Here is a 113525-nt window from a genome sequence, read left to right on the forward strand (position 1 = left end):
AGACATTCGCAATGCCCATATTTCCATGTTTGTTCTGCGAAAACCAAGCAACCATGCATTAAACATAGTGATTTGTAACGAAAAGTGACAGACGAATAAATATAGTCTAAAAAAATTATCGGTTTTTAGCGGCGCGCTGTGCGACAAGTTCGTGCTGGCAATATACACATAAGGAGGGTGAAGCGAATTCTGGCTATCTCTTCAATCGATGTTGCTCATTTCTTACGTTTCATCATGTAGGCAGGGGTACCTGCCTCCCTGCTGCCCCCCCCCCCCAACTATAGCCCTGCTCACGTACCGGTATATAAAAATGAATGGTCCCTGCAATGTGTTTGCTTGGTGGTCTATTCACCACTTTTACTCACCGTTTCTTTGCGAGCTAGGATCAATCCCCGTCGTGTCGTTTGCTTATATGGAAAAAAGACGGAAATGTAACTGCGCCTCACAGGCGCTCCTTAGCTGGGTAGTCTGCTAAGTAGATCGATTTTCGGATCGATCTATTGATCCCGCAGTCGATATGCCCGCCACTGCAACCTAAATACTCACGGGCATATCGACTACGGAATCAATAGATCGATCCGAAAATCGATCTACTTAGCAGACTACCCAGCTAAGGAGTGCCTGTGCTGCGCCTATGCATATCGTGACACCAGTTATTGCTATAGGTGAATGTTTCCAAAATAAGCCCCCCCCCCAATATAAGCTTAGATGTGTAAGCTTGCATGTTTTCAATTCAAATAGAGAATAGAATGTCAGAATAGAGAGCTGTGTGCAACATCGATGGTGACGCATGTCGACGTCATTAGGGACCGTTCAGTTTTTACGGCGGGGGCCGGCAAAATCCAGGGGGGGTCATCATAATTTTGGAATCCAAGAAGGGGGGGTCATCACTTTTTCACTGGTAGGAAAGGGGGGTCACCACATTTTCAAAAACATAATACCTACAATAAAGTCCACTTTATGCCATGGCCATGATTGACCCTCTTACCGGCGGGCCGCCTTCGGCGGCCCAATACAATAAATATACTTTTATGTATTACCCATGACCCTCTTAGCGGGCAGACGCCTTTGGCGGCCCACTCCAATTAGGTTACTTCATGCAATGGCCATGATCGACCCTCTTTACCGGCGGGCCGCCTGCGGCGGCCCACTACAATAAATTGACTTTATTGTAATACCCCATGACCATCTTAACGGCCGGACGCCTTCAGCGGCCCTGTTCAGTAAAGTTTACTTCATGCAATGGCCATGATCGACCCTCTTTTTACATGTGGGCCACCTTTGGTTGCCCACTAGAATAAAGTTGACTTTACGTAATGGCCCATGACCCTCTTAACCAGAGGGCTGCCTTGGCGAACCACTCCAATAAAGTTTACTTTATACAATGTCCATGGACATAAGTTGTCTATGGAAATGAAAGTTAAAAATTGCCCTACAGTCGTCCTAATTAACAGACGTTTGCATGGATGTGGCTGAGAAGTTTGTACACTGGCATCTCTGCTACACGAATAAAGTGCGCCGCGTACCGGAGTTCAAATCCAAACCGTGCGGATAAATTTGACATATGGGTTTGGTTATTTTTCAGCCGGGGGGGGGGGGGGGGGGGGTCATCAAATTTTTTCGTCTGACAAAGGGGGGGGGGTCATCATTTTTTCGCGAAAAATGCTGGGGGGTCATCATTTTTTTGAACACCGGCGACAAGATTTTGCCGGCCCCCCCCCGGCCGTAAAAACTGAACGGTCCCTTAATAAGGGGTCCCATTCCTTTTATTTGTTACGTGGAATTATTTGTGAAGTCGGCTAAGGCTCCGTATAATACAACATCTTAAAAATTTGCAAAGTGACAAAAAACCCGCTTCGTTGTCCGACGCATATATGAACAGAGAAGAGAAAAACAAGTCATTGTCAATGACATAGTCCCCATTTGTAATAGGAGTATTAGTCTTGATGGGGCAGGGAAATGAGGTCATTAAGAAGTATCACTGGAGTGTATATGTTCAGATCTATGGACACATAGGTCTATGTCATTGTTCCCAATTTGAAACAAGAGGCATGTATAAGTTATGGTTCTAAATCAGGAAAAAAGATCAGACCTCTAGTTGTATTGGCCAGCCAAGAAATACATATGTGCATAATAAATGAGGTACAAGATGTGACATCTTAAGGTCTATTGTCCTATCAAAATCAAAGCGTAAAGAACTTGTGGTTACTGAGATATGCATATATATGCATATTGAAGGTCAAAGGTCATGAAGGTCACGTGACATTTTGAAAAAAAAAAACCATTGTATTGCTAATTAATCCATATATGCCAAAATTCAGACCTCCAGCTCTATTGGCTTGGCCACAATTATATATGGGCATAATTAACGAGGTTAAGCATGTGTTGTCATAAGTTCTTCCATCCTACTCAATATAAAGGACATAGCACTTGTGGTTACTTATTTATTGACATTATCGTGTATTGTAGGTAAAAGGTTATAGAGGTCACATGACATTTTGTCAAAAAATTTCTATCCTATAGTCTATCCCTATATACTAAAAATCGTACATTTACCTCTATTTGGCTTGCTCAAAATTAGATATGCACATAATTAATGAGGTACAATATGTGGCGTCATAAGGTGTCCCATCATACCAAATATGAAGCGTGTAGCATTAATGGTTCCTGAGTTATGGACAAATATGTATATTTGAGGTCAAAGGTCACCGAGGTCACATGACATTTTGTCAAAAAAATTGTATTGCTAAGTTATCCCTACATACCAAAAATCATACCTCTAGCTCTATTGGCTCACTCAAAGTTAGATATGCGCATAATTAATGAGGAACAATATGTGGCGTCATAAGCTGTCCCATCATACCAAATATGAAGGGTCTAGCACTTGTGGTTACTGAGTTATGGACAAATATGTATATTTGAGGTCAAAGGTCACCAAGGTCACGTGACATTTTGTAAAAAAAAACTGTATTGCTAAGTTATCCATATACCAAAAATCAGACCTCTAGCTCTATCGGCTCGCTCAAAATTAGATATGCACATAATTAATGAGGTACAATATGTGGCGTCATAAGGTGTCCCTTCATACCAATATGAAGAGTGTAGCACTTGTGGTTACTGAGTTATGCACAAATATGTATATTTGAGGTCAAGGGTCATTGAGGTCACGTGACATTTTGTCAAAAAATTGTGTTGCTAAGTTTTCCCTACAAACCAAAAATCAGACCTCTGGCTCTATTGGCTCGCTCAAAATTAGATATGCACATAATTAATGAGGAACAATATGTGGCGTCATAAGCTGTCCCATCATACCAAATATGAAGGGTGTAGCATTAGTGATTACTGAGTTATGGACAAATATGTATATTTGAGGTCAAAGGTCACCAAGGTCACGTGACATTTGTCAAAGTGTCTGAGATATCTGCGTGAACGGATGGACTCACATGGATGGACTCACGGACTGACATGACCCAATCTATGAGCCCCCTGGACTTTATCTGTGGGGAACTGTGTCACTGCATCCTTTTTGCAATATGAATACTATGAGAAACTAAATTTTTATTTTTCTTGGCCTTATACATGGGAGTCTATGGACTGCCTTATACATGGGAGTCTATGGACTTCCTTATACATGGGAGTCTATGGACTGCCTTATACATGGGAGTCTATAGACCGCCTTATACATGAGAGTCTATGGACTGCCTTATACATGGGAGTCTATGGACTGCCTTATACATGGGAGTCTATGGACTGCCTTATACATAGGGAGTCTATGGACCGCCTTATACATGGGAGTCTATGGACGGCCTTATACATGGGAGTCTATGGACTGCCTTATACATGGGAGTCTATGGACTTCCTTATACATGGGAGTCTATGGACTGCCTTATACATAGGAGTCTATGGACCGCCTTATACATGGGAGTCTATGGACCGCCTTATACATGGGAGTCTATGGACTGCCTATACATGGGAGTCTATGGACTTCCTTATACATAGGAGTCTATGGACCGCCTTATACATGGGAGTCTATGGACGGCCTTATACATGGGAGTCTATGGACTGCCTTATACATGGGAGTCTATGGACTTCCTTATACATGGGAGTCTATGGACTGCCTTATACATGGGAGTCTATAGACCGCCTTATACATGGGAGTCTATGGACTGCCTTATACATGGGAGTCTATGGACTGCCTTATACATGGGAGTCTATGGACTTCCTTATACATGGGAGTCTATGGACTGCCTTATACATGGGAGTCTATGGACCGCCTTATACATGGGAGTCTATGGACGGCCTTATACATGGGAGTCTATGGACTGACTGCCTTATACATGGGAGTCTATGGAGGTGAAAACTAAAAAGTCCTCTAACACCGCCAAATTTGATCGCATTGTGAAACAAATCTACGTGCATCTGTATGAGGTAGGGTACTATCCTTGTACCAAGTTTGAACGAAATCGCTCCAGGCGTCTCTGAGATATCTGCGTGAACGGACGGACGCACGGACGGACGGACGCACGCACGCACGGACGGACGCACGGACGGACGCACGGACATGACCAAACCTATAAGTCCCCCCGGACGGTGTCCGTGGGGACTAAAAAGCACCCTATTTTAGGTAAACGCCGTTGGCGGCAGCTCCAGAAATTTTACAAAAACCATCCAAGTCTGCGATCGGCTTAAAAATTATCTGCTCATATCATACGTAAATTATCACAGTCCATCTTATGTGAATTATGAAGCAGTCCTATTTACAACGAGTTCAACATTGGTTGTTTTTGAGTTTGTAAGCCCGACTTTAGCTGTCATTGTCGCATGCAAAGTATTTAGTCGCATTCAAAGTATTTGAAATGCCTCAGTGAAGGGTGTTGCAGGTGTTGGCACAGGTGACTAAGCATATTTCCTGATATTTCTGGGTGAGACTTTTCCTAACACGTCCCGGCAAGCTTTGGCCCGGAGCGAACACAACGAGCTCTTATAAAAATTGAGATAAACGCACGACGAGGATGTAAAAGAGTTTTTCGACACTCAGATGTGTACAATTGCAATATTTTGCTTGACTGTCGCTTGTATGGCCTCATCTTGAAGTTAGGGGAGAAAATGTTCATCGTTTTGTTTTCTTTTGTTTTTGTTTTGCTTTTGAAAATCGTAATTTAATGTTTCATTAGAGAGTTAAAGTAGAGTAATTTGTTAAATCCCAAATCTTGCAAGGTAGTCTCTCCCGGTATTCTTGAAAAGAAACGGAATGATTCAAATATTCCCGGAGGAATTTGAACAAATGTGTAAAACTCCATTTTGATGCGCCTGGTAATTACTGTCTACCTTGGAAAATACAAAAAGGTTGATTATAATTTCTTCATGCAGTTGTCCAAGCTCGAGATAATGATCACATCAAACACGATTGGAACTAATTTGGGATAATTGGATCTTCATGTTATTCAAAGTTCTCAAAAGTGTTAGGTGCCCTACAGCTGAACGTTGCAATATTACAAAGTGCTCATAAAATCAAGTGTATAACTTAAAAAGCAAAGTAGATGAGGTTACATTTGCAGATTAAATCGACATTACTTCACCATCCAATTACAGTTCAAATCGCGTTATCGGTTTTACATAGAGGCCAACAATGACATCAACAGAGGGCGATATATCCTATATCCCAAAGGCTTTGATCCGGGCTTTGATACGCTGCTACGAGTCATGTGCCAACAAATGATTTGCTGTATACTTCACAGTATACTTGTCACCATCAGGGACTTTTTAAGAGCTTATGTAGACCGTATGCAACCAGCCTTGTTCAGCACTTGCAAACCACCTCGGATCGGTTGCATGGCTCGAGATTGAGGTGCAATAACATGTATTGAGGAACAATACTGCCTTCGGTTGTTTGGCACAGTGGCACAGTGGTACAGGTATTAGCGTTGTTTTTCGTATGCGTTCATGGTTTGAAGCATCGTATGCAAGTGGATACCACTAAGTCCGAAACTGAGGAGCGTCTCCCACCCCAGCCATATATATCGCAGATAGGTACAGCAAACGCGCTTATTTCAATAAATTTTCACAAAAGGTGTATTCATGTCTGAATGTAGCATTTGAATGAATTGCGACTACCCTCCCATCACGGTTTGAAAAGCTTCCCCATGTCCCATCCATCATTTTCCCTCCCCCCCTACTACCACCACTCCTGAGTGCCCCTCTCCCAACCACAAAATTTAAAGTGCTCTCTTCCCGGTGTATAACAGCCTGCTGAGAAGTTCCCCTCTGCTCTTTCACCGACACATGATTTTGTCCTTCCAACCGAAGTGTGCTCAAAGCAAAATATAACTTTTTCCCGCCCAATGATGTAAAAGACATGCCCTCTTCCCCGGTGGCATATCTATAGATAAATAACCTCCGCTCCGGCGACCGCGCACCGAACTACTCGCGAACGTGACAACAGTCTTTTCCTCGACATAGCTGGCCCTGTCCATGATCCATGGAACCCCTACCGGGACGCCTGCCTACTTACACTTTTCGTTTCAAAATCGTTGTCATTGCTTGTAAATGTGTACAACTACGTATGCATAACTCGAAATCGAGATAAGTTTATGAATTTGCCGTTCGGGAGTCACGGGTAGCAACGTTGGCAGTCAATTTAAAGACCCCACTCAATTATCAGATTTATCTAATATAAATTATATTATGTCCTTGATAAAATATTCAATGGAAAACAAAAGAATGACAAACTGTTAATGGGCAGTTGACACATTCACTAATGCGAGAACCAGGGATTGAGAAGGACGCCTTTAAGTATAAATATGCGCCCGAAAGTGAAAGACTTCAACTTAACTTGCTCAAAATTTCCTCAATAACACGATTGGAAATAATTTGGGATAATTGGATTTTCATTTTTTTGAATAACTCGAAAGTGTATATGCCTTAGAGCATAATGTTGAAATAATACAAAGTACCCATAAAAACAAGTGTGTGATTTGAAAAGAAAAGCAGATGAGGTCACATTTATCGATTAAATCGGTACCTCACCATCCAATTATCCCAAATTAGTTCCAATCGTGTTCAATGAAACTTTCAACGATTTTCTAATACCAAATCAAGAATAAAAATCAGGGGTTACCAAAGTTTGGTACAAGAGAAACAAATTACCACGGTCCCTCCACCGTAAAATTACTTAACTTTTATCAGTATTCGAAATGCAAAATGGAATTAAAAATCGTATGTGAGAGCTTCTGATTATCTGTCCCGAGGCGTGTTCTGTGGTTCTACTAAATAACTTTAGCACTGATGTAGCTGCCATAACAACAATATTGCGTTTGTACGTGCCTTGAAGGTAGCAGCCAAAACTTTTACCCATACTTTTCTTTAAAAAGCAGTTTCAACACAATGAAGAACAATAAAAAATAAAATAAAAAATTCGATTCCTCAAGATTCGATTTCTCAAGGGAGAATAAACTTTAAAAATGAGTCGACATACGCAGTAGTGGCAATGGGGAAAAACTATCCCCTAGGCTTGCGAAGTGCACTTTAGAGACTGGTCAGTTTCATCAGTCTTGGGTGAGGGCGTCGCCACTGCAACCTAGGTCAATAGATCGAGCAGGAAATTGATCGATCTAGCAGACGACTATCCAGCTAATGAGTGCCTGTTGTCGTACGTCAACTTGTTGTGAGTTTGAAATCGATCGAAAATCTACGGAATTTTATATCTGTGATATATGTCAGAAACACATGGATGTTTGCGAATTAAAAACCTGTTTTGCAAGAAAGTGTGCAAATCATTATGAAATCTGCAGCCCTCGTGTAAAGCACGACTAATTATAAATCCTGATCCTATTCTGATTTATCTATATACAGTATTACTATGAGAAAGCAACATGCACTAATATTCACAATCTATAGATATATAAAAGAAAAAGGAAAATGACCAGATATTTTTCGTTCTTATTGATGCTATTGTTTTCCTTGTTTTTTATGTGTAAAATGATAGTTAACAAATTGCAGTTTTGCCCTTATTAGCTGTGCTATTATGGTTTCAACTGTATAAGTAAAGGTCCTCTCAGACTCAGTGCACATCAGATTTGACTCAAATAAAACAGCTCTCTCTCTCTCTCTCTCTCTCTCTCTCTCTCTCTCTCTCTCTCTCTCTCTCTCTCTCTCTCTCTCTCTGAGTGACCTGTCAACAATTTCACCAAACACAGCAACACAGAATGATTGAGTGTTTAAAATATAGCTATAAGAAAATAACACACGTAACTGGCAAATAGGGGTGGCTTGACCCTGTTTTCGAAAGTTGAAAAATGGGGTGGGGGTCAATCACATTTTTATCCAACACCCCTCGGGTCGAGGAAACTGACCAGTTCCCTATCTACTCACTGTGCCTCAATATAGACAGACGACGTACGAACCTGTAGACTGACTGGTAAACAAACAAACTACGCTGTCATAGTGTTAAGGAGGGACTGACAGTCTTAAACCCTACCCCTCCTTAAGAATAGAGTAGTCCAGCGGGATTGGGGTCACTATACAAAGTCTCCACTTTACCAGTGGGCCAGCAGCAGTCCAACAAGTTGCAAGCGTTTGAACGGTCCCTGACTTTTGCACTGTCTTGTATCTCGTCTGGATGGTTAAAGCTAGGAGTGACATCGTTCTCCGGCTACTGTAACGGTTTGACCCCACCATTGCCGCCTTTTAAAGTCCAAAACCATATCCAGGGCTGTTGAATGGGGATTTACGCAAGTATTGTGCCAAAGATTCCTTTCAAGAATGGTTGTCGTCCCTTGAGGATTAAGAAGTGAACCTCGCTCCATCATTGGCCAATACGGCGAAAATTACCTTTCCATACTGCTTCCCGCATTAGTTGAACTGGAGGATATCTGTCGACCTTGGCAAAACTACTTCAACGTTTAATGAATCGCGTGAATCTGTCTCTGCCCTGCTGTGATATATTGTAATGATTGGCTAGTTCCATTGACGACAATACTTCTTTTCGTCCACGGGAGTCTGCTATGCTTGTGTGAACCTGACAACTAGCAGGGACGATGCCAGTGCTGGGTTGTACCAACTTTCTCCTGTTAGTGGCAGGGTTGTATTTCGGCAACTGGGCGGCAGCAGAAACAGTCGGTAAGGCTCATGGAGGTTTTCTATTAACGAGAACACAGCCCTACTACTGTGCACTTTGCGATCTAGCGATTTGACACCACAGCTACGGTGACATTTTCAGCTACCTCACACAGTTTACACGACCCGCCATCCAGCCCTGCAGGTTTTTACTACATACACACCGTAGACTCTTGACTTCCGCTCTATAAATGTCTTTATTGATGTCCCAATTATTCCATGCACTTGCTTTGACTGCAAGTACGAGGTAGAGATTTATTCAATCTCTTTTGTATTTGACCCAGTACAATGCGTTGCACTCGAGCGTAAACAAAACGCTTCGTCCGGTCAGAATTTATAGAATGGCACACTGTCCGGGTCACAGGCGATTAGGCAAGACCAGTATATTTTATGGCCCGGGGGCGACATTGCAAGTTGCAAGGTTACGGGAGTAGGCCGAACATTTGACAGAATTCAATATTATGGTTATTATTCATGACGTGTCACTGCGATTTTCACTGTCAGTGTCAGCGTCACATACAATGTCACATTGTCATGGCGATGAATGGCTCAGCGTCCTGACCTGTGGTTGTACTTGTACGAGAATGAGCGAGACCGCGATGCTCGGACCATGCGACCATAGCCTAGAAAACGAGACGAAACGGTCGTTCAGTGAACTTGCATTTGCGACTGAGAGACAGTCTGATTCTAGTGTAATAGTAATTTTCTGTAGTTCCGTTGCCCACAACTCTTTTGACCATTTTGTGCGGTGAGACGGGTGGGCCAACATTCCGCGGGAAAGTTGTAGGATACGGAACTACAGCAATACAGTGGTCAGCTACTAAATTGATTGCAGCCGTGTGACGCCTTGCACAGAGCTGTACGCAGCAAACTAGCCAATAAGGAGCGACATCAAAAGTTCAATGTCTGATAAAAAACTCCATTCTTTTTAAGTTTTGCACACACCCCTACCCACCCACCCCCATGAAACTTAATTGGTGAATGTTGATCATAGGTTCCCATTATTTCCTTACTGTCAATGTGTGATACTTCCAATCATATGTAAACATACTCAAGGTGGGTGATATTGCAAGACAACATTAATTGAACGCAAAACACCATTCATTCAAAAAATTTCTCGTACTGACAAAGTAAATATGTAACACCAATATCAAAGTACCAAAGGGTCTTGGTTGACTTTTCTGCAAAAGGAGCAAAAATGTATAATTTACTACGCAACTTTGTAGAATTCTTAACCAAACCAAAGTAGGAGATTGTTATAGGCCTATTGTTTCGTTGGTAGAAAACTATTTTTTATTACTCTAAAACCCCAGCATTAATATTTTTATCTGACATTAAACTTTTGACGTTGGCCCCCCAAATGTCTACAGTATCAGCAGTAAGCTTACTGTACTGTATGCTGTATGGTAGTTTCAGGCAGCAGATGTATATTCAAATTTTCAAGAAAATGGGATGGTTCAAATTTTTGTCAAAAATAACGTTCATCTGAGGGTCACAGAGAATAGGTGATTACGTTGGCGATAATTGGATACAAGAAATTGTCAAAAAGTGTTACACATGTAGTTACAGAAGAACATCATGCTTTTAAATTTAAGGCACTATTTCCAGTAATAACACAAATATATTTTCCAATTTTCAAAAATATGTTAAAAAAAATAATAAAATTACTGTTGTGGTGCATGTGGGCTGTATAAGATGATGTAAAGGCATATGTGGAAAATTTGAAAGTTTGCAACATTATAATCAGAAGAGAAAAGTTTTAGAATTTGACGTGCACTGTGTCATTGGTATTGTCTGACCTCTTTTCTAACAATTTGTTAAGACTGTTTTCTCAGAATTTAATTCATTTGTTGTAGGATGTATACAGGACAGAGTGACCTTTAGTGATTATAAATTTGACCCCAGAAAACACAAGCGTTCCAAATACAAAATGTTCAATTTTGACAAATTATTGCTCACACGTTGTACTTGCAAGTCTTTTATACTGGGATAACTTTCTCTATCTCTGTTTAAATTTCAGGACTTGATCTGTTGCAGAGTTTGAAATCTGACCGTGAGATCAAGGGGATTACAAAGTCTCAGGGCAGTGATGGACAAGCAGACATTTGGCGCTTTAAGTCATATGCTAAGGTCATAACCTTACCTAGGTCAGAGGTCACAGAGTTCAGCAATGGACTTCAAAGCGGTGCACTGTCAGGGTACTTTTTGACGAAACAATCAAAAAGTTCAGTTGGAACACTTTTGCATGTGTCCCACAGAAACAGTTCGGAGTTATTTTTTTCGCTGGTTTCAGATATACCTCAGAAAAGATTAATTCTGCAGTATCGCATTCTTGAGTCAACGGAACTTCATGAAACAGTGCTTGAAGTACCCTCCATCAATCACAGGAAATGGACGAACACATTAATTATTATTGATGGTGATCGCTTGAAACTCTATGTGGAATGTGAGACAGTGTTAGAGAGAGAACTTCCAGGAAAGATAGATCTTAATTTTCCTAAAAATGTCCGGATTTCTTCGGTCAGACTCCACAAGGCAAAGAAAGATATACTGTAAGTCATGGTACAGTTTTAATTGTTGTGCTGTCATCTTAGGAATTTTCAAATGTTTTGTAATGTATGTAAACACACACACACACACATACAGTACTCTGAAGTTTTGCTAATTGATTGTATCTGTGTTAAAGGGGCAGTCCTCAGTCCTGGTTCTTGCACTTGTCATTGTTGACATTAACAGTTGATGTGATTTTAGTACTTTGTTCTCCTTTGAAATTTCTGCCCAGTTAATCAATTTGCTCAGAGATAAAGCTGATAAAAACCTGCCCTTTAAGCAAAAAAGCAATATTAGGAAGAAAACACAGGTTGCTGAGCATAACCTTTAGAATCTGATTTGTTGTGACTGTTTCTAAGTTAGAGCTGCGATCAGATGCATATTATAAAATATTTGAATCATGTTGATTGATAGTGCTGGCAAGTCACAAAAGGCATATAAGAAATATGATGATACCACTGCAGTGAATGTAGATGCTTATTGGGACAGCAAGTGAATGACCAGCAAGTCTTCAGTGATGATAAGTGGTTATTTTATTTATTTATTTATTTATTTATTTATTTATTTTTTAATGCCAGGGTTGGATACAGGAAGCACAGATATATCCTGGTGTCCTGGATCAACCGCCATGGTCTTGTCAGCTCAGTCCAAGTAAGTACATTGCTCAGTATATATTTATGAGTATAGCAATCATGTGATCACAATAGACCAATGGGAGCACTGATATTGAACATTGTTGATGTAATTTGCATGAGCATATCAGTCTTGTGATCACGATTGAACCAATAGGAGAACTGCATTTACTGTACCATAATTTTTTTTACGTATATGGGTTCACACTTTCAACAGTCATGGTAGACTCTAATCAGTTGCTGTGTCTGACAGTACATAGCATGCTAGCTTAGCACCAGCAGTTAGTTCCTTCACAGAATTCAATGGGGCTTTGCTGAGTGTCTCCAGACCTAAGCAACTATGTTTCTGTACAGTGTCTCCAGGGCTAAGCAACTGTTTCTGTATTATCTCAAGTTGATATGAATATTCATAACTATGGTGGTGGTTGTTTATGATGTTTAAAGAGTATCTGGATTTCACCAGAAATTCAGAGTGTTTACAGAATCGACAAGATTCTATGAAATTGCGTCACAACTTTGATACATGTATATTCTTTTAGTGAGAACAAGTGACTACATGTACATTATGTACATTCACATCGCACAGTGTTTGCTTCAAGTTGGTGCACACACTATTTTCAAAGATACTAAAAGCATGTAGGATGTAGAGGAGCCATAAAGACTAGAATAGTGGCTACATTGTATATACTGAAAGATGTAAACAAAGTTCTCTGGTATTGAAAAAGTTCAACATCTTGAACTCATTGTGAAAAGTCATTGATATGTTTATTTATATACATACATGGAGTTAATATATATATATATATATATATATATATATATATATATATATATATATGGGTAAAAATTGATAACAAGTAGAAAACAGGACTTAGGCATTACTCAGAGTTTCACGCTTCATGTGTATATATACTGGTTTATATTTACACACTCAGTCTTTACTCCCTGGCTTATCAATCAATCAATCAATCAACTTTATTCATCCCTTAAGGGCAATTCAGATTGGCGGACAACACACAAAATATCACAATAAACAACAAAACAAGACTAAAACTAAGAAATAGTGACAACACACAACGACGACCGTTAAGATACATCATTTAAAAACCGCACAGCGGTAGGAATAAAGGAATTCTTTAGCCGGTTTGTCTTGCAATCTGGACACTTAAAACATCTTCCCTAAGGAAGCAGTTGGAATTCTGAATTTAAAATATGCTCTGATGAATTTACAATGGAACGTGCTTTTCTCAGACACTGTTGCTTGTAAAATGACAAAATGCTCCTCTGTGGTGCGCCAATAATCTTTGAACTTAAAGTGACAATATTTCCTATGGCATTCTTGTGTTTTAAACTTAAATTCTGGAACCAGCAGATAAATGAGAAAGTTATGATGCTTTCGATAAAAGACTGATAAAAGAGAGATAAAATTGTCTTGTTTACTGAAAAGGATTCCAATTTCCGAGGCTTATGAGGTCACTGACATGTTCAAAATCATTCTCAAATTAAGATATATTCAAAAAATTAAAGAGCACTGTTGGGCAAGCACTTATTGGTAATCTAGTCTGCACACTCCATACAACTGTGTCAATTTGAAAATGAGCACGGCGTATCTCGTGTTTCCTCATCCGAAGTAACAGAAGATAAGATTAAAATGCTGAGAACATTCATTACTTCCAATTTACTGACTAGTCCCGATAAACTTTGCCATTCTCTGAGGAGGAGGGATATACAGTGTCTGCAGGTTGTTGATAGAGATGTCCACAAGTTTTTTCAGGGCCGTGGCATGTGCTGTAACTCATCTGAAACTTGTAAACATTCAACCCGTGGCTGGTGTTGAGGATTTAGTTTCTCTGTCTTTTGTAAGCACTTTCTCAGAAATCTGTGGCTATTTTGTCCTTGCAGTGTGATGACCTTTATTCTCCATTAACTTTATTTCCTTCTGAGAAAGCGATCATGTCTGTAGGTGAAATTTTGTCTGGAAGAAAGATCAGCAGTGTGACGATTTGCTTTGGGCTACAGGGCATACACTGAAACTAGAAGTTTGAAACTTTGCTCATATACAATACATGTACTCCTCAAGGAAATGGGCTTGTATGCATTAGCCTTGCTTTTACACATTGTCTCACCAACTTTCATGTTGCCTTTTTCCAGTGAGGATCTTGTTCCTGAATATTATCATAGCCTTTCAACTTTAATCCATTAGCCTTGTATTCCACTGAGGGACTTATTTGTTGTGAATTAAAAATTCTTCTTTCAAACTTCACGTTGCCAGGCTCAAAACAAACCGTAAAGGAAGGATGCGATCTGTTTGCTAAAAATTTGATATGGGGTTTTAGCTTTCAAGTTTACAGTCAATGTTGATGCGATATAATTTGCCAGATGGACTCTTTTTTTCTGCTTCAAAGTCAGTCAGCAGGGACGACAACAATTACAAGCATTTTTATTGACCATCTGACCTTATTTCAAGTTCTGGAGAGGTTAAACATAAACTGAGGACATCTGAGCTATCTTATAGTAACTGCATGTACATGATAGTTTGGCTGTATTTGTTAATATTGTTGCAGTTCAAAGGTCAAAGATGTTATTAAACAGTTCAGCTGTAATCTTCACAGTATTCTCAATGTGAAGAATGTATTGATCAAGTATATTATAGCTTTGTCAATAATGATGAATTGTGTGATGTCATCCCCTGATTTTTACTGGTAATGTATCTGATTATCCAGTTTTGTGGTTCCAGATGTTTTCTACATCTACAAATTCACTGGCATGACCAAAACTATAAAATAATAGCAATAATGTACCCCTTCCTGGCCCATAATGGACTCAAGCAAACTTTGCACTCCGTACTGTACTCAGCTTCGCCTTGTACATTGTGTCATGCAAAGTTTGCTTTCGTCCATTATGGGCTGGGAGGGGCTACAGCATTACTTGTATATCCAATCTTTAGAATTATTCAAGACTGAAGATTAACCAGTTTTCTTGAAAATGGACCTGCTCCAAAATTTTGACTTTTACATAAAAGTACTTTTTTCAAGGGTTTTGGTTGAAGTGTTAAAACTTGTCATTAGAGTTACATTTGGTTAGAGTGTTGCTCAGAGATGGTTTGTAGGACTCTAAAATTGTAATGATACTTTTCTTAGCTGCTCTGTATATACCAAATTGTGCAGTCTACATCTGTGAGTTTGGCTTGAAAAAGACAGATGTTTGGACCAATGTCACGGCAAGTTCAACTCAAGAATGTCAAGTAATATAAACAGTGACATCCGACCTTAGCCAGTCTTAATACAGTGTTTAAAGATAGCCCAATCCGTGCAGTGATACATTACAATTTTCAATAATTTTTTTAGCATCATTGATGTCTGTGTCAAAAAGCTCCATTGACGATAACTGTTGCTACATTTTCTATGACTTCTGTTCTGTAAAATACCTTTCTCTCGTACTCAGCGAATCACATCGCTGTACATAAAGTTCACTTGGTCAAAACTTATTGTTGATGATAACCTTGTACATTGTGTACACACAAGCCCATTGCTGTGCACTTCAACAGATTTTTTTGTTAAAATGAATTCTTGTTTTATAGAACTCGTGCAAAAAAAGAACAGGTACATGTATAATCCAACTTTACTGCTCCCACCTTGACCTATTCATGATAGGACATCCTGTTGATATGCAGGTTATTGGTTTATATGATAGGCAATCAACTAAACCTTATCGGCAGATACAAGAAGTTAGATAATGTGCAGTAGCTAAAAAGCATGAACCTGATAAAAGCAAATCAAAGCTGATTGTTCACATATATAAATTGCATTTTTCCTGTTCACACATAAATCACATTTTTCCAGGTAAAAGAAATGCAGGTCAATTTAGGATTGAAGGGGTATATGTAACTTTTGATGATTTTTTTCACTGTTGTTTTTTATGTCAACTACAGTTTCTTGTTTTGCTCTCTAGAACATGTTGTTGAGATAAACATGTCAGTGTTTAGTGTGCAAATTCGGCTTGTACATGTGTGGACCATTTTATTGTTGACAAGTGAATTCCAGTCCGGACTAGAATTCACATACATGTATAAACAATAACTGTGCATTTTACACATTCAGATATTGTGTTTTCAAGCTACATACAGTGAAGTTGGTGTTTCAACAGTAACTTTTGTGAACTTTTATTACATGTACTTCCTAGTGTGTTGAGATACACAGTATTCAGCTTGTAAACTTCTCAGGAGTATTCAAATGTAAACAATAACAGTGCATTTTACATGCATACATGGACATGTTGTGTTTGCAAGCTGGTGTTACAACATTCTTTTGTGAGTAGAACGAGAACTTGTCATTGATACACAAAATAAAAATAGTAAAAAATTATCAAAAGTTGCAGCTACTGGGCTGGCCCTAGTTTCTACATCAAATAAGTGCTATCCAAGATTGAGTCCAAACACATTTTTGCAAACAGAAGTATTTTGTAGTGATTTTGTACTTTTTTGTAATACTCCTAAAAATTAGTAGACATGCTTAATTTTCAACTTGTCAACAAAACCTGAGTGAAATCTACCATGTTAGTTTTGACAACTGAATTTAGTTTGGACCCGGCTAAAATTTATATTTCACAATAACAATACATGCAACATATATGGGATTATAGTTGTATTTTAACATACATGTAATTTATGATACAAATAAAATCATAAACTTGTATTGTAAAACAAATGTAGTAAATAGACTATCAAACATTACAGCTAAATCAATTTGATCATAAAATAAAGTTGGTCAATGACTAACTTCATTCTGGAGAGCTGTGAACTGCAGGAAATGTGAATAGTCTACCAAAGCCAAGGGACCCAGACCAAATAGTACTGTAACATGGACCCAGACCAAATGGTACTGTAACATGGACGGTAGGAAGAAAGCCAGTCTACCTTGAGATAAAAGTCTGCAGTCAGACAATGGCTTTCTTTGTGGTTGTACACACTGTGTACACAAGCACACTCCCAGTAGTGTCCCACAACTGTATCCTTCCTGCTGATAAATTGCATGCTTATCTTTTGATCACAGGAAGTCTGTCCTTTCATGTCCTCAGAGATTGGACTGAACCCAAATATTGCAGAGTTCATCTAGATGCACTACTTTACAGGAGTTGCAAAGACTGTTCAAAATTATGCACAAAGAATTTTGATTTCCTTATTACATTTTCATCTGCATCTGACAACCTCTGGGCCCTGGATCTTAATAATTTGAATAATAAGGCTTTCTTAAAGGGCTCTGCAGCAAGCGGTCTCCTTAGAATTATGTTGTTCCGCTCCCAAAATTACGCAGGAATACCTGACAGAACATAAAGCCCCTGGAAGGTCCATGAAAATGACACTGAGTGTGGAAAGTCCTGGAAAATTGATAATCCACCCAAAACTTTCTGAGTGACAAGATGATTAGTCATGATATCATAAAAATGACATGTAAAATGGTGTATAAAATGATACATTGTAGAAATAGTACCTAGAAATGGTTTTTTGAACTTCACGAAGACCTTGAAAATTGCTGAAAAAGTGTTTGAAAAATTCTATGGACCCTGACCCTGGAATGCAGCTGGTCAACACATCCCGTATGTGTACCGTATGATGTCCAGTGTCATTGTTGAAAGAGAACTTGAGTTCAGAGTTAAATTCATCTTCCAGCAGTGACATTGCATACTGTAAGCAATGCCATGTATTGTCAAGGTCATATACTGTCAGAAGAAGAATGTTGTCAAAAAAAAATTTTGAGAATATCGTGATTTTGAATGTATATGTACATGTGTCATGATAATTAACAGGGGATGTATACTTTATGTCTGTGTTTGTCTTTGATGATAAGATAATGCACTGTGCACACTAGAGATAGTTATCTACATCAAAGGTACATGTACATGTAGCACATTACAGTGTACCTGGTACATGTGTACTTTGTCATAATACCAAATAAACACGGAGGCATGGTATAATGTTGGTACAAGAGATATCATTGAAAGCCCCATACAGTTGCAGTTGTACATCACAAGTTGCTAGTAATAAGATGAAATTGTATCTTGTTTATTATACAGCAGGCTACGGGTCATCATTTGACTGACAATGACCGTTTGCCCAACGACTCGAGGGCAAATGGTCTCCTGCTTCAAGGACACTATACATGTAGTCCCATGTTTGGGCCAGAAAATTTTTATTACATGCCTTTCTTACATACATGTAGTTTGCACTCCAAATTTAGAGTTTATTTGCAAATAACAATTATGTTTTATTTCCACGATAGAGAAAAATCCGCTAAAGAAATAGAATGCTTTTTATCACTGAACAGCACAGTGATATATTAAATTCACTGTTATCAGTTTATTGATCAGTAAAGATGACTTGAAACAATCCTGTAGATACATAGTTGTTCAATAGAGTATGACCATCTTACATCAGGTATAGAATACACACAGAAAAGGAGAAGAAAGTGCACAAATTGTCGGATAGATGGAGATATTTTTGGTCAGATTTTTCTCTCTGGTTAACCCGGATACATGTAAGGAGCTACTGTATTTCATAGGGTGCAGCTTTGGTTTCAACACCAAATCTCAAATTTCTCTAAAGTGTGCCGAGAAACTTAATAGACATACTTCCATAGGAAGGAAGGGCACGGAAGGCATGCAGGCATCACTGTATGTGTCATGAGAAGCCTTTATGCATGTATGTGTTTTGATCTTGGTCATGGAAAAAGCTAATATGATCTTGTTTCGTTGGCATGTTGTCTTGTAGGATTTTGTGAACCTCTTTTGCTAGTAGCTCATTAAAGATACTGTGGCACATTGCTTCTAAACTGAAAAAGTTAGACTTTTGCTACATTGTAAAACTTTTCTCAGTGAAACTTTCAGGCAGGGGTCATCGTGCAAAGTTTGGTACTAGAGAACAAATTACATGATATTTACCAATATTTGAAATTCAAAATGTCTGCCATCCCGAGCTGTGTTAAGTCAGTGGGGAAACAAATTTTTGATTGTCAAAAAACCAAGACATGGAAAGTTTATGTTAGTCCAAGAGCTTTAATTAAAATGAGCCCCCACAAGTGGTTAATCAGAAAAGAATTGTAAAAAATTTTAGATTCTGGATATCTTTCCCAAGGCGCATTCTACCTTGATACTGGTAGAAGACAGCAAAGCCAATGACTTGTATTACATACTCAGCAGACTGAAAGGATAAAGAGAGCCTTGATGATTGTACATAAACATGGTATATACAGTCAAATATCATTACACGCATACATGTATAAACATAATGCTGTTGACTGACTTGACCTGATACATGTACAGTACATATACTACCAGTTTAAAGTACCAGTGTACCAGTATATTACAACAGTGTGTGTGCACTGTAGTGATTTTCTGACTACTGAACTGGGGGTGAACAGGTTAATCTCAGTGTGTGCTCTTAGCTAAATTGGTGTTTGTGGAGAGAATGTGATTTGTGTGCTGACTGATTCACGGAAGTTCTCTCCAGTACAAGCAAAAGTCACATAATAGTTACAGCCACTGGTGTGTATGTAGTGCTGATGTAAAATAATTAATGGAAATTCCTAAATCGATTCAGAGTTGTCGAGTCACGGACACAGTTGTGCATCACTTTTAATTCTAATTTTGTGGCCTTTACTCGTAGAGGTTCTTTCCTTGCCAGACAGTATCACTTCCCCATCTGCCAAGTCATATCAGTAAAAAGAGGTATTGAGCCAAAACCATATGGTGTAAGTAATTTTTCCCGCTTGACTTGGTCTGTTATACTCTTATACGGTAACTGCTGTAGTCTAAAATTCATGTTTTACTTCATCTATGTATTCAGGGGCCTTCCAGCGTTCAATATTTTGTTAAAATGCACCATATGGGACATGTTTTGCTTCACTAGTTTTTATCGACTTGACCTGACGGTGAAATCTGAACTTGGCCAGAAAAGCCCAGAATTTGTCAATGTTGATCTAACGGTTTGATGATACTGAGGCTGCAGTTCCCAAACAATTTTTGCATAGTTTTCCCAGCTTGACAATGTGCATCCAAGTACAGTTTAATACATTGAGGTCATGCCAATACCACACTTGGGTATTGAACTGTGAAACTCATTAAGCTATTAAAAAACCAGTGTGAAGTCTTCTTATTGGCATTGGTTATTTGCTTTTTAAATTAAAAAGTTGCACTATGTGGTTCAATGGCCCTGGGGATGTGCAACCGCTTCTCAAGTATTGGCATGAGGGCTTGCTCATAAATGAAACAATTTCAGGTAAAAAGCGATTTTAAAAATCCATAGCCATATGTATATATGGCAATGGAACGTATTCTATAGGCTAGGGAAATGTCTGTATGTATGTATGTCTGTCTGTATGTCTGTATGTCTGTATGTCTGTCCGTCAACATCAAAAACTCCAAAACCGCTGTACATTTCATCTTGATATTTTATGTGTACATGGATGATGGGCTGTAGATGAGATTTTGTTCAAATGAAGTTGTCATTGCCAAAAATATGCAAATTAAGTGAAAAAAATGTAAAAAACAGTCAAAATTGAAAAAACTCAATAACCACTGAGCATAAGTACTTTGGGCTGACATGAAATGATTGTGCACATCTTGGGTCAGTATCTTGGACTTGCTATTTTTCATGAATTTTTTTGTAATTTTCTCCCATTTTTGGTCAAAAAATCTCCTGCTCTGAAACCACAAGTCCGATTGATTTGAAACTTGGTATGGAAGTGCATAGGAGTGACCTTTCCCAAATTTGGGCAAATCGTGGTGAAATTTGCATATTTTTAGTTTACACGTCCATGGACTCCCATGTATAAGGCGGATCTCCATAGACTCCCATGTATAAGGCCACGAAAAATAAAATTTTGTTTCTCATCGTATTCATATTGCAAAAAGGATGCAGTGACACAATTTTTAGTCCCCACGGATGAAGTCCAGTGAGCTTATAGATTGGGTCATGTCCGTCTGTTCGTCCATCCGTAAGTCCATCCGCTCACGCAGATATCTCGGATATTTTGACAAAATGTCATGTGACCTTGATGACCTTTGATCTCAAATATACATATTTGTCCATAACTCAGTAACCACAAGTGCTACCACCCTTCATATATGGTATGATGGGACAGCTTATGATGCCACATATTGTACCTCATTAATTATGCACATATCTAATTTTGAGCGAGCCAATAGAGCTAGAGGTCTGATTTTTGGTATATAGGGATAACTTAGCAAAACAATTTTTTTGACAAAATGTCACGTGACCTCGGTGACCTTTGACCTCAAATATACATATTTGTCCATAACTCAGTAACCACAAGTGCTACAGCCTTCATGTATGGTATGATGGGACACCTTATGACGCCACATATTGTACCTCATTAATTATGCACATATCTAATTTTGAGCGAGCCAATAGAGCTGGAGGTCTGACTTTTGGTATATAGGGATAACTTAGCAATACAATTTTTTTGACAAAATGTCACGTGACCTTGGTGACCTTTGACCTCAAATATACATATTTGTCCATAACTAAGTAACCACAAGTGCTACACCCTTCATGTATGATATGATTGGACACCTTATGACGCCACATATTGTACCTCATTAATTATGCACATATCTAATTTTGAGCGAGCCAATAGAGCTAGAGGTCTGATTTTTGGTATATAGGGATAACTTAGCAAAAACTATTTTTTGACAAAATGTCACGTGACCTCGGTGACCTTTGACCTCAAATATACATATTTGTCTATAACTCAGTAACCACAAGTGCTACAGCCTTCATGTATGGTATGATGGGACACCTTATGACGCCACATATTGTACCTCATTAATTATGTGCATATCTAATTTTGAGCAAGCCAATAGAGCTAGAGGTCTGATTTTGGTATATAGGGATAACTATAGGAGAGAAATTTTTTGACCAAATGTCATGTGACCTCGATGACCTTTTACCTAAAATATATGTTTATGTCAATAGATAAGTAACCACAAGTGCTATGTCCTTTGTATTAGTAGGATGGGAGACCTTATGACAACACACGCTTTACCTCATTAATTATGTCACATCTTATTCTGGGCAAGCGAATAGAGCTAGAGATCTGATTTTGGCATATAGGGATTAATTAGCAATATAATTTTTTTTTCAAAATGTCATGTGACCTCGATGACCTTTGACCTTGATTATACATATATATGCATATTTCAGTAACCACAAGTTCTATACCCTCCAATTTTGAGAGGATATTAGACCTTAAGATGTCACATCTTGTACCTCATTTATAATGCGCATATGTATTTCTTGGCTGGCCAATACTGCTAGAGGTCTGATCTTTTTTCCCGATTTAGAACCATAACTTAGACATGCCTCATGTGTTTCAAATTGGGAACAACAACATAGACCTATGTGCCCATAGATCTCAACATATACACTCCAGTGATACTTCTTAATGACCACATTTTCCTGCCCCATCAAGACTAATACTCCTATTACAAGTGGGGACTATGTCATTGTAAAGACTTGTTGAGTTAATGGTTGTATCACAGTACTCGATATATCTAATTCTGTATTTTTCCATTTTATATTCTGAATAATTACATTAAACATATTTCACTGTCTCCTGTACATTTCATTTAAGTATTTTCACTTCATGCACTCATCCCTTTCACACATGTTCAAATATCTGACCAGAGAACAAACACTAAATAGTCCAGGATGGGAGCTACAGTGTCATTGACGCTATTTTTAAAGGAACTGGACTGTTTTTGTTCCTTGTAGGAATTGCTTGATTTATGGCTATATATACTTTCACTCAAAGATGACATTGACACTCACAAAATCTAGTATTTGAAATGTAAAATGGATGCTGCATTCTAGGGGAGAATTCAGATTTCAGTTTTAAAAAAACAAGCAAACAAACAAGAACAAAAAAAGAACAAAAAAAAGCGTGAAAACTTCATGTACTCCGCAAGCTTCAAAATTACTGAACATTTTGCAATATTTGAAATTCAAAATGGCCGCCATCCTTGTGTTAACTCTGTAGAGAAAAATAAAATTTTGGATTTTCGAAAAAACTAAGCTGCTGAAAGTTTTTCTTTCTCCAAGATCTTTAAAATGAGCCTCACAAATGGTAGATCAGAAAAGAACTAGAAATTTGAGAGTCAAAATATCTGTCCCCGAGGCGCGTTCAACCTTAAGCCACATGTCAGTTTTAACTCAGAGATTGTTATAAATGGATAGCACAGTTTACACAAAGTTCACGCTGACTTCCCCTTGCCCTGTATGTAGGTTCACCCACTTTGTGGAAACAATTTGAATGAACCAAATTCTGATGGTGACAGGGGTACAATAAATCTTGCCTGTCTGCCCTGTCCTTGTACCCGGTACACTCATCAGAGTTCAAGACAACATATCAATGATGTAACTGGAGAGGGCGGTTCCTTTGTCCATGCAGCTGTCTCTATTATTCATTATATCACAGCTTTATCAATACCAGTGGATTTGCGATGTCATCCCCCCAGATTATACCTGGTAATGATTCAGATTATTCAGCATTGTGGCCCCAGATGTTTTCTACATCTACAAATTCACTTGCATCGCCAAAACTATAAAATAATAGCGACAATGTGCCCCTCCCTCTCCAGAATAGAATCGAGCAAACTTAGCACATATAAGTACTTAGCAGCACCTCAGACATTATATCATGCAAAGTTTGCTTTTGTCCGTAATGAACAAGCAGGGGATACAATATTGTTTAAATATTAAAACACTCCTGTATTGAGAATGTTCATATTATTAGCACTTCTATTGTCATTACAGCTACATGTACCAGTATTTTGTCACAGCAGGATAATGATGATGGCATAATCTTCCAATAAATGTATACTTTGCAAAAGTAGAAGCATGTAAATCATACATGTATTTAAAGGGCCAATAGCTGTAACGTTTTATGATTTTTTTTTCACTATTTCTTTGTTTAATGTATACAACTACACTCTCTTTGTTCTATTCCTCAAAGCATATTGAGATACAGTACAGTATTCAGCTTGTTTATTCCGCCTGTACATGTCTATACTGATGGTATCTGGACCAGAATTCTTCTGATGTAAACAATAAGAGTACATTTTACAAGTAAAATGCTTTGTAGAGAAGCTAAATATCAGGTGTTTCAACGTGCTTTGGGAATAAAACAAGAACTATAAAAAAAGAGAAAACATCATAGTCCGAAAAGTTACATCTATACGGGCCATTTATTTAGTGGAATCTTGTTGGTATTGAGAAGTAATTTGACCAATATGCTCAGCTGCAAACATGTGACAGAGATAATCTGTGGAAATATTTTTAAAACAAATTTTAATGCGTGTAACAAATCGTAACCACAATGTATTGTACTCTGCAAGTGAAGCTTAAAATCATCAAAAGTGTATATATACCACACTGGTGTTCCGTGTAATTATCCCAGGAAATCTTGTTGGAATGTGAGTCAAATTAATCATACCCTTTGGTAACACAGCATGGTTTCTTGTCTCGTGTATGTATGCCTTGAGGATTTCTTCAGAGGTTGCTGTCATCCAATCTGTTCTTACAACTGAAGTAATTGCCCATTCCAGTATACAGGTGCACTGTACTTTCAGATCACAGCTGATATGCACTGTACTTTTAAATCTCAGTTAAGTGTACTGTACTTTCAGATCACAGTTGGTGTGCACTGCACTTTCAGATCTCAGTTGATGTGCACTGTACTTTCAGATCACAGTTGGTGTGCACTGCACTTTCAGATCTCAGTTGATGTGCACTGTACTTTCAGATCTCAGTTGATGTGCACTGTACTTTCAGATCTCAGTTGATGTGCACTGTACTTTCAGATCTCAGTTGATATGCACTGTACTTTCAGATCTCAGTTGATGTGCACTGTACTTTCAGATCACAGTTGATGTGTACTGTACTTTCAGATCTCAGTTGATATGCAAGTACTTTCAGATCACAGATGATGTGCACTGTACTTTCAGATCACAGTTGATGTGTACTGTACTTTCAGATCACAGTTGGTGTGCACTGCACTTTCAGATCTCAGTTGATGTGCACTGTACTTTCAGATCTCAGTTGATGTGTACTGTACTTTCAGATCACAGTTGGTGTGCACTGCACTTTCAGATCTCAGTTGATGTGCACTGTACTTTCAGATCTCAGTTGATGTGCACTGTACTTTCAGATCTCAGTTGATGTGCACTGTACTTTCAGATCTCAGTTGATATGCACTGTACTTTCAGATCTCAGTTGATGTGCACTGTACTTTCAGATCACAGTTGATGTGTACTGTACTTTCAGATCTCAGTTGATATGCAAGTACTTTCAGATCACAGATGATGTGCACTGTACTTTCAGATCACAGTTGATGTGTACTGTACTTTCAGATCTCAGTTGATATGCAAGTACTTTCAGATCACAGATGATGTGCACTGTACTTTCAGATCTCAGTTTATGTGCACTGTTAATGTGCTCTGTACTTTCAGATCTCAGTTGATGTGCACTGTACTTTCAGATCTCAGTTGATGTGCACTGTACTTTCAGATCACAGTTGATGTGCACTGTACTTTCAGATCTCAGTTGATGTGCACTGTACTTTCAGATCTCAGTTGATGTGCACTGTCTTTCAGATCTCAGATGATGTGTCCTGTACTTTCAGATCTCAGTTAATGTGTTGAAACAAATGACCCCTGAACTCTTTCAACTTCTTCCTGGTTATCGTTAACTTTTTCTTGTCACCATAGAGGAGAGAGGCAACTGGGAAGGGGTTGTAATACTGTAATATCTCTGTAATTTTGTAGAAAGCATGTTAATTTCCAAACTCAATGTAAAGGGAAGGGATGAATTCTCTGGCCTCCTCGCTGTTCAACTTCACCTTTCAATGTCAAGGGGAGGAATAAAGATAGCCCCTTTTTTATCTCCCTTTTATTACTTTTAATCTGTCAATTTAGAGGGGGGAATAATGATTCCGCCCTCCCATTTAAACTTTTTACCATTCAATGTAGATAGAGTAATAGTGTTGTTTATGTATCTCTTTTCTTGAGTTCATGGCAGGTTAATGCCTTTGAGATTTTCACTGGTCTTTGTAATGGATTGTAAAGCTGTAATAGTATATCTGTGTGTGTATCATATTTTAATTAGATTTTCTTTGGGGCCATTAACTGTCAAAAGTGATGAATTCAAAACGTAAATCATTCCTCAGTACAGGGAGGGGTTAAAATAGTTACGATATTTGTTAGTCAAAACCAGAGTAAGATGTAAACTGAGAATGTAATTCAGTTTTGCAGTTTCCACTGTTTTGAGGTTTTGACATCATCCCCAAAATGATGTAATTGTTAGGTGTATGCTTGTCAATCAATTGTTTGAAATGTTTACAGTGTAATAGGGCTGTTCACAATTGAAGTCATCGTTCTCTCATTAATTTGCAAAACCAAATATTGGTCCACTTTCTTAGATTATGCTTTTGAAAATTACGCATGCAAGAATGACAGAAATGCAACTTAGTAGAGGATTGCTAGCGTAACATTGAATATTAAAAGACATATCTATGGCTCAGAATGAAAGTTGTAACAGTGGCCGCACATGCAACAGTCACAAAATTTGTCCGTATTTCAAGCAGCAGTGTCTGATATATTGCAAATGTGTAGGTACATGTATATTTAAACCTATACTTTCGAAAAGCTGTATCGTGCCTCTGTATAATCATGTCTACAGTTACTGAGAACGTAGAGTTACAGAGGAATGAGTTACTGCTGTATAAACTGCATGCTTAAGCCTGGTTTCAAAGAATACTGAAAGCAGTCTCTGTACTGCTTGGTAAACTACATGCTTTGCCTGGTTTAAAAGAATACTGAAAACAGTTTCTGTAGGGATGCATGTATATGTATCTGTCAATGTCATAAAAATTTTCACGACTAAATCGTGTATCTGTATGATAATATTGAGTTACATTGGACAGAATTTGGGAAGATTGCTTTTTTCAAGGGATTCTCATGTGTTTCAATGAAAAAGCTAATTTTCTCCGTTTATACATGCATCATAACACATACATGGTGACCCTATCTTCACACCCATACTGTACCATTTTTTCATTACATGCTTGTTGACATGTCTTCACCAAGGATACATGTAGGTCAATAGGTACATGTATTTATGATAGCTGTAGTATGACCAGTGTACGGTGCACCACAGTAAAATGAAATCTGAACCCACTTCAATTAAAAAAACGAACAACTCGCACACTGTTACATGTACATGTATGCCGCATAGTGTGTGGTTTATAGGAAGGACAGCTGTTTGTGAAAAATAAAACTTCTGTAACATCTGCTCTTTGTCATCACTGTTTTGCAAGTCTAGTATCTGTGCATTCATTTGAACTCAACAGAGCCCAAGTACGCTGTATAGATACTAGACTACCTGTACTGTTTGCTGCAAATCACAAGACAACCTAAAAACCTGATCTCCACAATTTCCATGATGTGCCTGCAAGCTCTTAACCGCCATGACCTTTGCCCTCTGACCTTGTAAGGACACAATTACAAGCCTAGCAGGGGTGAGGTGGTGTCAGTTTCAGGGCTGCCTGTGATATGATGATGTTTCACGAAACCCTAGTAAGATACGACCGCTGGCAAAACAGCTGTTCCTTCTGTTGTTCTAGACAGAACTTTCATGTCAAAAAAATTGTACGGACAATATATCATCAAGACTTACATTCATTAATTCTGTCCAGACACACTGTAAAACTAAAACTCTCTGAATGAGCGGCATTTGTTTTAAGTAATCTCAGCATGACTTGACTTCAGCGAAGTCTTGATTACCAAAACCATTTTGTAATTTGTGACTTTGTAACTTTTGAAAAAATTTTGAACATTAAACCTTTACATGATCTATTTTTTCACAAATCTGTGTTGTAATATCAAATTTATACGTTGACTTCAGTTATGAGAAATTTTGAAAAAATGTTGTTTTTTTTTAACCTACATTGTAACAATACCATTTAATCTGCTATAAAAATATTATTTGATATTGGCAAAATGTAGCTTTTAGTGAAATTGTAGATACATGTGTAGTGTTAATTTGACTTCTGTATTATCTAATGTCTTTGTCAATTATCATACCACGGTTACTAAACCTCAGATAAAAAATAAAAACTTTGGGGTTGAGTAACTGCGACCATACCAAAAGTACAGTATCCCAATAGATTTCATCCAAATAACAGGATGAACCAAACTTCATCAATAAAAGAATCATGATCGATCGCATTGACATCACTATAAAGTCAGTACAAATAATAAGGACACTGTAGCGACATCTTCATGTACCGTACAATTGTGTACAGTATGCCGATACTGGTACTGGTAGTCTTATGTGCATATTCAAGTTGAGGATTTGCGAGTCATTTAGAGGTACTTGTATACTTGAAATTAGCATTTCCTGTCATCCTGATTAACATTATGGAACTTTGAAGACAAAACTTTTGATGTTCCTTGTGTAACCTGCTTTAGTACATCAGGATTGTGTAGGGTTTCTTATGTAATTTGCAATTGCAAAGATGAGTAAATCTACTGGCTCTGTAATGGTCAATGTCTGAATGGCTTCAATGGCAGTTTACATGGCTGGGCTAGTAGTTTTCTACTTCTTCAGGTACTTGCCCAACGGTAATATTCATCTGGTACTTGTATTGTACTGTTTTACTAAAATGTTGGCAAGGAGGCTGAGAGAGACTGAGGCTATAGGCTTGTAATTTTACAACAGATTCTAAAAATTGTGTCGGTGTAATTTTTTCCAAGTAATTTCAGGATCACATGGTAACTTTTGGTACCAAAATAATGTATAAAAAATGTTTAAAAAGGCAAGGGCTTGGATACCATTGCACCCTTCAAAATGTTTTTATACTCACTGCCAATTGAAGTTATGTGTGTAGGGAGTATGGGGATAACCCTATCATGAACTCCATGATTATTCAACTATAACCTCCCATTTGACCCTAATTCTGAATAAAAACCGGAATGTCTCTAAATGTCCCAACTATTTCCTGTGGTTGGCCTGGCTGACCACAGGAAACGACTTGAACATTTCATGGCATATTTTGGTTTGAAGGGTGTACCTTATAGTGTGAAAATCTTGAGTATGAGCTGGTTGCATTTTTTATGTGCATCACATGTAACATGTACAACGTATTGTGCATGTGAAGCCGAACACTGAATTTTCAAGGAATAATTGATTCCTTGAAAAAAATCATAGAAATTATGTTTAACAGAGTGATACTCATTGTTTGTTGTATATCTGGCTTTATTTTTCTTTGGAAAAAATTCAGAATTTTTTTGTTTCATTGGAATCAGTGTTTGAGTGATAAAGAGTGGAAGCAGACAGTCTGATGGTCTGACAAATTTCTTAAAACAATTTATATAAACTGAACAAAGTGAATGAATCGTACCACCTAGGAACAGTGCTTTGGAGAGAAAAGTGGTCACGTCTTATGCTGAAGTTTTGGTAAATAGAAGTTGCAACAGCTTTTACTAGTATTTCAGTACTTTACAGTAAATTCCAAGTCGTACAAAAAAGATCTATGTCCATTGTTAAACCCAGCGCTTATAGAGACTAGAGTGTCGGAATGTGCACACATGTACACTTTCATTGAAGTGTAAAGTTGTTGTATAATAGCGTTGACTGTTCATAGCGTAGACAGAAGAAAGCTCCCTGCTCAAACATGCAAGTCCATGAAAAGCTTACAGTTGTGTATTCACCATCGAATCCCATTCTTCAAGTCAGTGACTGACATTGCTGTGAATAGAAAAGGCTTCAGTCACAACATGCTTGCTAAAAGGATTTAGACCTCCGGGCTTACAATGTAGATCAGTTGACTTTTACGTTTACTAGTGAAGATGGATGTATGGTGTTTGACTTGAGTAAATCCCCTGAAATTGAACAAACATGAAAGTGAGAGTGTTTCTTTTGTTCACTGAATCTAATAAGTTTACCTTCCTAGGCAGTACATGTACTGAGTCAAGATCATGAGTGCAATGTGTCAATCAAATATGCAAATGAAACTGTCAGATATGCAAATGAGAACTAATAGTTCTCTAACCGGGATTTTTCAGCTATTTTATTAAGTGTCAATCAAATATGCAAATGAAACCGTCAGATATGCAAATGAGAACTTATCGTTCTCTAACCAGAAGTTTTCAGCAATTTTTTTCTGTATTTTGGTAAAGTTCAAGAAATTTTAACTTTTTATAATATGTACATATGTCTTCAAACATGTACAATGATTTGGAAGGGGTATTTAGTAAAGCTATAAAATATTTTGCACATTCTGTTTTCAGCTCATGTTAAAAAGTAAATATAATAAATAATAAATAAATAATATAAATAAATAAATAGATAAATAAATAAATGACATTGAATACTGTTATTCCAAATGGATGGATACTTTTCAAGGGATGAAAAAGGGGGGGGGGGAAATTGTTAAAAATACTCCAGCTAGCTGCTCATGAACACTTCAGACATATTTAATTTCAAGCAAATTAAGATATATCTGAAACACATTCTGAACTATTTTCGGAAAATCTGACCAAATTTCTGAATTTCCTTTTAATTTCAAATTTTCGTTCTAGATATTAATGTTACTATAATACTGAATATAATTGTACCATAACTTTCCACATAAGATAATATTTCATATCCAAAAAATGCCTTTTTCAAATTCATATTCACTAAAAAATTCAGCTGAAGTTGTGGATGAACACCTTGTTCAGTGAAAAATTCAGCAGAATTTTCAGACCAGCACATTGATCAGCAAAAAAAAATTAGCTGAATTTTTAAAAATCGGCTGAAATTTTCAGCTGAATGGAATTTTCTAACAATTTCTAAAAATTCAGCTAAATTCTTGTCTAAAAACAAGATATGCAGCTGATTTTTCAGATAATATCTAACAATCCACCTGATTATTCTGTTAAAAAAACAAATATTCACCAGAATTTTTTCAGCCGTGGAAAATCAGCTGAAAAATTCTGCTGTATTTTTGACAGATTAATGTGATCCCCAGGAAAATTCAGCTGAATTTTTCGCTGATCACATACTTTTGGAAGGGTTTGGCACAAAGTCTAGGATTACAAATTTAAATCTAGGGTCATATTTGTACACCTCCTACAAACATACACTCATGACATAATATGGATCCACGTAAGAGTTGTATTATTTTTCGGACTTTGGAATTCAGAAATTAGTTCGGATTCTGTTCTGATTAGTTTGAATAGCTGCTGTACAAACTAAAACGATTTATCAAACTCAAGAAAATTCAAAGTGTAGGATACTGTGTGTGCCAGCATGGTAAGTGCATTGACTCGGCAAAGAATGAAATAAACAATTGCCAGTGACATCCAATCTTGACTGTATCTTTCTACTTTAATCACAGAGGAAGACCAAGTTGGGGTTCAAGGACAGACTACATTAACTCCACAGCAAGAACTTCCAGAAGATGATACTCAGATTTTATTCAAGGATAATATCCAAGGTAAAAATGAAAGCAATTTTCAATATTTCTGTCGCTATAACTCTTTCAAGGTTTTCCCAGCAGGAAGATTTTCCAAATTTGGCAAATGTCATACTCACAGTGCATATGTAAAAATTCAATATTGTTGACATTGTGAGGGACACATACACCACAATACCATGTTGCTGACATTGATGTTGAGATCTGCATGTTGTCTATGGGCAAAAGTCATCAGATGACACATACGCTACAATACCATGTTGCTGACATTGTTGGTGAGATCTGCATGTTGTCTATGGGCAAAAGTCTTCAGATGAAATAGTTTCTCAAGGTTATGTGAACTTGTACTTAAACTTTCCTCGATAAAAGTTTTAACCATACTCTTACCAAATCGAGAATAAAACTCAGGGGTGACCGTGCAAAGTTTGGTACTAGAGAAACTGATATCTGACATTTACCGATATTTGAAATTTAATATGGCCGCAATCCCTGTGTTAACCTATCAAGAGTGAAAACTTTTAAATTACATATTTTTTCAGATTAGCTGCGTCCAAAACACTGTCCCCAAGGTGTATTCTACCTTGAGATAAATTATTCTTGAATTACATATTTTTTCCTCATTATCTGTTTCCAAAAATGTTCCCCGAGGTGCATTCTATCTTAAATTTCTACTTCCTGTCAAAGGAAACTATCAGCACTGGTGAGTACAACCATCTCACCCAAAGACGCTGAACATGAAATGAAATCAGTTGTTTGTATAAATTGTAAAGAGAGTTGTGATTTTCCAAGTCAGTGGTAAGTATTGTAATGATGAAGGAATATAATACATGTAATTATTGTAAAACTAAGAAACAGATAAATGCTCCATAGTTTGTGAATGAAAATTGTATTTAAAATTAGTTTTAATGTTTCGCCATATTTCATTCATCATACCAGGTACATGTACTTCATGATATGTTATACATGTACCATACATGTATGTATGTACTTCATGTCGTTCTGTATATTATTTGTAGTAACCGTTCTACCCTGTAAGCAAAAAGTAATGCATAAACGAATTAAAACCCTGAATTTGAATTCCTATGAAACACAGTAAGATGTTTTTATTCAGAGTAGAACTGTTTCTCAACAAATCTTTTTCTTTCATCCTGGTGAATTATACAAGTTACATTGACTGGTATTTATTATAGCTTTGTCAATACCAGTGAACTATGTGATGTCTTACCCTCAGATTATTACTGACAATGTATCTGATTATCCAGCATTGTGGCCCAGATGTTTTCTTCATCTACAACTTCACCAGCATGACCAAAACTAGAAATGTACCCCCTCCTGACCCATAATGGACTCAAGCAAATTTTGCACTCCATGATGTACTCGGCTTCACCTCGTACATTACATGGTATGTTGTACAAAGTTTGCTTTCATCTATTACGGGTCGAGAGGAGGTACATTAGTGCTTAGATATAGGGAAAACTCAAAGAAATTTTTATAAATTCCTAAATTGACTTTAAAAAGTTCAGAAATGTCATCAATGAGAGGTACACTGATAGTAACATTTGCTAATTATGAGTTGTTTCAATGTAGGAATAATATACATGAACTGAAAAATTACCTCTGAAACATAATTCAATACCAAATATGTGTATGATATTCCTTGTGATAATTATTGTATACCAGTACTCTCTGTTCTCTGTGCATGAAGAACTTTGTTCCTGATGAACACATATTTATACTGAATAAATGTGTATGCATGCTTTGTTCCTGATGAACACATATTTATACTGAATAAATGTGTATGCATGCATACATCAGACAGAAGTTAGAATATTTAGTATATGTTTCTCATAAATCAGTCAGTGGAGACTTTTGTTTGTGAAACCTATGAACTACAATTGCATTTGGTAGAGTATACCCATACACACAGTTTTCAATTAAAATAAACGGAATGACTATGTTTTGTTGAATTTCATACAAATTTGTATCTCATCGTCTGAAAACCTTGTACCCGAATGTATGTACATTTGACCCAAGACTGTCTAGGTCTCCAGTTGAAAAGATTTCATTTAGTGTTTGTCTTGTGGTACAACAGTTCCTTTGATTGAGGTTGTAAATGGTATACAAACACAGGGTACAGCTGAGTGAGTTTGAACAAATGCTTCAATAAATCCGACACAAGAACAGTGTGTGTACAGGGCGTATTACCACTCTGGTACTCTGCTTGTGGATGAAAACTCTGACTTAAGGTAGTATGCGCCTCAAAAGTGAGATTTCTAAACTTTCTCTCAAACCTACCTTCATGAAACTTTCAACCTCTTTCTTATCAAATAAAGAATGAAAATCACTGATCACGTACAAAGTTTAGTACTACAGAAACAAATTTCCCAACATTTACCAATATTTGATATTCAAAATGGCATGAAGGCGTGACATAGGCTTTTTTCTCTATTATCGGATAATATCGTCTAAAATGTCTAAGTTAGAGTGTTCAAGTAACATAAAAACCAAAGTGGTCTAACATGGATAATATTATCGACATTATCTGATAAAATGGCATTTTTTTGAATTTTCCACCCATCTGCTTCTAATATTAGACTCTAACTTAGAAATTAGATGATATTATCGATTTTATCCGATATTATATCCGATAAAACAGCATGTTGGCTATTGGCCACTTCCCCACTTGTCTAATATTAGACTCTAACTTAGATTTAGATGATATTATCCATTTTATTGGATATTATCTGACAAAAGTGCTTGTTAGGCATCTGCGTCTTCCCTATCCTTTTAATATTAGTCTCTAACTTACATGTAGATAAGTTAGATAATATTATCCGATAATGCCTATAGTGCCAATGTCACGGTATTCTCCAAAATGGCCACCATGCCTGTGTTAAATCTATTGGGGAAAAATAAAATACCGATATTTGATTTAAAAAACCAAAATGGTAATATGACAGAACCCCATGGCCGGTGAGTGCAAGCGCGCCGTACTAGCGGTATTTGCACGAGTGCTGCGGTGTATTCGGCGGCAGTCCTTTCACGGGCGAAGCGAGTGAAAGGACAGCCGAATACACCGCAGCACGAGTGCAAATACCGCTAGTACGGCGCGCTTGCACTCACCGGCCATGGGGTTCTGTTATTATTACATATGTTCTGTCTTTTATTTGCATCATTTATCGAGAGAATCGACGATTTAGTCGTGCGTAGGCTACTACTTGTCTGTCAAAGCTTCAGCGCGACCCTGCGGAGTTATATAACATTGACATCACTGTAATGAGGCATAGAATCAGCTTTCACTTTTCATTGGTCAACGCCGCCACACCCTCTATTTTGATTGGGTAAACTATTGTTTACTTGTTTATCAAGATGACGTAAGAGGAACGTCGAAGGGCTCGAACTTCGAAGTCTGCTTGCGATCGCTCACACGTACACATACGTACATGCCATAGATAAACGAAGAGAACTTTGAACATGGAAGCGAACACTTTTGATGTTTTTACATGTTGAGCTCGAAATTCTTCTAAATGATCGATACAAATAATTGTTTGAAGATTTTTACGGGAAATTTAAGAGTAAGATACGGCAAATGTAACTTGTCGAACGATCAAATTTCAGTGTTTACCGTGGCACACAAGCGCTCACTGTTATCAGTAGCATGTAGCAGGACACACAATAAACTGCACAGAATAAACTGCATGCAAAAGTGACATTCTATGTAAACAGGGAATATCCGCGCCGGTGAGAAAACTACAGGCAAAAACGACTCTGAAAATGTTAACTATTTAATTGGCTGCGCTGCCGCCCGCAGTTACGTGTGTTTCGATGTATGATGGCCGCCGTGGTACGGGGTATGGCAGCCACCGTGCATTCATGGAGCTAGAAACGGACGTCGCCTGTTGTCAATGTTTTTGCTTCGCTGACAAACAAACTGCTCTTCCGGATACTAAAAATCATCCTCACACTATAATATAAGTACATGCAATTTCTTTGTCGTAGTTTTTAATCTGTAATGTCATGCATTTTACTATGACAAGCATCGAACAAAAGTGAAATGAAATCTTGTAGACTGCATTTTTGTGTTTACAAACAAAAATAGTTCCGGGTCAAAGTTGGTAAATACTCATTAACATAAAGGTATGGCATAATGTTTTTGGTATTGCACTGCAGTGCAAATACCGGTAGTACGCGCGCGCGCTTCGATGCAAGTAATCTGTGGTACATATGTAATAAAAGATGTTCTTTCTCCAAGAGCTTTTAAGGGAGTCCCCACAAGTGGTTGATCAGAAAAGAATTATAAAAAAGTGAGTCCAAATATCTGTCTCTAAGGTGCATTCTACCTTAAGGTAGTACATGCCTCAAACTTTAAAGCTGTAAACTTTTGATCTAACTTTGTATAATGGAACTTTAAAACCATTTCCTATGACATCAGGAATACAGTGGGGTCACAATGCAACTTTTGGTCTAGAGAATCAAAGAAACCCATAATGGCATGATAGATATAAAACTGCAGCCATCATCTGTGTAACACTATGGGAAAACTTTTTACTTTCAGTGATCACAAAAATAAACTGGCAAAACTAAGTTTGCTGGTCTCAATATAATAATAATAATATTTTTTATTGCTTGCTTGTAAATATAGGATTTACATCACATTTGTGGCAATAAAAGTGTAATACAAAAATAAGTCAAAATTTCTTCAATAAAGATAAAGTATTACAGTATAATAATAGTAGCTAATAATAAATATAACTAGGTATTTCTTTGTTTATATAAAGTAAAAATATAATCTGCAAGTTGTTCATTAAAAGATAACTCTTGTTTTGTTAGTAGAGAAATAAGCTGATTTTCAGTATTGTCGTTTGGGAAATTGATTTTACTGAAAAAGTTCTTTCTTTGGACTTTGTATTTCTGACAGACTAATAAAAAGTGTGTTTCATCTTCAATACTGTTGGTGTTACACTGATTGCAGTATCTTTCAGTAATTGGGGTTTTTGGAACAGTGTGTCTCCCTTTTTCAATTGCTAGATCATGATTGCTAATGCAAAGTTTGGTGAGTAATTTTCTTTTCTCACCTTGTAACTGTGTTAAGTATGGTTCTAAACTAAAATTACGTTTTGTTTTGGCATACATTCTTAGTTTACTATTTTCGTCAGTGATCAAATTTTTCCAAAAGACTTCATAATTGTTTGTTAAATTTGTTTTCATTAATCCAGTTACAACTTTGTGGTGTTTAAGTGATGGAGCTTTATCAAGGAGAAAGTCCATTCCATTGTCTTTAATTAAATTTAGTTAAACCAGGATCTATTGTTAGTGTTGTTTACCATTTGTAGTTGCCCTTTTCTGTTTTAAATCTACCAGGAAATATTAGGCTTTTGATTTTTACCAAAACAAAATGGCACAAAACTTAGTTTCTCGACAGGTTTCAGAGCACAGTTTTTGCATGCTACAGACCAAGGATAATTTGTAAAGGTTTCAGCCTCCTAACATAGATCCCTGAGGTTTATTACTCTGCCTTAGTTGCATTCAACAGAGACTGCACATGTAGTCTCCAATGCATTGTACATATGAAAGCTAGCATACAAAGATGAACACCAACTGCAGTATTTCATTATGGTGACTTTTGTTTTGTTTAGTCAGTGTAATATATTTCAAGATTAGCTTTCCACCAATTTCAGCTCATTGTGAAACACAATGCAGATGTTGCTGGAACAAAGTACAGAGACTTTGAAAGTCTGTATGTTTATTTCCACTTGGTTTTTATCATGGACTTGGAAGAATTAGGACAGTACTGGTCGTCAAGGCAACCAAGTAATGTGAATAATTTAAGACCGACTGTCAGCACTATGATGATGAACACATGTCTTTCCCGATTCATTGAAAACCTCTTGACATTCTGACCAAATGGTCAAGAGTTAGCCATATTTTTCCTCTCAGTCAGCCTGCGCCTCATTTTGCAGTCTTTTCACTTTGTGTTTTTCTCGCTTGTCTATCCTACATCCTTTTATTTTGTAGCTAAGCCGTACATTTATACGTCAAGATGTTAAATATATTTCAGTATCATGTGAGGCATTGATGGGCTTAGGTCCTATGATGTAATTGAAGAAACTTGACTATGGGATGTAAAAGGGTTTAACTGTAGACCCTTGTTACATCGCATGTCATGAATATTGGTCAATCCAACCTATGAAAAACAATCGGGGTATACCACTATCAGGCAGTGAAAGGGCTGGATAGTTGTCTGTTGATGATCTTGTTTGTGTGCCAGCACTTTTCTGTATGCCAAGAATGCACATCCAAGTTATAAATTTCTTATTGTCCCAGTTATAAATTTCATATTCATGGAACTCATCAAAGTTGTTGATGAATAACTGCCTCATATTTGCAACAACACGGTAATATACACCAAGTGTTTTTCTCAGTATCGGCAATAAAGATCAAATTAAAAAAGTTGACATTTACAGCTGTTCAATGAAATCTTCAAGACATGTTTTGACATCAATCATTGCCCACATCATCATTCAGTAATCTCCCAGGGCAGTCCAGCAGTGTGTGTGTGTGTTACCACTCTCTATATTATATTTGAATGAGGGCCGATTCATTGTTTAGGATGAATCAGTGTAGAACAAGAAGGTGTTGAACACCTGACAGCCCCTTTTGAAAACCAGTCAACCATCTCAAAGCTGTATAAATAAGGACAGGGCTTTGCCAAAGTGGGTGGGCTCAGACATAAGTCAGTAAACACACAAAACTTTCAAATGTGGGTATAGCCAATGTGTATATTATCATAGAGTCTGTGTTAAAGCACAGTCCATCCTTAAGTGAGTGTTGCACAAATATGATGACAGCTATCCCAGTTTCGTAATATATGCAAACACTTAACTTTACATTTGAATACAATTAGGGGTCAACTCAAAAGTTTACATTTTGCCTACTCAAAGCATGGATATTTTCCATAGTATTAATGATGTGATTAATTATTCTAGTACGTACAAGTGACCAGACCTTGAAGCTTTAACTGGTGTGTTGGACAAAACAGATTTTTCACATTGCATCAGTAAAAAGCCCACTATAAACAACATTTCTATCTCTGACAGAGCTGCCACAGTCCGATGCTTCTGACAATACAGACTCACAGAGGATATTGGTATTGGAGGACACAGTTGTACAACTATCAAACATGGTCAGCATGTTGAAAGTGCAGGTAGGTGGTAAAACAGGTTTGAAAACTTTGATTGTCAAAAAAGAATTTTGATTGAAAATATTTGAATTATCTGCTTCTTGTACTGAACACATCCAGCCTAGTACCAGGTACATGTTACCTTATGAGTTTTTGTGAAATACTGTTATGATATGACAAGCAGCAGTTCTGATGAGTGAAAATGTGACAAAATGGGAAAACAAAAGGGAAGTTAAAAGTTATGCATGCCAAAAGAGGGCGCCACAACCCAGGCCATGAGAGTTCTCCACAAAAAATGTTCATGGATTGCTCCCCAAAGATGTTGACAAGAGAGTGAGGAGACACAAAAATGGTCTTGTATGATTTGCAAGAACATATCTCTGTAAGGCTGGTTTGGAAATTCTATGACTTATAATTATAGCATTCCTGTGACATGGAAAACAAGATTTAAAAAACTTAAAGAGACAAGTCAGCGCCAACATTCATTTACAACATGCCACATACCCATTCTGTGTTGTGATTCGCCAGAATATGTCAAGTGATGAGACGACAGATATGTCTTTACTTGAGCTGTGGCACCGGTTCATCACTCCTTGTGGTCGTGCTTTACCTTCAACATCGCTGTACCCTTCAGTGTACAGCCTCAGGGAATAGTGATGTATTTGTGGTAATGCACAGCCCTTAGAGATAATAATTGAGTGCTATAGCCCTCATGACCAGGTAATAGGTGTTGAATATTTCATCTCTCATTGGCTGGTGAAATGTGAAAGAGACATGAGAGGTTATCATGTTAGATTACTAATGTAGCTGATGTTGTAACTCCATCCTGATACACACAGTGGAAACATTGATTGCCACGGCTTGTGGGTAAAATATTATAGTGTGTTCAATTGCAAATTTAGATTTCTGAAACTGACAAATAATACTCTTTCAACAAACAATGTAGCAAGTGGCAAATATGAATAAATGGGAAATAAATTGATGAGCAACCCTTCTACCATCCAACCCACCCACCTAATGTACCAATACATGAAACAATGGAATTACAGTAATTGACTTAAAGCCGCACTTTTCAATCCAGGTTTTCGCATTAGTGGAGTTCTCCTCCCAGTCAAACACTTGGCCAGTACGATGTTTGATTTCTATAACATTATTACACAAACTGATCTCAATCTTTTGTCACCTTTTGCTAATCCTGCAAACAGAGCTTTATATAACCGTTTGATTGACGGTCGGTTCAAATGCCAACGGTCATTTATTCCTCAGCACCACACTCGAATTTCCTTAAAAAAACGTCGTCCAGTCAAGTTAGAATTTGAATATAACCACAGGGTTTGATCGGCAGCAGCTTCGTGCTAACCGCTTGGCAGTCTGTCAACGTTTTTTGCGGTCGGAAAAAACTAAAAAGTGGCATTTTCTGGAGCGTGTGCCGTCATGTTACCTGTTTGGTGTCCACTTACACAATGAACGCCGCCATAGGTTGGCGCCCTTTTGAAGGGAGGCTCCGTCTTTAAATCAAGAATGATTCTGATATTCAAGTAATTTGGATTAGGCTTTTCACATCCCAAGCAGTGATGACACTCAAAGAAGACTGACAAACAGTCACAACTGGCCAAACACAGCATGTTTTGTAAAACCAAGAAAGGTTAAAGGATTTGATAATGTAACAAAGGAGTATGTCATAGCAAGGGGTATGTCACATTTTGGCAAAACACTGTTGATAATTTTTCTACAGCAAATGTACAAGCGTGTCAAAATATGAACCAGAATATTCATACACTCATGTTACACTAAATCCCATGATGCATTGGTGTGAACTTTCTCAGTACCGCCACTGTATCCATTTCTATTCTTTTATTCTGTGAATTCTCTTTGATAACTGTAGATGGCTGAAATGAGTTCAAAGGTCAGCTATCTTGAAGGATGTGAGTGTACACGTCAGGTGTGTCAATTCAACGGAATAGAATACCAAGATAAGCAAAGCTGGCAAGTGGATCCCTGTAAGCAATGTGTCTGTCAGGTGAGAGTGAATTTATGTTAAGGTAGATGGTAGTCATTAAGAATTTAAAATATTAACAAATTTTATGATATTCGTTTCAGTTTTTTCAAAATATTGCAATGTGACCCCTTATGTTTATCCCCAATTATAACAGAAAATGGTTTCAAGTTTTCTTGGGGAAAGTTTGATTAAAAGTCTCATATTTTCTTTTCATAGGCGTGTATGACCTTAATACTAACTTGGACTATTTCCTATAACTTTTTTACTCCCAGTCAGGAATTGTAATATGCCAAATTTATCAAGACAGGCCAGAGTGTGTACAGCCATGCATTTCAAACCCTTGCCCTGCCAATACAAGGTGTGTTGGTTATCCTGGATACCAGAACTACACTTGTTTGTGTGCTGATGGCCAGGAAGGTCCAAACTGCGAGGAGTCCAACATCAATGTCTGTACCAAACCAGCAGAGTATGGTACTTGTAGCAAGTCAGAACAGAAGTACTATTACAATCAGTACACACAGAGATGTGAAGAATTTGTTTATTCAGGTAATCTTGCATTTCTGGTGTTTAATTTTTATCTCAGATATTGTTTGCAGCAGGTGATTACACAGGAGTTTCTATGTTACAAGTATGCATATTAATTATGGTTACCATGGAGTCAGCTGATTTGCATAATGATATGATGCAGACAGGTAAATTACATAACAATATTATGCAGATGAGATTCTTGCATAGTTATTAACATGCATTAACATGCATCCTAATCATCAAGAAACTGCTCAGTTATCAAACATTTGTATTGCACTGTCTCATGAAAACATTTGAATTGCCAATTTGTCGCCTTGCTTTTCCTTTTGATTGATTGGTTGATTGATTGATTGATTGATTGATTTGCTGATCTTTTTTCAGGATGTGGAGGGAACACAAATAACTTTGAATCAAAACGAGACTGTGAGGAACAGTGTTTGATTGGTGCATGTTGTCACCGCACCTACATCAGAACCAATCCTGGCCTTACTTTCTTAGCATTCACAGTACTAGAACCTGGGTTCAAATGTGAGGTAATGGCTCATTTCTGCTATCTTTATACAGCAGTGTTAATGAGAAATTTCTTCAAACTTTCTATGAAAGAAGTGCAACCAGCAATGTCCTGTTAGTATTCTTGTCTTCAATCTGGTGCCCCATGAGAAGTAGAATAATTCAGTGGTCAACAACCCAGGCCACCAGATACATTGTAATTAGCTCTCAGTGGTAAATTTGTGAGTCCAATGATCTGATAGACCAGTGAACACAAAGGCATTTGTCTGGTAAAAAATGTGTTAAGGACTCACAAACTAGACTGCAGTACTGTGAATTATGTTGAAACTGGTCTTCACACCTGATACTGTATGGTAGAGGATTTGATGTTTAGTCTTGCCAGTGTAACACACAATTCCATCACAATTTTAGCTATCAGCCTAAACTGTTGGTATTGTAGCCCTTAGCCATCTTACAGTACCGGTAGCTGTTGTGAGCTTGTTTGTCCCTTGCGTCACCAAAATTTGAACGAATCCTTGCCTTTTTTGCAAGTGAGACCCATTACAGAAAGTAGTGGTTTGGGTTAAGTAGAAAGTGCAAATTTGTAGTTAGAGTCAAGGAGCTCCCCAAAGTAGGTCAGGTATGGCTAATATTTATAAACATAAGTGATATTGAAACATAAATTAAATTTGCTGTACTCACTGACAAATTACAAAAACTCTAGAAACTGTATTTTTTAAGGTCTAATTGTACGGAGAATGCACAGTGTGATTGTAAATTGTTCACTATCACTTTTTCATGTTTTTCGACCTTCACAGATACATAGCATCCATGCATGCAAGGACTTGGCTGAAATCACAGGAACCACGGATAAGAGGCAGGAGGTTGTGTCATTCCATCCAGGACAGGGATGCAAGAACGGAGTATGTGGATTACCATCCGGATGTATCTTTGGAAGTCAAATCTACAAACCTGGAGACACATTCAGAACAAATTGTCAGGAATGTACATGCCAATCAAATGGTAATGTACAGTGTAGGTAAGTTAATTAAAGTGGCAGCCATAGCATCAAATCATACAGCTATTGACCAGTTGACTATCATAATGTAGTAAAATTGCTATACCAAACATACTGCAAACACATATAGTGTCTCACCAGAATTTTCAGATATTCATGGTACATGTATATCATAATTCATTATGGCACTAGCATTGAAGGAGGCAAGGACTTAACCTTTTGACCCTTTGAGTTCCAAAGTCAATTTTTGATGCCTGCATAAAATATATTGCAGACAATTTTTTTCAGCACTCCTGACAATTTTATTCAGATTTTCCGTAAAAATTTTGATCAACAACTGTAGCCAAAAACACTTTATGTCAATTTGGTCCAAAATTATCAAAACAATTATAGAAAAATTCATAAACACAGGGAAACTGATGCACAAAAATTCTTGAGGGAAAATTACAACACTCAAAGGGTTAAGATTCCTGGTAAGATGTCTATCAGTAGTGTATATGTACTTGTGTTCATATAGTAGCTGCTTAATTTAATAAATAGTATACCCTATGTATCAACCTGATGTAACAAGATATGAGTATCTACTTTGTTGATAAATCCAGTAGATGGTGGATGCCGTCAAAGTAGTGCTGAAAATTATTGATTGCGGTAGTCTTTCCAATGAAATACCCCTGTTAAGTGATTTTTTGACTGCTTTAAAATCATCCAAATATACATCTTAATATTAAGAGCACTATGTTATCCTCATAACAATTTGTAGAAATTATACCAAAGTTATTGGTAATATCTGCATTTAAAAAGGATCTGTATTTGCACCTGTGGCAATATTTAATGTGTGAAAATCTGAATTGATTTCAGATGTGATACTGTTACAATGAGGAAAGAAATTCGTGACATGACAAGGTCAGAAATAGAACGTTTCCAGTCAGCTGTTCAGAAACTGCAGAGCAGTAAACATGGAAACCTGTGGTTGGAGTTACGCAATTTGTACATTCGTCATGTGATGCATGCAAATGGTCCTATGTACCTGCCGTGGCACAGAGTGTTCCTACGACGCGTAGAACAACAGCTTCAGGAAATTGACTGTGACGTTACGCTACCTTATTTTGATTTCACAATGGATGTCGGTAACATGTCTAATGCTCTCATATGGCAGGCAAATTATTTTGGAGGAGATGGTCAAGGTCGCTGTGTACCCGACTTGCCCTTCCAGGATGCAAATCAGCCTTGGCAGCCATGCCTTCAGCGTGATTTGAATCCAACTGTGCAGCTTCCGTCAATGGTTGACTTCTACGTCGCTCTCAGCAGTAATGACTTCAATGAGATGAGTCGCTGTTTGCAGACGTACGTTTCATACTTCCATGAGTTTGTTGGGGGAGACATGTCATCATCAGGCAGTACCTACGACCCGCTGTTTTTCGCGGTTCATTCATACATTGACATGCTCTACTGGAGGTGGCAAAATAAAAACGGAAACACTGACAACTTTCCGGACTTCATGAAATCTATTCCGATGGTACCATTCAACATTCGCCCAGAGGATACATTCAATTCTGAGCAACACCTGTGTGTTTCCTATACTCTGCCTAGTTTTGGAGATCCTTGTAATGACACTGCATTCGTCCTTGATGATGAAGGTTTTGATCCACAGGGTTTCAATATGCAAGGTTTTAACAGGCAAGGCTACGACAGGTAAGGACATCTATCATACCATCATTTACTTTGCATAGAGCTCAGTGTTCAGTATTTTGTTCATTTGTTCACAAATACTTTCTTATTGTACTTAAAAATCATGCTGAAATGCCCAAATGTGTATGTTATCAACACAGGCTGTAGGTGTGCATTGTCCACTGATATTGTTGACAAATGTATTTTAGAACTGAACAACAAGTTCTTTTGTCAACAATACATTGCTTAAATGTGCACAGTGCATTATTTTTGCAAGAATATTGCAAAAGAATAAAGGAAATTATAGTATAGCTTTGTCATGCCTGTGAATTTTGTGACATCATCACACTAGTACCGGTATTGTACTATCGTGATGTCATCACCCTAGTATTGTACTTTGTTATGATGTCATCACCTTAGTATTGTACTATTGTGATGTCATCACCCTACTATTGTACTTTATTGTGATGTCATCACCCTAGAGTTGTACTATTGTGATGTCACCACCCCAGTATTGTACTATTGTGATGTCATCACCCCAGTATTGAACTCTTGTGATGTCATCACCCCAGTACTGTACTATTGTGATGTCATTACCCAGTACTGTACTATTGTGATGTCATCACCCCAGTATTGTACTATTGTGATGTCACACCCCCAGTATTGAACTCTTGTGATGTCATCACCCCAGTACTGTACTATTGTGATGTCATCACCCCGATACTGTACTATTGTGATGTCACCACCCCAGTATTGAACTCTTGTGATGTCATCACCCTAGAGTTGTACTATTGTGATGTCACCACCCCAGTATTGTACTATTGTGATGTCATCACCCCAGTATTGTACTATTGTGATGTCATCACCCCAGTATTGTACTACTTTTATGTCATCACCCCAGTATTGAATTCTTGTGATGTCACCACCCAAGTATTGTACTATTGTGATGTCACCATCCCAGTATTGCACTATTGTGATGTCATCACCCCAGTATTGAACTCTTGTGTTGTCATCACCCCAGTATTGCACAATTGTGGCTTGAGATGTTTTTTGTATCTGCAAATTTACTATCCTTGCCTAAACTATAAAATAATAGCAATAATGTACCCCTTCCAGGCCCATAATAGGCTCAAACAAACTTTTCACTCCATAATGCACACGTCTTTGCTTCGTACTTTATGACTTTCAAAGTTTGATTTTGTACAATACATGATTGTTAAATATTATCAAAAGTTTCAGCTGTTGCATTCTAAACTCTTCTGTATGTTAAACTAATTGTCATATCCATAGTCCCTATATGCTGGTCTTTTCAATACAGCACTAAAAATACTGGTCAAGTACATGTAATACTAGCGTTTTGACCAACTTGATCTGGAAATAATTTTGTTTGTTTATTAATTAGTTCATTGGTTGTTAATTTGTTTTTCATTCATTATTTTCATTATTTTCAGATTTGGTTATGATTTCAAAGGCTATGATGTAAGAGGACAGCTTGACAACAGGGATGTGTTTTCATTTGATGGCTATGATGAGTATGGCTACAATAGAGTGGGCTATGACAGACTGGGCTACAATAGACATGGCTATAGTCAAGATGGTGAGCTCTGATATTACATTTCCTTTCTTGTCATGGCGTATTGAACAGTGTAGTAAACCCATGATACAGTACGGTAGAATTCAGAACACTTGGACCAAACAGGTGGAGAGTGAAACGTAAAAGACATTTGCTATCATTGTTGGAGAGGGATCAAATGTTTATACCCTGTCATATCTGAATTTACCGAAGTTGTCATGTTGCTTTTCGTCTGTAAAGCAATTTCTCGTTCATCCAAAATTATTCAAATCCAAATTATTTTAAAATTGGCTGTTTTAAAAAGGGAATTACATTTTATTGCAAATCAAATGATTCAGTTCATAATGTGAACAAATTTGAAATAAATTATTTATGAGAATAATAATTCATAGTTACTTTTTTCTTCAAAAACTACAACATTAATTCTTCTGATTTTGTGTTATGTTTATTTTTCCAGGTTATAACAGAGATGGTTTTGACATACAAGGCTATGATAGGGCAGGATTTGATCGCTATGGTTACAATCGTCAAGGCTACGACAGGAGAGGATTTGACAGGAGTGGCTATGATATTCATCAGTACTTGGACACCCATGGTTTCTACAGCGTTAATGGGTACAATTATTACTGTCTGGATAGACAGGGCTTAAACCCAGCTGGATTTGATCGCTATGGATTCAATATGGAGTTCCATGATGAAGAATACTGCAGCTACTCATTCAACGGTCCTCACATCACAAAAACTGCATATAGAGTTCAGGAAATTTTGTACAAACAGAACAAGAACTTTCTTATGACCATTCCGAGAACCTGTGTAGAACTCCAGCCCTTGCCGGTGTCATGGTATGAACAAGTCTGGATTCTTAATCCGAAAGGTGTTCCTGTTTCTGTTGTCCGGGAGGTGACGCAGTATCCGGATCAGTCTGCATCACAGAGATTCTGTTTTGAGGTGGAGAAGATCTTGGATTACTGCGTGTGTGAGGAAACTCTTGTGGAATGCCCTGAAAATCCATGTGAAAATGCGGATTGTCCTGCCTTCCCAGGTGCAACTTGTTTTATAGATTTCTGCCATGAATGCAAAGCTAAATGGGTGTCCAATGATAAAGAAGTAGACTGTACTATGCCCCCAGGTGAGTTGTAACTGCTCAGTTATAGTGGAACAGTTCTTTTTGCAAGACAGCTAGGTAATTACCAGCACATCGCTCGTTTTGAGAACTGTCCAACACCTCTTTTAGCTCATATTTGGTATATGTATATACATCAAGAGAGCTGATATATTAAGTCAGTCCCATTTGCATGTCTGTCTGTCTGTATGTATGCATGTATGTCCGTTCACATCAAAAACTCAAAAACCACATTACCTACCATCTAAGTATTTGGTGTACAAGTGCACCCAGGGGTCGGATTGGTGAATTCTTTGAAATGAATACGTCTGTGTCAAAAATATGCAAATGAGGGATGAAAAAAAAATCTTGAAAATGGCTAACTACATTGTACAGGCCACATTTGGTTGAAACTTGGTATGCAGTTCTTTTAGGTGACATGGCATAGCTAGGTGTGTACAAATTATTTCTGAAATATGGTACTCATTGCATGAGTTTTTACAATATTCTCCATAAGACTTTTGCATTGCTGATGTGATGGGAAATTTTTTTTCAGATCCATGTGCCAGCAATCCTTGTCATAATGGAGGTACTTGCATCGCGGAATCTATCTGGCCAAATGAACCAGACCTGTTCAGATGTCATTGTGTCCCACCCTATACAGGCAAGTTAATGTGATTATCCTTTAGTCACACATTGCAACAAATTTTGCTACATGCATATACAGTAAATATTATCATATACCAAAAAACTCTCATCAAGGTTCTGTATGATGTAGCTTTCCTGAAGTTAACGTCGGTGAAATGAGACAGGACCATCTGATCAGACCTTAACCTGTTCACCCCCAATTCCCTGTAAACAGGTCCACTTTCACCATTGATAACAATGGGATTTGGCCAAACCACAGTGGTGAAAGGGTTTAAATGATGATAATTTAAGTCTGAGGTTAGATTGTAATAATTTTACTAACTTTTATTTTAAAGTGTAACACTTTATAGACAGAAAAATATGTTTGTCAAAAGGCTAAAGATTGTAATTACCAGTATGCAAGAGGTAATTTAAACGTAACTATGGAGTTTAAGACCCTAACGATTGAACAATTGCATTGATTGGGTCTACAGAGCTCGATTCATTATTAAGGTATTATGCTCCTCAAAAGTAAAAATTAAACATTTGCTCAAACTTTGTTCAATAAAACTTTCAACCATTCTCTTAGTCTTATAAGATCTAGAATAGAAATCAGGGTCAGTGTACAAAGTTGGGTACTAGAGAAACAATTTATAATACCTATTTACCAATGTTTGAAATTCAAAATGTTAACTGTGATTTTCAAGACTAACACAGTGTAAATTTTTCTTATTGCGAGAACTTTAAAAATGAATCCCCACAAGTTGTAGATCAGAAAAAATTGTAAAAAATTGAGAGTTTAAATATCTGTCCCATACATGTAGGCGCATTCTACCTTTAAGGCATACCCGTATGTAGTACCGGTACATGTAGCTCAGGAATCAGTGGACCCAATTTCGCTTGTGGTTTTAATTAACCCTTGGAGCGCCACAGTCAATTTTTGTCACCTTCATAAGTTGTAACCCAGACAATTTTTTTCAGATTTATTTTTTGAAAGTTTTGATCAAAAACTGTAGTCAATACGAAGTGATATCCATTCAGTGCAAAACTGTCAAAAAATCACAAAAAGTTCATAAAAATTGGTAAAGTCTTGAACTAAAATTTTGGCGGTGATAAAAATTACAGCACTCAAAGGGGTAATCTGCTTGTCTGTTGGTGCCTTTCATGATGAAGAAATAGGAATGTGCCCCTTACAAAATGTTGACTTGTCATTTGGCTGATCACAAACCTAGACTTCTTCCTTTCTATCAGTCGGTATTCCTAGATTGCAGAGGATAAAATCAAGATACTTATCATCAATATTTATCTCCTTTCCCAGGAAAATTATGCGAAAAGGAGCAGTTTGATTTGTGCATGCTTCCCCTGGACAGTGGAACACGGAATTGTGGCAGGGAAAGAGTGCTGTGGTATTTCAACATGGCCGCCATGGAGTGTGAACAGTTTGTGTACAGTGGTTGCGACGGCAACGCCAACAGGTTCACCTCCTATAGAGAATGCCAACGCAGCTGTATTACTGGAGCTTGTTGCTGGAGAACTCCAAGCAACCCAGATGATGCAATTGGCTATGATAAGAACGGTTATGACAAGTAAGTTTGCGCATCAGTCATGAGATTTTTTGGAGAAATCATGCAGATGAGTGGCTGATGAGTAACGTTCACAGTTTATACCAGTAGATGACCAAAGGAACATGTACTTCAAGGTTACTCTTTGTCTATGTTGCAGTTTTCTTTTCAGGCTTGTACCTTAGTAAATTTTTACTGGGCTGCCCAGTCATGTTGCTTGCGTCCCCCGTTATAGAGACAAAGTCGGCCATTTTTCATGAATTTGTTTGATACGAGACACTATTTATATTATTTGACATGTTGAAAGATACTGAATGAATGGGTGACCATGCATATATTTGACCCTGGATTTAGACAAATGAAACCATGATGACCATTTATTCATTTCTCGCATTGGTTTTATGTATTGTGTCCAAATCCGGGGTTGAATATACCGGTATGCATAGTCACCATTCATTCAGTATCTTTCAACTTGTCAAACAATATACCCCGGTAAGTAGTATCTTGCATCAAACAAAATTCATGAAAAAATGGGTGACTTTGTCCTTGTATGTCAATGTACTGGTAGTCCTATTAGGAAATAACAGAAATGTCACTTCAACTCAAGAATTATTTACGTATCTTTCTAACCTTATCCAAAACACTGAATCATTTATTGCAATTTGCAAACTGTATAGAAAGTTCATATTGTGAAATTGGCAAGAGTTGTGAATGCAGACAGACTTTTGCATTGAAGTCTTCAGGACTACCGGTAGGGACAGACCACATATTAGTTGCTAAGGACTCCCAATGCAAACTTTGTAGTTCATATCCTAAGGTTTATATCTGCCAATCTTCCCTCATATGTGATATTTTATTTTCATTTGAGGCAGAAAATATTGGAGTTAAAACATGAATTGAGTATCAGAGAATATAGAGGTGGAATAATGTTCTGAAACAAACCTGACTGTAAAGTGTCATTATTTGATGATGCAGTCTTTGCTGTCTCATGTCATCAAAGAAATAAATTACCAATATGCCCATTATCTGCCAAGTAAACAGAATGATCAGTGTAACTCTCCTGTGGGGAAAAAACAATTTCAAGCACATTACAAGGACAATCATCCAAGCTGGACAGTTGCCTATATGTTACACTAGTATTTACTTTTTTATGTAGCACATACCGGTACAATCTATGCAGATAATATTGTAGATAAGTTTCAGTTCTATCTGTCAAAATGTCTGAGTGACTGCATCCATTCATTCCACCCACTGTTTATCTGTGCGTCTCATAAAAAAAATGATTGTCATCAGTCTTCATACATTGGATTTGATTTTGTCTACCCGTAATATTGTGAAAAGACTTGGTTCCTTTTATCCACTACGTTATCTACACAACGTGTTTGTGTGTGCTACTCAAAAAAGTAAACGTAATATAGGGGCAACTGTCCAGCCTGGATTATAGTCCCTATATTTCTGATATTGAAACATGTCACAATAACACATATTGTCACAAAAATGAATTTTTTTATCGATTTGCATTCAACTTTCAGATATGGTTATAACATTGATGGTTTGAATGAGCTTGGATTGGATGAAGCTACAGCACAGGCATTAAACGGTGACTTAGTGAACTTCTCAGACTTTGATGAATCAGGCTTTGACAGTAACGGATGTGACAGGCAAGGTTATGACAGACTTGGCTATCACTGCCTCACAGGGTTTAATCTGACAGGCTATAACAGGATTGGGGAGTATGATGGTATTACGACCTATGATAGGTTTGGTTTTGATCAGGATGGGTACAACCGTGCTGGCTTTGACTGCAATGGAATTAACAACGAAGGAAGGGATTACCTGGGATTAAATGTTGGTTATGTTTACGAGTGTCGAGTTATGTCCATGATGGACTGTCAGGCGATGGAAGAAACAGCGGGGAACAGCCGCGAGGTCTTGAAATTCAGTCTCGGTAAATCGTGCGAGGATGTCCAGTGTGGAGATATATGTGGCTGTGACTTCAATGGGCAAACGTATCGCATAGGAGAGTCGTTTGAATACGGCTGCCAGCAGTGTTCGTGTACTATGTCGGGATCAGTGCAGTGTGCATGCGATGGTATCACGCAGAGACGCGAGATTCGTGATCTGACGGCCGACGAAATGAAGCGTTACCAGAACGCTATAAAGTCACTTCACCTGCACACAGGAAATCCATCCATATGGGACTATTTTGTGAACTTACATGCAGACAGTATTCCACAAGCATATGGGACGGAATCATTCCTGCCATGGCATAGGTACTTCTTGCGTGCTGTAGAAATGGAACTACAGAAAATTGACTGCGGCATTTTTATTCCGTACTTTGATTGGGCAATCGATGCTGGAGACATGGACTCGTCTGTCGCTTGGCAGGCAAATTATTTCGGCGGTGATGGTGAACCTGACACTGACTGTGTTCTCCATCATCCCTTCAAGGAGCATTGGCCACAAACGTGGGGTCCGTGTCTCAGAAGAAATTTCAACCATAATATCCAGCTGCCGGATGCTGTCAACTTCCAGTTCATTATTAACGAACCATCGTATGAACAATTCCGAGTACAACTTGAGGCAGCCTCAGGATTATTCCAGTTATGGGTAGGAGGGCATATGGCAACTCCATACAGTCCATATGATCCACTCTTCCTCTCCCACTTTGCCTTCATGGATATGATCTGGGATATCTGGCAGCAGAGGAATCCGGATGGTGTGTCCAGGTATCCGGTACCATTCCGTCATATTCCCATGTCACCCTGGCAGGCCACTCCTGATGAAGTTCTGGAAAACCAGGATCAGGTCTGTGTAGTTTACATCTTTCCAACTGAAGGAGTTATCTGCAATACAACTGGTAAAAGTGTTCCCTCTGATCAGGGACGATACGTTCACCATGGTTATGACTCTGAAGGATACGATCGTGATGGTTACGATGTTGCTGGTCTGGACAGGTATGGGATGCCGGATACCCGAGGCATCTACAACGTTGATGGTTACAACAAGGATGGGTACAGAAGAAATGGGTTTGATGACAGTGGATATGATATTTACGGATTCAACACAGATCATCTGAACCGTGATGGCTTTGACGTGCATGGCTACGACATATCTGGTTACGACCGCTATGGTTTTGACAAAGATGGAGTAACGCCATTTGGTTTTACCAGAGATGGATCATACCTGCCTGGATTTGAAGAAAATGAGCACTTTGATTCCTCAGGGTACAATCGTACGGACTGAACAAGTTTGGTTTTGATCGCGAAGGTCGTGACGCATTTGGATTTACAGCCGAGGGCTACGACCAATACCACTGCAATTATTTGTACAATGGTTCCTACTACCTGCTGTACTTTCACAGCGTGTTCACAGAACTTCTCAATGCCACAGACGAGCAGCTGGTGAACATCGACAGGATCTGTCAGCCGATCACCCCTCTGCCAGAATGGTGGCTGACCAAGAACTGGCTGACCAGGAACAATCAAGCGCAGTTGATTCGTCTCGCAGAAGGATCCTGGACACGGGAGCATACCATTTCAACAACTTATACCCCTCGGCTTACTTCAGTGACAGATGAGAACTTGTGGCTTCCAATCACACCAGATGAAAGGTGAGATAATATGCTAATGAGCATGTACTTGTTGAATCAGGGAATTAACCTATTCTCCCCATTCCCTGTAAACAATTCAACAATATCCATTGATGGCTGTGTTTTTGGGCCAAACCATGATGGTGAAAGGGGAAAGTAAAGGTCCAGACAAGAAACTTCATATTTTTGATCAGTGGTCTATTAGCCCTTTGAGTACTGTAATTTTTCCCACCAAAATTTTAGTGTAACATTTTCCCAACTGTTATAATTTTTCTGCTATTTTTTTATACTTTTGGACCAAAGGGACATCATATTTCATTGGCTACAGTTTTCTATCAAAATTTTAGCAAAAACCAGAAAAAAATTGAGTGGGGTATATTTTATAGAGGCGACAAAAATTGACTTCGGCGCTCAAAGGGTTAAATAAGCAGTGTCTTAATACCCGGTATTTACAATGCTGCCTGATTATACATGTACCTCTACTGTCCTTTTTTGGCATGGTGGAGCTGTCATTTTGTTAGGGGCATTTTTTGTTGAAAATTATAACTTTCAATTGATAAAAGTAAATTGCTGTGTTTCTCTTACCCAGGTTTTGTTTTGAAATTCGTCACTACTGTGAGTGTCCACTGTGGCAGCTACAAGTGACCTGCCCTGTTGACCTTTGCCTGGGTGAGGTGTGCTTGGGACACCCCAATGCATTGTGCAGGGTTAACAACTGTGACCGGTGTACAATTGAATGGTATGATGTCACCACTGGAAAAGTTGTTGAGTGTCAGTCATCAGGTAAGAAGAAGATTTTGCCAGATCCTGCACATACACAGACTAAATGTAGTTGTATTGAAATCTTTAGACATGAAATTATATTCAGCAATGGTAATTATTAATCGCTGAAAAATCTGGCTTTCATAGATGCGGTCTGTACTTTCTATTCTCAAATTTTGGCTTATCTAATATGTAAAATAAGTAGTCATTTTTAACTGCATAATATGCATGGCTTTAATTTAAAATATTTAGTAAGAAAGATCTGATATCTGTATGAACTGTACCATTCCTGAATTTCAAAAAGGTGCACATACCTTGCTCAAATTACCAGTGTTTTTTTCCTCTTCTGACCTATAAAACTTACACGGTAAGTTTTGGGAAATATCTAAATGCCAACACGGTCAATTTGTGATCTTGCAATGTTGCACGAAAAAAATAGATTCTAGAAAAGGCACGGCTCTGTGCATACACATAGAAATCCAGTTTCTTTTAATGATAGTTTTCGAGGCAACGCATTCCAAAGTTTTCTTGTGGCGCTGATTTTCACCATTCCAGGGACTCCACAAGAAGTAGGATGTATGACCTTATGCTTATAGTGCTGTGTTTACAGGTTGTCAAACACATCTGTATCCCCTAGCTTAGTGTACATTGCCAATGACAAATATTCCATCTTCAGAAATGCAAATTCACTTTTCCTTCAAACAGCAAACCTCTCTCTATAATTACAGAGATTTATTTTATCCATTGGTATTATGTTGAATATGTTTAAAATATTGTAGTAAATGATTATGTAGCTTTTAAAGGTGATCAGTAATGCTAAAAGATATTGATCGCAGTGATTATCTATCTATTCAGGGAGAGAAGTGATTGCCCACCTCTGACAATTCTAAAGGTTTCGTCTCACATGATTCACCCATCATGTGTATTTGTTGTCTGTGTCCAGTGTCTCATAAAGGAAAATATACAGTTGGTTTTAAAACCAGCTGAATGTGATAACCCATGATGCAAGTCTTTCTGCTTCCACACAGATTGTGTTGATGACAATGGTGATACACATATTATAGGATCTGTATGGAAGAAAGACCTTTGCAGTTCCTGTAGATGTGAGGTAAGATGTCCATTATCATGAATGACATACCAAAGATGATTGTCTTTCATATTATCCTTAATGTGGTCAAAGCTATTGTGGGACCTTATGCAGTTGATATATATTGGGTACAAACTAAAGTTATTATCAAGCGATAGATAGAGATGTACACACACATGATATGAAATTCTACATTTTGAATACCACTATTGCTATTATGTCGTTTTTGCTTCATTGAAGGTTGGTCAAGTGATTTCGTGTGATTCAGTTCCCTGTGTTGACACGCTGTGTACACATCCATTCAAGCCTGAGGATGAATGCTGCCCAATCTGTAATGGTAGGTCATTTGCATAATATGGCAGAGCTTCCTGTTGTCATTGAAAAAATCTCCATACTGGTATTATAATGGATGAATCATACGCCAATACATTGTATGAGTTATGGATGGAAGCACTGTTTTTGTTAATGCTGTATGACACTGGGAATAAGTGACTCACATTTTAGCAATATTGGTTTTACCAGGTAATGTGAAGCGAAATGTTGATTTGACAAAATTGCTATGCAGGGTCTTCCTTTGTACAACAGTGCTCGGTGAACACTTCTTTTTTGCCCAATGTACAGAGCTTTTCAATGTTTCTTATACTATCTCTCACTACATGTTATGAAGCACCAAAAACTATTTGTTCTCTAACAAAGCATTTCAAGACCCATAATAGTCTTTTCTTCTCAAATATCTGTAGTAATTATTTTCCACTTTAACACTTAAAGGGCCAAAGTCAATTATTGTTAACTTAACACACTCAGACAATTTTTTCAGATCATGACCATTTTTTTCAAGATTTTTCCCAAAATTTTGATAAAAAGCTGTAGCCAAGAAAAGCTACATCCATTTTGACCAAAGTCATCATAATAATTACAAAAAAATTACAAAAATAGCAAAATGCTGCTCCACTATATTCTTGCAGTAAAAATTACCACACATAAAGGGTTATTAAAAAGTAATTTAAATGTATCACATACCATTACAAGTTGAACAGCATTTCGTCTTGCAAATGAAGTCAACATCATGAATATTTTCATCATGTACTATGTATTGTGTTTGCAGATTGTTGGTACTTTAGGAGACAGATAAGGAATGGAGATGAATTCAATCCTTTTGATGAGCCATGTGAAAGCTGTGCTTGTAGGGTCAGTCATTTCTTTCTTCTTTCTTGCTTGGATTGAGAGTACTAATTGTACCCCTCAACTATTTTCTCTCTTTTTTCTGTGTATACCATCCACTCACTGCCCGTTCATGGGGTAACAAGGTATTTGGTGTGTGTTTGTATTTTCTAGAATGGTAATGTCATCTGTAAAGGGGTGGAATGCCCAGATGTAGAATGTGAAAACCCAAGAATACCAGATGGAGAGTGTTGCCCCAGATGTGAAGGTAGGAAGAATAATGATGGTAATTTGAATCTCAATGGAGAGGATGATGATAACGATGATATGTAATGGTGATGATGTGATGATGATGATGATGATGATGGCAATGATGATGGTAATAATAGTGAAGGTGGTTATGATGATCATGTGGTACTGATGATGATGATGATGACATATGATGATGATAATGATAATGAGGGTGATAGTGATAATGATGATGATAAAGATAATGATGATGATAAAGATAATGATGATGATGAAAAGATAATGATGATGATGATAATGACGATGATGATGATGATGATGATGATGATGATCATTAGGATGATGATGATGATGATGGTGGTGGTGACGATGATGACGATGATGATATTAATGATGAAAGTGATGACAATTGTGATAATGATCACATTGGTGATGATCTTGACAATGACAATGGTGATTGTATCCAACGGTGACTTAAGTTGTGACATACATGTAGTATCATCTGTCTCCATGGTGATTGAAATCATGAAGATCAATGTGTTCTGGTTCAAAGAATCTTTGACTGTGAGGTATAGATGGTTAATATGGCTTGACAAAGGTGATTGAATGGATGTTGTGGAGACAATGGGAGATGAAAACTATTGCATAAGAGAATGAAAAGTGGAGAGGAGGAATGATCATACATTGACATTTCATGCTACATGTAATGAATACGCAAAAAGTGTACTATGCACATACTAATCTCTGGTTATACGCACAAAACTCTCTTGAAAAAAGAAATGAGTGATCATTGCAAAGCATTTACATCGCACAGAAATGATCACAGCTATAGCATTGTGTATTTGCACAGTTTAAGGTTTTAAAGGTGATTGAACAGTGAAACTTGCGGCCTTGCAATCTTTATCAATGAGAATATATTTAGAATTCCTGCAACAAAAATTTACAATTGGCTGTGAAAATTCATTCTATCAAACTAGACATGTTTGTCATTTGTCAATTAAACAGTGATTCAGAGAGTTTACTGCTAATTGAGGCACCCAGCTGTTATTAACTGTTTAGTTTAACAAGTGTAAACAGTTGGACACCAGAATGCAAAGTATGATTAGATAGATTGCAAGGCAAAAATGGTATACTGCAAAAAGTGCCTGCACATATGTATCGTCTTAAATGTATTGTCATAAATGTGTTAACTACAAAATTGCACAGCTGTAGCTTTTTACCATGCATGCTTCTAGGCTGCGAGTTTCAAGGCCGTTTGCTGCAAAGCCAAGAAAGCTACAAGCTGGATGAATGTACCGTCTGTGTTTGTGTTCGTGGTACTGTCCAGTGTCGAGGCCCTGAAGACTGTCCTCCATTGTCTTGTTTTGATCAGTATACCCCGCCTGGGGAATGCTGTGCTAGGTGTAGAAATGGTAAGCCTACTCTAATTGGTCAGTTGCTGAATTTATTCAAATACCAGTAGTTTTGCTTTTATGCAAATCTATGCAAAGTTTAATGCTGTAAATGTATATCATGTGACATATGATGCCAGTAAGAATTGAACCATTTTTGAACTGCCAACTCATTGAATTCCGCTTAAAATACAGACATGACAGAACAGAAGACATTTACAAAAATATCTAATGCTGAAAAAAAAAAATTAGTTTGTTAGTCTTCTTAAATAAAAGTTATCAGTTCATCTGCATTTCACTGAAAAGCAGTTACTCACTGTTGACTTGCACATGTTTTGATTGGAAGTTGATCTGTTTTCTTGAAATTTTGACAGACAAAGAGGTATGAGTGTGTCCAGTTCTTAATCAGATTGACCACTCACTCCAGATCCGGAAATTTGCAGTGATTAAGCTTTCCCATCTTGTCTGTTTGCTTTATATTTTGACTTGTTTTGGCAAATCTACCATTCTTAAATTGTTATCATAGCCTGAAAGGGGATGTGCCCAATTATTAGTTCACAAATATTGCCACATTGATCTTTGTAAAATATGAAAGATAGTTCTATGTTGATCTAAAATAAGCTGTAGAAAAACATGTCAACCAATCAGTATTTCCCGTTACTTGTTTGTTTGTTCTTAAAATGCTATAACTAACAGGGATGTATTTCATTTCGTTTTGTCTTTGTCATGGGATATGTACAACTTGGTTGAAGGTTCTATTGTGATGTCATATGATTGTGTTTAATACAAAGGATGGCACATTTTTGCACATACATACACTGTATTTAAATGGTATCTTTTGACTTCCACAGTCTCCAAGCAATAGAAACGGTGGTTTTGATGATCAAATGAAAACCTGACATCTCTAGGGATTATTGAAAGCACAGGGCTGATCATTTGTAACCCTTTGACTGCTGTAATTTTTTCTCAGCAAAATTTCCGTGCAATAATTTTTGATAATGTTGGACCAAATGGATGTATCATATTTCATTGGCTAAAGTGTTTTAACAAAATTTTGGCAAAAATCTGAAAAGAATTGACTGGGGTATATCTTATTAAGGTAAAAAATATTGACTTTGGCACTCAAAGCATTAAATTGTCAAATTATAGATGGCTTCTTATTATCACAAATTATACAAAAAAAGTGCTTCAATGTTAATTACAATTTGACTTTCAATCGATCAAACTGTAAAACAAATTTGTAAAATCCTGTTTGCTTTTTATAGAAATGAAAAATTAGACATAGTTATTCAGAAATATCAATGGGATTATGCTACATTGTAAGAGGGAGTTGGGGGAAGAGGGTCAACCCTCATTTGTTCTGAAAAGGTGCTGCAACCAAATTTGCTACTGCCTCTGTACTTGAATAGTGGAGGGGAAATGGTCATGAAACACAGTAGTCAAAATCTTTGTAGTGGTAGCAACATAAATAGATGTATAAAGCTTTAGAATAAGTAGGTATGTTTCATTGGGCATGTTGTCAGTATCAATTCTGATAAACGCTGAAGTGTCCTTGGATAACAGATGGGTATGATTGCTAGTAGTTTCACCTGCATGGAAGATAATTAATGTGTCCAGAGTCCAAATAAGCAAAGCTAAGATGCAGCTATATGAAAATAAGTTGAAGTAAAATTTTTGCTGCTCTTTCTTGCAACACACCATATTCCTAGTTGCTCTGCAGATTTTCTACAATTTGTGAATTCACAAGGTGAGGTTTATTTTGCCAAACTATTCATATATTTTTAGATAAATCACTTTCAAAGAGAAACTTTGTTTGTATCTATAGGTTGTGAATATGATGATAAAATGTTTGCCAATGGTGACTTCTTCACACCTTCTACCAATCCTTGCCTTCGCTGTTCATGTACTGTAAGTCAAGGTTTATCTCTTATAATTGCCTGTCAAATTTCTGTCATATTTTGTGTAGGAATAGTACCTACTTTTGAATGTAAAAATAATAATTCATGACATGATATCACAAGAATTTGTTATTTTGTAAGAATTTGTCCTATTGCACTCATCTTGGGCTATGTCCATATGTGGCTATATTTTGCAAATAACTGTAGTAAATACTAAACAATCAAGTTCTGAGCAGTGGATATAAATTCTAAAATATAAATTCTTTTAGAAACCGATCCTTATGGTTTGGCTAATCATAAGCATTTGATATATCAGACATGCAATCAAACAAAATTAGAGAAAGGAAATTATAATTCCTTGTCCTGATGGTTACAGAACTCAATAATGCAACTGCAAATTGTGAATTCAACCTATTTGCAGGAGAGATAATCGGTTATATTACCTGTTATGCTATATGAGTGTTACTTTTCACGTGACAGATGAGTATAGTGAGATGTAATCCAGTATCCTGCCCAGAAGCCCCCTGTGAGAATCCAATCAAGCCACTGGGTGCATGTTGTGAAGTTTGCTCTGATAGTAAGTTGGCTGTTTACATTTTCAACAAACATGAGTATAACTTGTGTATGTACTTGCTCAAGCAGCTGTAAGGCCATATGCTTATTTCATAGGAAAGAATAAAAACCAGGTGTATTTGATGAGAGAAGTAAACTATTTCAAGCTTACTGATATTTGAAATTCAGCATAGCTGCCTTTCACTTGATTACCTGTAGGCAAAATTTTTAATGCTTCCAAAAAGACAAGGCAAAAGCCCAGGAAAGTTACAGCCCCACAAAGAATACTCTGATTTTAAGAATGTTTTAACCTTTTCCTTAGTGGCACTCAACTGTGTAAGTTTATGTGGAGTGGTTTGCTGCTTAATCAAATTGATATGTATCTTTGCCACTACTCTGTGTTCTTGCTTAAGTCTAGTTTCCATGGCAGCAACAAAATATTGAGAAATCTTTAATCTGCAAATGCAATGGTTTTGTTTATACTGGTAGATAACTTGTATCACTTGTTAGTCTTTTGTTAATGGGATGCCAGACCCGGTGCCATGCCGATTTTATCCCTTGCCGATTTCGTCCCCCGCGCATGCGCTGACTATCCAACAGGGCTTCATAGGGACAAGATCGGCAGCTATAGCTGCCGATTTCGGTTCTGTTGCCGATTTCGACCCTCGACGCAAAATTAAAGTTCACACTAAAGTTTCTCTCGTATAATCCACGTGTTGGTCACTTTTGAGTGTCTCAATTATGTGAAAATGTATTATAAGTTTGGGGAAGTGCATCAATCGGTGTAATTTACTAGGAACATATTATAAGCTTAGAACTGCTACAGCTGCCGATTTCGGTTCTGCAGTTGCCGATTTCGACCCTCGACTCAAAATCCAACTTCACGCTAACATTTCTTCGTAATGATCTATCCGGTGGTCAATTTATGTGTCTAAATTAGTTGAAAATGTATTATAAATTTGGGGAAGTGCATCAATCGATGTAATTTATTCGGTTCTGCATGTTGCCGATTTCGACCCTCGGACTCAGAATCGAAGTTCACGCTAAAATTTCTTTCGTACAATCTCGGATGCGTACGCGATCTTGCCATTGTGCGCCCCATTATCGACCAATACTGTTTCATCTGCAGGAATTTCGGTACAAGTATACGATTTGACAGGCTATGATAAGAATGCTTCTCAACAAAAGTCGAAACGGCTGACATATGATGATAGAAGAAAGTGGCTTCAGATTTGGGGCTACTTGCCATGGGGCCGTTTTATGAATAGAAACCATGTTGGATAGTTTGCACATGTGCGGGGACGAAATCGGCAAGGGATAAAATCGGCACGGCACCGGGTCAGCCCAGACAGAAACAGATAGTCCAAAAAGACGTATAGTTTGCCTGATTCAACTAGAAAAGTGATGATATTAATTATCTTGTGGATTGTTTTCCATAGCTTGTCTGTATGAAGGTGAAGATTACATGACAGGCGACACTTGGACAACATCTGATGGCTGTAAGGAATGCACTTGTAATCTTGGAGACGTTGATTGTGTTAACATTGTAGAGTGTACAACCCAGTGTGACCATGGTGCAATCAGGGCTGGCCAGTGCTGCTCACCGTGTACAGGTAAGGGTACACTTTGGAAAGTCACAGGAATTTAGCATGCAATTTCAAGTGTACTATAGTGGTCCACATACTGTCAGTAAGTAGGAATTGGCATGCACACTCATGTGTATTATAGTGGTCCACATTACAAAATATCTTGCCAATACTCCTGTTGCCCAGTTTCATACCAGTATATCAGTACATTTTCCACATCATACAAGTCCAACAACAACATTCACTGGCATTTTTTACAAGTGCCTGCTCTGGACTTGAGAAAATGGGTGTCTTGCATATTTGACTTGTAAGCAGAAAATTGACCTACATTGTATAATAAACTTTGAACCCTATGATATCAATTGATGTTTTAATATGTACTTGAACATTATTATTGCTGACAAATATCTTTACAATTTGCTATGGTTTCTCAACCACAGAGACACAGAAACAAGCAAAACCTCAACCTGGTTTAAGCAGCGTTGGGGAAAATGAAACCAAAATATTAAATTGTGCCTTTCTGACTTTTCTTCTTCAGATTGTACATATAATAACCAGTTTATCAGGAATGGAGTGAAGTTTGCTGCCAATGGTGATTTGTGTAACCAGTGTATCTGCCAGGATGGGAACATAATTTGCCAGAGAGAAGAATGTTCACCTATCGACTGCGTGGAAACTGAGACCCCAGATGGATCGTGTTGCCCTGTCTGTAAAGGTTAGTTAACAAGACCACTTATTCTTGTGACCACACCTTGTATACCATAGAATGCATGTACATTATGTATGAATATTTAGCATTTATAGTATGTCATTACCGTCGAATTTGCATTTGTCAGTAAGACGTGCTAAACACTTTACATTCTAACCCTTTGAGTGCTGTAATTTTTCCCACCTAGATTTTAAATTAACATTTTACAAATTTATATCATAATTGTTCACACAGATAATTTTTGACCAAAGGGAAATAAATTTTCATTGGCTTCAGTTTTATATCAACATTTTTGGAAAAATCTGAGAAGAAATTGTCTGGATCTGAAAAAAAATTGTGCGAGTCATATTTTGTAAAGACAACAAAAATTGACTAGGGCACTGAAATTGTTAAATACAATAATGCAACTCTTCAAGCATTAGTCACTTACAATTCATGTTTATCATGTTCCCATATGCAGGTACAATATGCCTGCTCAGTTTTCTGTTACAAAGTCTACTGAGATAATATTTCAAAATCCTCATATGATTAAAACCTGGCTACATTTTAGTCTCATCTAAAGCCTTGTAATTTTGTAATGAAATCTGACTTTTGTATATGAAAATGCACACCCTATTAGTAAGTTGCTTTAATTAACATTTGCCAGAGACTTGTGACTTAAAATTTCAATCATTGCCAAAGGTCTATTTTGATTCTGGTTGTGATCATGATTTTTGATTTTATTAAATGATATGAAATTATTTATTTTTTAAAAACGAGCAACTCAAAATGAAAGCATTTGCTATGCATTTCTTGTCCATCTTTTGTCGCTCTTTGCCTGAAAGATAGTATATGTACAAGTAAATATATATACATACGGTACTATTTCTGTTCACATGGAGATGAAGAACTGTTTCTCCATCCCACCATAGAATTTTTATACAGTGAGCTCTGTTTCTATGTTGACATGCATTCTACCAGTAACTCTCAAATTTATTCATATCTTGCAGGCTGCATAGACAGTTCTGGTAGAAGATATGAACACAATGATGAGTGGACACCAGCGGATGATGATTGTAATGTATGCAGGTGTAGGGAAGGACGTATAGATTGTGAAAGGGAACGTTGTACTCTGACCTGTCGTCACCCTATTCCCGAACCTGATTCTTGCTGTCCAAAATGTGAAGGTGAGTGTCCAGGTTTCTCCACAAGGGGATATTAAGAGGTGATAGTTAGAGGCAAGCCACCCCTCTCTTTTTTGAGCAATCACATCACATGTTAATAACTATACAATCAAATATATTTTCACAACAAAGAAATATGCAAATTGTGCAATGTTATGTAAATTGGTCCTCCATCTGTTTTTCCAAGCTGGTGAGAACACTGGTGTTTGTTGTCTGAACACCTCAAACAAAGTGGCCAAACATGTGTAACATTTATCAAATGCAGTATCCAAGAGATGCAATACAACGAGAGTTTGGGAGAGAGATTATGACAGTTCTGTACGTTTTATGTGTTGACTTCTGTGAAAACTGTGGCCAAGAGTTCCTTTAATTGATAACTACTAACACTAAGTGGTAGATATTCACTGAGTACACATGCATAGGTGAAATGTCACTGTCCCATACATTCACATTCATTTGAGCATGGTCAGCTTTTAGTTCACTCTTTCACCACAAACTGTGTGTTCAACCCAGTTGTTTTTAACCTTTTCTTCTCTAATTCACTGGAAAATGGTTCACATATGATTGATAACACCAGATTTGAGATAAAGTATGGTATAGAAGCCTCCATTTTACAGTTCAACCTCACCTAAGGGAAATGAGATGAAAGTATTCAAGCTAGCTTGCTAGTCTAAGATTTTGATTTGAAATTGCTTTTTTTGCATGTATTTTGTATGACAGGCTGTCTGTATCAAGGTCAGACATATCAGAATGGAGACTTTGTTGATGATAGCAACAGCTGTCGTAACTGTATATGTAGAAATGGAAATGTAGAGTGTGTTGATATAGAGTGCCCACAACTTGGATGTCCAAACCCAGTCTTCATACCTGGAAGTTGCTGCCCTATCTGTGAAGGTCAGTACAACAAAGACTGCATGCTTTGTGTCCAGAGTTTGAATCAAACATTTCACTGATATTTTTGAAATGCTTAATTTTGTTTTGTTTTAATGCAGTGACAATGTCTATAATGGTAATTTGTTTATTTTGCAGATTGTTTATATGAGGGACAGACATTCAAAAATGGAGAGACATTCACGGCACCCAGGCAACCTTGCCTTGAATGCACATGCAGGGTAGGAGATCATGACTTCTGTTTATGCAATTGACAAAAACTGATGTTGTTGCCTTTAAAGGAAGACATTACTTTAAACACACATTGCAAATACTTTTAGATATTATTCCCTAATATTTTTCTTCGTTCAGCTCGGAAAATACTTGTGACGTAATGACCGTGTCACCACGAGTCGAAGACTCGTGGTGTCACCACGAGTCGAAGACTCGTGGTGACACATAATGACCGTGTCACCACGAGTCGAAGACTCGTGGTGACACGGCATTACGTCACGAGTATTTTCCGAGCTGAACGAAGAAAAATATTAGGGAATAATATACTTATCACATGCACAAGCCAAGAATTCGTTAGTTTTTGCAAAATAGAATAAGTTTTCCGTGACGATTCCGCGTTTAAACTTTTGAACTACTTTAGGAATAATATCAGTACGCCGTGCACAGGTTGTCAATCATTTCCAGTCGTGTGCGTGAGCGTTCACGTTCGTTCGTGTGTGGAGCAAATGACAGCTCTCGGTCTACACGTAGGCTACCTTCCGCAAAGTTATACTCTATTTCAAAGATAGCATGGTCCTAGAAATTTATCAGAGACGAAGATACGCTATTTTTCGGGAACAAATATCGACTGAATCTCGACAGCGCAAACACTGTAAACGTCGCGCCTGACCCTGTTGCAATGCTTACAGAACCCACGGCACGGTAACGCGACCAGCTTCGAGTTCGTTGTTTCCGCAAATTATTCACGTGATTCTTTCGGAATATACAGGCGGTACACTCTTGTGTTTACATTGTTCGGATTATTAATGTCGTAGTCTGTGAAAATATCGATTTCATTACATGACTTTTGGAGGCATTGACACTGCACTTGACCCCCTTGTTGCAGTGGAAACCGTATGTCTACCGTGGTCTACCACATGAAAGTACACAGAGCGTCGAAAGTTCAGGCGTCGGCGGGTCCATACGAATACGAACCCCCATGCATATCGGCGACAAAGCTCAAAGACAAGGTCTCAAAAATTTGCCTAGTTGATGTATTGTCAGACTCTAATAATCATGACTAATGTTTGCGATATTTTCACGTCAGACACAGTTTGATCATGGGAGAAACATCGGCCACCATGTTGTTTGTTTACATATTTACGAGCACACCAAAGATCGACAAAAAAAAGGTCCGACACACCAAAATTGATGACATAGACGCGGATTGTCGTGACGTAGAACGACCAGAGAATAAATCCCATATTTTTTGTTCAGAGACGACAAACTTGGCTTGTGCATGTGATAAGAGTCCTTATCAAATTCTTGTGAGCTCATATACAGTAGATGTTTGAAAACAATTTGGTAAGCAAATGCTTTTGTACTGTTGATATTGAATCAAGAAATTCAGAACAGGGAAGTACATCTCAGCTGATACAATCATAAATGTTCATTTAAGGGCCATTAAGCGTAACGTTTGGTGATAATTTTCTCTTTTGTTTTTTTTATATCAAATATAGTTTCTTTTGCTACACCACACATCAAGTTGAGATACATATTCAGCTTGTCAACTCAGCCTTTACATGTGTGTACAGACTACATTGTCATTGTTGACAAGTGAATTCTGATATGGACTATACGTGCTATCATTCAAAGTAAACAATACCAGACGAGTGTAATCTACAAGTAGAGATGCTGTGTTGGCAAGCTAGATAATAGGAAATCTCTGAAATGACAAAGCAAAATAGATCAAAAAAGTGCCATGTTTCTGGGTAAATGTTGATTAATGGGGGGAAAACCGGTAACTGACAAACATAAAAAAAAATCTATGCAAAGAAAGCAGATTGGGAGATTTTGTATGATAACTTACAATGAATACTTGCTGAACTTCATACAACTATTTCAATTCTAATTTCAGAATACTCAAGTGAATTGTAGAAGGGTGGATCAAGAGTGCAGCCCTGATTGCATGCACCCTGGAAGAATGGCAGACATCTGCTGTCCTGTGTGTGATATTTGTGAGTATGAGAGAAGAAATTACAGAAATGGCGCAGTCTTCAGACCTGATGGGGGTGACATCTGTGATTTGTGTACTTGTGTGGTGAGTGAAACTAGCTGTACTTTTTATGCCTTTTGCCTGCATACAGATCAAAAGTGAAAAAGAATTTTCAAAACAGATGAAACAGTTTGACACACAAAGCAAACAGACCAACATGCTTGTCGACAAGAATATAAAAAAAACTATAGAATTGGTTGTGTTTCATTAATTTAGCAATTTCTTCAATTGCATAAACCAAATAAATGCAAAGCATTTATCTAACCACACAATATGGACTAAATTTGCACTGCATTCACACCTACATAGCACAAAAACTGCATGTGAAAGAAAGATTAAAACTTACTCCTGTTTTGAAAATATTGTTGGTGAATTTAGAAGAACTGTTATTATAATTAGATATAAATACTAAAACAAAATGTATTAATAGTTACATGAAGTGAAATTTCCCTCAAAAAGACGTGTTATCTTGGTAGAAATGTGAAGGTAGTCAGTCTAGAATCTGTTTGTGTTAATGTATTGACATGGAAATGAACATGATATTGTAGGTTACATAGATTGGCTCATCAAAGGTTATCAATTTAAATTTCAACTTGTAAATTTGTAATTTAAGGATGGCACAGTGACCTGCCAGACTGAAGTATGCCCACCATTAGAATGTCGCAATCCTGTCCAGAAGCCAGACAAGTGTTGTATGGAGTGTGATGTATGTATTGCAGATGGTGTAGAATATGCAGAGGGAGATGTCTGGGACTCTGTGACTGATCAGTGTGCTGTTTGCACTTGTACAGTAAGTACTTCAGAGTATATTTGTGTCAGTTTTTAAAAACGAGTGCTAATAATAGAAGATGTGAACTCTGACCATCAGAGTATTTCTGTAACCAAACATGGAAAGCCTCATTGAATTTAAAACATAATTTATCAGATCATTACATCAGGCTTCCATGCACTTGTCAGTTTTCAATTTGTTTTGTGAAATGTATTCTTGTGCTATCCACTTCAAATAAAAACATGCTGTTGAACATGATAATGACACAGTAGTAAAATTGTTCCATGAAAAAAAAATTCCTACCTGCCATTCTCCGAAGAATGATGTTAAATTTGATCTTTCATAGATCACATGATGTTAATTGTGATATATTAAAACATACTTCAATAAAATGCATACCTCTTCCAGTTGAGTTTTACGAACACATTTTCATATTGCAGCATCTTGTAAATTTCCCAAGCTTCACATCTTGGTAGTGATGATACATTGAATTTCTTGACAGTTTATAGCGTTATAGAATTAATAGGGCTGGGCACTCATAAGGTAATTTGATTATTGTTCTCAGAATACCAGAGTTAGATGCAGAAACAAAGACTGTCCTACCCCAGAGTGTCGGCATCCTGCCCAGTTGGCACATAACTGCTGTCCAGTTTGTGAGAATTGTCTGTATGACAGGAGACTCTTTAGAAATGGACAAGAATTCCGAGACCCACTGAATCCCTGCAATGAGTGTATATGTACGGTAAGTGAAAGATTTGTCTTATGTGTAACGATATATATCTTTTCCTCAAAGTGTCATTAATTGCAAAACCAATTATTCTGATAACGCATTTAATACATTTACTATACAAGCACATGTATTGTATGTAAGGTAGCCTATTTTTCCATGACTTTTTATCTGTTATTATTGTCACCAGGATGGAAATGTGCGATGTGAACGAGTAGATTGTCCTGTTCTCAACTGTGAGAATCAATTCACACCAGAAGGAGAGTGCTGCCCTCAATGTTCAGGTAGGGAAATCCTGAAAAAATAATTTTGTAAAAATAAACTCATATTTTTATTGAGCAAGATCAGTTATGAAATTTGAGTTTTCATTGTCGTTTATTACCTCTTTCATGCAAATTAGGATAGTTAATGATGATTTATGGAAATGTAGACCAGTAGTATAACATTTCAATGTTTTTTTGTGTTAATAACAGAGACCAACTGTGAGCATCTGGGACAGAGTTATCGTAACAGGGAAAGATTTACCAATCCAAGTGACTCATGTGAAGAGTGTATGTGTATAGATGGAGAGGTGACATGCAACAGAAAGCCTTGTCCAGCAGTTCGCTGTCCATATCCTAGACGTGGTCAATGCTGTGATATGTGTGATGGTAAGCACAGTGGAATGACAAATATTGAGAAAGAGTCACGCAACCAACTGTCAAGAGGTTTCCTTTACTCAGCATCCTGTCCATACATCATTACAGGAAAGCTCCATTAACTTAGGAATACCCTACTTCCCTACTTAGTTATATGAGGATCAATTTTACAGACCTGCCTTTCATACAATGGCATCAGCTGGATTAGATAAACATAACAATGGAACATTTACACCTTGGGGGATTAAAAGTCTTCTGTTGTCACCTGAGTTGGTCAGGCAAGGACCAGGGTTTCAGGTACCATGCAAGTTAATGCAGTATTTCCCAAATGTTCAATATATGTACAAATTGATATTGACACAAACATAACTTCTGTTTACCATAAGGCATCAATATATGATTTATTATGTGCTGTAATGAGAACATCTTTGATGGTATAACATCGTACATGATGTTGAATAGGTGCTGCATTGTATGTTCAAATCTGATAGAGGATTACTGAAGTTGCACTATGTTTGATGTTTTAAACCCCGGGTCGAAAAAGCCCGGGATCAAGATCAACTCTGGTGTTAAAAGATTATGAGGTGTTTCTGTCTTTTGTTCTCCTTTGAAATATCAATCGTTATATAAATATGTTGCTAGATTTTTGGATTAAGTCCGCACCGGGCTTTAAGTGCAGAAATAAAAAGTATGTCAAACAAGCTGGTAATTTTAATCATACTTTTTGTAATAGTCAATATTTTGCCCAACAGAGGAAAATTTCTGTTTGAAAAGTAACGATACGAATGTGTTATCTCATATTTACTGCACATCCTAAAGTATTACAGAAAGTGAATGTGATGACCAAGATTGCAGTTGATTTCTAATACTGTATATTTTTCATTCTGCAAATAGGATGTACATACAATGGTGTGACTTATACAACAGGAGAAACTTTCAGTGATCCCAGGGAACGCTGTAAAGAGTGTACATGTCAGGTATTATAAATCATAACACCATTAAGTTAATAAAAATAAATCTTCTTTATGAGTAATCTTGAATGTATCAGGTAGTTTGTTAAGTTTGGTTCAGTGTTTGACTGTGTTGCTGGATTTTGTACTGGTGACATCAACATTGATAAAAATGAAGCAAGTTCAATGTGACAGTATTTTCACCTTGTTAAGAAGTTCTTGATTATATTTGATTATTGCATTGTAGACAGAGATTGGTTCTTGTGAGTAATTAGTAGCTTTTGATCAGTTAAAGTGCTCTCTTGTATCTTGTATGCAAATCTTTTCCTGTAGGATGGTTTTGTTGAATGCAGTAGCATAACATGTGATGATGTCACCTGTAGTCATCCAATCACAAGGCCAGGAGACTGCTGCCCAGTGTGTGAGGATTGTGTTTATGAAGGCAGAAGACTTGGCAATGGTCAGACATTTAGTGATCCAACTGACCCATGCAAGACTTGTACATGTGAAGTAAGTGGTTATCTCTCCTATCATAAGGTACATGTAGTTTGCGCCTTGAAAGTGAAATACTTATACTAGTGCTCAAACTTTCAACCATTCTCTGTCAGTGGTCTTAATGTATGCCATGAAACTGTAGGATGAAGAATGATTTGAAATGATTTAAGTTACGTGATATTTACTTGATAATGCAACTTTGTTTAGTAGGGAAAAATTGTCTCGGAAAAGTCAATACAGTCACTTGAAACAATGCATAAAATAATTTTCAACTTCAAGTCAAGATAAAATCAAAGATAGGTTTAATTTAGGAAGAGAACCATCATCCCAGAAGATAAAGTTTGTACTCTGTCTGGTTCTTTGGTTGATATCGATGCAAAACTTTAGAAGATTAAATGTTTTCCATTTTCCTTGATTGACATGTTACGATTACCAAGTTACCTTTTCTCTGACCATACTGGTCATGTGGGATAATCCTTGACTTTCTTTTGTAGCTTGGAAGTGTAGTGTGTGTAGAAATTTCCTGCAGTCCTGTCCAGTGTGATAATCCATCTGAAGACAGTTGTGGATGTCCTATCTGCTATGGTAACGTTACATCACTTTTGCTTGTACTCCATCTTGTACAACCCAACTATTTTCTTTGGAACAGTTGGACAAAAATATACATGAAAATCTTAATAACCTTTGGAGAGTAGAAGAAGAAACTGTAATTGACCTTAAAAATAAACAATTATCAAAAGATGCATCTACTGCCCCTTTAAAAGTCAATATTTATCATACTTTAAAGTTAGTAATAAAATTTGATAATTGTGGTTTCTTTCCTCCAGACTGTCTATATAATGGTCAGAGGTATTCCAATGGAGATACATTCAGAAATCCTGATGATGATTGCCAGACCTGTAGATGTTTTGTAAGTTCAAGTGCAATAATGTCAGTATTTACAGTTTCCATGCTTATAAATGCTATTTTCAATCCTACTTTTCTCCAAACGAACATTTCAAAGTTTTTGCTGGAATAGATGAATGGTACAAATCCATATATTGCATAACATTTGAATGTTAGACAAACCATAAGCTAGGAAATTAGATATATCGATACTGTATATGATATTTGAAGATCAGTATAAGTTTTTACATTGTCAGCATCTAATTTATGACTTTGGATTGAAATTTTAGGTGAAAAGCCATATGCAATCCATTCTTTCATTTTGACTTTTGCTCTTTTACATAGTGTGCCTGATGCATTTTTAAACAATTTTTACATCTACTGTATGTTTGTTGACATTTTGTAGGTAAAAGAATTCTTTCAAAATGTATCATAGGTGTGTTTTAGTGACTTGTCATGTAAGGTTTTCTTTTCTGTTCATGTCCTGGCTGTCAGAATGGTAATGTTGACTGTGTTGCCAGAACATGTCCACCAGTTCAGTGTTCAGATCCCGGCAGAGATAGCTGTAACTGCCCCGTCTGTCAAGGTAAATATAAAAATATTTAAAATCCAACTTTTGTAAACAGATTTTACCTCTTAAGGTTATGTTGAATATTTGTGGTGTATAGCTTCCCATGAAACCTATTTCAGTACTCTTCAGTCTTGCTTTAAATTCTTGGTACCTTGAAGACAATTTTGTCACCTGAGTGAGTCATAAAAGTCTCAGACAATCAACCATATTTTTCAACATGGCGGTTTTCTGCAGGTAAAATGAATAAGTTTACAGACATCAAAATAAAGTTTGAGGTTATACAGGAATTTCTTACCAGAAATGCCTTAAAGGATAAAAAAATGCATGGGTATAGCTAGTTTCACGAACAAACAGAACTTTTTGCCCTGAAAATGATTGCATTTATATATATAGTATTATTTTATTGCTTTGGCAAGAAGTTGCCTTTTTACCTCTTAGCACAAGACAGAAGCAATTTAAAGTAGCTAAAATTATTTTGTCTTTATGATATAGATGGTAGTTCCATTAACCCTTTCACCACCATGGTTTGTCCCAAATCCATTGTTTTCTATGGTAAAGTTGGACCTGTATATAGGGGTGAAAGGGTTAAGAATGTGGCTTATGTATAATTTACCAGCACTGAAGTGCAGGAAGATTTTTTATCCATTATGGCCGCTCACAAATATTCTGTTTTGTGTTTCCTTTACAGATTGCTTCTATTTGAATGAAAATTACAGAGATGGGGAAACTTTCATGGAACCAAATGACCCCTGTAGCAGGTGCCAATGTGTAGTAAGTACAGCAGTATGGAAGAGGTGAGAGACAGAGAGAGAGTGAGAGAGAGAGAGAGAGAGAGAGAGAGAGACAGAGAGAGAGTCAGACACAGACACACAGACAGAGGTAGATTGAGACATGCAGAGAGAGACAGTCGGAAAGAGGGAATATGAGTGTGTCCTTGCAATATTTATACAGAGTTGAAAATCAAACTGTGATCTATAATGACTTACATTGTTTCATGATTCTTGACAGGATGGTGATGTCAACTGTGCACCTCTACCATGTCCACCAGTCACTTGTGATAACCCAGTAACTAAACGGGGAGAATGTTGTCCTAGTTGCCCTGGTAGGTATCTTTGTGCTCTACTTGTAGGCTACAACCATTGCAGTGATAAATTCAAACTTCTCTCTCATTGAATAGCACATCTAGTAGGGTTAATAACTCGTAAGTGAGTGAACCAGTATTTTGAGGATAACTATTTACAAGACCAGTGATAGTTTAATGTGTATGTAACTTTTTTCAGCTTAGAAGAAAAAATTACTGATTGTTTCTTTTTAGAGATCATAATCATTAAGCTTTTCTCCCGAACTTCCTGTAAACACGTCCACAAACACCATTGATAATAAGTAGTTTTGGACCAAACTATTGTGGTTAAAGGGTTTAAGCAGAAACTTTTACTTTTGTTGGTTTTTAGTCCCCACGGACGAAGTCCGGGGAGACTTGTAGATTGGGTCATGTCCGTGCGTGCGTGCGTGCGTGCGTCCGTCCGTTCAAGCAGATATCTCAGACATGCCCTGGTCAATTTCTTTCAAACTTTGCACAAGGATAGTACCCTACCCCATACAGATGCACATCGATTTGTTTCACAATGCAATCAATTTGGCCGTGTTAGAGGACTTTTTAGTTTCCACCTCCATAGACTCCCATGTATAAGGCAGTCCATAGACTCCCATGTTTAAGGCAGTCCATAGACTCCCATGTATAAGGCAGTCCATAGACTCCCATGTATAAGGCAGTCCATAGACTCCCATGCATAAGTCAGCTCTGCATAGAATCCCATGTATAAGGCCAAGTAAAATAAAAATTTAGTTTCTCATCATATTCATATAGCAAAAAGGATGCAGTGACACAGTTTTTAGCCCCACGGATGAAGTCCAGGGGGCTTATAGAATGGGTCATGTCCCTCCATTCACGATGATATCTCAGATATTTTGACCAAATGTCACGTGACCTCAGTGACCTTTGACCTCAAATATACATATTTGTCCATAACTCAGTAACCACAAGTGCTACACCCTTCATATATGGTATGATGGGACACCTTATGACGCCACATATTGTACCTCATTAATTATGTGCATATCTAATTTTGAGCAAGCCAATAGAGCTAGAGGTCTGATTTTTGGTATATAGGGATAACTTAGCAATACAATTTTTTTGACAAAAAGTCACGTGACCTCGGTGACCTTTCACCTCAAATATACATATTTGTCCATAACTCAGTAACCACAAGTGCTACACCCTTCATGTATGGTATGATGGGACACCTTATGACGCTACATATTGTACCTCATTAATTATACGCATATCTAATTTTGAGCAAGCCAATAGAGCTAGAGGTCTGATTTTTGGTATATAGGGATAACTTAGCAATACAATTTTTTTTGACAAGATGTCACGTGACCTCAATGACCTTTGACCTGAAATATACATATTAGTCCATAACTCAGTAACCACAAGTGGTACACCCTTCATATTTGGTATGATGGAAGACCTTATGATTCCACATACTGTACCTCATTAATTATGCACATGTCTAATTCTGAGCAAGCCAATAGAGCTGGATGTCTGATTTTTCGTATATAGGGATAACTATAGAATAGAAATTTTTTGATCAAATGTCATGTGACCTCTATGACCTTTTACCTAAAATATACGTTTTTGTCAATAAATAAGTAACCACAAGTGCTATGTCCTTTATATTTAGTAGGATGGGAGACCTATGACAACACACGCTTTACCTCATTAATTATGTACATATCTAATTCTGGGCAAGCGAATCGAGCTAGATGTCTGATTTTTGGCATATAGGGATTAATTAGCAATATATATTTCTTTCAAAATGTCACATGACCTCGATGACTTTTTACCTTGATTATACATATATATGCATAACTCAGTAACCACAAGTTCTATACCCTCCAATTTTGATAAGATAGTAGACCTTAAGATGTCACATCTTGGACATCATTTATTATCCACATATGTATTTCTTGGCTGGCCAATACAGCTAGAGGTCTGATCTATTTTCCCGATTTAGAACCATAACTTAGACATGCCTCATGTGTTTCAAATTGGGAAAAACAACATAGACCTATGTGCCCATAGATCTTAACATATACACTCCAGTGATACTTCTTAAAGACCACATTTCCCTGCCCCATCAAGACTAATACTCCTCTATTTCAAGTGGGGACTATGTCATTGTCAATGACTTGTTCACAAAGTTTTTATTTCCTTTTTTGCATCATGACCACTTTCATTTTCCTTTGTTTTAAATATCAGGGGAAATTTGTCAGTGATATTTTCTCATTCTCAACATTAAGAAAAGTGTGATTTCCATTTGAAATATGAAGGATCAGACCTGTTAAAGTCATATTTACTTACAACAGTGTTTATTTTGCAAAGTTCATTTTGTGTAGGTAAACTTGAAACTCTCTCTAGTGGCAGTTTATTTAAGAACTGACTTAGTATTTTAACAAACTTTTTATTATTTCCATAATTGATATCACGCAATGATGTGTTTTGCATATTCTTAGATGTCTGTCTGCCAGTTCCCAACCCAGACCCTTGCCAAGACTGTACATGTGTCAATGGTCAATGGAACTGTGTTGATAAGGACTGTCCAGCAGTGCAGTGTTCACATCCAGTACAGAGGGAGTGCTGTCCAGAGTGTACAGGTCAGTCAATCATTTCACAAAATTTACATGCCTCTTATATTGAATGCTACACGCTCCATTGGATTCAGTGATAACTTGTTGATGACATAGCAGGCTGCACCATCATCATTTGACTGAAAGTGACTGAAAGTATTTCTACCTTGATAATGTTGGGATTTAAAGATGATAAATGACATGTTTTACTTAGGAATTACTGTTTTTACTAAATTATGTAAAAAAAATTTGATAAACCACATTACATGATTTAAATATATCAGTGATCTGTTCGATAATGATAATCATTCTATTTTTTCAAGAGATTTAGTCTAACATGAAAATTTAGCATATAATTGTCATTTGTATGTAAACCCAAAATTTTTAGTGAAAATCATGTAAGAGAGGCATGTAATAAAAACATAGCCCAAACATGGGATACCTTCAAAGCAGGAGACCATTTGCCATCCTTACATCCCGCAAATGGTCACCTACCCTAAGGCACATAGTCCCATGAATGGGCTGTAATATAGTATTTCACCCAAGGCAAGTAGACTGCAATGTGTTATGTGAGAAGTTGGAAATATGGCATTTTCTTTTCATAAAATGTTTTAGTGCATTATGTGAAACAGAGAAAAAAATTCATGGATGTTCACCATTTCTTAATATGTCAAACTAGGACTACAATAGCAGCAGTGATAAAAATTCATTCTTCAGAATAAAAAAAGTCTCATTGGGCAATCAACTTGCCAACTTCTTCAAAAACACTCTACATTTGTGCGATTTGCATGTGATCGCACAGTCAAATATGGACCTTTGATATTAGAATAACATAGTTAAAGATGTTGCATATGTAATGTAACAGTGTACCTTTCAACAAACCAAAATAAATCATCAGAGATACTTGCTCATAATGAAAGGCACAATCTTCTTTTCACCATGTTGAAATTTGTGAATTGCCAATTTTTTTTGCCCTTTATACTTCCCAAAACAATACCAATTCAATTTCAAAGCAATGAATAATGAAAGGAAGAAGAAATATTAGACTATCAAATCCATTCAACCTGACAGTTGCAAACGGTAATTTCTTATGTGAAAAAATTGAAACAGCGTAGCGAACTTTAGACATGAAAGACAAATCACAAGGGTGAAACAAGAAATCCAGGGGCCACAACTTTGTAGGCTAGAGAATTTGGTCGATAAATACAACTAAAATTCATTCAGAAGGAATGAATTTATGAGTACCAGACAAGATATTTGCAAAATCATGAATGAAACCTTGGTACTGGTTGTGTAGCCAATCATATAAATTATATATAACTGATCATATGGAGATTCCCTGTAAAAGATCCCTTGTGAGAGAAAATATTGACAGTGAAATACTATTTTCAACCAATTTCACAGATTGCTTGTATGATGAGAAGCTGTTCCAGAACTCAGAGATATTTCCTGATCCAAATGATGCTTGCAGAACATGCCGCTGTCTTGTGAGTATACATGTAATTTAGTGACAAACATGGAGTAGTAGCCAATGCTGGTGACTTTGAAGCCAAGAATTCTAAGACCCTGGAACAAATATTGAGTTTTTTCAGCGTTTGAATTACACACAATAATGATAAATTTGTTTTTTTATTTGAGCCAATATATTGCATTGGAATATAATTGCACTTACTCTGTTAGCTGTACCAAGCGTCATAATATTTATAACAACTTGTCATCAAGTATAGATTTTTGCAGAAATACTACTGAAATGTAATTTTTAATGTACATTTGTCAATCTTGGTGATTTCTGACAGCTTCCTGCTCATAGTTACATGATATGTACCAGTTTCCGTGATAGTATTTCATTTTTTTTTATTTATGCAGGATGGCAATGTAAATTGTAGAAGGCAAAGGTGTGAGATAGCAAACTGTGGCTTTCCAGCTATTGATCAATGTGGATGCCAAACTTGTGAAGGTTAGTTAAAGGGAAACCTAAGTCCAGCGACATTGACCGTTTATCCCTTCCAAAATCACCCTTGAATAAAATGCAGCTCAAATTTGCAACATAATTGCACGCGCCGACTACTACGGAGTGACGAAAAGAGACATTGAAGTAGACGACATTTATGGAAATGAGCTCGGAATCCCATGGGCGCGAAAGGGCTCATGGGAGGAGCGTGCATGACGTCAACGGCGATACACGAACGTGTGTGACAGCCTACCAAAGCATTGGAGTCTATGACTGCAGGAGTGCAGTTCTGCACGTTACGACTCTTTAATGCTCAATAGCATAAAAAATAGTTAACTGTTGTTCAGCTGAGTGCAAAAAACACTCAGGGAAGAACAAACGGAGTCAGCTTTTACCGTCTTCCCACAGAACAGCTTTTTCGAAGACAGTGGCTAAAGAAAGTTGGGCGAGTTTAAAAATCTGTAAAAGATACAACGTCATGTTCTAATTCTTTCAGGATGATTGTTTTATAAGGGATTTCGGGATTCTGATACCGATACAAGACGATACTACACAATACGGTTCGTATCTTGACATGCTGAGTCAGCCTACTATCACCGGTTTTAACCAGATAAATATTAATATTGGCGATTTTGGGACTCTAAAATCCGAAGACGAAACTACACAAAGCGTCTCTTATCTTGACATCCCGGGTCTGCCAAATCTCCGATATATAACCAATAAATATAGGCAATTTCGGGACTATACCTTGTAATATTGATATTACAAGATATTGGAATGACTTTTTGCCTACTGTGTATCGGCACGCCGGGTGTGAGAAACCGCCGATATTATATTTACCCGATAAATATCAATTGCGCCGGAACTCCTAGGCTAATATCGATACCAGACGATCCTAGATTTACTTGCACTGTATGGTGTTGGCATGCCGGGTCTACGAAATCACGGATATTTATCCGATAAATATCGGCGACTTAGCTCTGATACTAGACGATACTTTGTCAAATCGTGGGTAAATATCCGATGTATATCAGAGATTTCACCACCTAACAGATCTGACCACCCGAATACCTCTGTCCGACTCTTAGTTCAAAAATAGCATCCATGGCCGGAAGTCAAGAATACTGTATGTTTTACATTATTAGATTTATTAATGCACGAAATACATTTTTTACATGTAAAGCATTTTTTTTCATTAAATGTCCACACGGGACTTCGTCGAGAGGGCCGATCGGATACCATCGGGACTCGGGAAGCCTTGCACAAATTACATTCTTTACATGTAAACATTTTTACTTGGCGATCGGGACTTGAACAGAGGACATATCGGGAATCATCGGGAGTTTGGGCTGGTCTTGTATGAAACACATTCCTTACAACAAGCTTTAAGACGATACTATTTTAAATAGCGGGCAAATATTCATTATATCGGCGATTTCATCACTTTGTAGATCTGAGTAAGTCCGACTTCCTAAGTTCGACACCAGCTTCGAAAAACAGACGACACTATAATAGATTTGTCAAATCACGAATAAATATTTTCTGATACATATCGGAGATTTCGCAACCTTAAAGATCTGGCCAAGCTCGACTTACACGGTAACACATACAATCAGTCAATCATTCCGTATCATTCACGAACCAAAAATTAATTTTAAGCGACTGATACAGAAAACTCTGTTTTAGAAACGTAGCGTTGAAGGATCGCATGGTCACTCAGTGACTCCCTCCGCTGAATCATACACAAAACGCAAGCAACCAAGATATGAACGATGTTTTGAAATGCTTTCTAATTATTACATATCTTGGACAGGTTCAAATTAGTATGGTTTGATTTCAGTCAGGGAAAAGTAATACTCGATGTCAGAAATATCGCTGTCCGAACTCTCCATAGTCGTCTTACAAACGCGCTGAACTGTTCACAGTACTCCTCCAGCTGCAAGCTACAATCGCCTGTATCGCCGATGACGTCACGCACGCTTCTCCCATGAGCCCTTTCGCGCCCATGGTATTCCGGGCTCATTTCCATAAATGTCGTCTACTTGAACTTCTCTTTTCGTCGCGCCGTAGTCGTCAGCGCGTGCAATATGTTGCAAATTTGAGCTGCATTTTACTCAAGGGTGATTTTGGAAGGGATAAACTGTCAAAGTCGCTGGACTTAGGTTTCCCTTTAAGTACTTCTTTGGACCTAGAGAGGGCAGTGTATAATGGTACAAACCTGAGTTCTCGAAACTCCATACAACAGAGAGTAGTTCAAGAGACTGTGAGAAGTTTCCATTATGGTTAAATTTCATCACTTTTACTAATAATTTTCCAATAATTAATAACGGTGATTGCTGTCTTTTCTATTTCATACAGATATAAGTTTACAATTGATAAAATCAGACATGACAAATATGTGTTCCATAGGTAGTTGCATATCGGTATATCTATCAGCCATCACAATTCATGTTTGGTTGCCTAACTTTGTCAGTTTAGTTATTACATTCTAACAGTTTCATTCATGGTAAATGGAAAATAAGAAAGCAGCCAATCATACTTAATAGCTACATAATATTGTTGTGACATATCAGAGTAAATTTCAGTGAAGTGAATTCATTCATACTTGTGGCATTTATCACATCTATTTCTTCATTATTTGATACCATTACAATTGCCTTTCCTGTCACTGTTGTCAGACTTCCCTAGGCATTTTGTTATTTGCCTTTATAAAAAATCGTAATGATGTCAACAGAAGCATCACCACAAGTATGAAAAAAATATAAATAAAATATACAACTTTACACTGACACTGTTAGACAGGTTGTTGCACTGACTGAATATCATTTTTATCATATCCTATCATTGAAATTATTTAATGTATCATTCAGCCTGTGAACTCCTTGGTGATCGTTACTCTGATGGAGAGATATTTGATGATCCAAGACAACCATGTTATGTCTGCCAGTGTCTGGTGAGTGACTTTATATCCAGGCTGACTTTACCTTCAGATTACCCTGGGAACAGATAGATTACCCCAGGGACAGATAGATTACCCCAGGGACAGATAGATTACCCCAGGGACAGATAGATTACCCCAGGGACAGATTGATCTAGCTCCATACACAGATGTTTCCATGCACCAGTATTCTGACATGCCTGGTCAGACTGAATTCAAACACTGTACATGGGCAATATGCCATTACCTACATGCGCTATTTTATTTCGTTTCCTTATACAATCCAATATGGTCATAAAGCAGCTAGTATTGTCCATCCTTTTAAGTCTAAAGCCATTTCTAACCACTTAAATTTGACCAGATGACTTTCATTCAGACTTGCCAGAAGGACAGTGGACTACATGGTATAGGACACATACACACATCAATTTGTTTTGCAATACAATCAAATACAATCACCAGTTAACCATTTATGACAACTTTTGCAGGTTCAAGAGTCACTACTCAAACATGCCTCACCTGATCCTAGTGCAATGAGAATGAACTGTAGAGTGCATAAACACATTTATTTACTTCATGATATGATCCACTACTGTCACAAGCAGCTATTAATTGTGTCTGGAGCCATTGCATGGAAGATCTTGCCCATTTTGATAGACTTATTAATTAACGAACAATTAACATCAATGTGGGTCAAATACAAAAGACATAATTACAGTTTTGATAAATTTTAAATAATAGAGTGTGTGAATCAAATTCTTTAAAAATTACATAGACTAATGTGTTGATTGCTTTAATAATGTTTTCACAGAATGGGGAAGTCAACTGCCAACAAGAGATATGTCCACCAGCTTTGTGTGCAGAGCCTGTCTCTGAACTTGGAGGATGTTGTCCAATCTGTATACAAGGTACTAGTAATGAGAATTTCCCCTGGAGAGTTTTGCATGTGATATTGCCTAGGGTCTCTGCCAATTTATAATTTTCAGTTGTGTCTCTTTCAGGTAGTATGTGCTTTGAAATCGAAAGTCTTTAAATTGTGCTCAAACTTTCTCTGAGGAAACTTAAAGTATTCTCTTTCAAAATCAAGAATGAAATGCTTTGAAAATTTTGGTAGAGTGGAAAGAAATTACCTAATGTTTACTGATATTTGAAATTCAAAATGGCTGCCATCTTTTAGTTAACTCTATGGGGAGTAATTATATTTTCAGTTTTCTCAAAATTAAGGTGGTAAAACTTATTAAGTTATTCCATGAGCTTCAAAATAAGCCCTCACAGGTGGTAGACCACAAAAGCATTATAAAAGTTAAAGAGTCTGAATATCTGTACCTGAGGTGCCATTCTACCTTTAAGATTTTTTGTTGTCATTCTAGATTCCTGTGTAGTCAATGGTGTGACCTATGAAGAAGGGGACTCATGGATCTCTCCTGATGACATCTGTGAAGAATGTTTGTGTTTGGTAAGAGTGTTCATGCTTTCCTCCGATTTTTCTTTTTCAATGCAATTTTCATAACAGTGTCATCTCATTTTCAAATTTGATGCCGTATGTTGTGGGTTCGAATCCGATTGAAAACTATCCGTATTATATAAACTTGTAAGCAATTCTAATTTCCAGCCATCGCTAAAGTCCCTGGCATGCTATACACAATAATCCCATCCAGTAGAACAAATGCATCTTTACAAACTATGTTGACTTTTTATAGATGCATTATTTCCCCTTTTATTGTAACTGAACACAATTGTGATACCCAAGTATGCCTAAAATTTTTCATATTACTTAAAGGGACATCTGTATCTGTTGACTAATTTTTCACTACTCTGTTTCAATGTATCAACTACAGAATTTTACTATAATCCGATCATCATGACCAATGCCCGGTGTCTTGCTTGCCAACACAGCCTGTATATGTGAAATGACCATTGTTATTGTTGATAAATGTATTCTAGTCCGTACCAAAATACAAAATGTAAACAATAATAATGCAGATTATACGCATATAAGGTATATTTACGAGGTAAATACTAGGAATTTCTCCATGGTTCAGGGATTCACACCAGAAACTGCAGATGATACTCAGAAACAAACAAAATTAAAAATGACCAAAGTTACAGCTAATGGATCTTTAAGATTAGTAAGAACGGCAGCACACAGACTTAGGATTTGTGTAAAAATCATCAGGCATTCATTCATCTAGGTACAGCTTGCAAAACAATGAATTTTGAAGGATGCAAAAGATGTTGATATAAATAGATTGAAGCAGTGCCTTTATACTGTATAGTGCAGCACGTCCTGTCATTCAAAAGTCATGCATAGTAAGTGATAAATTCATTTCACCTCAGCAAACATAAAATCATGAACTTGGCAGTGAAAGTGTCCATGATAAATCTTACTTGTCATGCTCAATTTACTACAAAATTGAATGAGAATTCATTTGAAAGCATTACTGGTTCAAAATCACAACCAATGATGACAGTTATGCTTTTAAGATTAAACAGGTAAGAAGAAAATAAAAAGAAACCTTATTGATATGGACACTAAAGTGGAATGCTAGACTGGCAAGATATACAGTAGATTATGGGTAACATTACTGGTGCAGCCATATTTATAGCAACAGAAATACCAAGTGAAGAAGTGTTTTTATGTTTAAGAAAACCCAAACAATGTGTGTCCGATTATGTTTTAAAGTGAGATGACATCTCAGTCCTGAAATAGAAACAGTGAATAACAATATTACAAATTGTTTTTCTTTGATTTAGTCTGGTCAAATAACTTGCGATCCAATAGATTGTGAAAGAAGATGCTCCCATCCACAATCCAGACCAAATGAATGCTGCCCTGTCTGCGAAGGTTTGAAACCATTTCTCTTAACGTATATACATACATAAATACACATTTATGTGCAGTATTTTATATATACTAACTATTTACATATTTAAAACTGATTTTCTAGGATTGAAGTTTTGGATGGATTTGGCATGGTACACAGATATGCAAAGACAAACCAACCAATTTCTCTTTGTAGAAAGATGTCGCTTGGTTAAAAAAAAATAATTCAGCAAAATATTCAGCAGTTTAAAAGGATACTTGAATGAACAATGTCTTTGTGAGAATATTTAGTACAACATTCTCAATTATTTTCCATATCAAGACTTTCACAATTAATAAATTGACATTTACCGCTGTACAATAGTATGCATTAAATTCTCACCTCTAAAATGTAAATGCTTGAGTTCTGCCATTAAGGCAAAAGTTGATCATTTTTAGCTCATATTTGGTTTTATATATAAATCCAAAAAGAGCTCATATGATGAGTCTTGAGTGGCGTCTGTATGTCTGTATATTTGTGGGTATGTATGTGCGGATGTATGTCCGTCACACACAAAGGCTCCCATACCGCCAAAGCTACCATCTCAGTATTTGGTGTACAGGTAGGGGTTGAGATGTGAATTTGTTCAAATGAACACATCAGTGTCAAAAATGTGCAAATGAGGTAAGAAAAAGGGAAATACTGCAAGTGTGCAGGAGTGGTGGCAGTGAACTGAATCAGCCCACACATCTGAATAAGAGGATTTTGACCTTTAACCTATTTGTATGCAGGGTACCTATTATGTTTGGGAGTGGTAGCAGTAACTGAAACAGCTAATTGGTCATTTCCTGTCATTGTTTATGAACTGTGACATATTAACAGATCTGCTGAAACCATGGATGTCTATTTTTGTACATCCATGGTAGAAAGATTCTCTGCTATGCATGTTGCTAAAGTTGACCTTCAGTACCTAAAGTTTCAGACCTTATTTACTTTTGTCATTCTTAATTTTCTGGTTTAAATATTTCTTGTTGTTTTTCTGGTTGTACTGTGCAGAAATTGTCATAACATCAACGTATAATTTCCCTGTACTGAACAGATAGAAATAACACTTATTGTTGATCTTTGGTATGCACCAATTCTGATCAACTTTAAGCGACACCGTATAATTGCGGTATTTTTAATTTTGTATTCATGAAACGCTTGATGTTTTCCTGCATGTTTTGGTCATAGGATGTACATATGAAGGCATAGACTATGATGACAATGAAGCGTTTAATCCACCCAGTGATCCATGCAACAGATGCCAGTGTGTGGTAAGTGTTTAAAAATCTGGTCTTTGTGTCGTGTGTTTTCTTGCTGTACAGAATCCACCCTGCAAATCAGTACCCTTGTAGTACACTGTTCCTTACCGAAAATTATTTCTATTGCAAATTTGCCGTAAGTTTGCTGCAAATAAGCAGCAAGCATATAGCTTGCAGGAAGGAGTTGCAGAAGTTTGCAGCTAGATGTGACCCTCCTGCAAACCCTTAAATCATTTTGCAGCAAATTGCGGTAAACAAGTAAATTGCTGCAAATATGCAGCAACACATGATTGACATATTGCCCACTCCCTATTTCATTACCAGGGAGTACACCCTACACACTGTGTACAGTAGCACTTCGTGACCAGTCTCATATGTAAGCAACACAAAATTGATCTTGCATTTATATTTTATGTTCATTTATCTCATAACAGACAATCCACTTTTTAAATTGTAATAACTGGTAATGCTAGATCATAATGGACAGCTTCAGTTAAGCTGTTGAAGCATTGCATGGATATAAGAGTGCATCTATAGTATATATTGTAGAAACATAATGTAATAAAAGTAACCTTTGACAATCCGGTTGGGTAAATTATGGTTGGATCGAAACTGAATTTTTAGGGAAACAAATTTTTAAAACAGGGACTTGTCTGTCTTGCAAGGTACACCCTGTATTTTCTGCGAATGATACCAAAATGCAATCAGTTTGGAACGAAATGTGCGTCTGATGATGGTCTTTAAGGACACGTCGTAGACTTTTGTTACTGCAAATCTGTACCTAATGTTTGGTTTAAGCAAGGACCCGCCACTACCTCCAAGCAGAGTGCTCCAAGCTATATCCCATCAATATAGTATACGGTACGTACAATACAGTGTGTGTCCCATCGATGCCGCTAACAAAATCTCGCCTTCTGATAACATAGGTCGAGGTAAAAGGCTTGTGTCCATGTTTTCAGCGTTAGAGTTATATTGTCGAGCACAAATTTGAGGTTTAGGATTACACTCCATCCCGAGTCGCTGTACGAAAATTCATTGCGCTACTTCGCCAATGTTCAACACGTCCTGTGTATCAGCTGCGAGCAGCCGACATGTTTTACACTCTCCGGTCACGGTTCATCAAGGTCAGTTCGCGCATTGATATTGATTTTTCGTGCTGAAAGAATTTTTACTCTCTTTTTAGTCTTTCTATGATAAAAATAACCATTTTCATTAAACTAATAAATTAAATGCTATATTAAGTATGAAATATAACAGATTGGTGCAGATGTAGAGTCAATTCCAGCGTTTAAAAACGGGACTACATTATCAATCGCGTAATGATTTATAGATCGCACTTCCGTTTATCGTCATGAGGCTTGATCGGCGCGAAGTTAGATTTTAGTACCATCGGCCAGTGTTGGCAGCGTACTTGTGATCAGGGAGTCATCTAGTGGACAATTTCGTGATCTTTCTATGGAAACGCCAGCCAAATGATATCACATACCGGTAGTTGCAAAAACGTGTATACAGTACCAGGGACTGGCGGAGTTCTAAATTTGTGAACGCGAGCGGCAGTAATGATGCCGACTATATTTTCTGAGTATGGTATTTACACACACCACGGAGAGACCTGCAACCGGGAATCGTCCAGCGTTTGCGAGCCGTTCACAAATGTAAGTCAATGTACCGTTCGTCTGTACATCGCTATTATGTTCTGTAATCGTTGTATTGCAATGTTTACCTCAAGATAAATTTTCGTTGAGTACTGATTCATACTGAATTCACTTTCGTTTCACAACAGTTACTTACAGTAAGTGCTTAGATGTTTGCAGATTGTCGCCGTCGTGTATGTAAACAACATAGCATGCGGCGAGTTGTCCGCTGTCGGACATTTTAATTAATTTCGATCATGAATATTTATGCATTTTCTGCTTCAATTTTTCAACTTGATTATATCTCATTTTCAAATAATTATCGATTTCTTTCATGAAATTTACAATGTTTGGTCAAACGGTAAAGTCTTACACTCTTTCCTGAACGATTTATATTTTTCAGAATCCATTGCTGGTACACGTACACTAAAGGGGACTAGAAGTCTGAAATTCAGAGAACAGAAAGCCAAATCGCAGCCTTTGACAGTAATGTTGTAAATGTTACATGAAACTTCTCAAGTCAAAAGAAAATCTTGACATGATCATGACACTTATTTGGCATGAAATGAACATGGCATATAAAATAAATTGTACCACAATTGAATTTAACCTTTTTTTCTCTGTCGTCTTTTAATTTATAATAACTTTATTTGCGCTGACCATTGTTTCTTGTGGAACTGGTATTTCAGAGCTTAGTTGGATCACCGTCCACTCACCTGGTGGGTGGAGGGACGGTGGTTGGATAAAACACATCTTGTGCTGTCCACAGTCTGCCATAAGATTTGTCAGATTTTCATTCTCAACCATGTCACTGACATTGGCCATGTCTACACAAGTGATTCTACAACTTCTGTGTACATATCTGAACTGACCTTATATTTTGGAGAAGATAAAATTTTGAAACTTGTGGTACAATACAAGAAATTTTGCTGTCACTTAATTGTGTTACTTCTTTGGTTTTCAGTATCTCTTGTCGGAATGTCTATTATAATGTATTTAGTTACTAAAACTGAAATTGGTAAAAGCCAGAGCTGACTGTTGTGGAATTATACCAACTTTTGAAGGAAATTTTGTATTGTGTAATTTGCAGCAAATGTGCAGTAACATGCAAAATAATTTGCTGTATTATTTTCAGTAACATTCAAATTAATTTGCCGAAAGTTTGCTGCAAGGATTGTGCCGCAAATTTGCTGCAAAGAGTTTGCAGCAACGATGCGGGAGGGAGTTTGCTGCATATTTGCAGCAAGTTCACAAGAAACCTAATTTGCATCTGAAAAATGAACCACCCGCATATTTGCGGCAAATAGTTTGCTGCAAATTTACTGCAAAGCTTGCGGCAAATTTGCAGTAACAGTTTGCGGGAGGCCTAAAATTTCGGTAAGGGCATAGAAATCAAGATATAACCTGTATTTGCTGGAGAAAGCCGTGGTAAATGAAGATATAATAATAAGAGTTATCATTAGAAGTACAAAACTCATACCTACAGTAGCTATCACATGAAACATCATTACAGATGACAAAAACCTCTGAACCACATCCCCCTACATCATGCGACCTCACTGATGCCATATGTTGTGGGTTTGAATCCAATTGAAAACTAGCTGTATATCATAACTTTTAACTGAAAGCAATGCCATGCTCTTGATGATTAATAAGGAGTTTGCTATGTGAGGAAAGCAGTGTATCATCAATTATATGCTTTGCTATTTCAGTCAGGAAATGTCCTGTGTATGAAAGTGGTGTGTCCAAGGGTTGATTGTCCAAATCCAGTAACTATACCTGGACAGTGCTGTCAGACATGCCAAGGTAAACCCATCTTATTTTTCAATAGTTCATAATTTATCTTACAATACCCACACTGACATTAATAAGTTCAAGCTCCAAGGAAACAAACTTGGCCAAGATAGCAATCCATAATGCTCAAAACTTTGTGATCCTATTTTTAGCTGATATTTGGTATGTATATAAATACCAAAAAGAGCTTATATGGTGAGTCTGTGGTGTCTGTATGTCTGTATGTATGTATGTGGGTATGTATGTGTGGATTTATGTCCATCACACGCAAAAGCTCCCATACCGCGAAAGCTACCATCTCAGTATTTGGTGTACAGGCAGATGCAGGGGTTGAGATGTGAAATTGTTCAAATGAATATGTCAGTGTCAAAAATGTGCAAATGAGGTAAGAAAAAGGGAAATCCTGCAAATGTGCAGGAGTGGTGGCATGCCAATGACTGAAAGAGGCTACTCCACTGACCTTGAGTCATTTCCTGTCATTGTTTATGAACTGTTGCATATTAACAGACCTGCTCAAACTAAGAGGGACGAGCTGTTTCTGCTATGCATGTATCTAAAGTTGACCTCCAGTACCTAAAGTTTCAGACCTTATTTACTTTTGTCATTCTTGTTTTTCTGGTTTAAATATTTCTTGTTGTTTTTCTGGTTGTACTGTGCAGAAATCATTGTCATAACATCAACGTAGAATTTTCCTGCACTGAACAGATAGAAACAACATTTATTGTTGATCTTTGGTACCCATACTGGTATGTACCAATTCTGATCAAATGTGAGCGACACCGTATAATTGCGCTATTTTTATATGTACATGTTCAATATCTCTTAAATGCTAGGTGTCTGTAGAATTTGATACATTCAGTTCATTTAGTGAAGACATCACTGTCAAAACCATTTGGCTAAATCTCCACCCTTGAAAGGGTGATTCAATTGCTGACTGCAGGTGTTACTGTTCTCTGACTGTGTGATCCGTCCACATGCACTGTAGAGGTCATAAAGCACTTACACACATGTACTCACTATCGTACACTGGACACAAACTCAATCAAAGTGATACATAAACTTTGTTTCACATACAATAAAGTCTCACTGTAAAAGAGCAGTCTTGAAAACAGGTTTAGTTTCAATAGTAGAGAGGTGTCCTCATCAGACGTGTAAAGTCTTTTCAAGTTGTAATTCTTGACTTAATACATTGGGTCCTATCAGAGAGAAGAGCAGCCCTGATTATACAGAGGTGTTCATAAGGAAGGGTTTCACTGTACAGCAAGACTATTCAAATTACGAAAGGAAGATGTTTTAGACTTGTATCATAAAAGAAAGTGTTAAAATTGTAACTGTTCATGACTAGTTTGTCATTCTCAGCCTTTCTTGGCTGTAGTGTTTGGTTTCTTGCATGACAAAATGTGCAATGTTTAATGAATTAATCGTTCTTCAAGTTTCTCCATTTAATATTTTATGCCTTTTCATTCGTTACAGATTGTATTCACGGTGGTCGAAGTCACTTGGACGGAAGTCAGTGGACATCTACGTTAGATCCCTGTGATGATTGCATATGTCAAGTAAGTCTTGATGTCAATGAAGGTATACAATGGTATCTTCCTTTTTTTGCAATGTTGAGTACTCAGCATGCGATCCATGCAATGACGTGACATTGAGTATCGAGTCTATACTTAAGGTAGGATGTGCCTTGAGGATATATTCTTCTTAAACTTTTACAATTCTCTTCTGATCTACCTTTTGTGGGGGGCTCATTTTAAAGCTCTTGGGGTGAGAAAAATTTTCAGTATCTCAGTTTTTTCGAAAATAGAAAATTTCATTTTCCTGTATAGAATTGATACAGAGGTGGCGGCCTTTTTGAATTTGAAATATCGGTAAATCTTGGGTAATTTGTTTACCTAGTACCAAAAGTTGCATTTTGAAAGAGAATGCTTGAAAGATTCCTGGAGGAGAGGTTGTGCAAAAGTTTAAGTCTTTCACTTTCAAGGCGCATACTACCATAAACAAAGCACTTTGTCAAAATTTCAAAGGAGGCTAACTATCACTCTGTGCTAAAATAAGTCTTATAATAGCTGTTGTGTTCAATTCTTCAGAAATGAAAAGCCAAAATAACTATTATTGTTAAGAACCTTATTGTCTTTACTCTTGACAGGGTGGAGAAGTCAAGTGTGTTCGAAAGGCGTGTCCACAAGTTAGATGTTCAAGGCCAATTTTGAAACCTGGAGAATGCTGTCAAGAATGCCCTGGTTAGTATTCTCAAACTCCTTAGTTAACAATTCTTTTCTAAAAAATAAATAGGATTTCCTACTAAAACACGTAAGTCACTGTTTGCTTGTTTGTTAATGGTTGGTTGGAAATAAAGATTTGCATCACTGTTTGCTGGTACATTCTTATGAATGGATAATAATGTCTAAAATTTTGCCTTTTTCAAATGGTATTTTTCAATTTAGTTAAAAAATAAAGTCTTGCAAACAGTGCCTCCTAACCATCTGGGTAGAACTGTGGAAACATAGTTAAGCAAGTTTCAAGCTTAACTGTAAAACATGCCAAAATTTCTGTTATGAATTATTTTGAAATCAACTTTATCCTTTTATGTTTCCTTTGGTTTTGATCAAGATACTTGCGAAGTTGATGGCAGAACTTATGAAGAGGGGGACACATGGATTTCTCCAGATGACCAATGTCTGCAGTGCCTGTGTTTGGTATGTATGTAGTTGATTCACATACAGTTTATTAGTAATGAAGTGAAATATTTACTATGTTTTATAGTACCATTTGAAAATATTTCCAGTTTTGAGTTTTAGCAAAAGAGTGTGTCCAAACTGCTTTCCCATACAGTTTGAGTTTTATCAAAGCAATGAGGTTACTACAACAGCTAGAGCTTGTACAGCATATATTTTGGTAACTATGTACCACTGATATGTTACGATAGTAAGCGCCTCAAAAGTGAAAGACTTAAACTTTTGTTCAAACTTTTCTCAGTGGAACTTTCAACCATTCTCTTACAAATCAAAAATACGGTGTCACTGTGCAAAGTTAAGCCAGAGAAACAAAAAATTTCCTTCACATTTGCGGATATTTGAAATTCAAAATGGCCACCGTCCCTGTGTTAACTCTATCCAAAAATAAAGCTTTTTAGTTTTTGTAAAACTGGGTTAGTGTAATTTTTTCTTACTCCAAGAGCTTTAAAATGAGGTGCCAAAAATGGTAGATCAGAAATGAATTGTAAAAATTTAATAGTCTGAATATCTGTTGCCATGGTGTGTTCTATCTTAACCATCAACTGAACCACCTGTGCCTTTGGCCCCTTGACAAGGAACTGTCATCATGAGATAATAATTCACGTTTTATTGTCAATGCTTCGATGATACTACAAAATCTATCACCTTGTGAAAGTAATAGGCATACTAAAATGTGATTGATTAATAATGAGGTAAAATCATTGACATATTTTTCTACCAATCCAGGTGGTTCGATAGTTCGTAAAATTATCCACTGACCTGATGCTGTCTATTTTTGAACCATAGGCTGGCAGCATCGTTTGTTCTCCTGTAGTGTGTCCAATTTTAGACTGCAGTAGCCCAGTGTCAGTGCCTGGCCAATGTTGTCAAGAGTGTGGAGGTAATGTATACTTCCTTTGAATAGCTTGAATCAAGAGTGCACAACACATTGAACATTTGGCACGAGGGTGGGTGACTAGAGCATATGTTAAGTATGTTTGATAGAGATGCACATCTAAAGGTTATTTTAGAATCACAGTTTTCATCATTGCTGTTTTGCACAATTAATTCATTTGGTTGATACATATTTCAGTTGACTTTTATTAATGTATCTGAACTTATGCCCCCAGATGTTTATCAACCATACATTTTCAACATGTCCATCCCACCAGTGTATAAGCTTACAAGGGTTAGTGATAGGCTCAGAATAAGTACCAGATTGGTAAACGTCTGGAGGGTAAATGTTCTAGAACACCATTAGCAAGCCACAATTTCTGGTATGATATCGGGACCAATACCCCCTTGATATTTACAATGCATGGACTTGGATTATGGATAGGGCCAGGACAAGTAACCAGTGGGTAAGTCCCCTGGTAACTTCAACTGTCTCTGAATCTTTGGTGATCCTATTGTAACACACATGAATTTTCCCTCTTTTGAACACGTGCTAACACAAAAATTTATACACAAATGCACTTCATATTTTTGTTTGCTCTTCCAAACTTCTACAAAACAATATCTTACAATGTCTTTAAAATTCTTTACAGCATAATGGAGAGCAAAATTTAATCTCACAATGCTTGTATCTGAATATTTTTAGGCTGTGTTCACAATGGTCAGGAGTATGTTGATGAAAGCCGGTGGACTTCTATTTCTGATCCCTGTGAACAGTGTCAATGCATTGTAAGTTAGACTGCATATCTTCAGTCTGTCCTCTTACTATGTCACTTCTAATTTTTTGTCAGATGGTTTTAGATTTTAGTCCGTTATACTACCAGGAAGGTCTGTAAATGGTTTTGTAGTGTTTTAAAAGTGTTGTGTGAGCCACCTTTGACAAGGCTATTTCTGCGGGAGAAATCTGCAATACAGAGTACTATGTGTGTGAGTGTCTGTCTGTGTGTCTGTGCGTCACTCAGGACCATGGTAGTGCATATGCTGTACTTTATATCTGTAGGACAATTTGACAGTTGCATGGTTCAACTTTATATTGAACGTAATTTCTGTGGGATGATTTGCAAACTGTATGGTACGACTTTGTAGTTTTCATGGCTTATTAATAAGCCTTTTTGGTAACTCTTGTATGTGCATCTACCAGTATGTGAAACTAAATACCTATTGGCCACGTTTTGATTGTTGTGGTCTGTTGAAATCCTACGTTGGTAGCTATGAACTGTTCTGTGGTAACAAACAATGATTCTATGCAATAATCCGTTTTTTCCCTCTATCTGAACAGAATGGTGAAGCTAAGTGTAACAGGGTGAGATGCCCAGAGGTCACATGTACCCACCCTGCACAAACTGGGTGCTGTCCAAATTGTGAGGCATGTCTATATAACAACAGACAATATATGCTGGGTGAAGTGTTCGATGTCAATGATTGTATCAGCTGTGTTTGTAAGGTAAGGTAATCACTTTAGAATAACAGCATCTACTGTTAGTTTTTGTGTACAATTTTCTGTTTTCAGAAAAATCATGTACCATACTTGTGCCACATGGCCAATATGTTACCATACTTCCTTATGGGAACCACATTTAAATGTTGGACAATACTTGAGTACATGCTGCCCAGAAGATACGTACGGCTTGGGCATTGGAAATGAAGACTTCTTCAAATTAGTTGGAAATGCAAAATTTGTCATTGAAGTTATGATTCTCTTATTATAAGGTTTATGTAATGGTGTTCCTATGCATGATATATCATGTAATGGTTCAACAGTTTAGATAAGTTTCATATAAAATCTTTCATTGTATTTTGCCATAACATGTATTATGTAACTTTTAAATAACTTGACATGAGTTACGGGCATTTAGCTCATATTTGGTTTCATATATAAATATCAAAAAGAGCTTATATGATGAGTCTTAGTGGCGTCTGTATGTGTGTATATTTGTGGGTATGTATGTGCGGATGTATGTCCGTCACACACAAAGGCTCCCATACCGCCAAAGCTACCGTCTCAGTATTTGGTGTAAAGGTAGATCTAGGGGTTGAGATGTGAATTTTTGTTCAAATGAACACATCAGTGTCAAAAATGTGCAAATGAGGTAAGAAAAAGGGAAATACTGCAAGTGTGCAGGAGTGGTGGCAGTGAACTGAATCAGCCCACACATCTGAATAAGAGGATTTTGACCTTAACCTATTTGTATGCAGGGTACCTATTATGTTTGGGAGTGGTAGCAGTAACTGAAACAGCTAATTGGTCATTTCCTGTCATTGTTTATGAACTGTGACATATTAACAGATCTGCTGAAACCATGGATGTCTATTTTTGTACATCCCGGCATGGTTGAAAGATTCTCTGCTATGCATGTTGCTAAAGTTGACCTTCAGTACCTAATGTTTCAGACCTTATTTACTTTTGTCATTCTTAATTTTCTGGTTTAAATATTTCTTGTTGTTTTTCTGGTTGTACTGTGCAGAAATTGTCATAACATCAACGTATAATTTTCCTGCACTGAACAGATAGAAATAACACTTATTGTTGATCTTTGGTATGTACCAATTCTGATCAAATTTGAGCGACACCGTATAGTTGCGGTATTTTTTGTTGCATTTCCTGCTTTTACCACTTTCTACCTCTTTGTTTTTTTGTAGGATGGTGATGTACAGTGTGTGACTCAAGAATGCCCAACCTTAGACTGTCCATACACAACCAAAGATCCTGGACAGTGCTGTGAAAGATGCAGAGGTAAGCCTGGGTATATCATTCCACACCTATGGTAGTATGTGCCTCAAAAGACTTAAAACATTTGCTCAAGCTTTCCTGAATGAAACTTCGAACTATTCTCTTACCAAATCAACAACAAAAGTCAGGGGGTCACTGTGCAAAGTTCAGAACTAGTGAAACAAATTACCCAACATTTTGCGATATTTGAAATTCAAAATGGACACCATTCCTGTGTTAACTCTATGGAGGAAAAATTAAATTTTTGATTTTCAGACTAAGACGCTAAAAGTTTTTCTTTCTCCAAGAGCTTTAAAACGAGTCCCCAAAAGTGGCAGATCAGAAAAGAATTGTATAAATTTGAGAGTCCAACTATCTGACCCTGAGGCGCGTTCTATATGTCTCAGTCCATTTTTAGGGGCCCAAGCTTATAGGCTGGGCCCCTATTGTTTTACAGGAGTTCAACTTTCTTCTTCTGGTTCTTCCGCTCTTTTTTTTGTCGACCTGGAACTCAAACACCGCTTACCGCAAAGTTCTCAAACTTGCAGGGCAAGATACTTATGAGTACTTGTGCACCTTGGTATAAAAATTTTGATTGGTCACGTGACCTGGCGGCCATATTGGATTTTAAAAAAACTGAAAATGACTTCTCCTGATGATCCAGGGGTCTGGTCAATTTGAATTTTTTCATATAGCAAGCATGACCTAAGGTCTTCAGAATTTGCAAATAAAATTGCATACAGTCACGTGACTTTGGCTATCATATTGGATTTTCAAAAAATACCAATTTAAACTTTATTAATCTTCTTTCCAGAACCAACACACTGATTGAGCTGAAATTTTAGTCATGTCATTCTAGAGTGATCTCTTCCAAGTTTGCAAAAAATATTCGGATCGGTCACGTGATTTGGCCGCCTTATTGGATTTTCGAAAAATACCAATTTAAACTTTATTAATCTTCTTTCCCAGAACCAACACACTGATTGAGCTGAAATTTTAGTCATGTCATTCTTAGAGTGATCTCTTCCAAGTTTGCAAAAAATATTCGGATCGGTCACGTGATTTGGCCGCCTTATTGGATTTTCGAAAAATACCAATTTAATTTTCAAAAATCTTCCACCAGAACTAACACACTGATTAACTGAAATTTTGTTCATGCCATTCTTATAGTGATCTCTTTCAAGTTTGCAAAATATATTTTGATCGGTTGTGTGATTTGGCCGCCATATTGGATTATCGAAAAATACCAATTTAATCTTCAATAATCTTCTTCCCAAGAACTAACACACAGATTGAGCTGAAATTTTACTCATGTCATCCTTAGAGTGATCTCTTTCATGTTTGCAGAAGACATTTGGGTAGGTCACGTGACTTTGGCCGCCATATTGGATTTTGAAAAATTTCAAATTTAATCTTTAAAATCGACTTCTCCAGAAATAACACCAATGGAGGTGAAATTTTACTCATGTCATCCTTAGTTTAATTTCTTTCAAGTTTGCAAAATACTTTTGGATCGGTCACGTGATTTGGCCGCCATATTGGATTTTTGAAAAACACCAATTTAATCTTTAAAAATTTTTTACTCAAGAACAAACACACTGATTGAACTGAAGTTTTATTCATGTCATCCTTAGAGTGATGTCTTTGATGTTTGCAAAAGACATTTGAATTGATCACGTTATTTGGCGGCCATATTGGATTTTCGAAAAATTCAAATTGAATCTTCAAAAATCTTCTTCTCCAGAAATAACACACCAATTGAGCTCAAAATTTTACTCATGTCATCCATAGAGTGGTCTCTTTCAAGTTTGTAAGCGGCATTTTGATCAGTCACGTGATTTGGCCGCCATATTTGATTTTGTGTAAATTGCAATTAATTGTTTAAAAATCTTCTTTTCAAGAACCAAAACACAAATTGAGCTGAATTTTTAATGGTGTCATCCTTAGTGTAAGCACTTTCAAGTTTGCAAAAGGCATTTGGATGGGTCACGTGGTTTGGCGGCCATATTGAATTTTATGAAAATCTTAAATTGATATTTAAAAATCTTATTCTCCAGAACAAAAGCACTGATTGAGCTAAATTGGACTTGACGATTCCATTTGGATTCGTCAAGTGGTTTTGCCGCCATATTGGATTTTTCGTATAACATACGATTACAAGCAAAACCCATAGTAACTATGAGGTGATGTTCAAAGTCCTTCTTTGGGTTATAGATACAAAAGACTTTCCAAGCTCAAATTTTGCACATAATATCATTATTGCCAGAATTTGAAACCATGTTAGGCACTTGGGCCCCGCCAACGCTGCTTGCAGCTTTAATTTTAAGTCAGAATTACTGTTTGCTAATCAAAGAATTTTTTCTAAGAAAAAAAATGTATTGACAAAAAGTGAAATATTGGTGTGGTTGCGATGAAATTTTCAGGATGTATGGTGAATGGAGTGGAATTTGCAGATGGAGAGTCCTGGGTGTCTGATATCAACCCGTGTTTGTCCTGCAGTTGTCGGGTAAGCCTAATTCCATCATATATATTGACATTGAAATTATTATTTCAAGTATTCCTTTCATGTTGATCCATCTGCCATAATAGCCATCACAGTCAGTGAAACCCTGTGCATTGTCAGCAAGTATAATATCTGTTGATAAACGTTTTCAATAGTGATATAAAGGTTGGTGTGTGTTGACAAATTCTCCAATTCTCCTAATGTTTCTGTGTTAGAACGGAGTAGAAAACTGTATTGAGATCCGATGTGCAATTCCGGAATCCTGCGCCCAGGTGGTTACCCTGCCTGGACAGTGCTGTCCTCTCTGCCAAGGTTAGTGTCAACCAGAATGCAGCTCTCTGCTTTTTATTTATCCACAGAACTATCCATGTTCAATCACTGAATTTGCAATCTTGCCTTCTTATAATCAATTTGTTCTTTCTTGAACCCCATAAAAGACACAGATTGTCAGTAGACTGTGTGCAAAGGGAGCAATCCCCTGCAATCATGAGATCCTTTAGTGTTCACAAGTACCATTCAATGTTAAAATTTTTTAAAGTGAAAACGCCACAAAAAGGTAAAGATAGATTTATATACATTGCAATGCAAATGAAAGATTTCATTATTTGAGGTCTGCTACTATTATCTGCTGTAACTAGTTGCACTTTGGGTTACGACAGTTAGTCAATTCAATGTGCTAAGTCAGAGTGTATGTCCTGAACACATAGATACCGGTATGTATCCTGTCACCATTTTGGTCACAAACTCCTTTATAGTCGCAAGAGTTGATTTGTCGATCATTCATCAACAGCAAACAGTTCAACAATTCATCTTTGCTCAGGTCAAAACATGTCAATATAGTGGTGCTGAGTGAAAACCATAGACTAATGACAAACCGGTTATACGGTATGCTTTTTTGAAAGACACTAATTGATACATGTGCATCTGACAATTTGATTTCACAGGATGTGCGTACAATGGTGTGACCTATAAAAATGGAGAAACTTTCCAGCCAATAGGCCAACCCTGTGAGACCTGTACTTGTGAGGTAAGTTTGTTTTCTTTCACCACTTTTATCAACCCATATATCTTTGGTCTTGTTCCCTGACTGTTTTGAAAATTGTGTAGTTGAGCTCACCACTTTATAAATATAAAAATCTTTTCATGAATTTATCATGCTGTAGGTACACATTTAACAAAAATATTTTTCTTTCATTATCATTATATGTTTTCTTTTAGTGCTCTGTAATCAACATTATTTGATAAATGTAAAATTACAAACTGACATATCATTACTTCTCGACAAGTTTAAATAAAATTATATACCTATGTTTCATTATCAGTTTTTCCTATCAACATTATGTTGTAGCCTCTATGTTTCTACCTGAAATTTCAAAATTACAGGTCATACTCACAGGTACAAATACAGTACCATAAGTTTAGATATTTCTCATCAGTATTATATGTTAAAAAAAAATAATTACTTGTCTATATTGCTCACTTTCACAAGTTTGTGCTTAATATGTATATTTCACACATATTTTTATGCGATTGCTTGTCAATAGAACATTTTAGTTGCAAGAAAGGGCAAAGTGCAATTACTTGACACTATGTGCAGGGAAAATGTAAGACTTAAAAGTTTTGCCCTAACTTTCCTCAATAAAAGCGTTGACCATTCTTTTATGAAATCAAGAATAACAATCAGGGGTCACTGTGCAAGTTTGGAACTTAACCCTTGCACCCTGACCCCCTGGTACCCTATGACATCATGCGGACATTTTGTCCGAGCCGGGTTCAAAGGGTTAAGAAACAAGTTATCTGATATTTACTGATATTTGAAATTCCAAACGGCAGCCATCCCTGTGTTAATTCTACGCAGAAAAAAATTAAATTTTCGATTTTTAAAAAAGTGAGACAGTGAACAATTTGCTCACTCTAAGAGCTGGAAAATAAGCCCCAACAAGTGGTATATCAGAAAAGAATTGGAAATATTTGAGAGTTCAAATATCTGTACCCTAGGCACCTTCAATCTTAAGCAATAAATATTCAATTGTTTGTATCCATATATTCTCCCATATTGTTGGTCTTGTTTGTGATCAATTTCAGTAGGGGCTATATGCTAGATTTCAAGTGGAATGTGTTTTTAGTTGTTACCAACTCTCAATTTGATAATCATTTCTTCAGAGTGGAAATCTAAATTGTTACCAGATGACATGTCCGCCTGAGACATCCTGTCCAAGTAGCCTTCTAGAGCCTCCATCACCTGGGGAATGTTGCGGCAAATGTCAAAACAGTAAGTCAAATAAAATTGTCATCATTAATGAAAGTCAGCAAAAATATTTGCCAAACATGTCAGAAAACATTCTATTAAGAGTAATTCCAGAGAATCACGATGCAATGAGCTCCATTTTCAATGATTAGTCAAAGGACCTAAGTATACTTGCACAAATTACAGTACATGTGTGGACACAAAATTTTTGCCATGTTTTATTGGAAAAGTATATGCCATACACAGGTTGATGTTGATCCATTATAGAGCCTACGGTACATTTGGACTTTTATCCCCACTTTATAATAAAATGGTGTATTTCCCTCAAGAAAGTATTAGTAACCTGACTAAGGGCAAGAAAAATAACAAGTTTGTTTCTCATCCTTGCATTCAGACCCATTACGTCAACCTTTCTTTCTGCTCATGAGGAAATAAAAAAACATAAAACAAACACAAAAATATGCAACAATAGTGCATAACACAGTGCTGTATTAAACAGAACTGTAGACAAAATAATTTACTCTAACATTCCATTCATTGATGTTTTCATGTTTTTCTGCGTTCTTGTTGATTGAAGAATAAAACAATTGAGAGTAAACAACTGTGTCACCGCATCATATTTGAAATATGTCTAGGATGAGAAACAAACTTTTTATTTTTCTTGGCGTAACATTGAATTTTTACCTTTTAATGACAGGCCCTAAGGAGATCAATTGCACATCAGAAAGCATTGGAAGAAAAGTTAGGCCTTATGAGGATCCTTGTATTGTCTGTGAATGTGTCGTAAGTGTACATCAACTTTCTTCGAAAATTACAACAAAGGAAATATTTGATTAAAATGCTTATTATTCTTGTACAGATATGTCTTGTTAAAAGTACCTACATGTAAGAGTGCACAGTTAAGCTTAATCAGTTTACCAACATTGTTGCTGCAACAGCCACTCACTGGGGAAGCTCAATGGAAAATTAAGTTTATCCTTGATTGCCGCAGAAGACGAATCTAATCATTTTGTGTATTGCTTTTGATTGTGCATACCGGTACTGTCAGTAAAACCATATGTGGCAGTTTGCATATTCCTAAAATATGATATGGCGAAACATAAAAATACAGTGTAAGTTGTAGGATGCAGGGGTAGCACAAATACCGGTAGTATATTTTTGAAATTCCAAATTCAAAGTTTGCCTCTTAACCTCTTTAGGACTTATCATCATGGCAGTGTGCACGTGAAAAATTGTGGTACCTTGAGCTGTCCTGTTGCGGAGCAGCGTAAAGGGCGCAATGACTGCTGCGCTCGTTGTGACCGTAAGTTATTGGTACTGTGCAGTCATATTGGATATGATCACAAATGGGGTAACATGGGATCTTTGTGTTATAAAAGGATTCCTTTTTATTCTTTCATGACTAAGAATCATCATTTTCCATCCAAATGGAATCGCAATTCACTGTATGGGACACAGTTAACCCCATGAGTGCTGTAATTTTCCACACCAAAATTCTTGTGCAAAGATTTACCAAGTTTTGGAATGTTTTTGCTTTTGTTGGTAATAATTTAACAAATTGTCATTACTCTTCATTGGCTTTTGAACAAAATTTGGAAATTTTTTTTAAAAATTGTCTGGATCCAAAAAAAAAATTCTGGATCATATTTTACACAGTCAACAAAAATTGGCATTTGTATTCAAAGGGTTAATTAGATATACAATATTTATGTTTACACATCATTATGCTTTGAACAAAGCTACATCCACACAACCTCACACATTCAAATAGAACATTCTTAAACAAACAAAATGAGAATGTTAAGATGTGTTTCACTATGTTTCGTGAAAGAACAGCAGGGGATTCATGTTGAAGCTCATAGAGTCACTGAATTTTTCATTTGGTTATTCTCGTTGAATTTGAAAATTTGCTACAAAGTTCAAGAAATGTTAAGATGACAGGGAATGCATACACTGTTTTAGGCCACTGCTGCATAAATTTAGTGATTGGATTCTTAAACATAGCATATAGTGAGTCATCCATGTCATGCATTCTTGCTTCATTGTAAAAGTGTAATATTACTTTCTGTGATGAGTGGCAGATTCTTAAGGTACTTCACGCCTCACAATTGAAAGACTTAAACTTTTACGGAAACTTTCCATAAGGATACTTTAATTCTCACATTCCTGGCCGCTGGAGTGCGGGATCGACAGTGTGGGATAAATCGATCCCACACTCTCAGAAACCGTCCCACACTCTGCAGTAAATATTACACGAGCTCTGATTGGATGATAAACAGTCTGTTTTGTTCCACGCGCAAAAGTTATCCAATGGCACGACGAGTAACGACGGACCAGAACTACAAAGTAAGCAGGTCAAAGTACAGTGCCAGACGACAGAGTTGTCACGAGTTTTGATAATATTGTACGTGTCCAATATGAATTTAACGCATTTTGTGGTCATGTGAGAAAAAGAATCTCACACACCAAGGACCTGGGATCAGATTTCTCACACGAGTTGGGGATATTTTGTCTCACACTCGCCTGCGGCTCTCCTGCGGCTCGTGTGAGACAAAATATCCCCAACTCGTGTGAGAAATCTGATCCAAGGTCCTTGGGGGTGTGAGATTCTATTAATCTCAGGTCATCATGAAAAATTTTGTACTAGCGAGGCAAATTACCAAATATCCGACTCTTGAAATTCAAATGGCTGTGTTAACTCTATGGGGGAAAATGAAATTTCCAATTAACAAAGATAAGTCAATAATCATTTCAGTTACTCTATGAGATACAACATGTGTCCCCACAAGCGGTAGACCAAAGAAATACCGTATAAGTGTTTAAGTTTGACAGTCTGAATTTCTGTGTCTTAGGCACATTCTACCTCAAAGACGAGAATAATGTATACAACATGAAAATGTGTACATGATCAGTGTGGAATAGCTATCTGAGATCTTCATAACAATCACTTTTCACTCTTTCTGCCATACAGGCTGCTATGTTGAACCTGATAACAAAAGTTACAAAGATGGAGAGACATGGGTTGACCCTGGTAATAACTGCATAACATGTACATGCACTGTGAGTAGAACCAACAAGCAAGTTTTCTTCTTACAGCTGAAAGAAGTGCAGTTCAAGAGATTTTCTGTCTTTTAAGAACACTTTTCACTATTCGACAGGACTTTCTCTAATTTGCCTGTGCCACTGACTCATGAAGATTTCTGAACACCAGAAAATTTAATGTGTTAAATGTATTGGTATAGTGCTAATGTAAGGACATTTCCAGAAATTCCAGGTTGACTGAAAAAGTTCAGGAACGTTGACAGTTACAAGGTACTCCAGCACCCATGGTTGCATTTGTCTTCAGATCAGGTTTTATAAGCTGTTGTCAGACAGAAACATTTTTTTCTACCAATGCAGGGTGGTGTTATAACTTGTGAATTAGAAGTCTGTGAGCCCTTATCCTGCAAGGATGGTTTTGAACCATACACACTACCTTATCAGTGTTGTAAAATTTGTCGAGGTAAGACGTCGATTCAGAGAACAACTCAGTCATTCCACCATCTACAGGTCCACTGTACATCATGAAAAAATCAAAAGGGTCAGATTTGCTTTTGTTTGGCATTATCTTGTTTATGTTATGATTTGTACTCCCACTGTTTACACAAACACAACAAAAGACAGTTTCTATAATTCAAACAAATTTGACCATTATTAGATTATTAATTCAGTTGTCTATGCTGTTTGACAAGAGGACAAGATCACGCATCTCCAATTCAACATTTCATCAAGGTGTAGGAGGGTAACAGCACACTATTCTTCCCCTTTCAAGCACAATTAGAATGCCAACTTTATCTCAAAATAAATGAATAAACTTGATAAAACTTCCAATGGAAAGGCAAAGACTGAGGCATCTAAATAGTCACATTAGCAAGATCCTGTGCCTCCGAGTGCTAAAATATGTGATTGCATCTGGAAGCGCAGTGATCATGGAGTGTGTTCCAGCCATATAACAGGATGCTTCAACCCTTACCATTTTATGCAAAGTTTAATGGGACTACATTTCTATGTAAAAGGTTTGGTTGTAGTCAAAAAATAACAACAAATGTTCCAACATAAAAATAAAAAACATTCTCACTCATGAAATTGTTTTGTATCATCAGAGTTCAACAGAGTTGTTTAATATTTGAAGTATGCCAGACGTTGAGTTTACTGATTTTATTTTCTTTGCTTACACAGACTAACTTATTAATGCTCTCTATAGCACTGTTAATACTTTTCTCTGACTTTTCCATCCACAGATACCAATGTGACTTGCCACCTTGGAGAGACAGTGTATCAGGTAGGTGCTACAATCTAACATCACTCATGCTATCATTAGTAAACATGATTTTCTGGATCAGACCTTCTGGACAGGATTCAAAAATAAACTGTATAATTCAAACAGATAATGCTGATCTATTATCTTTCACACAGACAAAAAATAGTGTGTTATGTTCATGTGACGTTGATCTGTATCCCCCAGGGTCAATATTAGGCACTTCCAAACAAATTCCAACGGAAACCACCGATTTTGCCAGTTTTAGAGTTAACTCAATACTGACATAAAAATCAGTGACTTTACATTTTGACAAGAACAGCTGGCCGTACAAAGACATTTCTCCACATAAAAACTCCTTAACAGCAAGAGGCACAAAAATGGCTCAAATCTGATTGTTAAGTGTGTGTACAGTAAAGTGTGATTACTGTTTGAAGGAGGTGCTTCTTTGGCTGTCTGCTATTTGCATCCTGATTTGAAGTGATAGCTAATTATAGTAGTTTAAAGTAAACCTTGATATATCCCAGCTTCCAAAAACTCAGCTGCAGAAATTTTTGATGCCTCGTCTGATATCATTCATAAAATTCTTCTTTTTATTGTGAGATGATTGGTTCAGTAGATATGTTGTATATTTACATCACCAATGCATTCTTACAATAGCGCCCTCTATTGATACAAGCAGAGTCTGTTGTTTATAAATATCATGTTGCATTACCATTGTTCAGCCCAATGAAAGATGGATTAAAGATGACTGCACAACCTGTGAGTGTAAATTTGGTGATGTCAGATGTAAGACCACAACATGTCGAAAAATAGCCTGCCAAGCGGTAAGAGTTTTAGGCGTATTTTCATAGTCTTGTATTGTAATGAGATTCTTTCAATTTACACAAAGTTTACTTTAGAGTTGAATTAACATACAGCCTTTGGAATCATTCTGCATTTTTTTAAAGTTTACTTTAGAGTTGAATTAACGCACAGCCTTTGGAATCAATTGCATTTTTTTAAAGAAACCAATGTGTAGTTTTGGTCTCAATGTAGGAGAGGGGGTTAGTTTAAAGGACATACTTCAATTTGACAATTTGTTATGATGAATAGATGATAGATCAAAAGTCTCAACCGTATAGATAAGTACTATGTGTTTTAGATATTCCTGTCTTCTACTTCTAACAATTTATTGTCACAAGATTTCAGAAATTGAAAGAGTTATATTGAATAATGTTGGTTTAACCCTTCTATGATCATGGTTTGAACCAATCCCATTGTTTTCTATGGTAAAGTTGGACTTCTAGATAAGGAAATTGGGTGGAAAGGTTAAAAATAGTTGTTTGCAACCACATATTGAAAGTACCACATATGTACACTGGAAAAGTGGAATCCCTAAGTACTGTAGCTACTGCATATTCATGATGGGTCTTTTAGCTGAAATGAAACCGACGTTTACATCAGAGTAAAGTGCCTGAGATGAAACTTAAAATCCTAGATTGATATTATTAATGAATATTGGAGTTGCTATTTTAGCTGTGGCATTCAAGATCACGATGCATGACAGTTCATAAGATTGATTTCTCCTATTTTTCATTGCTGTGTCACAGGATGAAACACCAACCTACACGCCTGGTGTATGCTGCCCCACGTGTCAACCTAGTAAGTCAAAACCAACAGAGAATATATAAGTGTGATCCATGAATTAGTGGCCAATGTCACAACACACTGAATTTCCATTATTATATGAAAGAACGATGCTGATAGGCTGAGTTCCACATCTTCAAAACTATCAAATGTCATTTCAGGACAAGCTGTCCTATTTGTCAATAAAAACTTACACACTCAATAAATGGGAAATAGTCTCACATTGCAGAGAAGTGATATTGTGTGAGTGAACTCTGGAACATTATATGCATCCCATAATAGTCCTGAAATAGGTGTCTCAGCTAGTCGAACAAAACATTGTGGTATTCTCATTAGAAACGCTGTGCATCTGTTGCAGGATATCTCACCTGTGTCATTAACTGTGACATAAATATCACAAATATTGTATCATTAATATCAAAATTTGTATCAAATGAATTAAAAGTTTTGAAATGAATCTTGTAGTTTCTTTCTTAATTATGTATAGCCTGCCTGTTTGAAAGAAATACAAGTTGTATGTATTAGCTGTCATAAGCAAAATCATAAGGAATGGATATTATCATAATTGTATTAAACTACCAGTGGAAATGTTGCCCACCTTACACCTCATAGGCTGTAAAAAAGTTTTAACTACATTGGACTATGTAAATCCTGAGTATCTTCTCTGTTCAAATGTAGAGCCAGCAACTTGCTTAGCTTTTGGAGATCCTCATTATCGTACATTTGATGGGAAAATGATACATTTCCAAGGCACCTGTAAATATGTCATGGCAATGGACTGTGAAAATCAGGATTACATGTGAGTATGCAGATCCACTAGCCACTGATCTGGTCACTTGCTACTTTCATTGCACTTTTCATCAAGATAGAATATCAGGGACAGGTATCCTGACTCGCAATTTTTTAATTTTTTTCCTGATCCTCCACTTGCAAGGGTTCATTTAAAAGATCTTGGAACCCAAGTCTGTTGTTTGAATGTAATTGAACAAAAGCTGTCATTCGAGATTTTTCATTCTTCTCTAGCAACTAACTATACCTCCTTAGGTCATGCAGTGACAGAGAAGATGGTTATTTTATGGCGTATCATTATGTGTTAAAGCCTGTGTTATATGACAATTATTTGTTCCATATGTTGACTTTTGTATTCTATATTTCAAGGAATTTGATGTTATGGACATGTCTTTTTATTCTGCAGTGTTGAAGTTCAAAACGATGATCGAGGAGCATTTGGTGCAGTGTCCTGGACTCAAGAGGTGACAATCAAAGTGTCAGGGTTAGAAATTCATCTGGGACAAAGTGGCCTTGTCAAGGTAAGGCACTATTCAATTCTAAATGTTTACAATCATATCATAACATAATGTTTATCTGTTGATAAAGTGATACTCTTATAACAATCATGAAAATGATTAATCATATCATGATAGTGATATACCGTAGGTGACAACCAACCTGTTTATTTTCCGTTCAATACTGGTTAGCTGTTAAAAGTCTGTGAGGAAAAATTACATTTTCGATATTCACAATAACAAGGTAATGGAAACTTCATTTATTGCACAAGAAAACTATTGTAACAATAGTTTAACATCTGAAAAACTGTTCCCTGTATGTATTCTACCATGAATATGTTATTTCTTCAGTGCATATTGCGCTAACAAATTGAGTAAATTACAGTGTCAGATGAATAGAAAATATCATAAATTTATCTCCTTCAACTAGGTGAATGGTCAAGCAATAGTTCTGCCTTACCTAAGAGATCCATTCTTGTACATAGAGATGAGAGCTGGAAATAATTTCTTTGTGAACACGGATATTGGCTTGAATGTGAGTAAAATTTTAAATACTCATTGTCACAGTACCCTTTACAGTTGTTTCTAAGCAGTATATTGTGAGCTGTGTAGTAGAAGTATGGTGAAATAACTATATACATACAGAGAATTAATATAGTCAAATAAATTTATTCATGCAAATCTTGTTTGATATTGTTAGGATTAATGAGATTAAAGTGATTGTAGATTCATTTGTAATAGGTGGAGCTAAACTTGAGAGAAAATTCTCTGTTTCAGATAAAATTATGGATTATGTTCAGTTTTCCTGTTTCCTCGGAAGCTGGGAATGAGTACAACCCATAGTGTCCCTTGATTTGCTGACAATTATCGTTATATCTTTCCCTGTAAAGGTTCACTGGGACGGAAGCAGCCGTCTGGAAGTCAGCATACCTGGAACATACAGTGGTAGGTCTTGTGGATTGTGTGGAAACTTCAACAGCTACCCTCAGGATGACCTCAGAATGAGGTCAGGTGAGATCACAACAAGTGTTTCTAAATTCGGAAATAGTTGGAAGGTGAGAATGACTTTGATTTTTATTGTAATCTTTATTACATATTATATTACAGCGAACATCAAAATGAACCGCAGACTAAGTTTGATAAGCCCCTATCAATTTCCCTCGCAATCTTCCAAAATCCCTTGGAAAACACCGAGGTACTTTGGTCAGTAAACATACAAGTGCGCCTGCTGTGCTATCTCCATTCGATCTCCCCATGCAAGCTTCTGCATGGATCAAACCATTTTGCGCCAGTTTACAGCTATGGCTGTTTGATATCAGTGTATTCGACGAAGCTCATGGCACACTTGTTATATATTACGAAACAATGGGACACTGGAGTTCCCGAGACAGTATCATTAGGAAAATGACACATTTTCCCAGTACTTTCTCGATCCTTTGACCCTGCCCACCCCAGTCACCTAAATAGTATAGTCCATTACACAGTTGCGTCGGCCATTTTTTATTGTCATTAACGGACCACGATGTTTGTTTTCATCATCTGAACATGGAGTTTGTTAGTTTGAAGCAATTATCCTTTCATCTGTGAAGAGTTTTTACTGGTGACTATTACAATTTACACTGCTATGCTGTTGTTTTCACAAGATGCAGACTGCTTTTCCGTGCAGTCAATCAGAGACAGTTTCTCTACTCTCTACAGTCCATGGAGTCATGCATGCCAGTTCACACGCGCACTATGCTGTTGATCGGCACATGACATCCTCATGTCAAGTTTTTGGATTTTTTTGATGCTGAAATTTCACCAAAATGCCATTTCTGTATCCAGAGATTGTGTAATCAGTTTGATGTAAAACAGCGATATAAACACTGTGTCAGTTAATCTCAGAAATTTCGGATGAGTTTTGCTGTCTTTTATCTATGGTTGTCGATCAGTATGTGCACTGCATTAAGGCCTGCATAGAGAGACCCTGATGTAATCAAAGTATGCCAGTTCATAAAATCGTGAGCATATTTTTTCTCCGTCGACGTCAATTTGCCTTACAATGTTTTTTAGGCAAGAAAGAGCATCATAGAAAAATGGTTGACAGACGTTTCCCAAATCAGTATCGCCGCAGAAATACATCGCATGCTCAGCACTGTGAACGATGTCATAATGAAATACCGGAGAACAGGGCATTTCCACGAATAAAAGTTCACCGGCCGGCGGAGAGTCAAATCAGGGCCTCACTCAGTACAGCTACATTGTCTTTCACTAAATATACTAACTGGCTGTATCTCAGTCGTTCCGTGTGAATGTTTCTAATTTTACCGTGGAACTCAACTCGTACTTGAGACATTGCCATTGCCTATCCATGTGCTCTCACACTGACATTTGTTTACTTTGCAAGCTCATGGAATTTACTATTCAAGTTTGGGTACAGTATGTCATGTGACATAACTGCTTACAGGAAATACTTCACGATAACAGGATCGACGCACGTAACAATGCAAAACAAGTTCTGTGAAAAATCGAGTTTGAAATTATTGTTACAATTACAGGTCTTAAAATCGCATGCTTTATTTCATTTCTTGTCAACCACTTTGGGCTTCAAAATGGTTTCTTCCGGAAAGGGAGCCAGAAATAGAAGGGAGATCGAATGGCGATAACACAGCAGGCGTCTGTATGTTTATTGCCCTGTTTATCGGCAACACTAACCAAAGTACCTCGGTGTTTTCTAAGGGATATTGGAAGATTGCGAGGGAAATTGATAGGGGCTTATCAAACTTGGTCTGCGGTTCATTTTGACGTTCGCTGTAAAACTTTGTCAATACCGGTGAATTTTGTGATGTCATCCCCAGATTATTACTGATAATGTGTCTGATATCATCCAGCATTGTGGTTCTTTATGTTTTCTACTTTACAAATTTACTTGTATTGCTAAAACTGTAAAATAACAGCAAAAATGTATCTCATTCCGGCCAATCCAGTGGACTCATGCAAACTCTGCTTTCCATAATGTACCCATACACTTTGGACTTTAAAGTATGCTTTCATCCATTACAGCCTGGAAGGGGGTACATTATTGCTAAATGAGACAATCACATCTCGGAGACTGTGGAAGTTTGGCAGTGTGTCACACATGTATCAATCTACATATTCATGTATGTCTTGTGTCTGTCTAATTGTGATTGTCTCTCTGTATGTTCTTTTCTTCACTTACATTCTCACATTCTTTTGAACTCATCCATTTCATCATTATTTGTATTGTGCAATATAGTGTTTTCTTAGACCAAGGTACCATGCATAATGGACATGATTTAGACCAAAGATGGTAATACGTCAGTCCCTTTATAGTGATACAAAAAGATTCATTGGTTACATTGACTGCGACAGCTGTAGGAACCATGATTACGATTTGTTTCCTACTGCCCAAATTTTTCAATGTGTAATCATCAATATAGACAACTTTTACTATGCTCACCATAGACGTTGGACAGTTCCTGTGAATGACAATGCTAGCTATCAAGCCAAGGGCTTGTGATTACGGTATAGTATTCAAAAGAGACCTCAGTACTTGTACCTTTCGACTGGATCTTTGTTGATATCATTATTTCTATTGAATGCATGTAGAACATTCAAAATGTATAACCACACAGTGAAATCTGACATGAATTATCTGAAAAGTGTAGAAAAAAGGTAAGGCTCTAAGAATCTTGTTGCATTTGAGGACTCATGTACAGATACGTTTGCAGTCATTGGACAAAACTGCCAGATGTGGGTACTGGGCACTGTGCTTGTTAATCTTCACATTTTACTGTTTCCTACCGTAGGTCTTCGAGCCTGAACAAGAAACCTGTGAGGATGCCCGAGACATAGATCCATGCACAGAAGCTGGCTACAGAGCACGGAAGCTAGCCAATGCCAAGTGTGCTGTCTTGAAGTCGTCCCGGTTTAGCAAATGCCACCGGTTTATTCAACCGGAAGCATACTTTGCTTCCTGTGTATATGATATGTGTGCGTGTGGCTCTGATGACTCCTGTCTGTGTGATGTGTTGTCAGCGTATGCTGCCGAGTGCAGGCAGTCGGGTGTTGCTCTGAATTGGCGGTCAACATCTCTTTGTGGTAAGTAACAGCAACTTCATATCCCAGCTGCCACTGTACTATCGTTCATTGTCAAACTTCTTTGATAAAGTAGAAATTGTTCAGTTGTAGTCATAACTTTTTTGAGCGTCACATTTTCAATCCCTGCCAGTTTAGAATGAGGATAGATAATTCAAAATAAAATAGATGTTTTTTTCTTCATATACTCTTGTTTCAAGTGAAATATTAAATTTCAGAAAATAGCATCAAGTCATTGATTTAAAATGATTTAATACCAAATTGAGGTTTTCTATCCCAAATACATACCCCTTCATTCTTTGAATAAATTATTGCTACTATACTAAACTTAAGATTCTCTTCTTTTCAAAGTATATAGTATGAGGGGGTGTTCCTTGTCATCTTTGATAAAAAATATTCCTTTGAAAAAACTGACGGTTTTGGTTAAGTGCAACCCCACCTTAAAGGCTTGTGTTGGCACCAGATTGTCTCATCAAAAAATTTACTTAGAAGATTACAATTTCAATGGAAAACAAAAGGCTATCACACGTCCATAATCCTCTTACATACTAGAACAAAGGCGATCCCAGGGATCGCAAAAAGTGCCTTTAAATATTCAATTGTCAACTTCTCTCAACTAATTAAAGCAGGAAAGGTGGTGTGTTCTTCTAAATTTTCCAGGTCTCCATTTTATTTTGTAAGTACTGTATTCTTTATCATAGCTGTGTCTTTTCCTTTCAGCAATCCAATGTCCTGAAGAACGGGGTTTGATTTTCGATGAATGTGGTCCACGCTGTCCACGCACCTGTGAAAACAAAGATGTTCCACTTGGAGTCATCGAAGCGCAGTGTTTCCGACCGTGTGTGCCAGGCTGTCAGTGTCGGGCTGACAAAGTCCTCTTTGATGCAAGGTGCATCGATCCTGATGATTGTCCAGAAATCCTGTACGGCAATAATGTGACTCTCAGTTAGTTAGTTACATCAGAAACATAGCTATAATTTACTTGAAATGTGTTGTACTAGTAAGAACTTGACAACACAAGAAGAATTCTTTTCAGAATTGGTGCTCCATGCTCGTACTGCCACTTTAAGTTTTAGAGTATACAAACATGTTTTATCAAAAAGATGTTATCTTTCATAATTCTTTTTTTACAATATCTGCTGCATCATAAAGTATTTATTTTTCATGTTTTTTCATAATTAATAATTCTTTATCGTGATACAAAAAGGGAAATGGCAGCCTCTGACAGCAAAGTTGGCAGACATGAAAACTTCCTCACTGAAATAAACAGTTCCAAAATACATTTGAAATCATCGTCAGAAAAGTAGTAACAATTGTGTATAATCTGTTTTTTTTCCGAAAAATGTCCAATATTTTCAGATTGATGATAGTAATGCTGAATATAGCCCAGGTTGACCGGGAAAAAAATCATTACTGGCATTAGAAAAGTATGAATTAAAATGCTACAGAGAATATCAAGAATGTCAGGGTTCATACATTCACTTTCTGAGCATGCAGCTCTGATATATTTTTACATTTTTCTGGCAACTATTTTCAGACTTGGTAAGCTCATTGGTGTTGTAGCTTTAAATGCAATTTTCAATCAGGTTTCACCAGATTTAGGTCAAATTTCAGAGGTCCTGTTTTTATCCATCGAAAAGAATAAGTTTCAGACACATGTACTGGTAGGCTTCAGTTTTCAGGCATTCAGTGTGTGAACCAAATTATGCGCCTTATAAGTTTCCTCGTAGTATCATAGAATGTTGTTGTTATGAAACTTTGTGATTATGAAGGATCGTTATGTGAGATTGGTCTATAGACCTGTGGAGTATAAGTCAAAGGAATAAGTAATCTTTTCATTACACATTTTCCAGCAATTTGAGGCAGCTTCTTTATTTTCATCTCCAAATTTACTGATGCAAAATCAATACCATCACACTTTGAATCAGAAATTTTTGCCATGCACAGAGTGCATCATATAGTCTTGAATTCTGATGCTGTCATGTATAAGCAAACAATCAAGTACTTATATGTTTGTATTATAAAACTACTAGCTTCATTTTATTTTAATGAAGATTTAATAATCGACAAGTATAATTTACAAAGCCAGATAAAGTATAAAAAAGTGTATTTTTTTCATCATGTAGCCATTTTTATTTTCATTTTTACTACCGGTACTTTAAGCTTTACTTAAAGTAGTATAAAAAAGTGGGTTTTTTTCAATATGTAGTCTCTTGTCATTGTCATTTTTTACTACTTTCAGCTTTACTTAAACATTTTAGTGTTTTTGCCACAAGATGTGGCCACGCCAAATATATATGTGTGAGTATGTGTGTCTGAAATAACAAAATATATATTTTGTGTAATTATTTTTACTAAAAAATCAATCTTTAGGTAATTTTATCCAATCAGTGTTGAACTTCATGTATTGTTGTCCTAATGACTGTTTCTAAGCAGTGAGTGATACATAATAACAAAGAATTTTATTCAGATTTACATAAGTACAATCGGGTGCATTTATGGATGATTATGCATGAAAGATATCGTTGTAGTTCATTAAGGCAGCACATGCCTCAAAATTGAACAGTTTAGACTCTTGCTTAAACCTTCTTCAAGGAACTTTCACCCATTTTCTTTCAAAATCCAGAATAATATCAAGGGTCAACATGCACAGTTTTTTTGGTTTTTTTTTTTTTGTTTTTTTTTTTTTTAACGTTTTTATTGGAGTTATCAAAAATTTTCAAATACATGTCTCATTAAATCTGAGAAAAAAAGACATTACAGAAATCAATAAAGTAGTGATCATACATCATTATTGTGTATGTCTGTTGTGCTCATGCTTTAAAACTAATGGGTCAACATGCACAGTTTGGCTTTATTGAAACAAATTACCTTAAAATGGCCACCAACCCTTCGTCATTTTGATGCAAAAATGATATTTCCGATTTTCACAAAGACAATATGATAAAAACTTTGAGTGAGCCCAAACTAGCAGTAGAACAGAAAAATTTAAATGTAAAAATTTGAGAATCCAAGTATCTGTTTCCCGGATGCATTCTATTGTTACAATGAGAGTAATTTTAGAGGGTGATTG

General features: G+C 37.0%; 2 protein-coding genes and 1 long non-coding RNA gene across 3 annotated transcripts; all 3 read left to right on the forward strand.

The window, feature by feature from the left end:
- Nucleotides 1–8538: 8538 nt before the first annotated feature.
- LOC139114892 (uncharacterized) lies at nt 8539–55038 on the forward strand. The gene is made up of 17 exons (XM_070676825.1): nt 8539–9117; nt 11135–11666; nt 12243–12315; nt 31751–31849; nt 38926–39032; nt 40894–41028; nt 41280–41553; nt 41917–42068; nt 42843–43063; nt 43901–44734; nt 46162–46307; nt 46741–47412; nt 47942–48049; nt 49331–49598; nt 51107–53187; nt 53756–53949; nt 54957–55038. The coding sequence occupies exons 5-15, from the start codon at nt 39009–39011 to the stop codon at nt 52818–52820; spliced, it is 4548 nt and encodes a 1515-aa protein (XP_070532926.1). The 5' UTR covers nt 8539–9117; nt 11135–11666; nt 12243–12315; nt 31751–31849; nt 38926–39008; the 3' UTR covers nt 52821–53187; nt 53756–53949; nt 54957–55038.
- On the forward strand, nt 52908–113271 carry LOC139149025 (kielin/chordin-like protein). The gene is made up of 48 exons (XM_070720522.1): nt 52908–52926; nt 52968–53187; nt 53756–53949; nt 54957–55036; nt 55256–55352; nt 56121–56203; nt 56764–56884; nt 61706–61879; nt 62391–62567; nt 63551–63727; nt 64445–64618; nt 64754–64836; nt 66726–66908; nt 67477–67653; nt 68198–68374; nt 68550–68643; nt 68833–69009; nt 69892–69974; nt 70281–70457; nt 71270–71352; nt 71823–71913; nt 72907–72963; nt 75475–75615; nt 77455–77545; nt 80410–80492; nt 81289–81385; nt 81848–81922; nt 89487–89569; nt 90160–90253; nt 90624–90709; nt 91578–91628; nt 92328–92410; nt 93068–93125; nt 94322–94415; nt 96815–96897; nt 97110–97206; nt 97839–97921; nt 99058–99166; nt 102114–102173; nt 103423–103463; nt 104150–104266; nt 105032–105083; nt 105747–105867; nt 106264–106378; nt 106785–106889; nt 107245–107409; nt 110164–110455; nt 111173–113271. The coding sequence occupies exons 1-48, from the start codon at nt 52908–52910 to the stop codon at nt 111400–111402; spliced, it is 5604 nt and encodes a 1867-aa protein (XP_070576623.1). The 3' UTR covers nt 111403–113271.
- Nucleotides 85218–86828, forward strand: LOC139114903 (uncharacterized). Its single transcript, XR_011547993.1, has 2 exons — nt 85218–86240; nt 86623–86828. It is a non-coding gene; the product is annotated as an uncharacterized lncRNA (long non-coding RNA).
- Nucleotides 113272–113525: the final 254 nt, after the last annotated feature.

The sequence above is a fragment of the Ptychodera flava genome, chromosome 2 (genome assembly GCF_041260155.1).
Source record: "Ptychodera flava strain L36383 chromosome 2, AS_Pfla_20210202, whole genome shotgun sequence".
NCBI lineage: Eukaryota > Metazoa > Hemichordata > Enteropneusta > Ptychoderidae > Ptychodera > Ptychodera flava.

Coding starts and splice junctions, on each gene's coding strand:
- LOC139114892 (XM_070676825.1), top strand. CDS start 39,009: ATGGTCAGCATGTTGAAAGTGCAG. Junction 39,033..40,893: donor TCAGCATGTTGAAAGTGCAG/GTAGGTGGTAAA, acceptor TGATAACTGTAG/ATGGCTGAAATGAGTTCAAA. Junction 46,308..46,740: donor ACATGGCTATAGTCAAGATG/GTGAGCTCTGAT, acceptor TTATTTTTCCAG/GTTATAACAGAGATGGTTTT.
- LOC139149025 (XM_070720522.1), top strand. Junction 90,710..91,577: donor GTCTGCAGTGCCTGTGTTTG/GTATGTATGTAG, acceptor GTCCAATTTTAG/ACTGCAGTAGCCCAGTGTCA. Junction 97,922..99,057: donor GTGAGACCTGTACTTGTGAG/GTAAGTTTGTTT, acceptor TCATTTCTTCAG/AGTGGAAATCTAAATTGTTA.